At 43.2% G+C, this 120652-nt stretch overlaps 4 protein-coding genes and 1 long non-coding RNA gene across 23 annotated transcripts; 1 reads left to right on the plus strand and 4 right to left on the minus strand.

Annotated features, from left to right (window-relative positions):
- Nucleotides 1-7259: 7259 nt before the first annotated feature.
- On the plus strand, nt 7260-20144 carry CHRNA3 (cholinergic receptor nicotinic alpha 3 subunit). Its single transcript, XM_037910778.2, has 6 exons — nt 7260-7942; nt 9941-10080; nt 10173-10217; nt 14651-14760; nt 16131-17142; nt 18881-20144. Exons 1-6 carry the CDS (start codon nt 7864-7866, stop codon nt 19007-19009), a joined length of 1515 nt encoding a protein of 504 aa, XP_037766706.1. The 5' UTR covers nt 7260-7863; the 3' UTR covers nt 19010-20144.
- LOC122461920 lies at nt 14563-19041 on the minus strand. Its single transcript, XR_006284184.1, has 3 exons — nt 18383-19041; nt 17569-17614; nt 14563-15738 (listed from the first exon to the last, which is right to left on the minus strand). It is a non-coding gene; the product is annotated as an uncharacterized LOC122461920 (long non-coding RNA).
- A 1437-nt stretch (nt 20145-21581) lies between the features above and the next one.
- Nucleotides 21582-52625, minus strand: CHRNA5 (cholinergic receptor nicotinic alpha 5 subunit). Of its 3 annotated transcripts, XM_027830524.3 has the most exons (7): nt 52364-52488; nt 39089-39119; nt 37309-37460; nt 36215-36259; nt 35185-35294; nt 33286-34117; nt 26651-28187 (listed from the first exon to the last, which is right to left on the minus strand). In XM_027830524.3, the coding sequence occupies exons 2-7, from the start codon at nt 39117-39119 to the stop codon at nt 28026-28028; spliced, it is 1332 nt and encodes a 443-aa protein (XP_027686325.3). In that variant the 5' UTR covers nt 52364-52488; the 3' UTR covers nt 26651-28025. The 3 variants fall into 3 exon arrangements, with proteins under 3 accessions (XP_043379512.1, XP_027686325.3, XP_043379513.1); XM_043523577.1 differs by lacking the exon at nt 39089-39119 and having other exon boundaries at nt 21582-28187; nt 52364-52625; XM_043523578.1 differs by lacking the exons at nt 37309-37460; nt 39089-39119 and having other exon boundaries at nt 52364-52475.
- Nucleotides 52626-63995: 11370 nt separating this feature from the next.
- PSMA4 (proteasome 20S subunit alpha 4) lies at nt 63996-81547 on the minus strand. 6 transcript variants are annotated; one of them, XM_037910840.2, is made up of 9 exons: nt 74754-75210; nt 73959-73978; nt 73456-73498; nt 71000-71162; nt 68994-69071; nt 67015-67103; nt 65967-66097; nt 65596-65719; nt 63996-64408 (listed from the first exon to the last, which is right to left on the minus strand). In XM_037910840.2, exons 2-9 carry the CDS (start codon nt 73959-73961, stop codon nt 64254-64256), a joined length of 786 nt encoding a protein of 261 aa, XP_037766768.1. In that variant the 5' UTR covers nt 73962-73978; nt 74754-75210; the 3' UTR covers nt 63996-64253. The 6 variants fall into 6 exon arrangements, with proteins under 6 accessions (XP_037766768.1, XP_037766766.1, XP_043379522.1 ...); XM_037910838.2 differs by having other exon boundaries at nt 75066-75115; XM_043523587.1 differs by having other exon boundaries at nt 74690-74759.
- HYKK (hydroxylysine kinase) lies at nt 79090-103030 on the minus strand. Of its 12 annotated transcripts, XM_043523579.1 has the most exons (6): nt 95688-96248; nt 94351-94492; nt 93889-94241; nt 91303-91445; nt 83520-83703; nt 79096-80891 (listed from the first exon to the last, which is right to left on the minus strand). In XM_043523579.1, the coding sequence occupies exons 3-6, from the start codon at nt 94232-94234 to the stop codon at nt 80431-80433; spliced, it is 1134 nt and encodes a 377-aa protein (XP_043379514.1). In that variant the 5' UTR covers nt 94235-94241; nt 94351-94492; nt 95688-96248; the 3' UTR covers nt 79096-80430. The 12 variants fall into 12 exon arrangements, with proteins under 12 accessions (XP_037767406.1, XP_043379514.1, XP_043379517.1 ...); XM_037911478.2 differs by lacking the exon at nt 94351-94492 and having other exon boundaries at nt 79090-80891; nt 96094-96245; XM_043523582.1 differs by lacking the exons at nt 94351-94492; nt 95688-96248 and adding an exon at nt 102972-103030.
- Between the last annotated feature and the right edge of the window lie 17622 nt (nt 103031-120652).

Raw genomic sequence — 120652 nt, forward strand, 5'->3', positions numbered from 1 at the left:
GTTTTACCAGATATGATTTCTGTATCAAAAACCAATTACCCTACTTCATGCAACCTACTAAATAACGTACTTTCACAAAACCACTGTGAGTGGTGTACAGTAGTTGGGTGAAGGCAGCTATATTCAATATGAATTGCAATGTTCTCCTTTTTCTGAGTGTGGTAGTACCTCAGGTTTCCCAACAGGAGATGTTGTGGCCATGTCCTTGTGACAATTTGTGGACCGTGGGAATAGCTGAAAGGGTCAGGCCTGCTTACACCACCTGGAGAGAATGCATACGTACAGTAAGACAGGCAGGCCTCCTTGTACTCCAGGATTCTGCAGCTGCAGGGTTCACACAGAACTGTGCTCTACAATCCAAGGTTTCATATAAAAAATGTTATTCTAGCCCTTTTGGTTGTGAAAAAACCTTACAAGTGTAACCAGATGCCTGATGTTTGCCTAGCTCTGCTGACAACCCAAACCAAAAGCTGTGGCGTGTCAACAGCCCCCAATCATCTCAACAGGGGCTAATGCTGAAACCTAACAATGACAGTATAAATGTCAATATTAACTATCAAATTCTTTCAATCATTTTAGCAAAACCATTCAGTTTATCCCACAATCCCAAACATCTTTCCCTGCTTTTCGGGGTCCCAAAAACCCTAAATGTCCCCTGTCCATGAGCCAAAACCTTCAATTTCTCCCCTTACATTCTCTCTAATGCAGTGAATGGTGTCAGTAAAAATTCTGCAGTACAATGGAGATCCAGGGACAGACTCAGGGCTTAATTTGTTCCAGGGCTTGGCAGTTCATAGCCCCGGCACCTCTAGGCTTGCTACATCAGTTATGAATGTAAAAAAAATTGCTTGAGCCCTGGCACCTCTTTCATTACAAATTAAGTACTGGACAGACTCCATCTGTTTTGCACCACTCTGGCAGTGTAAAGGAGACAGAGAGCTATACCCTAATACGGCAGCAGAGAAGGAGAACCCCCAACAAAGCCTGACCAGACCCAGGGATCTGGCCTTGACAGCTTAAGAGCAGAATAAAATCAAATTAATTTAGTATAAAAAACAACACAAGCCGCCTCAGACTCTCCAGTCTGCCCCTCTAGAGCGGCACAGAAACTAGGGAGCCTTTCCTGCAGAATTCAGCTCCAGCCTCCCCCAGCATACACCGGTACACACAGCGTGAAACTTGAGAACAGCGATATAGCACCATAGCAAATATGTTCCCCATCTGATCCCATAGCCCCTGCACAGCCTGTCTATTCCACCGTCCTGCCCCTGCACTCTACAGCCAGTCTCTATAGAGTCTATGTGCTCTATCCCATTGGCCCTAAAGCCCGTGCCGGTGCTAGCCCACCAGGGTCCCTAAGTAGGAATATTTTTGCCTTCTCTCCCCTCCCCAACACATACTAATAATTAAGGGCAGGGGGAGGGGCCTTATGCTGCTCAGGGCCCTAAGCAATTGCTTAGTCTGTTTATGCCTAGCACCAGGTCTGCCTATGCCTGTCTCTGCTCACACACAAGACACCGCTCCTCACCTCTCTGCCTTCACATCAAACTGCTTCCTCCTTTCCCTCATGCTGCTGGGTGCCAACACAGGGGTGGGTCACTGAGAGCGCAGGAGAGTCTCTTTGCTCTCAGTTCTGGCACCTGGTGCCACCACAGCCCTCCCTCCCAGCTAGCAGTTGCAGGGAAAGGCCTGCTCAGTCCCCCTAAGGCAGGGGTGGCCAACCTGAGCCTGAGAAGGAGCCAGAATTTACCAATGTACATTGCCAAAGAGCCACAGTATTACGTCATCAGCCCCCCCATCAGCTCTCCACCCCTGCTCCCAGCCCCACTGATCAGTGCCTCCTCCTCCCTCCCCGCACCTCTGGATCAGCTGTTTTGTGGCGTGCAGGAGGCTCTGGGAGGGAGGGGGAAGGAGCAAGGGCATGGCAGGCTCAGGGAAAGGGGTGGAGTGGGGGCAGGGCCTGTGGCAGAGCTAGGGGTTAAGCAGTGAGCACCCCCCAGCACATTAGAAAGTTGGCGCCTGTAGCTCCAGCCCTGGAGTCGGTGCCTCCGACAAGGAGCCGCATATTAACTTCTGAAGAGACGCATGTTGCTCCGGAGCCACAGGTTGGCCACCCCTGCCCTAAGGTCTGAGCTGGAGCAAGCTCAGGGCAGATAAAATCTTCAGCAAACTTAAAAGCCAAACTAACAGTCACTACTGAGCATGTGCAAACTGCAGTTTCACAGAGGTTTATAATTTGGCCGGATTTTGGTGGATTTTCACAGGGATGGTACAAAGTATATCTCTGGCACCAGATGACTTCCCTGCTCCAAAAAATGAAGGCACTAGAGATTCTCGATTAAACAGCTGTAAGAATTTTTTTTTATCATGGATAAAATAATGTACTTTTCCCTAATCTTATTATCAGAAATGGCTGACTCATTTTTGCTGAAACTTTCACAAGTAATTCAGCTTGTGACAAAACCCAGCACAGAAAATTTCAGCCCAAACATTTAAAGTCTGGCAAAGTTTTAAACAGGGGTGCTATAAAAGAATGTTAGGCAATGCTCCTAGCTATTTCCATTAGAGCTGGTCAGAAAATATTTCCTTCCCCTCTCCCTCACTCTCCCATGGGAAGTGTCAATAAAAAATTTAATTTTAATTTATAATGGAAAATGTTGACATTTCATCAAAAAAATCAAAATATTTCCACTGACAATTGAAATAATCTGATTTAAACTGGCACTACAGTGCCTCATGCTCCCATTCTTCTCTATAGGTTGGGCTCGGTTTTTCTGGGGGTTGTTTTTTCAATGAAATACAGAAATTTTACACGGAAAGCAGACACCTCTCACAAAAATTTGTTTAGTCAAAAATTCTGTCAAAAAACAATTTCAATAGAAAATTTTCAGCCAGTCCGTGCTCCCATCCTAGTGGGAAAAGTCTCTGCCCAGGAGACTTGGAAAGTGTTCCCTTTTCTTTTCAGAGCTACTTCTGCCTGGATTGACCAGGGCTGGTCCAAGAGCCCCTATTAGGAAATCAAATGTAACATTTTTATGAGATGCTGCACACACATGACACAGCTCCTGATCAATCTGTTTGGGACTGTGGTGGCAAAAGGCAAACAAGCAAAATGAGCAAGAGCAGTGGACAACAGCTGAATGTTGGCTTGTTGCAAAGGTAGCACCAATATCATGGTGTGGGGCAGGAGAAGAATCCCGTTTCCCCTGACTCATAATCTGAGCTGGACAGGGCTTGGTTTCCAGAAGCATTTTTATAAAACATTTTGTTATGAAGAGTAAATGCCATGCAATTCTGTGTAACTGCAGGTTCTGTGTTACTGCAGATATTTGTGGTCGGATGAGCTTTTCCCCTGTCTGCCCAAGCCCTTCTTCTACATAGTCCTGCAGTTGTCATAATCACATTTTTATATCACATCACTATCTGTTACCATGAAAATAACCTTATTACTGATCTAGCTGATTTCATCATGAGCTCCAGCAGCTGGATCAGAAAGAAGATCTTGCTTTGGAATATAAATATCACTGGGCATTTGCAACAGCAACAAGCCAAATTAAGGGAAAACACCTGAAGTTTAGTATGGTTTGTAGTTGCTATTAGACAAACAGCCCTTGAGCTTTGGGGGAATCTGGATTCTGATCTGAGCTTTGAAGCTTTAGCTCATGTCTAGCTGCTATAATTTATTTGTTTGTAGTGCAAAAGCTGCTCGTTAATGAAAATGAAGAGAAAGGGGGGTGGGGAGAAAAGCCCAGTCAGAAAATCCTAGAAAGGCTGAGAAACAAACACATCCACAAAGAGTTAAGCTGCGGGACCAAAAAGGCTGAGATCCTACTGAAAAATCAAAGGGACATACAGCCCATTTCCTCCAGCCTAACAGAATTATACAAATTATCAGAAGAGCATGTGTCTGGGATGGATTGAATGTTGCTCCGAGACAGATAAGCAGAGTAAATAAACTCCATGCTGAGAGCATAGAAAAAGGATTCCTTGACATTTGGCAGCGAACCAGCAAGATGGCAACTTGGGTGTATGCCTACGCTGCAATAAAAGACCCACAGCACAGCTGAGGCTGGCCCGGTGAGCTGATTCGAGCTCACAAGGCTTGGACTGTAGGACTAAAAATGGCAGTGTAGATGTTTGGGCTTGGTCTGGACTCCAGAACCCTGTGACGGGGGGGAAGATCTCAGAGCCTGGGCCCAAGCATCTACACTGCTATTTTTAGCCCCGCAACTTAAGCCCCATGAGCCCAAGTCAACTGACCTGGGCTCTGAGACGTGGTGCTGTGGGCTTTTTATTGCAATATAGACACACACCCTCAAATAAAATCTTGGTGGTTTACATCAGCATACATCACCATTTCAGTTTTTTCAGTCCCCACTTCTTTAGGCAGCCTAATTGTCTTACAACATAAGGTGACTTGGCCAGAGTCATACAGGAAGTCAGTGGTACAGCAGGGAATTGAATCACAGTCTCCTGAGTCCCAGGCTAGGCCCTACCCACTGATCCATCTTGCCTCTACAAAGAGCCTTTTCTCAAATCCACATAGAAGGAAAAGCCAGTTGCAAGAATCCCTCAAAACACTTAACTCAGATATTTATGGGCATTTCTATTCCAAATTACTTGGCTGTAAATCAGTGTGGTACTTTGCAGGGCACTTAGGATTCTCAGTACCTTAAAAGTGATCTGGAAAGGGAGTTCTTAAATCGGCCATGTACCCTTTTTTTGTTTCATTATAACGTACGTAAGATGGCTTAGAAGGTTTTTTTTTTTTTCTCTGATTGGTTTTTACTTTAGGGACATATCAGGCATGTAAAGAGACCTTCCCTGTCTTTGTTGGAGAACCTTTGGGAGGTCTCAGAGATGTTTATTCGTAAACTTCATTGGTAGGAATTGAGATTCATTCCAGGGTGAATTGTCACAACCCACCAAAGAGAACATCACGGTGCTCCGGGGAGGTGTGGCATCTCTTTGAGAAGAGTCTTCACTGCCCCCACAAGTCTACAGTCCCTAACATGCCTTATGCACCTAAAGAAAAGCCTAAAACATCTCAGACACTGGCCTTATATTTCTGGGTTATTTTAAGAATTCCTTCTTCACAGCTTTATCTCCAATCAATTTTTCAATTTATCCTGGAAATATGATCTTACACAGGCCCATTCGGTCAAACACATGCCTGGAATAATTCTACTGGGCCAAATGCTGTTCTTAGATATGTGTGTAAATATGGAATAAAGCCACTGACTTCAATCAATTTATTTGAGCATAAGCTTTCATGAGCCACAGCTCACTTCATCGGATGCATCACGAAAGCTTATGCTCAAATAAATTGGTTAGTCTCTAAGGTGCCACAAGTACTCCTTTTCTTTTTGCGAATACAGACTAACACAGCTGTTACTCTGAAAACTGACTTCAATGTAATTGAGATCAGAATCTGGACTACTCAAAACTGCCACACTCAAGAGGAAAAAATCCTGAGTAGCTCACCACCCCCAAAAAATTCATGAGATTGGCCCCCAAAAATCATGTGTTTTGTTTTGTTTTTTTTAAGGATTATACTGTGTTTTTTGGTCAGTCTTGATTTTTGAACTCTCCCTTCCCATCCTCTGTATCTCTGAGTGACAGTTCATGCCCCCTATTCTACCATATGTATTGAGTAAGAAGATTTTGGCCCCTGCTACAGGAGCTCTCACTGCCACATCTCCTGTCCCCTACCCAGCAATTAATGCTGCCCCAAACTTCCAAATCAATACTGTGCAAAGCAACCCTGCATCAGTTCAGTGCCCACCAAGCCTCACCTCTGCTCCTCCTGGGGTTCTTCACCCCCACACCAAGTGTAAGGGGGCTGCAACAGGGCCCCATCTCTCACTTCCAGGCTAAGTGGGGCAGCTCCAGGGGCTCTTCATCACCACCCCTTTATCCATTCTGCCTCTTTCCAAGCCAGGTGTTGCTCAGCCAAATTTAAAGAACCAGCCTGAGAAAGTCATGCAGGGGGAAAAGCTATGGTAAGAGCCCCGTCCCGCACGGAGGCGAACTGACAGTGACGAGGAAGGCACTCCATTGGTATGCTCCCCTTAGGGTGACCAGACAGCAAATGTGAAAAATCAGGACAGGAGGTGGGGGGTAATAGGAGCCTATATAAGAAAAAGACCCCAAAATGGGGTCTGTCCCTATAAAATCGGGACATCTGGTCACCCTAGCTCCCCTCTCTGCCTGGAGAGAAAGTTCTTTGCTGGAGCAAGATCCTAGGCCTGAGAATTATTCCTGAAATTAAAAAGAAAAGCTCTCAACAAACAAGCCCTTAAACATCATCCGCCCCCAGCTGCTTTCCACCTCCCTATGACTGGAGGGGTGTTAATGGACCTCTTCACCTTGAATGGTCCCTTGACATATGGGGGAACTACTTACACCAAACAATCTGTTCCACCTTGTATTTAGTTGTCACGTTCTGAGTTAGTTTCCCAGTCCTGAAGAAGAGCTCTGAGTAAGCTTGAAAGCTTGTTTTTCTCATGAACAGAAGTTGGTCCAATAAAAGACATTACCTCACCCACCTTTTCTCTCTAATATCCTGGGACCAACACAGCTGCTACAACACTGCATACAAAGAAAAACCCTGGCAATTAAAAAAAAAAAATCAGTACATTTGATGCCTCATAGGAATTTGAAACAGTCTCCTGTTAAATTCCAAGGAGAGGCGCAAGTGAGCTTTTAAGCCACTATCCAGCCATTGCTAGAGATGGGCCTCAGCCAGAACGTCAAACCCAACCCCTCTCCCTCAATGTCGGGTTTCAGAGGAATCAGTCTGGAGTCGCTGCATGCTTCCCTTCCCTTTTGAATTTGGTACCAACATTTAATTTTCCTGACCCAAGATGGCAGGACTCTGGCAAGCACAGCTGTTCACAGAAGATTTCAGTGCTGTTGAACCCAAACTAATTTAACCTCAAACCTGAGCTCTTGGCCTAACTGTGGTCACTGTACCATATGTCAATCTCTGGGCCCCAATCCTGCAAACACTTATGCATGTGCTTAACTTTCCTACTGTGAGTAGTCCCATTGATTTCAAAGTAGGGGAGCAAGTCTACTACTGCCCTCACAGAGCACCCCCATCAGGAAGCTGAAAGTGAAGCTAAAGTAGATGAAATGCAACATCAGGATGAAGTAGTAAATACTTTCACACATGCCTGCAGGATTGGGGCTCTCCTCACTACAAAGCCTCAAACAGGTACACATTTTTATCTGTGTCAGTTAATTAACTGTGCACCTGAAGAAGAGCTCTGTGTAAGCTTGAAAGCTTGTCTCCCTCACCCACAGAAGTTGGTTCAATAAAAGATATTACTTCACCCACCTTCTGGCGGTTTTGGTCTCTTGGGCTCAGTTTACTGATAATTTGAGTGTCTCTAATGTCAATATCCATTTCAGCACAGTTCAGTTATAAGATTTTTATTAATTAAACCTGTTCTAATGGCTTGGCACAAAGTTCCTATAAAGATTCATATCCTGTAAAGGAGCTGATTGGAAAAACTCTTAGCATTATCCAATTACTGGGCTCATTTATGCATCCACTAATGGCCTCTTGCCTACCCTTGTTGCCCGATGAATCGATGATTGCTTCTTGCCTACAGTAACTACATCTATTTGGTCTACGATTTATTTTGTGTTTCCAGTGCTCTGTTTATGACAATATGAACAGCTGAAAAGGGGGGCAGCACATCGTTGCTAATGGGATCTCCATGGTGCAGAACTGTTCTCCAGGGTCCTGCAGTCTGCCTTATACAAGGATTTTATACATCGGAAGATTGGAGCTGTCTGTATTTCCCATGCCTGTGCAATCCTAGCAGCTGAGCTTGTCGCCAGCAGTCTCTGTTGATGACAGTAATTCACAACGCCATGGGGAGCACATTCGCTCTATTTCTAGCTGCTGCTGCTGTTTTCTTTTTCTTTAAAGGTGAGTGGTCCTTGACTTTTTTTTTTTTTTTTTTTTTTTTTATTAAAGGAGGGGGTAGAAAGAGGATGGGTTATGGCTTTGTACAATTGTTTTTAATTGGTCTGGACTTAGGTTCAGCACTAATAAGTGGCATGCTGCAGGATTCGTATGAATCCCAGCTTCTTTTGTTAAACAATTTTAAAATCTCGCCTTGTGAACTCGTAACAAATAGCAGCCCTGATCTGGCATGCCAAATGGGTCCCATGATCCCACAAAGCCATTTAAACTTTAATCAAAAACTTCAATGTGGTTTTAAGATTTAGCTCACTGTGGATATGTGCTCTAAAGTGCTGGGGCATCAGCAGACATAGGTGATGCCAAACAGCTGCTTGAGATAGCCTTAAAGGTGGCTCTGAACAGTGCACCTTATCTCTGCAGAACAAAGATCTCCTTCTTGCTATTACTGGTGCTCTGAGATGACAGCAACTTTAACCAGAATGTTGAAACACTGGTTTATATATACGTAGTTATTGTCTACAATGTGATGGATGCTGGATGTGGTGGAAACACAGAGATTTAATTCACATGTTATGGAAATGTAAATTGGTCAACAGCATTTGGGAAGGAGCTGGCAAAAGGCTGAATATGAATCTTAAAACCCACCTACATAAAGGACTCAGGCATATGTAATCCAGGGGACTCCTGACTTGCTAATAATTATAGGTGAGATATCACTAAATGATTAAAGCAAGTCTACTGGCTATAAAGTTAATTTTCCAGAAATAGGAAAGTATAAAGCTATCTATTTTAATCTGGTGTGTTGGTTTGAGTGACTTTACTAGCGACTTTGAAAAAAATAGCCTTCAAAATGAGTAGAGAGTGGGGATGTTTAACTGTATGTGGTCTGACATTGTGCCAGTCTCAGACTAGATGTCAGCAGAACTTCTAGAATAGGTCGGAAGGTAGATATTTTGTTTGTGAAACTTTATAGATCAGTTATTGTGCAGATGAGTACTTCTGCTGCCCTTCTGTTTGCTGGAAAATACTAACCTAGTATGACTGGGGAAAAAAACCTCGCAAACATATCCTAGCAACTGCATGTAGATCTATATGCCGTCATGCTGTCATATTTTAAAAGATCAACAGACTCTGTGTAGCTATTCCAGATTTACACAAGTGTTTCTGAAAGCAGAATTTAGCCCTAACTGTTAGTTTGTCTCACCAGCCATGCTGAAATATAAAATTATCCATAAATGGAGAACAGATCTAACTTTTTTTAATGAAAGGATTTGGGCATATCACATCCAAGTACCAGTAGAGAGTCTCTTTAGGACAAGGCCACTAAATTCCAGGCAGGGTCTGCCTCCCACAGTGTTTATCTGTTGCCTATGAGAATGGAAGCATAGTTTAGGGGACAGAAGATTCCCAGTTGTGCTTTGAGACCTTCAGTTTATAGCCATAAGGTACCACAGATAGCAAAACCAGCATCAGAAAGCGACAATTGCAAATAGAATGTACTACCTTTGAAATGGTGAATCAATTTTTAATCCTTGTTTCCTTATTTATAATGAGCAAGCTGTTAGTATCATTGCAACCATCCTATAATGAGCCTCAGTCTCCTGGGACAGTAAAATTTCCCAGGAGCTGGTCATATTAGAAAATGTAGTTTTAGCTTCTCATGGGCTTAAGTTTGTAAGAAACATTTTTTTCTCTGACCTTGCTCAACCCCAACTCCTTTTTGTAGTGTTGAGGGACAAGGTGAGCCAGGGAAAAGGGCTTTTTCAGCTCCAGTTTCTATAATTTTATTAAATTATCCTTTAAACTCCACTTGCAGAGACATATGAAAAATCTCCATCTACCATTACATTTTATTCTTCAATTTTCATCTTAAATGAATGCCAAATTAACATCATGCAGATTTAATGTCTGGTTATTTAATTTTCAAAGGAAATAGCATTTGGCCACAAGAAGCTTCGTGGGTTGTTTCAAAACCAGAAGCCAAACATAATCTCTTTTCAGGTTGCAGTTGTTCAGAAGCGGAGCACAGACTGTTTGCAGCCTTGTTTGCTAACTACAGTCAGTTTATCAGACCAGTGGAGAACGTGTCAGACCCTGCCATCATTCAGTTTGAGGTATCCATGTCACAGCTGGTGAAGGTGGTGAGTACAGGCTTCTTTCAGAACCTAGTAAGTATTACATTATTAGCCCAAAGACAGGCCCACTCCTTTTTCAACATGGCTGTGTTTTTCAGGATGAAGTGAACCAGATAATGGAGACCAAGTTGTGGCTGAAACATGTGAGTAAATATAATCCCAGCACTGATAATATCAGCTCAGTTAATTTTTCTTTTAATGTCAATATGTGAGGTTTCTTGCTGTGTCCTCCACCCGCAATTTGCGAAGCAAAATGTTATACTGACCATCCTTTGCGTAATGCTCATTAATATCAACATTTAGCTAACTACTATAAAAGTGACATTGCACGTTACATTTATATACTACTTTTCATCCAGACATTTCAAAGCACTGTAGATAGGTGGGAAAGCATTATTATTGCAATATTATAGTTGGGTGAACTGAACAAAAAGGTTAAATGATTTTGCCAAAAAACAGAATCCAGATCTGCTGACTCCATGCTGTCACCATTCAACTACACTGGGTTCTTCCCTGTAACCATTAGGTCCCATGCTAGAGTTCCAAGGTCTAACCATTAGGTCATCCTGAATCCCCATTTTTCCATTCAATCTCTTTAATGAAAAATGTAAACTGCTAACATTAAAGATTTGTAAATAGGAATATTTAGGTCAAGCAAGGAATACCAGCTAAATCTTATGCTCCAATACTTCTGTTGGACGATAAGGTGCCACAGGACTCTGCCGCTTTTACAGCTAGATAAACTGACCTAGGAATATTTTGGGAGGAACAGAGGAGGAAAATGGTAAACATTTTGCTAAATACAAACTGTTTCTACTATGTAAGTGTGACTATTATGTAAAGTAAATAAGACATCCTTTCAGTCATGAAAAGCAGCACAACAGAAAAATGCCTCAGCATAAGTATACAAAAACTTAAATAAGCCAATGCTCAAAGATTCTGGGACATTCTTCCTAGCCAGCATTTGTATAGATTTGACTTGCATTTAAGGAAAGGAAAGATCACAGCATCAGAGGTGCTGGCCTGGTAGGGTAATATGCTGCTTTGGTGCAGAGATTTGGGTTGGCCACACTTACCTTAATCCATTGCTGACACCTAGTGGCTGGCTATTTATTTGCATTGAATGATTATGCAGCCTCCTGTGATAAAACCCACTGGAGCAGCGCAGGAGGCCTAGGAAACTCCGTGAAGCTCATCTTGTGGAGAGTAATTACACCGGCTACAGCCAGTCACAGTGCAGAAACTGTGCAAGTTTCCCCCTGCATGTCTGCTAGTGCACTTTAGTTCTGTGAGGCCTCTGCAAGCCTAGCTTGGAATAGAGTCGGATTAATGCAGGGGCTTTAGGAGCTGCAGCCCAGGGCCTCGGGCTAATGGGGACCCCACAGGCCGGATGCAGCCCGCTGCTTCTTTTAATCTGGCCCGCAGCAAGTCTCTGAGCCACAGGCTGGACACTGGTCCCCAAGCCTTTGCACCCCCCCGCCCGGGGCTAGAGCCACGAGCGCTGGCTGGCCGATGTGCCCCTGTGGCCCCTAGGTGAGGGGAGTTCAGGGAACCTCTGCGCGCTGCCCCCACCCCCAGCGCCAGCTCCACAGCTCCCATTGGCCAGGTACTGCGGCCAATGGGAGCTGCGAGGGCAGTGCCTGCGGTGCCTGTTGGCACAGGCAGTGTGCACCGCACAGAGCGGCCTGGCTCCTCTGCCTTGGGTGTGGATGTGCCGGCCACCTCGGGGAGCAGAGCAGCGCGGAGCCAGGGCAGGCAGGGATCCTGCCTTAGCCCTGCTGCACCACCAACGAGGAGCCTGCATCCCCTCCTGCACCCCAACCCCCTACCCCAGCCTGGAGCCCCCTCCTGCACCCAAACTCCCTCCCAGACCCCGCACCTCCACCTGCACCCCAACCCCCTGTCCCAGCCCTGAGCCTCCTCCTGCACCCAAACTCCCACCTGGAGCCTATACCCCGAACCTCCTGCTGCACCCCAACCCCCTGTCCCATCCCTGGCCCCACCCCAGAGCCCACCCCCCAGCTGGAGCTGCATCCCCTCCTGTATCCCAATCCCCTGCCCCCACCCTGAGCCCACTTCCCCACTCCAAACCCCCAGGGGCCCAACAAAACCTAATAGCCCCTGGCCCACAGGAGAGTTAATCCGGCTCTGGTTATGGGCTGTGAACAAATGCCTGTTGGAGACCAATATGGAACCAAATCCAAGGCCAGGTTGTGCTTGGCCTTTGGACAGGGGCAGAGGGAAATGAGGAAAGAAAGGATCCTTCCCCACCCCCTTTCTTGTATCTCCCATGAGAGTCCAGGCACACTTACAGTTCCTGGGCTTTGAAGATATTTACTTCAATGGGAGTTAGAGTCAAATCCTGCCTGAGCACCTGCATGACCTGCACAAGGTCACACAGCAAGTCAGTGGCAGAATTAGGAATAGAATTCCCAGTACAATATTATTATGCAAGGTTAAAAGCACTACAACCACCTAATATAGGAGACTGCTAAGAATAATCTCTGCTAGTCCTAAAGGAATTTTAGTGCCCTGAATTGTAGAATACTGTACTGCTACTCCCTGAGAGACTGTAGAACATGTGCTGATTAAGGTGTTAACTACTGGTGGTCATACTGTTCAGAAATATGTCAGGCACACTTTGAATCAATTAAATCGGTCATTAACTACAGTATTAACCTTTCCAAACTGAAAACACAGACCCATTAACGATATCCTTTATCCAGAAGGATCCCAAACATACTAACTCTATAGACCTATCTATACCCAAGAATTACCTCACCCACAACTGAAATGCAGCCACCCCTGGAATGGCACATGGTAATAGCTTAACACCATACAGCAACACCACAGTACAGGACAAAGAACACAGAATATCTGACCTAGTTGGAACTACATGGAACTTTATGTAGAGACAATGTAAGTACCTATCCGGGGCCTTGTCCCAGACAACAGCATTAACACCCTGACTCTGAAAAAGAACCATGGCATTTTAATGACCAAATTGACCAAGATTTTAGTTTTTGAGTCTCACCAAAACAACGATATCTGCCACACTCCTTAAAATATGCTGGATTCTTTGTTCAATACCGACTTGTTTTGCAGCATGCATTGTTGCAGTAGCTGTGTTGCTCCTAGGATATTGGAGACACAAGGTAGGTGAGGTCATATCTTTTATTGGACCACTTCTGTTGGTGAGAGACAAGCTTTTGAACTTACACAGAGCTCTTCTTCAGCTCTGGGAAACTTACTCAGACTACATCTACAGTATCACTTTTGTTGGTAAAACTTATGTCACTCGGGTGTGAAAAAACACTCCCCTGACCGACATATGTTTCACCGACAGAAGCACAGGTGTGGACAGCGTTATGTCGGTGAGAGAGCATTCCCCACCCACATAGCTACTGCCGCTTTTTGGGGGTGATTTAATTATGCCAGCCAGAGAGCTCTCTCCTGCTGGCATAGAGCAGCTACACGGGAGACCTTATGGCGGCACACCACTCCAAGGTCTGTAACGTGGCTATGTCTACACTGCACACCTTACAGTGGCACAGCTGTGCTGCTGCAAGGTACACAGGGTGGCCACTCTTTGTCAGCAGGAGAGAACTCTCCTGCCAGCAAAATAAAGTTACCCCCAATGAGACGCTCTCCCACCGACAAAGCAGTGTCCACACCGGCGCTTTTGTCAGTTGGGGGGTGGGGGGAGGGAGTTTCACAGCCCTGATGACAAAAGTTTTACCAATGGAAGTGCAGTGTAGATATAGCCTTAGTTTCCCAGAGCTGAAGAAGAGCTCTGTGTAAATTTGAAAGCTTCTCTCTCCAAAACAGAAGTTGGTCCAATAAAAGATATTACTTCACCCACATTGTGACTCAGAGGGAACTGTGTCACCTATTGAATTATCATCACTGTTTCTGATAGTACTTTGGCATTCCTTTGCTATCTCCTATTCAAGCATTAACCAAGCCCTACCCTCCTGTGCTGCCTTAGCTGGAGGGATCTGGCGTGGAGCTAGTTTACAATCTCAGAAATCTCTCTGGTTGCTCTAGAGATATTGTAAGATTGCTTTACCTTATGAGTGGTGATCATAGCATGAAAATATCAGGAGCAATTACTTCCAATATAATTGGGGGCTGAGAGGAAGAGGAGGCAGCCTGGTCTAGTGTAAAGGGAACTGGGATTGGGCATTACGAGACCCGAGATGTATTCCTAGCTCTGCAACTGATCTGCTGTGTGACTTTGGTCAAATCACTTTACCTAATTGAGACCGTTTCCCATGTCACCCTTGGTCCATCTTGTCTATTTAAAATGTATGCTCTTTGGGGTAGGAGCTTTCTCTTGCATGTATACAGCACCTGGCACAATGGGTTCCCAATGTATGTGCTAATGAATACAAATAAATAACATGGTCTTAAAAAGGTGATACATCTAGTCATTAGAGATTCTGAAAAAACAAACACCAACTTTATAAAAGTAACATTACAGCACTTTGTTTTAATGGAAAGAATGGGCAGTAGTCCACAATTTGAGATGGGTCTTTTTGTAATTCTAATGAAGTTTGGTTTCTTCTGTGATTAGATCTGGAATGATTACAAACTTAAGTGGAATCCAGAGGAATATGGAGGTGTTGAGTTTATTCGAGTTCCAGCTGATAGGATCTGGAAGCCAGACATTGTCTTATATAACAAGTAAGACTATGCCATATCAAGTGCCTTTACTCTTAATTTGTTTTGGTTTTGTACCATGAATTTTTAAAAAAATTGAGCATTCCCATGACTATTACAAAAGACCTAAGATTCTGATCAAACCCGGGTAGCAATACACAGCGACTACGATATATATTGCAAACTGTTACTTCTCTAGTAGCAGAACTACCCCCCAATCACTGCTTCTGTTGAACATCAATACTTTTGGAGTCTGTTGAGCTAATAAGTATTAAAAATTGAAAACACACATTTTAATAAGAGAAACAGACAGGAAACTTTAGACTCTGCATCCCTGTGCTCCTTCTACTCCCCACTCTTTCTATAATTGTTTTTGGAACTATATGCAAGGCTGGCAGTAAGAAGGAGCAGATAGTTCTGCTACACAACTTTCCTCTCATTTACAGATGAGAAACTCTTCAGTAATTCAGACCTTTCATTGAAAGGGAGTATTAGATCCAGACATTTTTGCAGTTAAAATTGCTACCCATCTGACATCAACACAGCATTAAATATAACTATAGAAAAGCCCCAGGGCTGGTACACACTTAGGACTTTTGCTTCCAGCACGTCAGTAGGAGACCAAATGTGTTACTGAGATGATATGTTGGCTATACGCTATGTAGGGAAGCTGGCCTCAGTGAAACATGCTTGAAATACTCTCCAGTACAGGAGTTCCCACACTGTGGTCTGTACAGCACATGCTGGTAGGTCCATGAAGAGCTGGCTAGTCATGTGGTGCTGGCTTCTTCTCTTCTGCAGTTTTCTAATCACGTAAATAGCTGAAAATGCTTTCCCAGTCTTACTTTTCCATGTAAACAACAGCTGAAATTGCCACAGGGATGTTATGTGATTGTGAACAGGGTGGAGAGATGGCCCTGCTCTGATCCATGCATCCACAGTGACAAGCTGCGGCAGGAGCCCTGAATTCCTGCTTTCTTAGAGGAGTGATACTGCAAGGTACTGTGGGGATGGAGAGGAGAGAGAGAGAGAGAGAGAGAGAGAACCAAGCACAGTAAGGAAGATCAGCTTGTCCATCACTTTGTTCTGACACAAAAGAGCTCAAGTTTGCTGCCTTGGGTATGGATCACATTTAGCCAGGTTACAGGAGTAGAAAATACTACCATCTTGATCTTCAGCAGCTGTAAGTCCATGTAGCTCCACTGATGACAATGGAACTACGCTTATTTACATCAGCCGTGGATCTAGTTAACATTACTGCTGGAATGCTGAAGTGTGCATTTGCTCACTTACAGTGAATGAATCCAGAGTCACTGTATATACATAAACCTATGTTCTTAACCTTTTCTTATATGAGAGTGATCTTTTTTTTCCACCCTGGTTTATTTTTACAGTGCAGTTGGGGACTTCCAAGTTGATGACAAGACAAAGGCCTTTTTGAAATACACAGGAGAAGTGACCTGGATACCTCCAGCTATTTTTAAAAGTTCATGTAAAATAGATGTGACCTACTTTCCATTTGACTATCAAAACTGCACCATGAAGTTTGGTTCCTGGTCTTATGATAAAGTTAAAATTGACCTAGTTTTAATTGGCTCTACAATGAACCTCCAAGACTACTGGGAGAGTGGAGAATGGGTTATTATTAAAGCTCCTGGATATAAACATGACATTAAGTACAACTGTTGTGAAGAGGTATATCCAGATATCACCTATTCTCTTTATATTAGGCGCCTGCCTTTATTTTATACTATCAACATGATTATCCCATGTCTGTTGATTTCCTTCTTAACTGTTTTGGTGTTCTACTTGCCTTCAGACTGTGGTGAGAAGGTGACACTATGCATATCAGTCCTTTTATCCTTAACTGTATTTCTCCTAGTGATCACAGAGACCATCCCCTCTACCTCTTTGGTGATCCCACTTATTGGAGAATACCTCCTCTTCACCATGATATTTGTAACTCTTTCCATTGTCATTACTGTGTTTGTACTTAATGTGCATTATAGAACACCCAAGACACACACAATGCCTGAGTGGGTGAAGACCATTTTCTTGAACTTACTTCCCAAGATCATGTTTATGACCAGGCCTGCCAATGATAAAGAGAAGAATCAGAAGCCAAAGCCGCTTTACAGTGCTGAGCTCTCAGACTTAAATTGCTTCAGCAGCTCTGAAACCAAATGCTGCAAAGATGGCTTCATATGTCAAGATATAACATGCAGCTGTTGTTGGTGTCAACGAATAAAGTTTTCTGACTTCAGTGGCAATCTTACAAGGAGTACAAGCTATGAATCAGTAGATGCTCCGCTTTCGTTTTCAGTTTTGTCACCAGAAATGAGAGATGCAATTGAAAGTGTCAAATACATTGCAGAGAATATGAAAATGCAGAATGAAGCCAAAGAGGTAAGAACAACTTTCAGCATTAGTTACTGAGGTTACAGGCATTATTTACCATGAGTGTCGGAGTGTGTTGTTTTTTTTTTTGTAGGAGTAAACATCCCAGATGCCTTTCATAAAAACATTGCAGAACAATTCACAATTTCTTGATACAAATAACCCACATTGTTTACATTACAGGTGTATGGGGCCATGAATCAATCAGTGGATTGAAATTTCATATTGGGGAAACACAGTGTTGCACTGAACTCCTTTTACTGCCAATGCCAACCCATCTGCTAAAGTGGAATCTATTACATTAACTCTTTTGGAGCGAGTAACAAGCACAAGATTTGCAGTCAGAATGAGAGCTTGGGAAATCCTAGCACCGCAGTTAGCTCACTGTGTGCCCTTGGGCAAGTCACCACTGCTGTAAAATGAATATTTACTTACCTGTAGTGAGGCTTTCCCTGATAATAATTCTCATGCTGAACTCCTTCTGTGTATAAATACAGAACAGCGAAGTTCAGGGCTCTCAATTTGGCATTTTTCTTAAGTGCTAAATTCACACAATTTTTCTGTTTCAATAAGCCAGGAGAGCTTCTGATGGTTATCACTACTTCTCAGTGATACAGAGAGCAGATACAAGTAACTCATATGCAGCCACTCTATCATTATCTTTACCACCTGTAGGTCATGTTCAGCAAAGCACTCAAACACCTGCTTAGATTAAGTTTGGGCCTAAATATTTTGTTGAATCTGGGCCTTATTCAGGACTCGTGTGTTCTATATGCTCTTTTGATCTCCCTCAGCTTTAAGAATTATGGTTCTTTTCTAGAAAAATCTATTTTCTACATCAAAAGTAAAATGCACTGTTCTTATTTTTCATAATAGCATTCAAGAATGAAGTATGCACATATGCTGCCTTCATCTAGGAAAGTTGAAGTAAAGATTGAAATTTATTAAGCTTAGCTTTACTTAGGATACTTATTTAACATTTATTTCCAACATTAACTTAAGGTTATGCATTATTTCAAAGCCATTTATCATTTTATTTCTTGTTATCAACATAATCATTCAATGTAAAAACCACTCCTGCTGGAAAGCTTTTTTTCCAGTCTTGATACAGTATATGAAGGAGAAAAGTTTTTACATCATACATAAGCATCTTGCTTTCTAATACAGTATTAAAAACTGTAAGAAATGTCAAGAGAAGCTTTTAAAGTCATTGACAGATGAATTAAGTTGCATCCGCCCATGCACTTACCACTTCAACAGGAATGGTGCGTTTCAAGAGGACTTAGATGCGTAGGTGCCCAAGTCTCTTTCACCTTCAAATTTCTGTCCCCATGGAAGAGGGGCCATATGTCCCCTGTGTGTTTAATGAAAGGGACAGTTCTATTATCTTAAAATAGTGTTACAAAGTTGGAATTAATTTAGAAAGATAGCTTCTGCAACTCATGCAAAGCAAGTTTCAGCCATAATGAATCAAACCATTTGGGGGACGAAGTTAATTCTGCACTGTTTTTGGCCTGAATGTTTTTGGATGAATGATGGATGAATTTCTGCTGCCTCAAAAGCCAGGTTCGAAGTTGTGGTCATATGAAAGAGGAAACATTCTATATATGGAGGAGCTCCCATGTACATTTTTGCTGAACACAGAAAGGAGTTCTGATATTACCAAGCAATTTAATGATCAGTAAACTTTACCCTTATCAGAACATGCCTGCTTCCTGTCTTATTTGTCTGTGTTTATATTTTTCAGATTCAGGATGATTGGAAGTATGTTGCCATGGTAATTGATCGCATTTTTCTGTGGGTTTTTATTCTGGTATGTATTCTAGGAACAGCGGGATTGTTTTTACAACCATTGATGGCTGGAGATGAAATGTAGGAATTCAAAATACTCTGTTGTAAAAGAAATTTGTTTGCTGACCAAACATTTTATGCTCTTTTTTGTTACTTTAGCTGCTTCTGTATATACTGCTTTATTAGTAGAATAAAAGATGTCTGTAGACTCATTAAGCTTCACCCAGCAAAGCTTCATTATAAATGTGAAAAGCTTTAACTGATTTTAAAATGTAATGACAGCCAATCTGAAGGTAATATTCTCCAGACTATTGCCAGATATCCTTTACAAGAGCTGGGGAAAAGGAAGGTAGCGTATAAAAATTCACAGAAGTGTTTGTTAAAAAGCATTTATGATATAGACATGTCCAACAGAAATTGGAAATCACAGCATTTCCACAGGAATGTTTAGAGGACTGACAAAAGGCTGAAGAATTTAGGTTACCTGACCTACTTCCAACACTCATGTCCAGTGCTATATCCTCCAGGATGCGACATGCTTCAGTACAATTCTTCTGGGACCAAGATCACAACTAGTGCCATAAAGCCACTCCAGTATATAGCCATTTAGAAACTGTAGCTCTTGAATTGCTGTACTAATATGCAACTTGTTGGTAAATGATGTACCCATTATTATGCCAGGTGTTGAGGGGAACAAGTAGCGGGTAAGTTACTTTAGAACAAGGCCAACTCATTTATAGCTGGATATTATGTTAAGGTAGCAAAGTGGCCATTGCATGATTCTGCTCACCTCCCATTTTGGAAACGGAACAAAATTGCTAGCAAGATGTCAAGTTATTCAGATCTAATGATATCATTACACGCGCGTGCGCGCACACACACACACACACACACAGAGCTCACATGAAGGAATTAAGATATTACAGGATAGTTTTGTTTCACATGCTATAGACAAGTACTTAAATAAAAGGTAGGTAGATATAAAATTTTCCTGTAAAGTGTAGTAGAACTGCTTCTCATACATACATCCCATATGTTTTTACCAATAACTGTAGAGATACTTAAACAGGAGCATGAAGATAAATATAGTACACTAAAAGGGTCGGGGAAGGCGCTTGGTAAAAATGTGAATTGTTCTCTCTGTGCAAAATTGGAAATTTCATGGAAATGTGGAAGTAGTTATATAAAATTTTTGAAAAATAAACAGAATTATGTAGTTTCAAAACGTATTTGTTATTCTGGTTGCATGACACTCTGTGTAGAGTAACATTAGCTACTGTTTGGTGCACTCAGACCCCCAGTAATTCACAGAAGCACAGACCCAGGAGTAGGGGATCTATTAGAAATTATTTGGTTTTAAAACGCTTAGAGCAGCAATTTGAGGATGAACTGTAGAGCCCAATAATTGTGGTGTGAGCGATTTTGTCTTTATGTAATACATAAAAATTATGGAAGTGACTGAAAGCTTTTCTCCATTTTACAAAAAAAATGTTACTTAAATCAGGATTGGGGCCCTGTTGTATTAGAACCTGACAATCAGCTCAAATGTAAATACAGCATAATTTTCATTTTTGTATTGAAGCAAGAGGGGAAATAAACATTAGCAGCAAGGAGGTTAGAACCAGGTATCTAGTCCATACTGTTGCTCTCATTTTCATACAACATGACTACAGTAACTAAACAATGTGCGCACTGCAACTGTAAGCAGAAGCAATGAAGAAAATATGAATGTGAGAGGAGATCCAAAACAAGTTCTGTGTCACCACTCACAGGCAATGGACTAGGGTGCTGATGCACCTTAATACTAGGAAAGATAAAAGTTGAGTCATACCACAGGTCAAATCAGATACCTTATTAGACATCTACTTTTGAAATGAACTATAACAACAAAGAAAGACAAGTTAGTGTCTGATTACATGTAACTATATACACAAAGGAGATAAGTTAGAATCTTTTCAATCACATGTACCTGTAAATTGAAGGCCAGAAAATGGCAATGTGCATTTTTTCCTCCTGTTTGTGAGTGTAATTATATACTCTGTACAACCTAGAAAGTTACTCCACAGATGAAATGTGTTGTGAAGTAACAAGCAACTATATTGAAAATGTTCACAAAATAACTTTTATAAATACTAAATATGAAGTAATTCCAGCCAGTATGAAAGTCAGCATGACACCAGATCCAAATAGAAACAAAAAGAGAAATATCTAATTCCCCAACATTGCAGCCAGTACCATATACCATTAACATCAAAGGACAGAATGTTGTGATTTTCACAAAAGAAATACCTTATTAATACCTCTCTGCAATTTACATGAAACTCTTCACAGTAGCTGTCAAGGTTCCTTCCCCACTCTGAACTCTAGGGTACAGATGTGGGGACCTGCATTAAAACCCCCTAAGCTTAGGTTAAAACTTCCCCAAGGTACAAACTATTTTACCTTTTGCCCTTGGACTTTATTGCTGCCACCACCAAGCGTCTAACCAATATATAACAGGGAAAGAGCCCGCTTGGAAACGTCTTTCCCCCCAAAATCCTCCCCAAACCCTACACCCCCTTTCTCGGGAAGGCTTGATAAAAAGCCTCACCAATTTGCATAAGTGAACACAGACCCAAACCCTTGGATCTTAACAATGAAAAAGCAATCAGGTTCTTAAAATAAGAATTTTAATTGAAGAAAAAATAAAAGAATCACCTCTGTAAAATCAGGATGGTAAATACCTTACAGGGTAATCAGATTCAAAACATAGAGAATCCCTCTAGGCAAAACCTTAAGTTACAGAAAGACACAAAAACAGGAATCTACATTCCATTCAGCACAGCTTATTTTATCAGCCATTTAAACAAAACAGAATCTAATGCATATCTAGCTAGATTACTTACTAAGTTCTAAGACTCTATTCCTTTTCTGTTCCTGGCAAAACAACATACAGACAGAGCAAACCTTTGTTTCTCCCCCCTCCAGCTTTGAAAGTATCTTGTCTCCTCATTGGTCATTTTGGTCAGGTGCCAGCGAGGTTATCCTAGCTTCTTAACCCTTTACAGGTGAAAGGGTTTTTCCTCTGGCCAGGAGGGATTTTAAAGGTGTTTACCCTTCCCTTTATATTTATGGCAGTAGCTAAATAGCAAAATCAATATTTTTTCTAGCTTTTAAAACAAGTATTAAATAAAAATATTCTCTAAAATGTTCTTGTTTGGGTTACTGAATTAAACTTGATGTGGGGGTGCTGCTATAGTATGACATACTCATGTTAAAAACAGCAGCGTAGAATAGTCAGGGAGATCTTAGATTCCAGGGCACAATATGAGCATAAATTCAATCTAGCTGGTATTACTGAAACCTGATGGGAGGGTTGTAAGATTGGAATGTGACAATCAATGGTTATAACCTCTTAGAAAGAACTGAGTGAGCAAAAGAAGAAAGGTAGTGGCACTCTTTCTCAAAAGTGGCATTACTTTGTTTCCAAGTCATTGATAATTCAGAAGAAAAATGATTTTGAATGCTTAAGGATCAATGTCCTAAGAGATAAAGCACAAGATGGAGTATTAGTTGGTGTCTGCTACAGACCACCCAATCACATGAGGGAACAGGATTACCATCTCCTTTTGCACTATTTTTAATGTGCGAGAGGGAAAAGCTGCATGATCATGGTGGACTTCAGTTTGAGTGACAAATGCTGGAAGTCTCATGCTGCCGGTACTCAAACATCCTTGGGATTTCTAAATATTATAGCTAATAATTTCCTAACTCAAGAAGTGTTGCATCCACCACGGGGGAATTCTATATTAGACGGCATCTTGACTGATAAAGAGGAAGTGATCATAGAACGTGATCAAACTCATAATGTGCAAACACATTAAAGTCCAGACCAGTAATATTTATACTTGGTGCTTTAAAGGGGCAATTTCACAAAGCTGAAAACAAGTATGAGCCAAATCAGCTGGATGAATTTAATCAGAAAAACATGAATGATAATTGGGAATCATTTAAGGACACTTTACTAGATGCCCAAAAAGCCACAATTCCACAATCGAGGAAGAAGAACATACTGGCTAAAAACTGACTTGAGATTGAGAGGGGAAGTGAAGGGAGCTATACAAAAATAATAGATAACAAATGGAAGAAAGGGGAAGTTAACAGTAATGAATATAAATCAAAAGCTAGGAATTGCAGAAAGATTGATAAGGGAAGCAAAGGGACACAAGGAGCAATCCATGGACAGCGGAGTTAAGGACAACAGTTTTGTTTACAAAAAGAATCCTGACAATGATATTGGTCCATTACTAGATGGAAATGGTAGAATCATTATTAATAACGCAGAAAAGGCAGAAGAGTTCAATAAACATTTCTGTTTTATATTTGGGAAAAAAACAGATGATATAGTCATATCATATGAGAACACTCTTTCCATTCCACTAGTATTTCATGAGGATGTTAAACAGCAGCTAATAAAGTTAGACATTTTTAAATCAGCAGGTCTAGATAACTTGCATCTAAAAGTTTTTAAAGAACTAGATGGACCATTAATACTGATTTTTAATAAGTCTTGAAACTTCAGGAAAGCTCCAGAAGACTGGAAGAAAGCTAAAGTTGTGCCAGTATTTAAAAAGGGTAGACTGGATGACCCCAGTAATTATATACTTTTCAGTCTGAAAATGATCCCGCACAGAATAAGGGAGCAGCTGATTCAGGAGTCTATTAATATAGAATTAAAAGAGAATAATATAATTAATATCAACCATCCTGGGTTTATGGAAAATAGATCCTGTCAAACAACTTGATATTTTTTGGATGAAATTACAAGTTCAGTTGATAAAGGTAATAGTGTTGAAGTAATAGACTTAGACTTTTGTAAGATGTTTGTCTTGGAATCACACAACATTATGATTACAAAACTTGATCTATATAAAACTAACATGGCACACATTAAAAGGATTTAAAACTGGCTAACTAATAGGTCTCTAGATGTAGTTGTAAACAGGGAATCATTGAGAAGGTGTGTTTCTACTGGCGTCCTGCACAGATCTGTTCTTGTCCCAACGCTATTTAACATTTTTATCAATAACCTGGAATAAAACATAAAATCATCACTGAACGTTTGCAAAAGACAAAAATTGGAGGAGTGGTAAATAGTGTAAAGGACAAGTCATTGATGCAGAGTTATCTGGATCACTTGATAAAAGCTGGGTACGTGGGAACAATATACATTTTAATATGGCTCAATGTAAATGTATACATCTAGGAACAAAGAATGCAGGCCACACTTACATGATGGGGAACTCTATCCTGGGAAGCAGGATCTCTGAAGAAGATTTGGGAGATGGATAATCTGCTGAACATGAGCTCCCAGTGAGACACTGTGGCCAAAAAGGCTAATCTGATCAGTGGAGGCATAAACAGGGGAAGCTCAAGTAGATGACGGGTGCCCTCCATACTGGGGGGATACCAGCTAAAGGGGAGGACACATGACCTCCCCTCTCCTGGCTGTTCAGCTGCTCTCCTTGGCAGCCAGACACAGGCAGGGAGTGGGACCGAACCGCTCCTGGATGCTGCCCAGGGCAGCGCAGCAGCTGTCTGGGAGAGCACCTGGTGGCAGCGGTGGTGGGCTGCCCCCCGGGCTTGGCTTCTGGGACAGCGGCTGAGTGAGCTGGAGCGTCCCCCCTCCCGCCCCCCCTCCCCACCTTGGCATGTTCTGTGTCCAGCAGTGAGAGCCTGGCTGGGGAGGGATGGTGTCAATACCAAGAGACGGAAAATTGCTTTTGTAGTGAGCCAGCCACTCCCAGTCCCTATTCAAGCCCAAACTGATGGTGTTAAGTTTGCAAATGAATTGTAGCTCTGCAGTTTCTCTTTGAAGTCTGTATTGACACCTCCTCATCAATTATTGGGAGTGGACCACAGCCACCCTGACTGAATTGGCCTTCAGCATTGGTTCTCCACTTGTAAAGTAACTCTCTTCTCTTCATATGCCAATATATATTTATGCCTGTATCTGTAATTCTCACTCCATGCATCTGAGGAAGTGGGGTTTTTACCCATGAAAGCTTATGCCCAAATAAATCTGTTAGTCTTTAAGGTGCCACCAGACTCCTTGTTGTTTTTGTGGATACAGACTAACACGGCTACCTCTGATACTTGCGATGCACTAGGCAGTGGCCCAGGCAGCGTGGCAGGAAGAGGCTCTGGTCCCACCTCTTCTCTTCCGGCTGTGGCCCTGCCCCTTCCGCTCCCCCACTCATCCCCTACCCCCCCCCCCCATGAATCACCTGCAGTAGAGAGGTTATTTTACTGTGTTTTGTGTAGGCCTTGCTAGAGCCCTAGGCATAACTAACAGTGTGAACCAAAGGCTGTGAACCAGAGTAGGCCTGGCCTTGACAAAATAACAACACCCTACGTATTAGCTAACACCAAGTAACCACATTCCTGACCTGAGAGGATGGTGCAGGATGTCCAGAGTTCTCAAGTAACTACATAAACACATTCTTAAGAGGTGGCACAGGAACACACCAACCCCTCGTAAGATAAGGATTGGATGACAGGATAATGGAGTTTTGTTTGAACTAGCAGGTACAAGGTGTAGGGCTGGTAACTAACAACATATGGAGTGTAATACGTAACTTGTTTGTATCAGTGTATATAAGAAGTCATAGGAGAGGAATCTTTGACCAGCCTAGGGGGCAGTGTCCTGGTGTGCTGACTGAGCTGGTACCATTGTTGCAGGCATACATGTATTAGTGTACCTGTAGCTCCTATGGGACCCTAGTACCGTGCTTTGTCAGCCGAGTGCCTTCACCACTGAACCAAACCGGTGGTCGTTCTTATGAATAACATCGAGGTCTGCTGAAATTAACATGCTTCAGTGTCTGCTAATGCAGCTGACATCAGAGCTCCAAGACCAGTAACAACACTGTTGGAGCAGCAACATTTCTCAGCACTTAACATTTGGCACTGCTGTGACAGCTGTTGGAATACTGTGTCCAGTTCTAGCGTCCACAATTCAAGAAGCATGTTGAAAAATTGGAGCGTGTTCAGAAAAGAACCATGAGAACGACTGAAGTATTAGAAAGCATGCCTTACAGAGACAGACTCAAGGAGTTCAATCTACTTAGCTCAAAGAGAAGGTTAAGGGGTGACTTGATTACAGACTAGAAACACCTGCACAGGGAACAAATATCTGATAACAAGCTCTTCAATCTAGCAGAGAAGTGTAACACATCCAATGGCTGGAAGTTGAAGCTAGCCAAATTCAGATTGGAAATAAGGCATAAATTTGTAAACAGTGACGGTAATTAATCAGTGAAATAATTTACGAAGGATCATGGTAAATTTCCATCATTGGAAATTTTTAAATCAGTATCAGATGACTTCTTTCAAGATATGCTCTAGGTATCATTCTGGGGAAAATTATATGGCCAATGTAATACAGGAAGTCAAATTAGTCCAGTGGTGGGCAACCTGAGGCTTGTGGGCGCCCATCAGGGTAATCCACTGGTGGGCCGCGAGACATTTTACTGATGTTGACCATCCACACGCACGGAGGCCTGCAATTCCCAGTGACCACGGTTTGCCGTTCCTGGCCAATGTGAGCTGAGGGAAGCGACAGCCAGCATGTCCCTGTGGCCCGTGCCGCTTCCTGCAGCTCCCATTGGCCAGGAACGGTGAACCGCGGCCACTGGGAGCCGCGGGTGGCTGTGCCTGTGGACAGTCAATGTAAACAAACTGTCTTGCAGTCCGCCAGTGGATTACCCTGATGGGCTGCATGCAGCCTGCTGCCCACAGGTTGCCCACAACTGGATAACACTATCACAATGGCCCCTTCTGGCTTTGGAATCTAGGAATTACATTAAAAAAAAATTAAATCCAGAGACAGAACTTTGCTTCAGACCAGATGGCTGTACATTGAATAGATGTCCAATGAATAGAGTTTTATTTTAAAAAATTAAAAAACTAAAAAAGCTGTTTTATTATGCAAATATATTTAGTTGCCAATACCACTAAAAAAACCCCACAAAGTATGTGTTCCCAACTAAGCTTAATTCTTATAATTCAGATTTATGCGTGAGTCCAAAAGTGAGGAGAATCTAGGGAGACTATTTTATTAAGAATGTGGATATTAAATGTGTGAAATCTGAATTAACTGAATTTGGTTAAAAAGGCATACACAGCTTTCAGCAAGTTTTCTTTAGAAACCAGGACACAAATTCTTGTTTTGTATAAGTGCTTACAAACGTCATTTTGAAAAACAAAGGATGTTAGAGAGGAAGTATAGTCCTGTGGTTATAGCACAGGACTAGGAATCAGAATTATTTCAGAATTCATGTGCAACTTTGGACAAGTCATTTAATTCTTTGCCTCTTTTTCCCTATCTGAAACAATACTATATACCTGTTGCAAGGTTTATATTTGGTAAATTACAGAAGCGCAAAATAGTATTAATTCCAAACTTAAACTGATAATTGAGCTATGTCTTTAAAGTTAATAGTATTTTTCATTGAAAATGTATGAATAAAGACAAATATAGAACCATAGATTATTTTAATTTACATATTACACCAAGTGTATTAGAATAGATGGTTAATATTTGTAATTTACTCTAAAAACTCAAATTTTCAGAACACTCAAAAGAACTTAGCCTCTTAAAATCCTCTTCTGCTCATTATAGTAAGTTAAGTAACCAACCACAATGCTCTAATACATAAACATCTTCACACTTTTAACACTCAGTAGTACAGTGTATAGTTTATATAGTGTTTTGCCAATTCTAAAACAATTAGCATCTAAAAAGTTTTTTAAATCCCTCTAGTTCTCAGCAGTTATCTATGTACTGTATTTTGGGGGTGGGGGGGAATACAATACATGCAAGTGTTTGAAAAGGTGTGTTTGATTTTGTCCAGATTTAAAAATGAATTAGTAGGCTAACAGCTAAGCAGTAGGTATTGCACATGTCCTAAAATGCCATGCTTAAATATAGGCATGATTCCTTATACTTAAGTTTATAATTCTATTAAAAATGTGCCATACACACTATTTGCATGAACATAGAACTACCATGTATCTTTTAAGAATCATGTTCATAGCAGAAGTGGTACCCCACCAATATTTTATGTGTGTGTGTTTCCAATGTGGACTGGTACTATTATATTTGCCCATTTATAAATAACAGGAATAAACAACCCAAGTGATCCAATTATTGAAGCCAGAAGAAAAGTCCATAAAAACATTCGATCAAGCACCTGAGCTATAAATTTCCAGTCTTCAACAACCTAAAAAACAACAAAAAAAAAACAACAAGAATTACTCAATATTCTAGAACATTTACAAGTACAGGGCCAAATCCTACAGTCCTGATTCAGGCAGAAGTTCTATTGATATTGTGATGTCAATGGGATAAGGACTGAAGAAGCAAGCCCATAGTATAAATTTTTCTATTATGCCTGTTCCATAAACATTCAAGATCTTTCTATTGTTACACTTTGAGTTAGAGCAAGGGTGTCAAACTCATTTTGGGAAGAGGGCAGAATACTTTAGTTACAGCCAAAGAATCAGGGCCTGACCTTGCAAGGTGCTGAACACTTTCAACTTCCTGGGAGATTAAGGTATTCAACACCTCAGAGGACTGGACCCTTTGGGCAATATGCTAACTTCAATCTATAGCACAATTCCCAGAGATCAGTCAGAGGCTTGTACAAATATTCAGGGTAGAATATGGCTCTTCTGTAGTAGCTATACCTACATGTAAGTAAAGTTATTGTTGCATTGAGTATCACATCAGGGAAAAAATGTGCAAGGCATTTTCAGGACTACCATTTCTTTGCCATTTTTAATGAGATTATTTGTACATGCAATCGATCAATTTTGCACACACAAGTGCTGTAGTGGTACCCGCAAATTAAGCACACAACTAAACATTTTCAAGTGTGGTTATTAGATTTCAGAGTTGACATGTCATTAAAATTACCTGTGGCAGTAGGCCTACAGGTTTGGAAAAAGGCAATGTAACATAAGTTCCCATTAGGTAAGGTTTTCTTTGCAACCATAAGGGCCAAAAAAAAAAAAAAAAAAAAAATTAAATAAAAGCATTCTTCAGAAAAGAGCCAGATAACTACAACAGACAGGCTCAGAATTCGACACCCAGGGTTGGAAATTTTCAATATAAAAATGAGGACATTTTTTTTACCATGGTTAGTAATAGTGTCTTTTTCTGTGTTCCCCTGTAGTAAGATGTTATCCAAGCATGGAAACAAACTTAAGAATGCTATACTAATATTTGAATCATGGAAATAAGTTAGTTTGGTAAATTAAAGGCTATTCCTACGTAATTATGTGATAGTTATCAATGACCATTCAATAAAAGATGTCCTTTTTAAAACAACTTTAAGATCTGCTGACTACAGAGTCTTTTTGAAGTACCTTATTACTTTAAAAAGAACAGGAGTACTTGTGGCACCTTACAGACTAACAAATTTATTAGAGTTAGTCTCTAAGGTGCCACAAGTACTCCTGTTCTTTTTGCGGATACAGACTAACATGGCTGCTACTCTGAAACCTATTACTTTAGAGTGACTCAGCAACAACAGTGAACATTTTGATGAGTAATAGTATTTTTAATTGTTTTGATAGCATTTCATTTTAGAAAAATTAATACTATTTTCCCCAAAGTTCCATAAATGCATAATTTTGCCTTGATTTTGTACTCTTGTTAAACTAAATCAGCCAATTGTTTTTGCATTTAGTAGATAATGTTTTTTGGGGCTGAAAACAAAGAGTGAGAGAACTGTGTTTGATCAACTCTTCAATCATCTATCTAAACATAAGTCAGCAAATAAGACTTTCCATTTAGTATGTGATCTCCAGAAGAATACTCCACCCTTATATTTGAGTGGAAATCCATGGTCCAAGCAATTCCTACTGGGAGGAAGAAACAAAAACTAAGATCTAGAGGTGCAAAGGGGTAATGCATCTCTTGAGATCTAGGTTTGAGTTCCAGTTCAGGATACATGAGAAATGAGTTTGATGGTCTAATAGCAGAGGCCTTAAATCAGGGGTGAAAGTGAGCCGGTACTGGCCGGTACAGCATACTGGTAAGAAGCCGGTACCGGTCCGTATGCAGTCTACGTTAAAGTGCTGCTGCGGCAGCACTTTAACATCCCTGCCCCTTTTGCCTCCCCCATCGGCGGCCCTACCGGAAGGGTCCACACCGGCAGGACCGCCGACGGGGAAGGGGCAGCAACATTAAAGTGCTGCTGCGGCAGCACTTTAAGGAGGGTCCTTTACCGCGTCAGAGCTTTAAGGACCCTCAAAGTGCTGCTGGGGCAGCGCTGTAACGTTACTATCCCTCCCCCCTACCCCCGCATTGGCAGCCCTGCCGGTAGGGACCCTACCGGCAGGGCTGCCGACTGGGGAGGCAAAAGGGGCAACAATGCTTTAATGTCATTGCCCCTTTTGCCCCCCCAGCTGCCGACGGGGGCGGGGCAAATGGGCAGCTTCCCCAGGGTCGGTGATTTAAAAGGGCTTGGGGCTCCCGGCTGCTGCTGCCACTACCACAGCAGTGGATGGAGCCCCGGGCCCTTTTAAATCGCCGCCGGAGCCCAGGGTGGCAGAGGCCAGGCAGCGCAGATGTGCTGGCTGGGGGAGGCTGACCCTCCCAGCCCCGCCCCTTCTGCCTGAGGCCCCGCCCCTTCCAGGGGCTGGAGCCGCCTCCGTACCGTTAATAATTTATTACTACTTTCACCCCTGCCTTAAATGGACATTTGTCCATGTCACTAAACTACCACAGTAGCCCTTTCTCAAGAAGATTATAACTGGAATAGAATGGGTTTTGCAGTTTAGGAGAGAGGTACATTTGCAGAGTTGTGTGAACTTGTATACCTCAGGTTTTTTTGATGAGCACTAAATTAATCCGCATGATTTTTAAACAGCAGTTTTGCCAACAAGTAATGGAAATTATCTCCCAGAAGACATTGTCATTATTCTCTAGCTATATCAAAGAGAAAGAGAAAGTCCAATATGGTTAATCTGGAAGTTTTGGACAATTAGCCAATAGTTCAAGCTGAGAAATTATCAGAAATCTCTCAGTATGGGTGTTATACAGAAATTGGTTTCTTTCATATCTGATGTTTGTAATTTCTTTGTGCAAGTCATCTTCACCACACAACCCTAAACTGAACAAACTTTTGGCGCCTGGTCCAATTTCAAAGGCAAGACCAGAAATTTAAATTTATATTGCCTTATATTAAGGTAAATCAAAGAAGACAGATGTGAAATCTAATATTTCTATATTATTCCTATATTGTTATACTTTATTAAAATTAAACAATTATGTATATCTTTAAAATTGAAGAGGTATGATACTGTTGGGCACAGCGAAGACGTGTTTTCCTAAGGTAGTAACTGTTTTCAGGTTTGGGCCTTATTACTATTTATTATTTGTATGACCGTAGCACTTACTAGCATACTTCAATAGCAATATTCACAGTAGCAAAAATTCCACTTGTAGCAACTGTTAACAGGATTGGACCCACAATGAGAAATCAAATTAGTTCCGTTTTTTCTTCACTTATTGAAAGATAAGTAAAATATTTACAAGTGATCCAGCTACTAGACCAAGGCCCTGATCCTGCAGGTGCTGGGGCCTACCTAGGGGAAGCTCATTGTAGGATCAAGACCTTAGATTATGATTTTTCTCTCTTATTAGTATTTTCCCTCACAATATATAGACTGTATTTATAAATATATATTTAAAATCAAGATATTGCACAGTATGGCAAAGAATGCAGGTGATAAAAAGGAAATTGATCCAGAGCAACTGTTGTACCCCTAGCACACATTCAGGTATGCAGTTATTTGAATGTGTGGTTGCTGGATGCATAAATACACCTGCACATATTTTCCTTACAAATACCCCTTCACTTGTAGTTCAATGCAAAAAACATATGTTGGTGCAACATCACAGTTGAAAAATAATTCTCCATTCACTTATTCTAGTGTAAATCTAAATCAACAAATTTACACCAGTGAAAGTGAGAGAAGAATCAGACACATAAAATACAACATTATGGTTCTGACAGTAACCATATTGTAGCCAAAATACATATAGGAAATACTGTACATACAGATATACTATATATAAAATGCATGAAGATAAGATACCAGTACAGCGCCTAGCACAATGGGCCTCTGGTCTATGTCTACATCTCCTAGGCACTACAGTAACACAAATAATTAATAATAATGCATATGCACCAAGCTATTCACATAGCTCTCCCATGAGAGCAAATGTCTGGGGCAGAAGCAAATAAGCCAGCTTGTAACTAGGGCCAGACATGGGAGAGGAGGCAAGCAGGCCAGTTTTCCCAACAGGTCACCCCTGGATGGAGAAATGTTGGTAGACTCCCACACTGCCAGAAGACACTGCATGATTGTCCCATGTGGCCAGACAGCAAAGTGGATGCACTCACATTTCCAGACACGTCAATAGTGCCCTGAAAATGGTTCTTAGGTCATGGAAGAAAGAATAGTTTTTGGAAAAGGGGAAACTAAAACGGCACATTTAAGATTCATTCAACTGATGTCATTACTGTTATTACTGTCTATTAAGAAATGTATTTTTGGTGGATTAAACATATTGATTAAAATAAATCTTTTAAAATGCTCTGCCTTAGCATACTTTCATACAAAATACACATTGGTTACCACTTAAATTTAATCCTACTATAATTTATGGTAGTACTTAGAGAAGGACTACTATAGTTCATAACAAGAATTGTTCTGGTTTGGACTTAGGACTGCAAAATTAAGTTTAGTTCTATTTTTGCTGAACTGCACATAAGACAGCTTTAATGTGGTTTTCTTTTAAATTATAAAAATCAATTAAATTTAAAATGACAAAGATATCTTGTCATGTGTTAAAATTAAGAATACATACTCCCCAACAATAATGTGATAATGAAACAGTCCAGTAGCACTCTACAGGCAAATAAGATTTAGAATATTAATTCACTCTACAGTTGTAATTAACCAAACATCTCTAAGGGATTTATAATTATAAGAAAATATTTTGAGAAAGACCACAACAGGCTTAACTGTAAAAGGGAGTGAGACAGATTTTGATCACCATTGCAGAAAGTGTACACTACCCATATGGAGTCTATCCAAAAATGTACTTGTTTACTGGAAGGCCTTTTTATCGCTTCCCGGAAGCAGGACATCTTGAAACAAGGCTAGCATTTCTAGCTACTTCGGCAAATAATTGGTCATTGCTATAGTAGATAAGAACAGAGACGGGTACTCTAAGCCATTGTTTAGATTTCTATTCTAATTTCTAATCTGAAAAAATGAGTGCAACATCACCAATACACACACCTCGCGAACGTCATTCTCCTTCATGATATGTCTTGTAATGTATCGGATAGAATCTAGAGCTGCTTCCAAGGTGTTCCTCGATGATTCTGATCCACTGATATTGCTAGTTTCTTCTTTCTGAGGAAAGTATCTATCTACATGACTTCTCATGCAAAGTAGCTTTGGAAGTTTATGAAGAAATATCTTGCGGACCCAAGGTGCCATAGCATTGTGAGTAGAAGAGGAACGATGATGAATATTAATAGCAAAGACAGTTACCACAATGGACAATGTCACAAAAATCATAGTAAACACCAAGTACTCTCCAATAAGTGGTATAACTTTAGAAGATGATGGTATTATCTCTTCAATAACAAGAAGAAAGACAGTCAAAGACACCAGTACTGAAGTGCAGAGAGAAATTTTTTCACCTTCATTTGAAGGGAGATAAAAGACAAGGACAGTTAAAAATGAAAGTCCTATACAAGGAATAATGAGAAACAGTGTGTAAAAAAGAGGCAACCGTCTAATTACAAATGAATATGTAATAAATGGGTACCAGCAGCATCCATCAGTTCTCTTCCCTTTGCTCCCTGTTGCAGTTACTATTTCCCATTCTCCATTATCAAAGAAATCTCTCTTGTCAACATCATAATCTTCTAGAATAATATCAACCTGTGAGCCATCATAGGTCCAGGAACCAAATTTCATAGAGCAGTTCTGAAGGTCAAATGGAAAGAATGTAACATCTATGGTACAAGAACTTTTGTAGTTTGCTGGGGGAGTCCAAGCAACGGTCCCATCATATTTTACTACTGTTTTTGTAGATGTTCCTTCAAAGCGACCATCTGCACTGAAAGGAAAAAATATGCATATTTGGCTATGTTATTACACACATTACAACCAGATGCTTTTATTTATGGTTTCCTATTAAGTGTTACCATTCCAAAGTGTCATTCAGATGCTTATCACTCTCAGATTTTTACCTTTTGAGTGGAAATTTTGCACTTTGTCCTCAGATCAGGACTCTATTTTTTTTTTAATTTAAGCTGACTGAGGAAAAGCAAAGCGTGAAAAAACATTTTTCCCATTATAACAATATTTGTGCAACTTTTCTGAACAGGTCTAGTGCCTCAGGAGAGAGGGTCAAAACTTGACTTCTGATAGGAATCGTCCCTGCTTAACAGATGTGCATATTGGTGGGCTGGTGAAAATCAATTTTACTTTAACTTAATTATGCATGCAAAAAACAAACAATACACTTAGCACTTCCAAACTTTTTTGTTTTATAAATACAACAATAGGTGTTTTTACTAAACAATCCACCAGTGTTCTACAGGCACTGAGTATGCAAATATAAGTTGAGCAGAAACTTTCATTCAAAATTCAGTGTCTCCAAGTTCTATTACCTCTCTGCATAGATTTATAAGAAAGGTGAGTAAAATTTCATTTAACATCTTTGTATACTGAGTATTATATATATATGAGGATGTATATTGACAGCCTCAGCCTATTAGTTTGTATTCAGAACTGTGCACTCATTCAGGTAGGACTCTGCAGAGGCCCTAGCACAAAAGAATGCATGTTTGTGCAGGATAGTGTTCTTCTTCTGACTAGCAAATCACTTCATATGAAGGAATTAAACCATTTAAAAAAAAATCCTAGAAAATTCCATAGAAAAAGGCAATGTTAAAAAACATTAAAATTGTAAAGCAAAGTACTCAGAAGTCTGGAAATGCCAAAGGTAAGGCAGTCCATGCTTTTTTAATTCTGACACCTTATGCGCATGTATTATAATACAGTCTAATTATGTGATCACAGACTATTTATCTTCAGAACCCATGCCTCATTCTATGTGTAGAGTGGATGGTCAACGTGGCAGGGGTAGATTTATTTTCTAGAATAAGATTAAAATCTTACTTGTCATACAACACAATATCTGGAATCCAGATAGACTCTGATGGGACACGAATAGATGTTATTCCAGCATAGTCTTCAGGGTTCCACCTTAATTTTACATCTATCCATTCCTATAAACACATGATAAAAGATATTACCGCATCTACATTACCTCTCTCATACCCTGGGACACAACTGCAACAACACTGAAAACAACTGAATATACATGGCAGTTACTGTGGGAACGAGGAAAACTGAGAAAGTTCTACAAATATAATTTAGTAAACCGTGTGTTCACTGCAGGTAGGGCAGGGGCCCTAAACTTTTCTCAAAGTCAGTAAAGGTGCAGGGAAGAGTTAGAGGACTGAAGATGGTAAGTGGGATGAAAGGAGGAAACATTTTGTAACAATTTAAGGGTAACTCAGTGACAAATATGTCTAAAGATAATAACTGCATCAAAGTTTAGTTCTGGATTGTGATTATTATAACTTGAGGGCACTTCCTGCTTATAAACTAATACCTATGACGTAGGGCAGAATAAACCAGCTAGATGTTTATAGCAAGCCCCTCCTCGACCTCCAGATAGATTACTGGCCATGAAATTAAAAGTCCTGAGCTTTGTTAATCAAAATAGGATAAAAAATATCTTAACAGTGTAATTTTAAAATAACTTTTTAAAAGCAATTATACAAAGCTATACTATCTTGTGCTTGTGACAGTTTCTGACTAAAAACAGGATGCTTTGTTATAGGAATTTCAAAATATATGTCTGAATATATGTAGCTTCATTTAATAAATGTATCTAAAATGTGTCACTTTTATTAGAAATTTTGTTTTTTGAGAGAGCTTTTAGATTTATTTTTTAATTATTTAACTGAATTTTTAATTCTTTCAAGTATTATAATGTGCCTTTTGTATTAAACATGCTATATAAAATAAAGGTTAATATAGCTTTTAAATGAAGATCCTATATATATACAAACACCTAAAAAAATTGATAACTTTACATTTTAGTCACTCAGTGGACTCTTCAGTTGACATTTGCACATACCTGTTTCAGCCAAACATTTGTTTTCATCAACTGATTTTTCTCATCCTATAAAAAATTTAAACAGCATGTTTTTATGGGAACAATGATTTTACACTGCTTATTCACGGTAACCAACTGTGGTTTTGTTCAAAGGAGGCTCATAAGTTGCAATACAAATATATTAATTGAGAAGGACTCCATTTGAAAATCACGTTTGTCTATTTTTTCTAAGTACTATTATTACAACCACCAACTACGATTACAGTAACCAAAAGAAGTTAATGAAAAAGTGATTTCTCCTCCCCCTCACATCCAACATTGATTTACTTTGTATATTTTACAGCATTTCATGTATAGTACTACTGTTTCCCTGCAGAGTCATCAAGGAACAAAATGACTAATTGAAAATACTCTTTAAAACCATTAAGGGAGCAGAAAAAATCTTTACAGATTTTTTTTTGTTTAAATTCAGAATAAACTTTTCAAAAGGTGCTCAATTAGGAAACATTTTTTAAATTAGTAAATTTTAAAAAATCAAGTTGACATCTTTAATGTTCTAAGCTATGCCATGCCAGTAGATTATCTCCTCTTTTATGAAACTGACATTTTCAAGGACATTATCTTTATTTCTTCTTTTTTTGTGCAATAACTTTCCTGTATTTTATATTTATAGAACCAACAACAGAACAGATTGCTACAATTTGAAAACATATATTTTTGTATTTATTCATTGAAATGAATTTTAAACAATAGAAAACCCAATAACTCTACAAATACTAAAAGCTTTAGTTAACAAAGTTTACAGAAAACAAAAATATGTCCAAGGACCACTTATTTTCATCATTCTCTCTGTGGCCTCTGACAATTCTCTATTTTTCTTCCTTCATCTTCACTTCTCTGAGGCTCTCTCTTTCTGGGGCTTCCCTCCTCATTGCACCCTTACCTATATAAGCCTCTTTTTAAAATGTTCCATTTATTTTATATAAAGAAAAATATATATATATATGATATGCACAATTATTTAACAATAGAATATCAAGTTATTTTTCATAAGCACTTCCCTATTCTAAAAGCTTTGCTCAGTTTTTAGTTTTAAAATTATTTATCATACATACCACATCCACTAACTGAGAGATTGCAAGACCAAACTTTATTTTTATTGTGTCATTCAAGTGTTGGACTGGGCGAACCCATTTTTGATAGTCTTGAAATAAGTGTTTAAACAAACAATCTTCACTTTTAGCAATAAAAGAAGGTTCTGATACACCTACACAACAAAAGAAATATGTTTAATGTACACATATAGTGAAATACAATGTACTCATTTTCATTAAAATTGGAACAATTTGATATTTAATTATATAGATTCAGGTATGTACATATAGAAATTTATTTCTCATCTAATCCCCTTTTTGTCTGTGAGGGTTGTGGAGGTTAAGCCACCTAGGGTTAGCTTGATAAAATTCACTGATTTTATTATTCATTACTCTTGTTAGCACCATCATACTTTCCAAATCTGAAGCCCAAAAACAGTGGATCCTTATCTCAGCATCTATGAGTAACACTGGAAAAAGTGAGACATAACCAAAAAATTTTCTTGTGCCATTTTTACAAATCATCCAGGCACCAGGTAATTGTAAAAATCCTACAGAGAGTGTTTTTTAAACTAGATAATGCCACTAAACTAACTACAGCTGTTTATTCATAATAGTGTGGTTTCAAACACATTTTAACCATACTACAAAACCCTCCCCAAAATGGGCACCAGTCAATGTAAGTCTCATCCTCCCATGACGCAAACATAAAAACTGAGTCAGAAAGGAGTTGCAGCATCCTTTATAGGTGGGATGACTGACAGGTTTTTTTGCCTTCTTGCTTCGGTGGAGTAAGGTGGAAGGTATTCAGACAAAAGGAATACTTTCATCTCGTGGTTAGAACAGCATCATATAAAACATTCACTAATATGGTTGTATATGTCCTACTCTACTGAACCTTGGGTGTAATTGTTTCAAATCTGAGCAAAATGAAAGACTATTGTGTATTTTTCCTCTTAACACCAGGTAAGGTCAAGTTTTAAAACTGTTCCTGTATTTCTTGGTTATTTAAGAACTCATGTTTACTAGAGATGTAAATATTGTTTAAAAAGTTAACGGTTTAAACAATTAAAAATATTTTGTTTAAATGGTTAACTGATTAAAGGGAGAGGGGCTGGGACCGATCCGGCTGGCGCGGCTGGGGTTGGTGGGCCGGCCTGCCCGGGGATTAACGGTTAAGCTGGGTTAACCGGTAAGACTAATACTTACCGGTTAACTGGTTAACATTTTACATCCCTAATGTTTACTTAATTAACTCATTTGGAATGTAGGAGTTGCAGCTATTGTGGGGGGGCAGGGGGAAGGGAACTACTACTTGAAAAAAACCTAGCAATAACTTGGAAACACATCCAAACTCAAGGGAACTTGCAGCAGAAAGTAAATGCTGCCTGGCTCTGGCTCTTCCCCATCCCTCCCAACCACAAACCCCTATACCAGCATGGAAGGGCCAGGAAGAAAGTAGAGCAGCAATTCTTCCCTCTCACCCTCAACTCTGCTGGTTTGGTTTCTATTATGCCAGCCTCCGCATGGTGCAGGGGAGGGTAATGTGGTTTGCGGTTAAGGAACTGAACATATATAATGGAAGAAAATGTAAATGCTCATATACACCAATGGGGTTCTAGATTGACTGAAACCACTCAGGAAAAATAGCTAGGCATCACTGTGACCTGCTCAAGGTAAATGGAGTAAAAACAAACAATAAAAATACCCAAGTAAGATATCAGTATTATTCTCTATTCCTTTCCTAATATAGCCTAAAAATATTATAATGTCATTACATAAATTCATGGCTTGTCCTCACCTGAAATTCTGTGCTCCGTATTGGTACCCATCTAAAAAGGATATGCAGAAACAGAAAGGGTCCAAAGAAGGGCAACAAAAAGGATTAAAGACATGAAAAGATTTCCATATGAGGAGAGATTAAAAAGATTAAGACTATTTAGTTTAGAGAGGAGGTGAATCTATCCAACATACAGAAGTAAATAAAATAGTGAATGATACAGAGAAAGTCACTCCGGTACTCCTATATACCCCATCTCATAAAAGAAGCACAAGGGGACAATAAATGCAATTAAAGTAATACTTAAAACCAATTACAAATATTTTAATACAAAAATTAACACGCAACACTCATTGTGACAAACTATTAGTGAGGCAGAGATTAGTAGGATTTAAAAGATGATTAGATGTTCATATGAATATGCTGGCCTCAGTTACACTAACCGGGATGAAAAAATATACATGTTATCAACACTCATGCTTCAGGACCTAAGACTCACTAACTCCCTAGGATTAAGCCCATAATAGCGTTTTTTCATTTTCCTACTGTTCCAATTTTGGAAAAGAATCCATCTCCAAAGTGGCCAGACCTGAAGAGAGTAGCCAAACTGGATACAAGGGCTAAAAGAGCTTATGAACACTTTTACAACAGATGTCATTCAGAGAACTGCTGGGTCTAGAACCTGGTCACTGTGTTCGTGTTTAATTGGATGGACAACTCTAGCTGTCATAAAGAGAAATAATTCAGCATCCAGATCATATTTGATCAAGACCAACAGTAGAGAGTTCAACAAAAACAGCTGACATTGACAGTATGTGCCTCAAAGAGAACAATCAACAAAGCAAACTCTACAGATGGCAGATGCAGAACAAGACAATGATGATTCAAGGATTCTGGACCAACCACAGCCAGTTGTTGCAACTAATGGCTAGCCAGATGACAAGTTGTTACGCATGCAGGTCGTGTAATTAGAAAACCAGCATGATTCAGAGACACTTAGCAGACATACATACTTCAAAGACAGCATGATAGCATACACATTGTAAATGGCAGGAATGTAGAACATAAAAGGGGAGGTGTAATGGAATGCTAAACTGTATAATACTATTCAGCGACTAGGTGGTGTTATGAGTAAATACCTAACTTAAATGAACCTCAGCCATGTCTGGCAGAGCATTAAAGCATCTTATGATGAACACATGTGATGTGTATAAGCAAACTCTGTGATCAGTCCATATTAGGGTTGCCAACCCTCCCGGATTGTCCTGAAGTCTCCAGGAATTAAAGGTTAATCTTTAATTAAAGATTATGTCATGTGATGAAACCTCCAGGAATATGTCAAACCAAAACTGGCAACTCTAGTCCTTATCTAGTACATAAATATATGACAACTATTCTGTAGAAAGAAGCTGTCAGTGTCCACAGCTGTCAATCTCACACTGATTTTTTTTAAAGTTAGGATATGAGTGTGCTACTAATTAAGGCATAATATCTATAACTGGGATATTTCAATTCTCAGTGAAAAGATAATTTTCTTGCTTCTAGTTAAACTTGAAGCTATTTCTGAAGGATCTAATTGCTCAAGTGGCTAGCGATAAAGTTGTATCAATTGTTTATTATATCCAGTTTAATTCAAAGCTGATCAAGACATTATTTAAAATCTCACCTACTGTCAATAGCTCTGTACTAAGGAACTGAGAAGCAAGATTATTTTCATCAGCTTTCTATTGCCACCACTTCAAATATTTCCACACAAGAGTATGAATGAGCAAATTTTTCTGGTCACTGAGTAAAGTATGTGTTTGCCATTTCCTTTTTAACATTCATTTTCCCAATGCAATGGATGTTTGATGCTGTTCCACATTGTATAAATATACTTATAAAAGTACAAAACTATCAGGAAAAAGCCTTTGCTAAATTTGGAGCACGTATGGGCTGAGAACAGGGCAATTTTAAAAACAAGTCCATTGTACGTCACCTTTAAAATTGTTGCCTGGGATGACATATGCTCTACATTTTTAAATCTACCTATTTGGTTAATCCACTATGGACAGCAACAATGTAGTCAGTGTTGACAGAGGCCTGACATGGTTTTGTATTTGAAAACTATTCTGATTTTATTGAAATTGGCATATAAATAATCAAGAATGGTAAATTTTAAAAAAATGAGCCATGTTTACTTCTGCTCCATTACCAAGCAAGAGTCTTACTTTTAAAAGGGTGAAAAAGTTCTATAATCTAAAAGCTGTACTTTAAACAGTACAAAGTAAAAAAAATAAGCTTAGAGTAATTAACAGTAACACTTTATTAAAAATCTTATGATTAGGGATGGCTGTTTTGTACCAAACACTGAATAGTTTTTTAATGCCTAAGTGACTTAGGAGTTTAATTCCCATTTACTTACTTTGAGGCTTGAACCCCTAAGTACCTAAGTCACTACTGAAAATGAATTTAGGCATTTTTGGAAATTTTACCCTACACGTTTTTCTGACAGGTATTTATATTTTCAAGAAATACAATAAAAAAACTAAAATTAAACTTTCTAACCATATTAGAATATATTGAACATCTTATTTTCAGTATTTGGAAACATAAGTAACAACTCAAGAATAAGTGTACTTATGAAGTAGCTATAAACACATTTAAATATTACAAAGATTCATTTTTGTGCTTTAAGTGGGTAGATAACAGCAAGTCTGAAGAACAAACTTTTGACTAAAATGATTCTTTTCCTTGAGATTCAGAGATGTAGAGCACAATATTTTCAACAAAAAAGGGACAATGTATTGCCCACTCTAAGTACTCACAGGAGACACGAATAATGATACAATCAATTATAGCACAGCAAACTTTATATATATCTGTGATATCTTATTCATCACAAACTCACATCCTGAAATGTGTCAGAATGCAGTGATGGATTGTCAGTCCCAAAGAACAATGTCCCTCCTTTAGCCACAGAATAGAAATGACCCATGGTGAAGCAGCACAAGTTTCCCCACACTACTAGGACAATCTAGTTCTTCAGAAAAAGCCTGTAGTGGTGGGAAGAGTTTGCTCTGTACATTTATTTCAATCTCTGACTGCTCTACAAAATGCCAGAGGTGTAAAACACCATGTCATCCAGTCTTCCAATAACTAGTGCTAATACTAACTTAAAGAAACTAAAGTAAAAATGATTTTTAAAGAAAATTGCTACCAGTAATACCTTACTGCATATCAAAATTTGATAACATATAAAGGTTTGGTCATGAAACTTAATTAGAATAAAGCCTCTTTGCAAATTTTGTAAATCTTAATATTAACAAAATATACTGAAATTTGCATGCCCTTACCTCAATTGTTAAAATTAAATATTTAAGAAAGTGTTTCACCAGTGCCAATGAATGGGGAACTCAATTACACAATTTCTGTATTGCAACTCATGAAAAAGAATAAAAAGTTTTATAGTTGCCATCGATGCAAACAAGCAGAATATGTAGATTATAAATATTAAATCTATGGGCAAATTTGGTAGAGCAGCAGTGAAAGGGGAACAGAGGCCATATAACTGAAAGTATAATAGGTACACCTTCAGACAGATTTGATGATTTCCTGGTCACATAGATGCTGGAACTAGGGGTGCTGGGGTGTGGCACCACCCCCTGGCTTGAAGTGGTTTCCATCATATAACAGAGTTTACGGTTTGGTTCAATGGCTCTGAGCACTCCCACTATACAAATTGTTCCAGCACCCCTGCCTGGTCATGCAATGGAAAAAGTTACAGTAAATAATCATTACACCTCTTTCTAACTTCCTTCTACCACATCTGCCCTCATTTTAACATAGTAATTTAGTTACTTATTTAGAGATTCAGTCCAACTTGTATCCCCTTATTTCAGAAAAACTTCAACTGTTGATAGGAAAAGTATTTTTAGAGTTACACAAACACTTTCATTACAACCCCCAAAGGTAACTTTGGGTTAAACTGAATTTCCACCTTTATTTCTTGATGAGTTTTTCAAAAATGAAAAATGCTCAAATGCTTGGTAGAAGAGATGAAAGAATTTACATCTCAGTATTGGGTGCAATGCATGAAGCAGTTTACCATGCTTTGCCCAGAGAGAGACCTCTGTCGTTTTTTGCCTCTCCATTGAGCAATGGAATATTCATTCCACTGCATCAGATTCAAGCTCCTGAATAAAGGAGCATGACTGACAATGAATTTAATATTCAATTGACGCCTGTCAATTTGTTCTAATCACAAATGTAATCTGATTGCAAAAAATTGTTTTGTTCAAGGCCAGGAGCCCTAAACTACTTTAGACTACATCACCACATAAACAGAAATTCTAAACAAAACTCGTTGTCCCCACCTAATGAGGTCCTGGATGCTGAATTTCCCCCACATTCATGCCAAAATCAGAAGTATTTAATCAAAAACTGAAGGTAGATTGAAACTCAATCCTTCAATTGCTAAAAGAAAATTCTTTCCCAGTGAAAACTATAGAATTGTTTCAGACAATCCTTGCTGCCCATCTTTTTCTAAAGATATTTTTGCTTTTTTTTTTTTGGCAAGAAATCTTTGGCAATCCAGGTACCATTTAACAGTAGATCATTAGTTCCTTTTTCTGTAAAAGCAAAGTGACAAACTAGAAACAAAAAAACACAAACAAAAAATTCGAAGGTGCCACAAAGGCTCCTCGTTGTTTACACTAGGGAAAGCAGAAAAAGACTCAGAATGGTAATCTGTAATTTTTATATGTTTTAATAGAAATGAACAATGTTCAGTGTGTGTTCCTGGACTATTGATGCACTTGGAAGGCAGTGGAAAAATCCGGCTTTCATGCCATCCCCACAGTTACTTGGGCCTTACCTACACTAGAAAGGGTTTGCCAATCCTAGTGAAGACAGAGTTTATGAACTGTAAGGCTTATGTTGCCCTAACTCTGTAAGCCTCTACACTAAAATGTTGCTCCCAGCAATGTAATTCGCCCACTATGCCGACTTAATAATTACCTCTGCAAGAGACATAGCGCTTAGGTTGACGTAGTTAGATCAATTCAGTGTCAGTGTAAACACTGTGTTATTTATGTCAAACTTTATGTCCCACAGTGTAGAGACTGTGTTATGACCCACAGTGCCCCACCATGACTGCTCTGGTCACTGTTTTGAACTCCGCTGCCTGGTGGCCAGGCACCAGAGATGTAAATATTGTTTTAAAAAGTTAACCATTTCAACAATTAAAATTATATCGTTTAACCAGTTAACTGCTGGTTGCTCCTGTCGGCCAGCCGGCATGGCTGGGGCTGCTCACTAATGCTTACTGGTTAACTGGTTACTATTTTACATCCCTACCAGACACACAGGTATATGCGCCTGTCCTCTAAATCATTGTGAATTTTTAAAATTCCATTTCCTGCTTGCTTGGTGTGGAGAGCACACCTAGCAACTGCCCAACTGATTGTGCTGGCTACATGCTGCAGGCTGCTCTTGCCTGGTGTACACAGGAGGTGGTGGGTGTCCTGAGTCTGTGAGAAGAGGCTGTGCAGGCACAGCTCCAATCCAGCTACTGAAATGTCAATATCTATGAGCAAATCGCTTGGGGCATGGGGGAAAAGGGCTACAAGAGGGACCCGCAGGAATGCCACATGAAAGCCAAGGAGCTGCGGCAGGCGTAACAAAAGGCAATGGTGTCTGACAGTCACTCTGGTGCAGAGCCACAGATTTGCTGCTTTTACAAAGAGCTGCATGCCATACTCAGCGGAGACACCACCACCACCCCCAAGAGTCCTGTGGATACTTCAGAGGAGTCAGAGTCACAGACCCCAGAGTGAACAGCGAGGAGGAGTTGTTGGATGAGGAAGAGCAGGAGGAGGAGTATGGGGGAGAGGCGACCAGGGATTCAGTAGCACAGCAAGCCAGGACCTGTGTTTGACTCCAGAGCTGTTGAGCCAGTCCCTAGAGTCCAGCGCAGGTAGGTCTGATGCAGGGGAAAGAACCTCTGGTAAGTATGTCGTTTGCTTTGATATTGCAGGGACATATCTGTTCATTTACTCCTTTTTAATCATGCTAGAAGAGGTAGTGAAATAGCAATTCTATTAATTATCTGCTTCTCATTCCCCTGTAGAGTTAGGCAGAGAGGGCCCGGCAGAACAGAACAGGAAAAGGAGAGAGATGTGCAGCAGGAGATGCTAGCACTTCTCAAGCGTCAAACAGACATGCTGGAGACTTTTGTTGATCTTCAGGTTCAACAGACCTGTGCTCTCCTCCCTCTGCAGCCCATAGAGAACGGCATTCCAGGACCTCCTTACACCGCTCATTCCCACATGGTATCTGGGGCTGCTGCACTATCCCTACCACTCCACGCCGGTGAAGAGTACAGACAGTAATAGCTGCACATACACTGACCTATGAGAGACACAATTGGTATATGTGTTTGTGAAATGAAAATGACTGTTCTTTCCCCTTCAAATGTTCTTTTCTCTGTATTTATAAAGTTTCATTCAATTATAAATATGTCTATTAGCATGGGTTTGGAATAAAAGTCTATTTATGGACACTTAATCTTTATTAGTTCACAACATATGCTGGCTGGGGCTGACATCATTCACAGATAATAGCAATATGTGCATTCGCAATGTTATATTACTACACACACAGCATTCATTACAAGGTTCATACCAGGATGCAAAAAAAACAATGCCAGGCGCAACACACATTACTGTGGCTTACAATTAAAATGGTCTTTCAAAGCCTCCCTGAGCCCTATAGCTCCCCACTGAGGTCTTCTTATAGCCCTGGTATCTGGCTGCTCAAAGTCAGCAGACAGTCATTCCACCTCTACCCAGGCAAAAACTATTCCCCCTTTGCCTCACAGATATTATGAAGCACACAGCAGGCAGCTATAACCATTGGGCTATTTTTTTCACTGAGGGCTGATCTCCTGAGTAGACAGTGCCAATGTAATTCTGCTTCTGCTGAGCCTGTGGTTGAAGCACTCCTTGCTGCTGTCAAGGTGGCCAATGTATGGCTTCATGAGTCATGGCAGTAATGGATAGGCTGGGTCTCCCAGGATCACTGTTGACATTTCAACATCCCCAATGTTGAGAAGTCTGGTCTGGAAAGAAAGCCCCTTCTTGCAGCTTTCTGAACAGGCCTGCGTTCTTAAAGATGTGTGCGTCATGCACCTTCCCTGGCCATCCCATATTCATGTAGGTAAAACGTCCCCAGTGATCACCCAGCACTTGCAATACCATAGAAAAGTAGCCCTTTCTATTGATGTACTCTGTGGCACGGTGGTCTGATGCCACAATAGCGGTATGCATGCCATCTATCACCCCACTGCAGTCTGGGAACCCCATTGCAGCAAAACCATCCAGTATGTCCTGCACATTGCCCAGTCCTTCGTAGCAGGATTCCATTAATGGCCCTGCACACTTGCATCACAGCAACCCATACAGTGGTTTCCCAACTCCAAACTGATTCCCGACTGATTGATAGCAACCTGGCCTCGCAAGCTTCCACACAGCAATTGCCACTCACTTCTCCACTGTCAGTGCAGTTTCATTTTGGTGTTGCAGTGCTGGAGCAAGCTCCGCAAACAGTTCCAGGAATGTGGCCATGTGCATCTGAAAGAGCAGCAGCCACCGCTAGTCATCCCATACCTACATAATGATGCGATCCCACCAGTCAGTGCTTGTTTCTCGTCCCCAGAACCTGTGCTCTCCCATCTGCAGCTGCTCCGTGAATGCCAACAACAACTTTGAATTATTTCTTTCCATATCCCACAGCAAGCTGATCTCCAAAGAATTGTCAAGTTTCCCACGGCTCCTCTGCAGATACTGCAGGATCAGGTGCATTGTGCTTGCAACACTCATCAAAACAGTGCAGAACTGTGCATGCTTCTCAGAGAGATGGCGGATGCACAGGTTTGCACGGCTTTTGAAAAAATGCGTGAAACATTATGGGATGCAGATAAAATTCTGAGATGGAGAAAACTACATCATGGAACATTGAAACCATGTTCCCAATCACACCTGTATGGCTCGTTTGCCCCAATGAGGCATTGTAAACCCTTCCCAAAACACCCTGTGCTAGATGGTGGTGAGTTCCACAGTGGCATAGCTACCCAGGGTGCACTGCTGTCTGCATCAATGCAAGCATTGCCAGTGAGGATGTGCACTGATGACACAAGAAGCATCGTGCAGACATGCAAAAGAGATGTAATTACTGTAGCAGCTGTACGTTGACATAACTCAGGTCGACCTAATTTTGTAATGTAGACTTGCTCTGAACCAGTAAGAGTGTTTTTGCCACTATACCTAACAGTTCTTTGAATGAAATAAGCTATACCAGCAAAAGGACCTTTTTCTGAGTATAACTTTGTTTATACTGGGCTTTTGCTGGTATGGCTACGTTGGCTGGGGGAGTGATTTCCCTCCCTCATGCCTAACTGATATAAAAAGGAAACGGGTGGTAGTATTTCTATTTTCCTTTTTTTGGGATGGGATGCAGGGGGGAGGCTTTGTTTTTTGTATCAGCTCTGGCCAGTAAATATCTTATGAGTATGAAGCTTCACCCTCTCTAGCTTCTAGAAAGGAAGAGCCTTCTGTTTCTTCTCCCACCATCAGAGCCGTCTAGCTATTGCAGGGAGCAGAATTATTCTCTATCCTAGCAAATAACCCCAGAGCATACTTCTACTACTCCTTTTTCCCAGGCAGCAGCAGCAGAGTGAAATGGATGTACTTGACAGTTTCACACTGACAACTGCAAAAGTTTGAAAAGCGGCTGTGTGACTGACCAGATATTTTAAGTTTGTTTCATAGAATATCAGGGTTGGAAGGGACCTCAGCAGGTCATCTCGTCCAACCCCCTGCTCAAAGCAGAGCCAATCCCCAATTTTTGCCCCAGATCCCTAAATGGCCCCCTCAAGGATTGAACTCTCAACCCTGGGTTTAGCAGTCCAATGCTCAAACCACTGAGCTATCCCTCCCCCGTACTGGTACTGCTTGGCAACGTTATAAACATGAGCAGAGGAACAGAGCTGTGTTTGTGAAGTAAAGAAGGCAACACTGATTTTTTTTATGTTCACATTTAGAAGGTTATTATTGCAGTCAGAAAAGCAAGGAACGTTTAAATCAAAACTTCGGCAAAATATCTACTAATGGCTTGGCAGCAGGGAAAGCTTACTACTTACCACTGGTTAATGGATTTTGCAAGTCTTGCTGAAAACCAGCATCATCATAGTATATGGCCATGCTGCTTACAGAGAATCAAGTTGACATATATAGATTACCTATTTTTTCCCTTGCCCATGTCTGTCAGTCCTTAGATTAAGAGCTCCTCAGACCTTACACTGCCACCCTTCTTGAATGCCTGTACTGTGCTTAGCATATTGTGGGCACGACTGTAAATATTAACAGATAACAATGTCTCAACCTATGGCTTGCCAAGATGTTTATTGCTCCACCAGTCTCCAGGGTCATTGAAGACCAGCAGCACTGTTGTGCATATGATAAAATGCACTGCTTTGAAGAGCCCTAGCAATATTCTTTTTTGGTTTAGCATTAGCTTCTTCTGCTCAGTGATAAGTTCAGTGGGGAGCAGAAGTGATGTCTACTTCCTGCTGAACAGCTAAAGTAGATGAAGAAACCAAATGCCAGATGCTGGCTGGCAGCCTCGGAGTGGGAAGCAAAGCCACTGTGTGGCAATCCTGGCCTCATTGAAGTCAATGGAATAGGCCACTATCAGCCTAGGAACAGGATGGGGGAAAGGCATCATTCTTGCTGACCAGGGACCTGGCAGTGAGGACAGAAGAAGGGACATGCAGAATGTTGGGGAAGGCTGCAACTAAACAACTGATCGGGAAATCTGGAAGGAAAAAAGACATCTGAAAGGTTGAAGGAGAGAGGAAAAGTAGGAAAAGTGTACAAAGTAAAGTGGGAAGTGGAAAGAGGAAAAGGAAAAGACATAATGAAGGATTTTAAGGTTAGAAACATTTTATTCATACAAATTTAATTTATTCTGTACACATCATGGAATTAAATTGACAATTTTGTAAATACTTATACAAATAAGGTACAGCCCTCAGGCTCCTGGCAAGTTGCCAGTGCAGCCCTTGATGCTGCAGAGGTTGTGCACTGGTACATCATCTGTCCACAGCAGAATTCTGCTCATGCAACTAGACTCCAATCTCAGATACATAGGTATGTAATGTCCCCATGGCTTGTACAAATCAGATACTCTTCTTTAGTATGCAAGAACAGTAGTAGATTTCAGAAGATATGCCAGTATGTTTTCCATATGTATTTGCCAGAATATCAAAAATTAAGATTTTCATTTCTGGACAGAGTGGAACTATACAAGAGCTCCCTTCCCTAATTTCTCTACAATCTACTGGAAAATTCTATTTTTTTATATTCTCAAAAGAAAGCAAAATCATTTAAAGGAGAATCATGATATAAGTAAACTGATAAATATAGGAAACTTTGTCCTACAATTCTAACAGATGCAGCTTCTCTCAGAGTTCACTTCAGAAAACTAATTCTTATCCTTTAAGTTGAAATTCTTCTATATTACAAAACACGTCATTGATTTAAAGGCAATCATCTCATATTTTGTTTTGCAACAAACAACTACAGTTTGTAAAACTGGGATACTCCAGGAAGAAAGAAGAGGAGTACTTGTGGCACCTTAGAGACTAACCAATTTATTTGAGCATAAGCTTTCATGAGCTACAGCTCACTTCATCGGATGCTGTAGCTCACGAAAGCTTATGGCTCAAATAAATTGGTTAGTCTCTAAAGTGCCACAAGTACTCCTTTTCTTTTTGCGAATACAGACTAGCACGGCTGCTACTCTGAATCCAGGAAGAAAGTTACAACATGCACACTCACACATAGCCACATTGTAATGAATAGAAAACTGAAGTTTAATTTTCAAGGGTTTGGAAAGCATACATAATAACCAAGTGATATGGAATTTAGTACACCTACATCTGATAAATTGTTTACTAAATAACTTGTAAAGGATTTCCCCCACAATTTTAATATACTATTCTAAAGCAATACTATAATATACTTTACTGCCCCAATTCACCACAGTTTTCAAACAACTAGTTAAATATCTACCACCAATTTCTATTTTTTAGTAAATTACAATTTTATTTTAGTTAAAATGGCCAAGAGAGAAACAAATTCTCCCTTCAAGTACATACAGATAGTTCTCACTGAAGAAAAAGTTGCATGCTTGTACCCAAGGGCAAGATTTGGCTCCACAAAAGTACCTATGACCTTTTTTTAACAGCTCTATATAATTATTCTTTGTATTGTGAAGAGACTCATTTAGTGAAAACATAATTCTTCCAACTACTACAATTCACAGTAACTTTAAAAATCACTTTTAGCATGATAGTAACGTAGGTAAGGATTTGTTACATTTCAAACTAAAATTCACAGTTTTAATCCAGTTTAAATTTCAGGATTTGCACTGTTTATTTTTTGCATCCCAGTTTAGAAAATGAAAATCAATTAAGTCAATTTCACTTTTGCTTCAAGTGAGTTTAACTTTCAGGCTTTTAACACTGCCATGTTAGGACTTCAAACTGGGTGGAATATTTATCTAAAACCAACTCTCTGGAAGACTTATACATTTCACTGCTCTTAAATTCTGTAAAAGCAATATTTTACAACATCTGTATTTTGGGACAAGCTTGAGCTGACTACCCTTTTAAATTTGCACAGTTTTACCTATACAATTTTGTTTTGTGGAGTGTTTTATAATTTAAACTGTACAACTCAAATCCTTACTTTGAGATTAGCCCCTGGGACTTCAACAGGGTTAACTCAATAAATAAGTCAAGCAGAATTTTATCATAAATCCATAAGAATGGTATTTCAACAATAAGAAATATTTGTCATGTATCATAAGCATTCCTATGGTTTGCCTCTGGCATGTAGATAAACACACAAAGCAGATACATCACAAATCCATGACCACATCAGTTGTGAATAAATGCAATACACCTTACAGAGAACAAAACACAACAAAAAAAAAAACCACTAAGGTCTGATATTATAACAACAATAGCATTCTTCATTATTTGGAGTAGTTGTACAACCACCTAATGAGATGTTGTGATCAGTATTTGTAAATATGTATGTGTGCACCCAGAGAAATTTTGCTTGACAAGGGCAAAGAAAAATGACTCAACCTCTAAACAAGGTTGTTTGTGGGGTTTTTTCCCTATCTTCTGGTAAATAAAGCTGTGTCTGTTTAATCGTGGTCGCTCTAGATTACTTTAATTAAAAATCAAATAAAAAATTCTTCTGAGCTCTACTTCTGCACTGGCCCTAAGGATTGCAAAGCTAGTGCTCAAGCCTTGACTTGTTCTTCAAATCAGATTTAAAATGTTTGAGTCTGGTCTTTCAAAAAGTTGACATAGTATGCAAAACCCCTCACGAGCCCCTCTCCTACATCCCCCTTCCCCAAACCCCTCCACGACCCCCTCTCCTACATCCTCCTTCCCCAAACCCCTCCACAACCCCCTCTCCTACATCCTCCTTCCCCAAACCCCTCCACAACCCCCTCTCCTACATCCTCCTTCCCCAAACCCCTCCACAACCCCCTCTCCTACATCCTCCTTCCCCAAACCTCTCCACAACCCTCTCGCCTACATCCTCCTCCCCCAAATTCCACCAGGACCCCTCTCCTACATCCCCCTTCCCCCAAACCCCTCCACGACCCCCTCTCCTACATCCCCCTCCCCCAAACCCCTCCACAACCCCCTCTCCTACATCCTCCTTCCCCAAACCCCTTCACGACCCCCTCTCCTACATCCCGCTCCCCAAACCTCTCCACGACCCTCTCGCCTACATCCTCCTCCCCCAAATTCCACCAGGACCCCCTCTCCTACATCCTCCTTCCCCAAACCTCTCCCCGACCTCCTCTTCTACATCCCCCTCCCCAAACCTCTCCACGACCCTCTCGCCTACATCCTCCTCCCCCAAATTCCACCAGGACCCCCTCTCCTACATCCCCCTCCCCCAAACCCCACCACGACCCCCTCTCCTACATCCCCCTCCCCCAAACGCCTCCACAACCCCCTCTCCTACATCCTCCTTCCCCAAACCCCTCCACGACACCCCCCACATACCCCTTCTCCAAACCCCTCCACGATCTCCAACATACCAGCTATATCCCCCTCTCCTAACCCCTCTTCAGCCTTACTTCACCTTCCCTCCTAACATACACGCGGCTGCCTCCCCGACACCCCCAAAGCCCACACCGGGGAGCGTGCAGCCGTGGTCCCTTTACCCGTGTAGGGGGTGCGGGCGCTGCCCCTGGCGGCGGTGGCTCTGCCGGCCGGACCGGGCACCCCGAGCAGGGGCACGAAGAGGCAGGTGAGGAGGAACAGGAGGCGGCTGCCGGGGGAGAGGACGCGGCGCGCCTGGATTCCCCGTTCCGCCATCGCTCAGCACAGCGCGGCGCCGCCTGGCAGCCCAGAGAGCGCGCGGAGCCGCAGCCTCAGGCAGCGCCGCCTCACACTCGAGGAAGGAGCGTCTCCCCAGCGCGGCGAGGCTACCCAGCTCTGCCCCTCGCTGGGGGCGGGGGGGGAGAGGAGGAGTGGGCGGGGCACGGAGCGAGACACCCCCACTTCGGGGCGCTCTGGAAACCGTTAGGGACTCGTTGTGTCCCTCCCCGCGGGGCGCGTGCTCTCCTCCTCTGAAGGGGAGGGCGGGAAAGGAGCGGCCTGCTCTGTTGCCCTGAAGCGAGGGGGCGGGGGGGGGGGGTATCACAAAAGATACATGGGGGCGGTCTGAATAAAGTGGAGGGTCTGTCTTGAGCTGGAAGCTTTGTGCTTAATGTGAGCGACTCAGCTTGATTATACATATAGCCAGGGGTGCGAGCCCCCCTGCCACTCTAAGCCCTGCCTGGAGGGGTCCCGGAATGGCCTGGGCACAGCAGGGGCATCACACCTGCCGCAGCTGAGGTAATGAGGGGTTTGTTTCTCAGACCTCTCTTCCTTGCCCTGTGGCATGGGTGCAGCCCTGGCCCTCATGCAGCTTGAGAATGACCTGGCAGGCAGCTAACACTGGGCACAATGGGGTTGTCCGTGTTTGGACGCTGTGCTGCACATCTGTGGCCCGTGGTCAGATGCTGTACGCCATGTGTATGAGCTTATGGCAGGCATCACAGATGGCCTTATGTTTGGACATCATGCCAGACATGTACCATCCTGTTGCCCCCGGGCTTTGCTGCTCTGAGCAGCATGGTAAAGGCGGGGTTGGATAAGGGGTAAAGGGTCCTGGGGGACAGGGAGCAGGGGGCAGTTGGATGGGGCTGAGGTTTTGGGGGGGGCAGTCAGGGGACAGAGAACAAGGGGGTTTGGATAGGCATGGGAGTCCCGGGGGGGGCCTCTCTGGGGGCGGGGGTGTGAATAGGGGTCTGTGCAGTCAGGGGACGGAGCGGGGGGGTTAGATAGGGGGTGGGGTCCTGGGGGGCAGTTAGGGGCAGGGGTGTGAATAGGGGTCTGTGCAGTCAGGGGACAGAGCAGGGAGGGTTAGATAGGGGGTGGGGTCCTGGGGGGGCAGTTAGGGGCAGGGGTGTGAATAGGGGTCTGTGCAGTCAGGGGACAGGGAGAAGGGGGAGTTGGATAGGGGGTGGGGTCCTGGGGGGTGGTTAGGGGCCAGGGTCCCGGGAGGGGTTGGTCAGGGGACAAGGAGCATTGGATGAGTCTGGGGTTCTGAGGGGGGCGGGAAGTGGGAGGAGCAGATAGGGGGCAGGGGCCAGGCTCTTTGGGGAGGCACAGCCTTCCCTACCCGGCCCTCCATACAGTTTTGCAACACCAATGTGGCCCTTGGGCCAAAAAGTTTGCCCACCCTTGAGTTAGACCCTCCAAAACCATGAGTTCTTTAAAAACATACTACTATGAGTTTTGCTTTTTGGTCTGTCTTCTATTTTTTTAATTCCCCCGCTCCTCCAGTGTATGTGTGTGAGAATTAATGTGGCTGTCTCTCCCAGATGTATTGATTTTGGCCCCCACTGCAGCAGCTGTCACTCTCACATCTGTCCATCTGCCTGCCCAGCAATTAATTCTGCCCCCACTACCCAAGATCAATCCTGTCTCCCCAGCCCCCACATCAGTTCTGCTCCCTAAACAACCCACTAATTCCATCCACACATCTGATCCTCCTGCAACTCCAGTGGGCTTCACTCTCCTCCCAGCCCTGAGTGGGGGCTTAGCAGTAAAACTGATTTTTAAATGCTTTATTGATTTTTCCTTTATTAACATAATATATACTTTTAAAAAGGTACATAAGAAAACAGAAAATAGAAGTAACTGACATACTCAAACAATATATTTCTGATTTGAGGTATTACCTGATAATACTTTTCAGTTTGTAGAGAGAAGGAGAGAAAAAAATAGGTTAAATGACTTTAACACAATATTTATTAGCCACAATGTTTATTAACCTTATGTTAAAAGATGTTTTGGGTACTAGTGTGAGGTGTATCTACTGTGTGTATATGTGTCTCCAGAGACTCTATTCTCAGAAAATGAAGAACATTTTCAACTCATATCATTTTTAGCAATTCTTTATCTCCTTTTCAATATGGTTATTATATGTGTTTGGGATTTCATTGTTATACATATTGTCAGTGATCAAAACTATATTTTATATCAATTATTTGTTTTACAGAACAGATCAGTCTGCCTATTTGTATACATCATAACATGTTTGGTTTCAGAGTAGCAGCCGTGTTAGTCTGTATCTGCAAAAAGAACAGGAGTACTTGTGGCACCTTAGAGACTAACAAATTTATTAGAGCATAAGCTTTCGTGGGCTACAGCCCACTTCATCGGATGCAAAATATTAAACAGTACTTCATCATGTCAGAGCTTAATGAAAATTGTTTACCTTAATGAAAATCAATACTTTAACACTTTTATATTATTTTTTTTCCTGTATGCTCTTTGTTTTAATATGCTGAATGTCATATTGAGATTATTCATGTCTGCAGAAGGCATAATGCAGTCAGCATAAGCCATCCAAAGAGCGATTGCTTACATGGTAGTTTTTCCAGTGTAGTCGTCCAGTGGCCTGTTATATGGTTTAGAATGCTCTGCAGTAAAAAATGACATTTCATACATTGGGAACACATATCTTCTTGTTTAGTCTTGACAATTTCTTGCTTTACATACACTGAGTGATTGATTCTGCATTCATTGCACACCAGAACTCCCATTAATTTTAGGTGTTCAAGATGTAGGATTTAATCCTTAGTTTGCAATTTGTAGTTTACATGCAGGTTTCAGCATAAGATTATAAAATTAGCCATTTTGGCCTAATGTGTCATGAAAATATGTGCTGTTCTCATATTTAATATCATTAATATAAATTTGGAGCAAGCAATTTTCTGAGCACTCCAAAAATCAGTCAGCAACATTTCTATTGTTTATCACAAATTTAAGGTTCTGGCTTCGATTGATCTTTGACCACATTGCACTGTCTGTATTCCTAAATCAAATTTGCTTCTTAAGAGCTATATATATACTAACCTTATGTAGGAATTGCATGAAAGGTATTTTATTATGGTAGTTTCTGGTTAAAGGTATTGGATGTAGTTTATTGACTTTCCAGCACATAAAAGATAAATTATTTTTAATTCATACCCATGAATTTGCTTGCAAATGGGTGCCATTTGGGTAAAGTAGATGTTGCAAGATTGAAAAGGATTAAAGTCAAGGTACATGCCCATCATTATGCTAAATATATCGAGGGTCATCTGATCAGTGGCGGATTTAGAGTTAGTGGGGCCTTCTGTGCAGCTTCATTTTCGGGGGACCCCCCTCAGGACCAGCTAAGAAAAAGAACATTCTCTCTCATCTCCCCCATTTTTTATTCATCCTCCTCCTATAAGTAATGGGAAATAAATGAAAATAAAGTGAGGTACCTTGACTGGGACAGGGGGTTGGGGTGCAGGAGGGGGTGTGGAGGGGAGGCTCTGGGAGGAAGTTTGGGTGCTCGGTGCAGTCTCTGGGCTGGGGTGTGGGAGGAGGGGGAAGGGGTGTGGGGTCTGAGAGGAAGTTGGGGTGCAGGCTCTGGACTGGGACAGGGTGTTGGGGTGTGGGAAAGGGTAAGGTGTGCAGGCTCTGGGAGGAAGTTTGGGGGTGAGGTGCAGGCTCTGGGCTGGGGCAAGGGATTGGGGTGTGGGAAGGGGGCAGAGGGGTGGCGCTTAACTCGGGCAGCACGGCTCCCAAAGCAACCTGCATACACACCCCTCCAGCAGCGGCTCCTAGGCGGGCGGGGGGGGGCAGGGGGTCTCTGTGCACTGCTGCCTGCAGGCTCCGCCCCTGCAGCTCCCATTGGCCACAGTTCCTGGCCAATGGGAGTTGCGGAGTCAGCGCTTGGGGCAGGGGCAGCGCGCAGACACACACATACACCCAGGGACCACAGGGACATGCTGGCCGCTTCCAGGAGCGAAGTGGCGAGGAAGGAGGGAGGCAGAGCAGGCAGGGAGCTGCCTTAGCCCTGCTGCTGGTACATCTCTGCATGCCCCTTGTGGGGAGGTGGCAGCAGGTCTCCGTGAGCTGCCTGGGGCAGGAGCAGCATGTGGAGCCACCTCCCCCACCCGCCAGGGGCACGCAGACACATGCCAGCAGCTGGCCGCTGTGGGGCCACTGGCCACAGCATGCAGGCAGCCTGCCCTCCTGAGCCCTGCTGCACCACCAGCCGGGACTTGGGGGCAGGTTGTCAGATATTTGGCCTGCACTTTGGAGGCCCCCGTGTCGTTGGGGGCTCTGTGCCACCACATGGTTTGTTTCATGGTAAATCCACTCCTGGATCTGGTGAATGTGTAAATATTTTTATGGTAGTAAATAACATATATAAATAAAGAAACTAATTTTCCACTGGGTGTTTTGAACTTGAACAAAATGTTAATATTGCAATAGCTAGCATTAAGCATATAATTCTGTATATCAAAATAACTGCATAAATAATACTTTGATTTCTGGTATCTTTAATAGGGTCCACTTAACCAGAAGTGGAGATTCTAAAAGTCCCTACTAAACTGACTCCTATGAATCATCCATCAGAGCCAGTAATGCAAAAAGTAAATTGGAAGTTAATTACAGATAAAAATAGCAAACTGCTCAGTTCTATTAGTAAAATAAGATGTTTTTCACAAAATTCTGTGAAGTGCTTTTTTTTTTTCAGACTAAAGCAAAGTAGTAGGAAATTAGCAAATGGGATACTAAAATCAATCCTTTTAAAACGCTAATTTAAAAGCCCTGTCTGAAAAATCTGTTATAATAGAAGTGAATGAAGCAATTAAAACTTGAAAAGCAGAGGTCTTTAGAGTTCGAAAGTCCTGATGGAGAGTATTTTAAGTTTTTGAAAGAAATTGGGAAAATGTTTGGATGACATTTTTTAATTAGAAGTCTTGTCTGAGACTATAAGAAAGAGAGAATATTTGTACTACAATTATCTGGAAGCATAATCTCATTGCGCCAAGGTGATATATACTACTCACTTGTCAGTAGGTGTAAGGGAGTTTATCATCTCTATTTAGGTACTTGCATAGTCTCCATTACCATATTATCTGTGTGCCTCATGAGCTTTAATGTATTTGTCTTCATAGCACACCCTTGTGAGGCAACCAAGTATTATTATTCCCATTTTACAGATGGGGAAATGAGGTACCATCAGACTTAATCACTTACCCAAGATCATACAGGAAGTTTGTGGCAAAGCAGGAAATTCAACCTGGTGCTCCTGAGTCCCAGGCTAGTGCCATAACAACTGGACCATCATTCCTCTCCTTAGTCTGACACTAAAGCTCTAATTCTGCAAGATAATCAGTGCAGATGGTCCCTTGCATCTGTATAGAGAGCCAATGAGGTCAGTGGGGTGCTGTGCAGGTGGATCCCTGTACCCATGCAGAGCTCCATTATAATCAATGGGTCTCCATACAGGTAATAAAAGATCATCTGCACAGATCAGCCTGCAAGATCAGGGACTTAACTGGTGTAACTCATACATTAAGTGGCAAAAAGGGAGAAGTGCAGCAGTAAAGAAACTAAAACAGTAGGATACTTTCAAGTAGTTCTTCTCTTCCACTTAAATTTAACTTTCTGACATTTGTTCAGCATGTAAATTACACCAACGTAGATTGCTCTGCAGTCATTTAAACTCCTTACCCGCACTTACTTATGTGTAACTTATACCACCACATGATTTCTGTACTTTGCCTCTCTTCCTTAATGCAAATACCTATTGATTTTGAATAGTTTTGGCCTTGATAGGGGATATGTACTTCCCCAGTGTCAAAGGGTTCAAGCATGATTAATAAGAATAAGTCAAATAATGGACAATGTTATTTTCATTATTTATATAGCATTATGATATACATGACTCTACATATTTATATAAGTTGCTTGGGTGGCCTTCTTAATTTGTATGCTTTTATAATTAGATACCAAATAGATATTTGATTGGACCAAGAGAGTATATCTGAAAGAAGCTCTGGGTCATCTACCCAACATACATTGCTATACACAGGCAAAATACAGTAGGTCAGACAAGGAACGTCCATAAAAGTGAATAGAGCATAAAAAATAAAGAGAGCATAATAATCTGGAGAACAAGTTTACTGAGCCCTTGGCATTTTTGTAATTATTTTTTGTAATTATTATGGTACTGTTTCTGTAGAGGCCAAAGACAGTAGAGATATTTTAGGAATGATTACAAGGAAAATGGGAAAAGGTTGCATTTTATGCAGATAATATATTGATTATAGTTAGTCCTAATTTGCTACTAAAGAATTTAAATAACTTTTGTGATTACAAAAGGATCCCCAGATTTCTAACAATTCCTTAGTGAATACTGACTCTAACCAGTTCCAGCATCCACTGAAATGAGAACTGCGCTCCATTCTATTTTTATATATTATTGTTCAGTATCATCATCTAATACAAACATTTCTGGAGAGGGAATATGTTCATTTGAAACATGAACCTTAGCAGACAACACCACATGAACTTACATGTAGGAAAATAACACTAAATTTAGAGGGGCAGCTAAATAGAATACTTAGGTACTAGTATATTGTAAACAGTTCCTACTTTGTGCACTAAAAATAAATATGTAAATAGGTAGAAAGACAGTGTGGATTATTAAACCTGACATAAACATATTGTTAAAATCTGTTTTTGGTATTTATAACCTGTCAAGATTCCTTCCCCACTCTGAACTCTAGGGTACAGATGTGGGGACCTGCATGAAATACCCCCTAAGCTTATTCTTACCAGCTTAGGTTAAAAACTTCCTCAAGGTGAAAACTTTGCCTTGTCCTTGAACCATATGCTGCCACCAGCAAGCGTTTTAAACAAAGAACAGGGAAAGAGCCCACTTGGAGACGACTTCCCTCAAAATATCCCCCCAAGCCCTACACCCCTTTTCCTGGGGAAGGCTTGATAAGAATCCTCACCAATTTGTACAGGTGAAAACAGACCCAAACCCTTGGATCTTAAGAACAATGAAAAATCAATCAGGTTCTTGAAAGAAGAATTTTAATTAAAGGAAAGGTAAAAGAATCACCTCTGTAAAATCAGGATGGTAAATACCTTACAGGGTAATCAGATTCAAAACATAGAGCATCCCTCTAGGCAAAACCTTAAGTTACAAAAAGACACAAAAACAGGAATATAGATTCCATCCAGCACAGCTTATTTTACCAGCCATTAAACAAAAGGAAATCTAACACATTTCTAGCTAGATTACTTACTAACTTTACAGGAGTTGTAATCCTGATCTGTTCCTGGCAAAAGCATCACACAGACAGACCAACACTTTGTTCCCCCCTCCAGATTTGAAAGTATCTTGTCCTCTCATTGGTCATTTTGGGTCAGGTGCCAGCTAGGTTACATTAGCTTCTTAACCCTTTACAGGTGAAAGGGTTTTGCCTCTGGCCAGGAGGGATTTTATAGCACTGTATACAGAAAGGTAGTTACCCTTCCCTTTATATTTATGACATAACCCATTCCTAATTTAGCTCTGAAAGAGGCACAGATACCGTGGTGGGCACAAGAAATACATTCTTGCAAGGCTAAGGAATGTAGAGGGTAGGTTTAGCATGGTCAAATATTAGATATACTTCTGGGAAAAGCAGATAAGAGTCTGGGCATAGGGTTAATATACCTTTACAAGGTTCTCTAGCATACAATTAGTGTTGAATATACCTTTCTACTTCTGATCAAAATACAGCCAGAAATTGGGAGGAAATTGACTCAAGCGAACTATAACTTTTCTGACAGGTTTCAGAGTAGCAGCCGTGTTAGTCTGTATCCGCAAAAAGAAAAGGAGTACTTGGGGCACCTTAGAGACTAACCAATTTATTTGAGCATAAGCTTTCGTGAGCTACAGCTCACTTCATCGGATGCATCAAATAAATTGGTTAGTCTCTAAGGTGCCCCAAGTACTCGTTTTCTTATAACTTTTCTGTATATTTCAGATGTTAGAGGAGTACTGGTTATTGAACATCATTTTGGTAATGCTGCAGGCCTGCATCCATTTCAAAGTTTTAAGGGACATTAATGGAATATTGGCCTTCTCTGTTACTATAACAGTTTAAATTAAAAAAACAGAACTTTTAAAAATGTAGTATTACTCATCATTTTATTCTAATTATTTGCATTACTATAGTGCGTAGGAGCCCCAGTCATGAACCAGGACCTCGTTCTGCTAAGGTGCTGCACAAACACAGAACAAAAAGATAGTCCAAATGCCAAAGATCTTACAATCTAGTTATAAGACATGAGACAATATATGAATACTAACAGATGAGAGTGCAAGGGAAAAAAGTAGACATTTGGTCAATGGGATTTAGGCTACTAAGTGCCTAAACCTCTTTTGGAATGAGATTTAGGCTCTTAAATCAGCTAGGCATTGCAATGCTGAGAGCAGTAATGCCCAAATACTTTTAAAAATCTGGGCCAAAGACTTATCAACCTTATAAAATGTTATAGGCATATTTATGGGCTTGTTAGTGATTGTATTCCTGGATCAGTGGATGAGCTAATGGACCTAAAGACACTTGGGGGTAAATAATGCAAATTCCCAATACTGAAACAACACAGATTAAGTCTTTTGAAGCTACACTCCCTGAAGCATATCTTGTGGGTGTGGGGCCTGCCCGGGTTTGGGACATGTTTGCCTTGGCCCGCAAACATGCCCCCTGCATCCTGTTCATCGATGAGATCGACGCCGTCGGCTGGAAGAGGGGCCGGGGGAACTTCGGGGGGCAGAGCAAGCAGGAAAACACCCTGAACCAGCTGCTGGTCGAAATGGATGGGTTCTACTCCCACACCAACGTGGTGGTGCTTGCAGGAACAAATTGCCCCGACATTCTGGACCCTGTGGTGATGAGACTGGTTTGACCTGGTTTAAGATGACTAAGACAACAAAGGACTTGAAACTGTATAAAATATCAGCCCTGACCTTAGTATATGGTCCTTAACACTAGCTGGTAAGCCAGGCATGCAGAACAGCTGTTTATTGTTTGTAAGATGTTTTCTCTTAAATGCTTTGGTTCTAAATAAATAGTACTTTTCTTCATGAACCTAGTCTGGTCACTGAATAACCCTGTTATTGCCTGGAGAGACAAGAATTGCAGCTGCTGAAGTCACACCTGCTGAGGTGGTCACAATGAACTGCAGGAGTCTGGAGCCTAAAACCCTTGGATGGAGACAGACATTTTGTGGGATCCCATCCTGAGAAAGGTGTGAGCTAGACTTGACACCTGAAACTTAAGTGGGGCGCCCTTAACTTCAACTGTGACAGCCCCTCCACAGACTACTATATGTATGCTTAGGCGATAGTTGTGTATACATCATTTATAGAGCACGCACACAAGCCAACTGCTGCATAAGATTCCCAGAAGCCAGAGAGAACACTTACTGTACATACCCAATCTTTTTCAGATGGTGTTAACATCTTCAAAAATAGTCCATTACTTTTGGAACGATCACTATTGGGAAACTAGGTACTTATATGGGCCCCATTACTGTAATATGTGTGCTTCTGTGAACTTAAAAAGTGAAAAGGCTCAAAACTTCTGAAATTTCTACATTAGTCTAGATTAATGCACCAGGAGCAACTCCATTATGTACAAGAGTTTAAGCTTCATTTTTATGATGCCCATATATAATGAAGGGAATTTAATTCTTTGCATTAGTCTTCATATAATGAACAGTTTTAGTCAGGGTTTCATTTTTTCAGCAAACTTGTTCTTATGGTTAAAGCTGAAACGGAATGTCAAAAATTCTTCCTACTCTAACTACACTTATAGTTGTAGTAAATCAGTACATAAATCCAATTAATGTAAAACCTTGGGATTAAAATATTTTTAAGTCCACTTTGATATATAATGTGCTACTAAAAGTTGAAAGAATTCAGTATAATGTGCAGGTATCAACTAGATAAGTCTTAAAAAACAAACAAGAAGAATGCTATCTATTAGATGGACACAAATGCCTCATCTTAAAATAAATTATAGTTATGATCCCCAAATCATTTAAACTTTTAATGCAGGATGTTTGGAAACAATCTGACAGAATTCTAATGTTTCTTTGAGGCAACGGGCTATATAAATTTACTTTTGTTCAGACTGCAGGTTGTTTCTGGCCACATTTGGAGGAGGTACTTAACCAGTCAAAACTATCTGGGATAGATTATACAAAATAAAATGACACATGAAACTGAACTTAACTTTTTTCAGATCAAATTCAATCCTGTGAACCTGGTTTCCTTTAGGGGAACAATAAGAGATACTGAATATTAAACTAAAGGCCCAACGACCAATATTACAGCTTGAAATGCATCAGTTAAAGCCCCACAGTTAAGGAACAGTTAGTCCTATTTTTTAAAATTACCGGTGATATTCTGGGATGTGTCAGAATTGAGACTATTGAATAGAAAGGACAGTAAAAAGGCACATCACCACCTAAACAATACCTATTTGGCTGTTTACCCTAGATGAAATCCCTTTAGCACTGCAGGAAAAGTTAGTTGTTCTAAGTCGTAGGACTTCATTGTATAATATTTGTTCCATATGGATTTTTATTTCATACTTAGTGTGTAGAACTTTAAGTTTGGGCTAGTTTTTTTGATTTTGGTTTTCTACCTCTCCCAATAATTTGTCTGGTTTGTCAGTACTTAGTGAGGAGTATTAAAGAGGGGCACTGCACATTGATTTAAGCTTATTCAGATTTTTTAAAAGTATTTTCATAACATTTTAAAGCAAATGGACACAGCTGTTGGGAGCGGTTTAATACTTCACTGCAATGTCAGAAAATCCAATAGCATCATGCTAGGGCACGAAAACAAGACAGAAGTGTTTAATGCCCTTGGAATACAAAATACAGTCAAACAGCCTAAGTTCTGTGGAAGTGGCTGATTTAAAGATAGTTTACTTTTTCTTACAAATACCTTCCTTAGGGAGGGCCATGTTCCTTTCTTGTAAGAAAATAGCTTATTTTGATATCTTAGTCATTTAAACTTGGGCAATTAGTTTATTTGAAAGTGTATACTTTTCTGGAAGATTATGTTAAACTAACAGTATTTACTACTGATTAGAAGTACTCTTGCTGCTTACAGGAATATTAGTGGAGCAGCCTTAATCAATATTACAGAATTTAATATGCCAAAAAATTATAGATAATCTTGTGTGACAAGTATACTTTATTCAGTATTAGAATTTTAAATAGGAAATGTTCTATAAACGAGTTCTAAATTTCTGAAAGGCTTTATTTTTCATAGTAGTGTCATAACTCTGTTATTTATCAAGTATCCACATCTAGGCTCTACACTGGTTTAAAATATTTAACTTCCCTCAAGAATCAGTGTATTTAGATGTTACTGATGAAATAAAATACCCATTATCATTCTTTTTACATTTTATTCTTTAATACAAAACAAAAAGATGTAAGAAATAAATGAATTCCAGAATTAAAGTAATAGTAATTCTATGCAAGAAGTGGTAAATCAAGTATTAAATTTTATAATGACTGAGGGGCCTGGCTCAATAAATAGTATTTCTGGCTTTTCCACTGTATCAGATTTGCAGGCTTTCATGAAGTGGAAATCCAAATCTTTCATTGAAGCAGGTCCTATATAATCTATAAAATGCCTGATTTCAAGTTCTATTTATCTTTTTCTTTTTGTTCTTTTTCTTTCTTTTCACGCTCAGATTTTGCTTCTTCCTCCTCATGTTTTTTTATCAACTGTTCCACCTCTTTCTGCTTTAGTACTCTAATTGTTGTCTTTCCATTCTCTCTTGTCAATGTTGCAATTTCAACTGAAACAGACAGAAAATATTTGCATTGTCACTTTTACCTAAAATCGGTAATATTTAATAGCCAAGGTTCTTTATGGTTATGATTGTCAAAGGAGCCCGAGGGAGTTAGGCACCAAACTCAAAATAGTCTCCTTTGAAAATCTCGGCCTAAGGCCTTGATTCTGTCAACACTTTTGTACATGTGTTACTTACTCATGTGAGTAGTAAAAAAATAAATGGACTACCCCCATATACAGGGCTGTCCCTAGGGGCGTGCAGGTCCTGGGACACAGGCACAAAGTTTCTATCTGCTGGGGGGTGCTCCCCCTGCCCCTTCCCCAAGACCCCACCCCCACCCCACCTCCTCCCCCCCGCCCCTTCCCCAAGGCCCCACCCCCACCCCACCTCCTCCCCCCCGCCCCTTCCCACCCAGTTCTGCCCCCTTCCCCGAGCTCACTGTGCCCTCGCTCCTCTCCCCTTCCCCCCAGCACCTCCAGACACTGGGAAACAGCTGATCAACTGCGTTGGGAGGGAGTAGGAAGCACTGATCGGCAGGGCCCGCTGGCAGGCCAGAGGCACTGGGAGGAGGAGAAGGTTGATAGCAGGGCTCCTCCTTGCCCCCCTGCCATGAAGCAAAGGGCCCCCCAAAGCACGGGGCCTGCAGCGGTCACCCCGATTCACTGTACCCTAGGGATGGCTCTGCTCATATAAACAAAGTTAAGCACGTGCTTGATCACAGGCTCAAGGTTGAGAGTAAGTAATTCCTGCATCTGCAAAACTGGCCATTGTCCACCGTCTCTATTATATTGTCGAAACTGAGTGGCAATATAATAGAGAGAGAATGTGGGAGAGGTAATATCTTTTATTGGACCAATTTCTGTTGGTGAGAGAGGCAAGAGAGAGCTCTGTGTGGCTCAAAAGCATGTCTCTCTCACCTAAAGAATTTGGTCCAATAAAAGATATTACCTCTCCCACCTTGTCTCTCTAATATCCTGGGATTGACACAGCTACAACTACCCTGTGTGGCAATATAATACACTAGTTTGTTCTCTAAAACTCCATTATCACAGACTTATTTTTGACTAAAAAGCAATTGTTTGAAAAACATCCAGTTTATTGTAATCTTTTTACAGCAAATATTTGGGTTTTTCAGCAGCAAGGAGTTAAAAGAAGTTCACCTTTAAATATGGGAGAGCAATATTGCTTACCTTTCTCTGCAGAAAGTTTGCTAACATCCATGGTTTTGTTTAGCACTTTAATAGCTAAAGCAAGTGCAGATTTCAAGGTCATTGCTCCTTCTTTATAGTCTTGTTTTAACATTGACACAGCTGCCTGTAAGACAAAGAATGGAGATTTATTTAATGCAAAGCAATGCATACAGGCAATTTAAAGTTCTGTTGTGTCAGATGTCAGAGATCATTAATACTGCTGGCATTAACATTACTGTAGGAAATGTTTTACAACTATTTCTGCTTGTAGTAGTAATGAATATGGAATTGTGGTTAGTACAGTCCAACTGTAAACTATTTATCCATGGACAAGTTCATTTATTTTGTTTTATTAAGAAAAAATATCTTACAGCACTATTATTCCCAATGCATGTAGCTTTCCATCCTCCATAGTTTCCACTAGGATCACTCTGATACAGCTGAAATCCATAATGCTTATCCCAGCCAATGTACAGCAATGAAACACCAAAAGGACGTTTTCCTGTTAAAATACAAGGGTATTAGTCATCTAAATTTAGTAACAAGATTGGTCCTGAATGCTGCTTTAAAAAAAGAGTCAAGGAAAATGTTAAATCCTTTCCTCGGAGCTAGGATTTAATAGACTGCTCTGTACTTCTGGTATTTTAGATAAGCTCTACTATAAATCCTTTTATTGTTTCCTTCTAAGATGTGACTAAGAAAAGAATACTGCTAGTGTCTTATTTCAATCTCTTACCCTACCACCAATTTATTTCCATGTAAACAAACTGGAATTTATCACCTTAGTATCTTAAAACAAATCTTCAATGACCATCCTTAAATTTATAGCATAAGAGCTCCAGAAACCAAAAGTACATTAATGGTCAAGTCACACTACAAATATAATGGAGGTTATCAGTCAGCTAGGGTCTTCTGTGTTTTAACACTGTTATTGCTTGTGTTTGTGGAAACATCACCATTCTGTGTATTTGGAAACACTCCCTAGGCCATAACATTGTTGTCTAACAGTCACAGAACCATGTTGTCTCATCTACGCTAATAATTAAAAAAAAGTGTTGGAAGACTGACGCCCCTAGCCACAGCTGCTGGTCCATAGTTACACTGGTACAATAAATAAAATACACAAAACTAATTTCCTCCTGTTGGGATTCAGAGCGTTCCTGTGCTCAAAAAGCCCTACATCTCAGCCACCAACTTTTCAACAGTGATTAATGGCTGTGTCTATATCAGCAAATTTAGTATCTATAAATTTATCATCATTGCAGTGTCATCATTTGGAAACAAAAGTTAATTCCCTCGGCAATTTTTCAGGGGTCATTTGCACTTAGCAATTTTACAGGTCAGTAACCAAGTATTGTAAATAACTTCATAAAATCATTCTTTAGAAATTTAAGAGTTCAAATATGTTTCATTTATTACCTCCAAACTGTGTATAAGCTTGCTTGATATCACACAGTGCTGTTACCAACTGCTCACAAGGAATTGGTTCTTGATACTGCAATAGATACCTAATATTCAAAAGAAATATCAAAAATAATATTTTTTTCAAAATACTCCTTTTGTTTGTCAGCTCCATGATTCAGGTACAGAGCTCAGCACAGCAATGCTTAAGATATTATTTTGATTCACAGTTTTATCAGAATGAGAATGGAAATCCCAAAACACACACAGTTGGTACCACAGCATAAAGTACTACGCCTCCCTATTATTTAGTAATTCTTATCAGCCAATTTGCAATGTGGCTGTGATAGCAACACCTCCATGGAAACTACTTTTTTGCAAGAGGGGAATGAAAAGTAAAATTAGCTAATGGAAGGATTAGAATGAGCAGAAGGTAATACAAAACAAGTCATTGAACAAAATCCCTGGCACTGGTGTCTTTATTACCAAACTTTATGAACGGAAAATGTTTGTCAAAGTTGTTTCACAAGACTTAATAAAAAACAAATCACTTTGAATTTGTCCACAAGGATTAGGTTGTACAATTGCCACAAGAGTGAGTGGACTCAGTATAATACCTGATGATGGCCCGTGAGCACAGACCAATGAATCTGGAACAATCTTTTTGGAGCAGGATAAATTAGGAGAGAAAACACGTTGGCAAGATAGGTGTATTGTAAAAATTAAAGAATAAATGCAGCATGAATCTTACAAAGAATGGAATAACAAGTAATCAGTTATCCAAAAAGGATTGAGGTTAGCAATTTAGTAAAGAGTACACATGCCTGTAACTTTAATTTTCAACAAAAAAATTTATTACTTGTGACATTACCATCACAATGTCTGTAAATTTACTATAAGACTACAGATATAATAATAATAAATTAAGAAAAAAGTATTAAAGAAATGGACCAGATCCCTGGGTATAATGAAAGTGTACCCTTTCACAGTTCTGGGTGATAGTATGCAAACGTAGTTTAAAATGTATGAATGGCTTTGTACTCCATGAGGTGATATGGCAAATAAAATTTATATTTGAGAACACTTTCTGTGATTACATATTATTTCCTTATTTAAAGAATCAGACAACCTTGAAGCTGCACACGTTTATTAGGTCTTTACCTAGCTTTCCAGTAGTTAAAGGTGTTTCATTTTTTAAAAGGACATTTCTGAAGCAAAGTACACAAACTACCTCTAACACATTAGCAATAAATTGATTAGCATTTCACTGGAACAGGCTAAATCCTTAGTGGATGTAATCCAAGCATTTTGGTTATCTATTTTATCCAATGTAAACAAACAGGGGAAATGATACTATTTCCTTTATTGCTCTAAATGACTAGAGATTCAGCTATAAACTGGAGCTGTCTGGAATACATAACAAGATAATGTAAAATGCAGTTTGACAGATTGTTATTTTCCATTTTCTTGGCCTGGTTTGTCAAATCATCTAAAACTGAACAAATTTATCTTCTGCTAGTATATTTAATTATCTGAATAGTGTTAAAGTTGGGTATACGCTCCATATATATAGGCCACAAAAAGGAGGCTCACATGCAAGGCATTACATTTTATAACATTTATACAATTGGACCAGAATAGTAAACAAGAATTATAAAATAAGCAGATCCAGAGTTCAATTTGTTAACTGGTATCAAGTATTCATTAAACCATTGGTAAGGTTCTGGTAAATGTTAAAGCTCTTTAGAGCTAGTCCTTTTAGTTCACATAAGCAAAACCATACATGAAAGTAAAAGCAAAACTTAATATGGGCAGGGGCTAAAATGTAGAACATTTATTCCTTTTGTTTGATTAAACTTTAATACATATACAGAGAACAAAAAAGAGAAGCACTTTCCTTGTTAGAGGATTGAATTTGAAGTCAGGGTTAGTCTTAAATCCTTATTGTCACACGTTACAGCTCTTAAGTAAAGCTACAAGAATATCTGTAACCATACCTTTGTGCAATAAGTCTCAGTTCATTTGTTAGAACATTAGCATCTGAAGTTATCCCTGCAACACTGCAAGCCATATCCCTGAAATACAAATACACAAGTTCATTGGGTTGTTATTCATTCCCGAGCAATAGTTGTATCATTATGCAACATTTCAGAGGAAGAACAGTTTCATATCTACGATCAAACCCACACACTGTAAAACAAAAAAGGCCATAAGCTCTTGCCACTGCATTATGTCAGATACATGTTGTAACCACTCCCATAACAGTACAACAAAACAGCAATCTTGAAATGGTTCATTAAGTTATACATTTACATATGATTCTACAAACATGAGGATTAGTCCACGGATTATTAAATTCCAGATACTGACAATACACTCTGGACGTGACTAGAGGAAACATATATACATTACCATTTTGCAGGCCACCTTTAACATTCTGACATAACCTTTTATTCGGGTCAAACATACTGTGCAATGACCAACTAAAACAAAACTTTAAATTCTTATTAATGGAGATTCTACAGCAGCGGTGTCCAATAGAAATTCGATGCTAGCCACACTTGTGGTTTTGAATTTTTCTTATTAGCCACATTATAAAAAAGCCACATGCGTTAGCCACAATTCAGTAGCCTATTAGCCACATGTGGCTAGTGGCGAACATATTGGACACCGCTGTTCTAGAGGATATTCAGTGTGTGCACAACTGACAATCTGGTTAATTGTTACTGGAAAAACAATTTGAGAGAAACAGCTGATTCAGATGAGAACAGATGAGAATTTTCTTAGCTTTATTTATTTTTAACAAAAAATATTGCATATCCTTAACTGTGCCAAGTAGCTTAAATTTAGTGTTTCTCCTGCTGAATTTGAGATGGCTATAAAATATCCACTGCTCAAGCAGACAGGATCAAATACAAAAGTAGAAAAATAATCCAGGTAGTGGATTTAGAGAAAAAAAGTAGGAGCAGACACAAGTAATCACTCCTTTGATTGTAGGTAATAGGATTCCTGAATAACCCAGTTCTTTCCCCCTGCTAAATAAGCCCCTGGCTGCCCCCGGGGTTGGGAAAGAAAGGGAGGGAGAAAGAGGACAAAGTCACTTATGCCTCACATGCACCAAGCAAAACTCCAGTGAACATGAGTATCCAGACCTTTATTGGGCAGAGTGGAAAACAATCCACAGTATGATTCTGGTTGATAACACTGGTAAAAAAAATCTGAATAATTAGAAAACAAGAGATTGAGAAATGGAGATATGGATCATCTCTATTAGAGTTATGTCATAGAATATTAATGCATGCTTTACTCATATTCACAGAAAATACAAAAGATAGAACAAATGCACGATTTGAAATGTGACTTACAGCCTATACAAATTAAAGATTACATTTGAACGAGACAGGGACCAATGCTATTGCAGAAATAATGCGCAGAATTGTTCAGTTTTAAAATAGAACAGAGAGCAAACGAAGAAAAACAATGGAAGTGGAAGGTAATGTATGTAACAGAGTGCACATCACTGAAATATGAAAACCTATCAGCAACAGAAGCAACGGATAAATTTGTTCAAGAGCGAATCTGAAAATTAGGAGAAATGAGGGAATCAGAGAGCACTGCTCTTGATTAAAAGATTAGGGGATTTTTCTGCAAGACTTTTTGCTTTTTCATAGTACTTGGTAAGCCTGGGCATTATCACATAAATGCTAATGCAGTGATAGCACCTTGTATTGGGAAATACGAGCTCCCATTACGAAAAACATTCCCATATTAGCTTTAACATATGGGTTACTCTGTCTAAAAAAGAAAAAGGTTTTGCTTTAACCATAATTTTTGAAAGCTATTAAAGTTAACACTGATAAAATAATTTCACTCAAGAACTCAAAACTCCTCAAGTAACAAAGAAAATCAGTTTCAATTATGTTGTTTGAATGACAGAGGTAATTAAATACCCTATTAGCAATTATAACAGCAGTAAACATCTTTCACCAACATCTCAACTTACTCATTAAGCTTGTATATTTTCTCTGAAAAAAAGACTTCATCAAGAAGCTTGTGGATGTTGCGCCGTTCTGCTGCTAACAATACACCATCATTTGCTAAAATTCCCAGGCAAGTGCCTGCATGTCCAATTGCTTCCATAGCATATTCAACTTGATACAAACGACCTAGGAAAAGAGGTTTCAATTGGTAAATTCAACCATTTAACTCTGAAGAGGGGCAATCCTACAAGGTGTTGAGCACCTCATACAACATACTAAGAAAGCATAACTCAACCAACTCTCACTGTAATCACATCATCACAGGATCAGGTTCTAGGTCTGTCACTGATGGCAAGTTAATTGGTCAGAATCAAGTAGGAAATCCAATGAACACACACAGTGGCAGGTTCAGATAGAAACAAGCATTGCCCTTACAGAGAATTTTAAATGCAAGTTATCTACAACAGCGGTTCTCAAATTGGGGTCCACAAACACTTTCAGGGGTCTGCAGGGCCCCATGGATAAAATCCAGAGCCCGAGCCCCAGCACCTCCTGCAGGGCTGAAGCCAGGAGCTGCTGGGTTGAAGTCCCGATCCTCAGCACCCCCCACAGGGCTGAAGCCTGGAGCAGCAGGGCTGCATTCCAGAGGGGCAGAAGCCCTGAGCCCATGGGCAGAGTTGGAGGGACACAGGGGTGTTGCCCCCCATAAACTACAGTGCAAGAGCAGGGCACTCCTGGGGCAGCTACACCCCTCTCCTGCTGCCCCCTGGCCAGGTAGGAGATGGGAAGCCAGAGCCAGGCAATGCAGAACAGCTGCTGCTCTGGCTGGTGCCATGGAGCAGGCAGCTGCAGTGCTCCCTCATTTCCTGCTGCTACTGGTGCAGGGGGTTGAAGCTGCTTCTCAGCTCCCAGCCCCTTTGCTCACACAGCCGGTCAGAGCTGCTTGGGCTGGGGCACCTGGCTCCATGGCCGGCAGAGGCCTCGGGGAACAGAGACCGCAAGAAAGGCCTCCTGGCACACAGCCCCTAGCTACCCCCCTCCCTGCACCCTGAGCTACTCCTCTGCCCGCACACAGCCCCTATCTACTACCTCCCTGCACCATGAGTGGTTTTCAAACGTTTGGAGCTGAGCCCTCACCATTGAGTTATAATTTTTGGTTGCGCCTCCCTCCCCACAATCCACACAGGCAGGTGGGTGGCCTGCTGACCTGAGTCAGAGCGTGGAGGTGGTGCTCCCTCTCCAGACCCTACTGTGCGGAGCTGGCTTGAGCCCCCCTGCCCAGAGCCCCCTCCTCTCCGCACTGGGCCCTGGAGTTTTTATAGTATGTTGTGGTGGGCCTCAGAAAAAAAAAGGGTTGAGAAACCCTGATCTACAAAACTAACTGAAGCAGAAACGGAGACAAAAAACATGGATTCTTCAAGATTCAAAAAGGAGTTTTAGACACGTCCATGAATAAGTAGCATCAAATGTTACACTAAGTAGGATACTATTGTATGGGCTATTAATACTCATGTGTCAGGGCTTAGCCAATAGCCAAGAGATGTTTTCCTTGTATTATTCCATTGCCTAGGATGTACAATCTTTTTTTAAACACAAATTTTCCAGTTTAAATAAAGCATTTTGTTAAATGTCTGTGCAGCGTTGTTCAGAGTATTTCAGGCTGGATTCTTGAACAGGTAATTTTTTGGGGGGGGGGGGGGGGGCTGCAGGTCAGTGTACTTTGAGTATTGAATAAAAGGTAACCAAATATATATATATAAAAAATAGTACTGAACAACGGTTTGAATTTTGGAAGGTTAACACCTTCCTCTGATGCATTCAGCATTAAACACTGTTGACAAAAGGAAACAGTATACTGAGTAGATAAACCTTTGGGTCTGTTTCTACATGAAAATTCTTATGGATTTGCAATTCATACTTTTGTGCATTGTTTCCGTAGCTATAAGGATGAATGCAGTTGTCTTTCTGGAAACTGGGGATGTATCCAGGCTTGCACAAGCAACTCTCCGGCTGACAAAGTTTACTGCAAAATCTCACTGAATTTTTCCCAAGGCTGGACTGAAAAAACGTACTCAAACTTACTACCAAAAGGGTGGTGGCAGTCAGCCCCTCTGGGCACAAACATGTAATTCACTGCCAATGGAATAGGCAAGAACCATATATAAATTAAGCTGGAGAGCCTTCAAAAAGAAATGTAAAGAAGCAGATCTCAATTAGATAGAGGAACTTTTATACTTTATTCTTAAAATTATCTCAATTTGCATTAAAATTAAAAGCATATCTCCACTATGGTCATGAAATCCCTTATAGTTTTGGATGTTCCTCTTAATGTGAAGATCTGATTTCTGTGTCACAGATGAACTCAGGCAAATTGTCAACACTCAAGACTTCTACATATTTCAGTTGCTATTTAAAATTCTTGGGGAGGCATAAGGAGAGAAGCTGATTGGACATGTGGTTCCCATTTACAGAACAATACCTTCTGGAGAAAATATAGTAGTTCTGGAATCATATCTTCGAGACTGTAACAAAAACATAACAGAACTCATTTTTTTTTTCTCTTTAAACAGAACAAACTTTATTCAGTAATATTGGCAATCATGTTCAGCAGTAACATAGTGATTTCAGTTTAGTATCTGTGAGACGTATAGCATTACTGGTAGTTTTGTTACCATTATTGTATTAGTTACCTTTTGTTACTAGTCAAGGGATGAGTGCTCAATTTACTTCAACGCTTTTTCCTCTTATCCCTATCCCAATCATTGTATTCCTCACAAAGCTTTACAACTAATGCTGTAAACACTTCTGCACATGCTTAATTTACGTAAAAAATTCCAATTTAAGGTGGGTAAAGTTAAACACGTGTATAAGTATTTTCAAGACTGGGGCCTCTGTTATTTAAAGTCATTTAGCTGCAGAGAGCTTAATGATACTGCTGAACTCAGGCACCAAAAGGGATATATTTCATGCATAGTAACTCACCATCTTGCTTGTATGTTACACTGTAAAAACAAAACAAACAAAAAAACCCCAATCAATACAAATAATAGGTTCATAGAACATAACTACACATATCACTTAGACATTGAAAAATGATGTACAAAAGTACTAATTACAGTAATTAGCCCTCAATAATAGAAGGGTTTTTTTTAAATGTTGTAATTAAGTTTTTAATATACATGAATCTCACTGATGAGATCATTAAAAGGGGGTCGTGGGAATCACCTTGACAGGTGGTAAGTAAACCCGATTAAAAAGGTCCCTTTTAATGAATTATATCAAAGCAGAAGTCGTTGTAATGGAGCAGATCAGTGCCTCTACCTATTGGGCAAGTGTTGAGGCTGGGACAGGTTTCTCCCCCTCATTCTCCTTGCAAAGTCCCTATTCCCAGAGAGAGAAATCTTGGGACAGAGAAGACCTCATCCCCCACACGAGAGGAACTTGGGAGCTAAGTCCCCAACACCCCCCAACCCCCTCCCCCTTACACCCCGGCCCACTGAGAGGGCGGGGGGAAGAGAAGCAGGCCCTGCCCAGCCCCCTTACGCCCCAACCTATCGAGACGGGCTGGGGACAGCCAGAATCCCGTGAGAGAGGCTATGGGGTTCCCCCAGCCCAGGGAGGCCGGCTGGAGCCCAGATCGCAGGCGGCTGCACTGCAGAGTCATCCCCCTCCCCCCGCAGCACGGGAAGGCCTCACCGCCGCCCACTTCACACCGGGGGCTGCTACTCTCCGCGGGCCGGGCCGGGCTTGCCCCTCAGGCGGCCGCCCCGCACTCACCGCCGCACTACGGGGTCTCGTCCGCCGAGAAGAGACTGTCCTGCCACCGGCCACTGACTCAACGCCGCACCGCTCGCCAAAATGGCCGCCGCGCACGCGCGCTAGCATGGCCTGGCCCGCTGGCTGGGGCACTCCTGAATCCCGGCTCAGCGAGGCGCTGCCGGGGTCGAGGAGAGGCGGAGCGGGCGGCTCGCTGCCTAGGGAGGCAGGGCCCGGTGGGGACCGCTCCGCTCCCAGCCCAGGCCTCTCGCTCTACTCGCAGCTCCCTGGGCCAGGCGCCACCGAGCTGGAGCAGGGAGCGCGCTGTCTCACCGGCAACGGCTGGGCTCCAGCCTCTTCAATGTGTCCCTCATTTCAGCAGCTCCGGAACTGCCTCGCTAAACCGACTTGTCCCTGACAACGCGCCAGCCCTGGGGAGGCCTTGAATCTGCTCGGCCACCTCGGCCTGGCGCCATGGCGCTGCAGGCTCCTCAGCTCTTCTTCAGTAACCAGATTGGAGAGAGAGAGAAATAGTGGTGTCCCCCGGGGCCTGACCTGGGCGCAGTCCTGTTCAGTATATTCATCAGTGATCTGGAAAAAGGGGTAAACAGTGCGGTGGCAAAGTTTGCAGATAATACAAAGCTACTCAAGATAGTTAAATCCCAGGCAGAGAGCGAAGAGCTACAACAGCATCTCTCAAAACTGGGTGACTTGGCAACAAAATGGCAGATGAAATTCCATGTTGATAAATGCACAGTCATGCACATTGGAAAACATAATCCCAACTATACATATAAAAAGGTGGAGTCTAAATTATCTGTTACCACTCAAGAAAGATCCTGGAGTCATGGTGGATAGTTCTCTGAAAACATCTGCTCACTGTGCAGTGTCAGTCAAAAAAGCGAACAGAGTGTTGAGAATCATTAAGAAAGGGTAAGCTAAAAGGACAGAAAATATCCTATTGCCTCTATATAAATCCCTGGTACGCCCACATCTTGAATACTGCATGCAGATGCGATCGTCCCATCTCAAGATATATTGGAATTGGAAAAGGTTCAGAAAATGATTAGGGATATGGAAAGGCTGCCATATGAGGAGAGATTAATAAGACTGGGACTTTTCAGCTTGGAAAAGCGATGACTAAGGGGGGGGGACATGATAGAGGTCTATAAAATCATGGTGTTGAGGGCAAGGGGTTGGGGCTGAGGAGGGGTGTGGAGTATACAAGGGGGCTCAGGGCAGGGGGTTGGGGTGCGGAGTGCAGGAGGGGTTTGGGGTGTGGGCTTCCGCCTGGCACCACTTACCTTGAGCAGCTCTGGGGTGGCAGCGGCACACAGCGGGGCTAAGACAGGTTCCCTGTCTGCCCTGGACCCACGCTACTCCCGGAAGTGGCTGGCACCACATCCCTGGGGTAGGGCGTGGGGGCAGAGGGCTCCATGCGCTGCCCTCACCTGCGGGTACCTCCCCCAAAGCTCCCATTAGCCGCGGTTCCCTGTTTCTGGCCAATGGGAGCTGCGGGGGGCGGTGCTGGCAGCTGAGGGCAGCGTGAGGAGCCCTCTGCCCCACCCACTCCCACAGGAACCTCAGGGACGTGGTGCTGGCCGCTTCCGGGAGCGGTGCGGGGCCCACAGCGCCACAGGAGTGGCAATCCCGCGGGCTGGATCCAAAGCCCTGAGGGGCCAGATCCGGCCCACGGGCCATAGTTTGTCCACCCCTGCCCTAGCCTCTGTTGCAAAAAGCTGGGAATGGGTGACGGGATGGATCACTTGATGATTACCTATTCTGTTCATTCCCTCTGAGGCACCTGGTATTGGCCACTGTCGGAAGACAGGATGCTGGGCTAGATGGACCTTTTGTCTGACCCAGTGTGGCTGTTATGTCCAGCAAGGTTATGCCAGCAACCACGGTATTAGTGTGAAGGACTGGCACCTTGATACCACTTAATTTTGGGTGTATCCAGGTGGAATTACTGCTGTGTCCTTGCACTACATTTGAATTCTTCAACAGACATTGTAAAAAAGTCCATATGAAATAAAATCTCAACTGGCAAAGATTAAAAGGATAAAATAAAGTTTGTGTATTATGCCAAAATTAAACATGGGGAATTCATCTGAAAATACACTTTATGTGATCAGGCAAAGATGGACAAGTAGGATTAAGAACTAGATCCAAAGTTCACTGAAATTTAGGAGAATATTTCAATTGATTTCAATGGCCTTTGGCTAGACTTAGAGAGTATCATAGAATCATAGAAGATTAGGGTTGGAAGAGACCTCAGGAGGTCATCTAAACCAACCCCCTGCTCAAAGCAGGACCAACACCAACTAAATCATCCCAGCAAGGGCTTTGTCAAGCTGGGCCTTAAAAACCTCTAAGGATGGAGATTCCACCACCTCCCTAGATAACCCATTCCAGTGCTTCACCACCCTCCAAGTGAAATAGTGTTTCCTAATATCCAACCTTGACGTCCCCCACTGCAACTTGAGATCATTGCTCCTTGTTCTGTCATCTGCCATCACTGAGAACAGCCGAGCTCCATCCTCTTTGGAACCCCTGTGATACATAAAGTGGGGGGAGGGAGTAGCTCCCTTCGATGGACACCCAGCCAGCCAGTTGGCTGTAAAATCCCTCTTGGTCTGTTCTCTGTTTGCTTTACCTGTAAAGGGTTAACAAGCCCACAGGTAAAAGTAAAAGAGTGGGCACCTGACCAAAAGAGCCAATGGGAAGGTAGAACTTTTAAAAATTGGGAAAAAGAAACTTTCTCTTTGTTTGTTGTTCTCTGGGCTGCAAGGACGGAGCAGCAATGCTGTGTAAGGCTTGAACCAGGTATGAAAATTCATCTTCTATACATAGAAGAAATTATTTGGATAGGGAATGTTTAGTTCGACACAATCAGGTTTATTTTTTATTTTGGTTTGTGGATCTCCTCTATGCTAACCCCAGATGCTTTTGTTTGCTTGTAACCTTTAAGCTGAACCCCCAAGAAAGCTATTTTGGATGTTTGATTTTTGGAATTGGTCTTTTAAACTCTAGCAAAAGCCTAAATTCCAGATGTAACTTTAAATAAAATTTACCTTTTTTAAGAACAGGGATGGATTTTTGGTGTTCGAAGAGGTTTGTGCATGTTGTTTGATTAGCTGGTAGCCACAGCTAATTTCCTTTGTTTTCTTTTTCAGCTCTTTCCCGGAGGGAGGGTGAAAGGGCTTGAGGGTACCCCACAGGGAGGAATTCCCAAGTGCTGCTTCCTGGGTTCAAAGGGTTGGGGTTTTTTTGCATTTGGGTGGTGGCAGCATTTACCAAGCCAAGGTTAGAGAAAAGCTGTAACCTTGGAGTGGCAAGTATTAATTTTTAAAATCCTTGCAGGCCCCCACTTTCTGCACTCGGAGTGGCAGAGTGGGGATTCAGCCTTGACACTCCTGTTCAGGTAGTTGAAGGCTGCTATCAAATCCACCCTTACTCTTCTGCAGACTAAACAAGCCCAGTTCCCTCAGCCTCTCCTTGTAAGTCGTGTGCCCCAGCCCCTTGATCATTTTCATTGTCCTCCGCTGGACTCTCTCTAATTTGTCCACGTCCTTTCTGTAGTGGGGGGCCAAAACTGGAGTAGAGACATGTTGTTACCAGCTTTGTCCGTTACTTTGGGGTATGCTCATTTATTAGGATTACTCTTCTGGGGCAAGGGGGGTGTCAGTGTATCATCATCATCAGTGTATCTATCAGTGTATTGCTTGTGTCACTTGTGTTCTCATATAGAGCTCTACTTCTCCCTGCTGCAAGTTCCCTCCCAATGGACCTATCCTGCAGGACCTAGGTTCCCCAGTGCTGGGTTCTTCCAGCCCCAGAATCAGACGAACACACACACATTAACAGAGCACATCCAAGAGGACCGGGTTACCTCCCAAGCTGACCCCTTATATGTCCCTGGACTCAGTAGGCTGGGTCGAGCAGCATTTTCAAGCTGTCACCCTCATAGGCCCTTGGATTCAGTCGGCTGGATCGAACAGCACCTCCAAGCTGTCACCCTCCTATGCCATGGGCACCGCACTGGAATAGAGCACGTGTGAGCAGGCTGGGTCGAGCAGCACTTTCTATCTGCCACCCTCAACTGCCCCTGGATTCAGCAGACTGGATCAAGCAGCACTTCCAAGCTGCCACCCTCATATGTCCCAGGTTCAGCACATCCCTAGCCCCACTTTCACGTTACACTTGTTCTGGTAGTAACCCATTTGATGAGCAAACCCCACAGGATTTTTGGGCACTGCCATGATCTTTTAGCTTAGGTACGAGGGGTGTTGCTGCAGAATGAATGAGGAAACCAAAAAACACCCAATAGGGGGAGAGAGAGAGAAGCAACCAGCTTAATCATGAAAGTTATTTATTGCCAGGTAATAACCATAGGGGAGCCAAACAAACAAAAGAGTTATAATATTAAATCTAACTTAAATTTGATTATAAAAGTCAGGTTTAGCAAATGATAACTAATCACACAAGTCAGGGTCAGAAGGCTATACCTAGACTGAGAGAGAGAGAGAGGTGGGTTCTCAGCACTCCGTGAAGCTTGAATCGATCAGGGGTCCCAGAAGGTGGTGGTAGTTGAGGGTCTGGAGTACTGGAGATAGGCAGAGGCCCCAGCACGATCAGTCAGGAGAAGATGAAGTCCCAACAGAACTGATTCAGATTTTGGATCCAGACATCAGAACGTTTACTTGGGCATGGGTGGGTTTTTGTAGAGAAACAACAATGGTTCAAGGGAGAACTCTAGATTTATGTGTAAACTGATGTCTCAAGGGAGTATACCAAAGTTGTTTTGTTAAGGCTATACAACGGGAGCTGATCATTCCTGGCTATGGGTAATGGTCCTTGGAGGGAGCTCACAATGCAATTAGGGAGCTTCACTATTTTGGATACCAATAAAGGATTTATTACTAGAATTAGTCTGATAACTACTGAGCCGAGTGTGTGCAGGCGTGGGTTCATTAACATCTGGAGCAGAGATCCCCTGTCATGCAGTGTTTCTCTGCTTTTCTGGTCCCAGAGTTCCCTGTGGTTCTTGCCTTGGAATCTCTGTTCTCCATTCTGTATGCTAATGGAGATGCCTCCTTGTCCTATCTTCAATGTAAATGAGGTGAGGGGAGTTTCCTTAATCCTGTCACCCTTATCCCAGGGGCTTAGGTGTGTCCCCCACTGCTTTTTCATTGCTTTTTGTAAGTCTTTCTTCTGATTGGTTTTGGTTCAAGCAGATAGGGGGCAACGGAAGAAAGGTCTTTCGTGAGTCAGACAGGCTGGGTACTGCGCCCTGGTTCCCCAAGAACACAGAACTGCCAGGTAACAATGTTGAGCCCAATTTTCTAAACAGTACATGGACAATTACCTGTGAAAAAATGTACAATTTCAATGCACATTTAGCAAACCAAGTGACTGTCTTTAGGCATATACATGACTGGCTGTTCGGGTGTGTAAGTATTCAGTGTGCATCCACCACCCTGGTAACTGAACATGAGCAGACAACTTGTAGTTTTTTTAAAAATCATTGTCTTAAGAGCCATTGATGCATCTATGAAAACATTCTCAATGCATTATTTTATATTAAAATTACTTTAAAAAAATGTAGTGAATAAAAATTGTACAATTACATAAATTGTTAGGTGCATCTTTACTTGTAAGTATATGAACATTTGTGTCTGTAATAAAGGTATGAAAGCTACATGGGTTCATTGTTCATATATGCTTTTGCAGTCTCAAACCAAATCTTCTCTACAGCTTCTTGGCCCATGTCAAACATTCTTAATAAGTGCTTCCATCCAGTTTTTGCTGTGATCATTAGGTATTCTTTGTTCTCAGGATACAAGAGGGAAGTGTATGAGGCTATTACAAGTGACTGAGAAAATCTACCACTCACCAAGAGAAACAGGGCGTCTCTCTCCTCTGTTGTCAATGGTACAATGCTTTCAAACCCTGCAAGAATATGCCCTCCCACACTGAGAGGATCCTTGCTCTCAATCATCATGTACATGATAGTTATTGCTAATTCAAATACATAGTAACCATAGCTCATGTCACTAAAGTCCAAAATACCGGACACTCTATATTGTGGATTCTCTGGTGAAGCAGTGTTGGAATCTAATAAGATATTATGATCATTAAGGTCCCCATGATTGATACCTAAATGCAGAAAAAATGGAAACAGTATTATGAATAAATAATAAACAGAAGAAACTTTCCTCTGGCTTTTTTCATTCTCTTCAGAAAACCACACTGAAAATATGCACTTGATTTCCTCATCATATGTGAATACTCAGAGTGTAAACGGACACATACACTGATCTATCTCAGAACTAAGGCATGATAATATTCCTATAAGCCATCATGCCTTGCCAGGTCTCACTGCTTCCTCATAAGAACCTTAGCTTCATGAATCCTATATAATAGCTGACTAGATGGCAACTGGCAATGGGATTGGGATTATTTATTTATTTATTTATATTTATTTTATTTAATTTATTATTATTTATTTATTATTTAGCTTGTTGTAATACACAATATGCTAAGTGCATTCCAAGTGCAAGGGATTGCACAGAGAGCTTCAAAGACATTGCTATCTGATAGCTGTCTGGTGGCCTATATTAAACGAGTTAGTATTCTCTTCCTTATTTCTACCATTTGGTGTCTACATAATGAAAACCTACACCGTAGGTGGCAGTCTCAGCAGAGTGAGGGCTCGTCTGCACTGGCAATGTTAAAGCACTGCCATTTTTGGTCTTTAACACTGGCAATGTTAAAGAAGTGGTTTGGGACTATTTAGAAAAGCTGAACGAGCACAAGTCCATGGGGCTGGATGCGCTGCATCCAAGAGTGCTAAAGAAATTGGTGGATGTGATTGCAGAGCCATTGGCCATTATCTTTGAAAACTCATGGTGATCAGGGGAGGTCCCGGACGACTGGAAAAAGGCTAACATAGTGCCCATCTTTAAAAAAGGGAAGAAGGAGGATCTGGGGAACTACAGGCCAGTCAGCCTCACCTCAGTCCCTGGAAAAATCATGGAGGAGGTCCTCAAGGAATCAATTCTGAAGTACTTGAAGGAGAGGAAAGTGATCAGGAACAGTTAGCATGGATTCACCAAGGGCAAGTCATGCCTGACTAATCTAATTGCCTTCTATGATGAGATAACTGGCTCTGTGGATGAGGGGAAAGCAGTGGATGTGTTATTCCTTGACTTTAGCAAAGCTTTTGATACGGTCTCCCATAGTATTCTTGCCAGCAAGTTGAAGAAGTATGGGCTGGATGAATGGACTATAAGGTGGATAGAAAGCTGGCTAGATCATCCGGCTCAACAGGTAGTGATCAATGGCTCCATGTCTAGTTGACAGCCGGTATCAAGCGGAGTGCCCCAAGGGTCGGCCCTGGGGCCGGTTTTGTTCAATATCTTCATTAATGATCTGGAGGATGGCGTGGATTGCGCCCTCAGCAAGTTTGCAGCTGACACTAAACTGGGAGGAGAGGTAAATATGCTGGAGGGTAGGGATGGAATACAGAGGGCCCTAGACAAATTAGAGGATTGGGCCAAAAGAAATCTGATGAGGTTCAACAAGGACAAGTGCAGAGTCCTGCACTTAGGACAGAAGAATCCCATGCACTGCTACAGACTAGGGACCGAATGGCTAGGCAGCAGTTCTGCAGAAAAGGACCTAAGGGTTACAGTGGACGAGAAGCTGGATATGAGTCAACAGTGTGCCCTTGTTGCCAAAAAGGCTAACGGCATTTTGGGCTGTATATTTAGGGGCATTGTCAGCAGATCGAGGGACATGATCGTTCCCCTCTACTGGATACTGGTGAGGCCTCATCTGGAGTACTGTGTTCAGTTTTGGGCCCCACACTACAAGAAGGATGTGAATAAAATTGGAAAGCGTCCAGCGGAGGGCAACAAAAATTATTAGGGGACTGGAACACATGACTTATGAGGAGAGGCTGAGGGAACTGTGATTGTTTAGTCTGCGGAAGAGAAGAATATGGGGGGATTTGATAGCTGCTTTCAACTACCTGAAAGGGGGTTCCAAAGAGGATGGATCTAGACTGTTCTCTGTGGTAGCAGATGACAGAACAAGAAGTAATGGTCTCCAGTTGCATTGGGGGAGGTTTAGGTTGGATATTAGGAAAAACTTTTTCACTAGGAGGGTGGTGAAGCACTGGAATGTGTTACCTAGGGAGATGGTGGAATCACTTTCCTTTGAGATTTTTAAGGTCAGGCTTGACAAAGCCCTGGCTGGGATGATTTAGTTGGGGATTGGTCCTGCTTTGAGCAGGGGATTGGACTAGATGACTTCCTGAGGTCCCTTCCAACCCTGATATTCTATGATTTAACGTGGCTTGTGTAGTCATGGCACAGCACTGGAAGAGAGCTCTCCCAGTGCTCTTAAAAAAAAAAAAAATTACCTCCACGAAGGGTGTAGCTACCAGCGTTGTCTAAACTGGCACGTTATAGTGCTGCAACTTGCAGTGCTCAGGGTTTTTTTTTTCACACCCCTAAGTGAGAAAGTTGTAGCACTGTAAAGTACCAGTGTAGACAAGCCCTGAGACTGAACTCCCCTTTCATTCTTTGAGATGATTCCCTCCCAGTCCTGTTTCTGAGGCATGCTCATGGTGCATTTGGGGAAATTTGTACATGTCCTGTGGCTAAAGTAAATAATTTCTGCCTACAGTGCCTTGAATTTGCCACCTCTTACAAACACTCACATTCCCTTTTAAAAATTTATTAGATCACATTACAGTATAATTGTATTAAAAATACTCACAGGCTCGAAAATTCCTTAGCTTGGGTACTATTTTATCTTTGAACTGCTGAATAAGTTGCTCCACAACTTCACGATAACTGTTCTGGCCCAAGGCATGAATATACTGCTCTAGAAGAGGAACATTTGCCAAGTTCCAAATGAACTTCCCTCGATGCAGACTTTTTATTGATGGATGATGGAATTTCTTAAGAAAAACACAAGAAAGAAAAAAAAGACTGTATACAACAGCTCTGCTACAATGAAGAAGTGGCCTGATCCAATGCTCAATGAAGTCAGTTGGAATGCATTGACTTTAATGGGCTTTGGATCAAGTCCATGGAAAGGGGGCTTTGCTTTGACAGTCATTTCATACCATGTGAAACCTTGTGATTGTCTGAAATTAAAACCTCATTCAAGCTGATGTGTGAAAATCCTTCCCTTAAGACAGTTGTAAGAAACACTTAAGGGCCACACCTAAAAACAAGGCCTAATATAATCTCTCCAGAAACTAGCACTATGTAGGTGAGAGGTTCCGCACCCATTGTGACTCTGTGTGTGTGTGTGTGCACGTGCGCACGCATTAGAGAGAGAAGCAGAGAACACAGAAACTGAGGACAGACAAGAACAGAGAGAGGGACAGAGGCAAAAAGCAAAAAAGCCGAGCAGTAGCATCTGAGCACAGTGTCAAAAAAAAAAAAAAAAAATCTAGAGAGAAGGCTTTTGGCTAAAGAGGCTTGGGCAGTAAGCTAAGAAACTGCTCCTTTTGCTTTTGGTTCCTCCTGCATTTGGAGAAGCAGGACTTGGTACATTCCTTGTAAATATACAAGATTGCATCAAAGAAAATACCAGACTCCATCAATTTCTACTTTCACCAGGAACATCCCCAGCACCCCAAAATTTGACTAGCAGCTCAGGGAAACAATACCAACGGTGTCCTGGAAGATGGTTGGTTTCAGTACATTGATATCCACCCACATCTTTTAGTAAGAAAGATTAATTTAAGCAATTCATCATTCTTTAAAATATTATAGAAGTGCTGGTGATGATAATATCTTCCATACATGTAGAAACTTTAATCCGTAAGAATTCCACAGTGCCTCTCAAATTGCATACATCCAATAACACTTCTTGGGCACAACAAGCTATACATACAACTGCTGCCAAAGTGTAAAAGAGACAGAACCTGAAGGTACTTGCCAAAAGTGGATACAATCTGACCATTTAAATGCAGCCACTTCTGGGATAGAGACTGCCAACCAGCTGGCTCTCAGCATACTGCACAACAGTGCAGAAATAGGAAGTTTTGGCCAATAATAACGGAGCAAAGCTCTAGCCTTATAAAAAGTGTCATGGGACTTTTAATGTCCATTCAACACAGGCAGACACTCACCCCTAAGGTCTGCATGCAGTAAACTAACTGCATCTCATTTATTTACTTGGAAAAAATGAACAACCAAGTCAACGGTACTCTGATTTGACCCTCTGTATCCAGGGAATCTAGGTATTGTCAAACTTAATCTTTAGGTCATGAAGCCATTCTCTCTCTTGCACATGTGCAGGGAATTTCTGAAAGCAGTATAGAGGAGGAGTGGCATACCAGTGTGTAGCGGGGTTGTCACCCCGCTCCGGCCCTGAAGGGGCTGCAGCTGGGGAAAAAGAGTTAAAACAGCCAAGCTAGGCTGATTGGAGTAGCAGCCACAGCTGTGGCCAGCTTAATCAGGGCCCAGCATGCCCTTATAAGAGGGCTGTGGGCCAGAAGCTGGAGAAGTCTCACTCTAGCCCTGGAGTGGGAAGGGCTAGCTGCCTGAGAGTGAGGTACCTTGAGCAGAGCAGAGCAAAGGCAAAGGGAGCTGGGGAGCTCCAGCCTGGTAAACCCCCAGGCTGCAGGCCTTGGTAAAGGCCCAGAAAGGTACTGGGGTTGCAGAGGGGCAGCCTGGGAATAGGCAAAGGCAGCAGGTCCTACCCCCTTGCCAATGATGAGTGGCCATTACACTGTAGTCTGCCCCAGTGAGTGGGGGCTAGATGATGACTGGCAGTAGCCACTGAGGCAAGGTGGGTTTAGAGGGTTGGGGGTTCCCCTGGGAGGGGAGACCCAGAGTGTGGGGGGTACTGCTGGGGCAGAACCCTGAGGTAAAGGGGCACTGGGGTCCAGGAGGGATATGGGGGCCAGCAGCAGGTGAGACATGGGCCTGCAGAGTGTGCTCTGGGCTGGAAAGAGCTAATTTCCAAGATGACCAGCAGGAGGCACCAAATTGGTGAAGCGTCACCTCGCTACAAACTGCCTTTCTTAATTTTTGCCACTCTCTTATATTGGCACAATCTTTGTGGGGTGGCTTGGCTAAACTGGCTTTAGGGGCAGATTCTGCTAGTGGTGCAGTGCAAAAGCATGCTGCAGTGGCAAATCTAGCCCCAGGTTGGTTTGGTATAGTTGATTTGGTTTGGGACAGCTGAAAACAGAAGTATGGATGAAAATTGGATATGATAATGAACAGGATATTGCCTCAACTAAATCTTGATTACATACTACTATAGTACATACATACTACTCTGCAGTAAGATGCACTGGACTAGTAAGAACAATGCCACTTGGTGATCAAACATTGCAATTTTAACCTTCTATAACGGGCAATGTCCTCTGCTCTGGAGAGAGGGACACCATCAATGTGAAACCTAATCAGTTTTAAAATACAAGTTACACGTTACTCAGGTTCCTATACCTTCCTATGAGTATCACCTGCTAATGTTTATGGTTTTACAATAACATGTTGCTATTTTAAATATTTTTCTCTCCCCTGTGGCTCTGTAAGAGCCACACAGGCAAACAGAATCTAATGGGGAAACAGTGAAACTTACTATACACAAAGGGCTGTCAAATGTACAAGGAAACTAACTGGGGGAAAAAAGGGAATATTTTTCTCTATCATCTGTCAGCTAAAGTAATCTTAGATTTTGTGAGTCTCTTGAGTGACAAGAAGAAAGTTATACATGTTTAATTTATTTAAAAGGAATAACTGAAGTTATATGGGACATATGGATTTTTCCCCATTCTCCATTAAAATTAATCCTCTACTTCTCTCTCTCTTCAGATAATGTAACATTCATATTCTGAGATGTCTCATTGTCTATTTAAATTGTTTCAACCATATTGCATTTTAACACCATGGACTCTGGTAACACTAAATTATCTTTCCCCCATTGATAAATGCTCTTAACATTTAAAAACATGGGCAGTAACACTAGCACAATTGAGAGGAGTACAATTATCTGAAGTCTGTAGCACAGAAAATGAGAAACAGAGGTTAATAAAAGAACTTTGCACTGTGTAGTACTTTTCATGTAACAAACTCAATTACTAGCTCATTTATTGGACTTTGTTACTTTGTCTAATCAAAGATGAAAGGCAGACCTTACTTTGCATTCCATGCTGTTTAAAATGTATTTAACTGGAAGCAGCACATTGAGGGAATTGTCATAAATGTCTCCATATTAAGCACCACTGTTCTGTTACAAGTATACCAATCTGTACCAGTGTTAACTGGTCATGGTTCAAATGGTTACTATAAAAAGAGTCAGGTCAAAATGAATTTTCAAAAAAATTTAGCCAGCTGAGCCTCTGGGATGTCTACTTCCCATAATAAATAAATAATAGTAATACTACCTTGCCCTTCTTTAGCACCTTCCCTGTGAGGATCTCAAAGCACAGTACAAATATTAATGAAATCAGCCTCACAACACCCATTAGTAGGCAATAGTATCTCCATTTTGCAGATGAGCCACACAGAAGTTAAGGTCAAGCAGCAATTCTATTATGGAGGACAGTCTATTAATAGAAGAAGCTCTTCCTACAGGAAGGGTTATGCTAATTATGGGCATGGCTAAAGACCCCATAGCTGGACTCTGAAGACAATCAGTGGGAGGTTAACACTAATAGAGGAAGGAGCTGCAGACAGACACAGTAGGTTGATACTGTCCAGTTTTCCTTGGGGGGGGTGGGGGTGTGTGTGTGTGTGTGTGTGTGTGTGTCTCTCTCTCTCTCTATATATAACGCATCTAAATCTACCTCTCTTAGGTACTTTTATGGCTCCTGTTATGAGTATCTGAGAACCTCACCATCTTTAATATATTTAATCCTTACAAAACCTTTGTAAGGTAAGGAAGTACTATTATCCTCATCTTACGGATGGGGAACAGAGGCAGAGAGAGAATAAAAGTGGCTTGCTCAAAGTCACACAGGAAGTCTGTGCCAGAGCGAGGAACTGAAGTCGGGTCTCCTGGTGTCCTATTCACTGCTCCATCCTTCCTCTCTAACAATATTGTCCTGTTTGTTAGCTTTATTTACTCACAGAAACAACATGCCTCTGTTCCGATGTCTTCAGAAACCATCTCTCAAATCATCTCTCATGCACTGGGCAGCTCCTGATATAGTTGTAATAATAAGTGAAAGTAATTTTCAGGCTGCAAGTGTACATAGTCCCAGCCACTAGCTGCTAAAATCCCTAAGGATGGCTGGCTCATGAGCTGCAAAGTTTGGATTCAGATCCAAACTCTCACAAAGTCCAGAGGCATTTATATCAGAGTTTTTATCTGCCCCATCTGAAAAAGGCCCAGGACAACCGGGGGGCACACTGGGTCTGAAAGCTTTTTGGCCTCCAAAGCTGCAAGGAACTCCATAGAACAGTGCACTAATCATCAGCGGACACACTCAATTTAAAAGGCATTTTAAAGAATAGGGGGGATTCTCTTTTGTTCTTATTGCCAGCTGTAGTTATGGTTAATGATTCTTTGGTGTAGTTAAGGGGAATTGGACAAAGTCATAAGTAGGAAGGTGTGTTGCTGAAGAAATGTATAGACTCCATCATGCTGGCATGTGGCCAGTTAGGGTACATCTATGTCACAATCGGGAGGTCTGACTGCAGTTCATGTAGACATACCTAAGCTAGCAGAGCCGGCGCTAGGCATAAGCAGACTAAGCAATTGCTTAGAGCCCCGAGCAGCTCAAGGAGGGCCCCCTATTTGCTTTTTATTATCTGTTATCTGTGGGGGTCCCCCAAAATATTCCTGCTTAGGGACCCCAATGGGGCAGCACTGCCTCTGCAAGCTAGCTTTGATTCACCTAGCTTGCTAAAAAAGGCAGTGAAATCGCAGGGTGGAGACACACTTGGGTCTCCCTACATGTGCAGCTATCACACCTCCTGATTGCAGTGCAGACACACCTTCACATTCACACTCATAATCTGACCCACCAGTCTGGGCTCACTGCCAGGGGGAATCATTTAACAATAATGGTCATATTTGAGAATTCCCATAGGTATTTTTCAGCTGAAAGCCAAATTAAATTGACGAACAGGAACAAAGTAAGGATGTTCTCATTAGCTGGCCATAAGTGATTTTGCCTGAACATCTCGCCACTGGGAGGAAAGAAGAGAAGGAACAATTTTTAGTTTAAGTGAAGGAGAGGAGGTTAAGGGGGTGGAGAAGGAAAGGGAAGTTTATTTGGAGGTGAAGTGAATTTTTCATGCGGTGTCGCAAAATAACTGCTCCCTGAGCTGCTGTGTCACACATTAGACATAAATTACTCCTACCTAATCCCCTCTCCACTGCTAATTCAGGATATATCAAAATTGAAAATAGCTGAGCTGCTGGAATCATATTAAAGAGCAGACACCATCACTTTTGTTCTGTTCAGCACTTTGAAAATTCAAAGAGAAAAATACTCCTCACTCTGAATACACAGTGAAATGTGCTTCCACAGTATGCATCCGATGAAGTGAGCTGTAGCTCACGAAAGCTTATGCTCAAATAAATTGGTTAGTCTCTAAGGTGCCACAAGTACTCCTTTTCTTTTTGCGAATACAGACTAACACGGCTTTTACTCTGAAACCTTCAAAATACAGTGACTCCCTGTCATAAAAGTACATCTAAAACCAGGAATGCACACATTTCCTTTAAACCGTCAACAAAGTTACAGAACATAGCCAGAGGGAGAAAGCAAATAACTATAAGTAAGAAAGTGTAGTTGCAGCCGTGTCAGTCCTAGGATATTAGCGAGTCAAAGTGGGTGAGGTAATGGCTTTTATTGGACCAACTTCTGTGAATAGGGCTAAGAAGAGCTCTGTGTGGCTCAAAAGCTAGTCTCTCTCACTAACAGAAGCTGGTCCAATAAACAATATTACCTCACCCATCTTGTGTCTGTATAAGTAAGAAAGACACATAGGACAAGATTCTGAGGCACAGCCTAAAATGTGCAGCCCATGCAGTAGGGGTCTATGGTAGGATTGCCCCAGGAGTTGTAGAGGCCCTGGAATAAGGCAGACAGCCGTTCCCTGTAGGATGCAGCATTGCCCAGAGTCTCCACACTACTGCATTCTGAAGCACCCCCCCTCTCCCACCATACTACATGCCAGGGCTTGCAAGGGGGTCTCACAAGCAGCCTTAGCACTGCCTGCAGCAGTGATTCTGCCAGGGGAATCATCTCCTAGCCAGAATTCAGGCTTTTAGGACCCATTAATGGTGCTCTGGCCCTTTAACTGTATGTAAAGGGGCCAGAATGGAGGGGAGAATCTCACTTGTATTGTTTGTGTGCATCGTTATGAAGTCTTCTGCATTTCTATATTGCCTTCCATTCAAGGATCTCAAAGAACTTTACACACATTTATATATTCAGCTTCAGAGGTCTTGTGTGCAACAGGTAAGAAAGAAGCATTCTCTACATTTTACTGAGAGGGACAGGGAAGTGAAGTAACTTGACCAAGATCACAGTAAGTCTGTGGCAGAGCTGGGAATAGAACCCCAATCTTTACACTCCCAGTTGTGTGCTTTAACCACAAGAGCATCGCACCTCCCCTAATGTATACGGTAAAATAATGGGCAGACATGCTCTTAAACAGTAAAGCCACCGGTGGGCTTGGGGACCTTGTCTAACATCATCCACTATTATGTTCACTGAGGAACATGACTGAAGGCCAAGGACATTCAATCTTGCATTTGAGATCCATTCAACACAGGACTGGGGGAAGCTAGATACAACTCCCCTGTTCTCTGGGCTGGTCTGCACTGCGTCAGTTCTGGCATAAAACAGAGCAGCCATAGGAACCACAAGCTATTTGAGAAAAAAGAAAAGGAGTACTTGTGGCACCTTAGAGACTAACCAATTTATTTGAGCATAAGCTTTCGTGAGCTACAGCTCACTTCATCGGATGCATACTGTGGAAAATACAGAAGATGTTTGTTTTTATACACACAAATCATGAAAAAATGGGTGTTTATCACTACAAAAGATTTTCTCTCCCCCCACCCCACTCTCCTGCTGGTAACAGCTTTTGTAAAGTGATCACTCTCCTTACAATGTGTATGATAATCAAGGTGGGCCATTTCCAGCACAAATCCAGCAGCTGGCAGAGGAGACAGTTCAGTCCGAGCAGGAAGGATCCACGTTCTAACCCTGGCTCACTGAGGCATTCCAGTTGGTCACGATATGCAACATAGTGACAAACGTGGAGTCCTAAGTGACCACAGATTTGTAGTACTTAAAGTGGTTGTGTTCTCCTTTCAAACCTCGAAAGAATAAGGGAAGCCATGGCTAGGGCATAGGTACGTACTACAGAGCCACACACAAGAGCACTGTCGTGTGTTGAGCACTCTATGTCTACAGTGTTCAGGCTTTGTTTGCAGGTAGCTCTGAAACTGCAGGAGTTATGTGAATGTCTCTGATGTTACTGTGAGATGCCACTAGTTATACGTGTTATGAAATGCATAAAATACTACGAATCACTCCCACTTGCATGCTGAGAACAAAAAGTCCTACCTCTGTGAGAGTTTTATCCAATCTGGCAGCTAGTTTCCCAATCTCGTATAAAATGTGAGGATTTGTAGAGATTGTTGCCACGGTCATGCCTGGGAGGTAGGTCAGCAGTCTCACCATGTACTTTTTTGTCACAGAGCCAGTACCTAATAGACAAAGAGATATACTATGAATCATTTCAATACACTCCATTAAAGGTCATTGTTTTTAAGGATAAGGAGGTTTCTCCCATCATAAAAGAAATCAAACTCAGATCATAAAAGAGACAATTCAAAGAACAGATTTACTAGATGACATTAGGAAAGGCCAACGCTCAGCACATGTGGAGTGTAAGTGCAACTCCTTGCCTTTACGTAGGAGAGTGACACACCTTGGGAAGGTTCCCCTTTCATGTGCACAAAGGGCCTGATCCAACACCAATGGCAGTCTTTGCATTGATTGCAGTGGGCCTAAAGAGAATGTAAAATAATAGGTTTCTTTATCAGAGTGATGAGTCTCAATGGCCCTGGTTACCCTATTGAAATTACAGTGTTGAGGAAACCAGGTTCAACACAGTATTCTCCCACCATACATGTTCTTGCATTTTAGATGGGTCTGAACTGCGTTTGAAACTACATCCCCAAACCATGGAGCTGGGGAAATAATTTGTAATAAGATTTATTTAATGAAGTTTGCCTTTTTTTGTTTGTGATCTGCCTGCAAGCAGATCAGCATTTTCTCACATCTATTAATTTGAACGTATTTTCTGAATAATTTTTATGGCTAAGTCTTTTTCTGTTCTGTTTCTATTTGTGAGCAGTTTGATGCATTCACTATTTGAAGTTCAAGCTATTTTGACTGACCACATAGTTCACATGGCATGTTTCTGTTCCCTTAATGGACGAGTAAGTTTGTGGCAAAGCTGGGAATAGAACCCCAGTCTTTATAATCCTAGTTGTGTGCTTTAACCACAAGAGCATCACACCTCCCCTAATGTATAAGGTAAAATAATGGGCAGACATGCTCTTAAACAGTAAAGCCATGGGTGGGCTTGGGGGCCCATAGGCTTAATTTTCTGGTATGAATACTCATGATTCTGAATTCCAAATTCCTTGTTGGTGATTCCCTCACTGCAGTTATTTGCTAAAATTTGCTGTTTCTACAAACAGTCCTGCCAGAAACACATTAGAACATTTGCAGAAAGCAAATACAAAAATGGCCATGACATGGTCAAAACAAGTTAACTGAAAAATTAGAATAAATATGTGCAGAAAGTCCTTTGGAGAATTCACAGTTCTCTGATGAATGATGCCATGATCCTGTGTGACAAGGCATCATTCCACTCCTGTCTTTTTTCTAGACATAAACTGCTCAGAGACAGTGATGCTGGAACAATTTTTATTGTGGGGGTGCTGAAGATGAAAAGCACGTATTTGGGTTGTTATTACTACTTTAAGCCAGGGGGTGCAGCAGCATTCCCTGAACCCCTAGTTCCAGCACCTATGCTCAGAGACCTTCTTCTGGTCAAATACCTTGTGCCATCTATTTACTGCATTCTCCCCACCATCTTTACAAACTCATGCAACTCTGTATTTACAAGCATACAATCCTTAGCTCACTCAGCCAAGTGACAGAAGATATCTTTCCCCTGAGAGATCTCTCCTGGCTCTGGCTCTTTCAAGCCTGCCAGTCTGTCTCTTCCCCCTGGCCTGGGCACTTCATTCCCATGCCTTTTTTCTTTCTGGGCTAATGGGCTAATGTCTTCTGGGCTTTCCTCAGCCCAACCCAAACTATCAATTACACACAGCTTTGTCCCTCAAGTTTACTCCAGGGCAATTTAACTGGTGATTCAGAGATTAGAGGGCTGGTACAACTGCTGTTGTCCAGCACCTTGTCGCACCCTGCTAGAGCTACCAAAGAGAATTTTAGCCTAATTACCTGAACGTCTCTTTTAATACACTTCACATGCCTACACACAAAAGTGCTTGTAGTGGTACACAAGCATTTTATCAGTGCTTTTACAATTGCACTTATTCTGAGCAAGACTCACCTAAGTTGCCTCCTGCCCTGCGACTCCCTGCACCATGGTAGTGCCAGTGTAGGACAGAAAGCACTGGCATTTCACTTGCATAGGTGCAATTGGTCTTCCTAGCACAGTTCTACAGTGCACCTGATATGCTGGCAGTGAGCTTTCTGGTCAAGGTTCTCCTCTCCAGAGCAGAGGTGATATTTCACCTACAAAGTTTAAGTGCTTATATTTTAGAAATAGAAAATTAAATGGGGCAGTGGATTGGAAGCAGTGTCTGGACCTGTAGGACAGGTACTTACACTACACTACTACTGCAACAGTTCAGAGAATGCTGTATGTGCAAGCTGAGCACCTGAAGTAGGGCAACTGTTGCAGATATTCTGCACTGTTGCAACTGCTCTAGGTCACTCATGCTGGTGTGGAGTTCAGTGGCATTACTCCAGATTTATACAAGTGTAACAGAGCAGAATGTGGCCCAATTGCAATCACTGGGACAAATTGGGATACTCAGTGGTAGCATGTTTTGACACGAGAATGACAAAACAGAGAGTAATTTTTTGAAGGATTTTGTAATCTCTCACCTAATGATTCTAGAGACATTATGTTACCGTCTTTAGTAAGATGGGGCGTAGCTGAAGGAAACCCTTCAACATTCAAAAATATCATGATCTGGGTCTGCACTTCAATGAGTTCAGGATTCTGGCTGTCTTCACAGTTGGTGATTTTGAGAACATACTTGTCAGCACAGTCTGCTGTTCCCTCACTTCTTGAAACGTGCACATGAAAATTCTGATCAGTATAGCTGGGGAGTGATCTGATCACAGATACTTTTAATCCAAATACCCTTTCAACTAATTCAGTGGCTTCTTTTTCACTGAATGCTGGTTTAATTAATGTCTGGGATCCATGGATGTTTCCAGAAGACATTGTGTATCTAGGAGAAAACAGAGATGAGAAGATTTCAATTGAGAGAATTAAATTTCAATTTAATATGGGCATAAGTTAGTGTAACAAAACAGACTCTTGGGTAGAAGGCTTCATACATTTATTAGCAAGGGGGAAAAAAGCTTCCCTGTTTAATGAAAATTTAACTATTCAGGATTCTCCATGTGCATTCTCTCTTTCTTCACCAGCTTCTTGTTTGTAAACCCACTTCATCCTTTGCTGCAGTTTCCAGTATAAGGCCTAATTTAAATATATACACACACATACACAATTTTAGTTGAGAAATAAAACATAAAAATGAACAATTTAGTGGATGCTAGCTAACAAAATTCATAAGCACGAAATATAAAATATCACCAGTCAATGTTAAGGTCACCAGTCACATTGCTAATATACCAAGAATTTTCTAAGAAAGAAAGGGATCAAAATGCTATCCATGGCTCTTAAAGTCAGATCCAGGATCAGATAACCCTTTCAACCAATGTTAACTTGTAAAAAGTAAGTGTAATCCTTCTGCCAGATGCTATCATTCAAAATTCAACTAAATATCAAGAAATATTCAGTGCCAATAAATCAACAATACATTCAAAACAGCAGGACCATTAAAAAAAAATCTAATCCATTCCCAAAAGCAGGGGCGGGCAAACTTTTTGGCCCAAGGGCCACATCGGGGTTGCTAAACGGTACGGAGGGCCAGGTAGGGAAGGATGTGCCCCCTTAAACAGCCTGGCCCCCGCCCCCTATCTGCCCCTCCCACTTCCCACCCCCTAACCACGCCTCTGGGACTCCACCCCGTATCCAACCCCCCCCCCCGCCCCCCCAGCCTCCTGACCGCCCCCGAACCTCCGCCCCATCCAACCGCCCCTTGTCCCCTGACTGCCCCCCGGCCCTCCTGCCCCCCCGGCCCCCCCACCATGCCGCTCAGAGCGGCAGGACTGGCTTATTGGAAAGCCCAGGGAAGGCGGGACAGCGGGGGATGGGCCGGGAATGTAGGGGCTGGGCAGGATGGTCCCACGCCCCGTAGTTTGCCCACCTCTGCCCAAAAGGTTCCTTTCCGTTTTTCCCTGATGCCAGGTGTCAGTTTTTCTGTTGAAAGTGCTAAACCCACAGTTCTCCTCACAACCTCAGCAGAGCCTTGCCGCAACCTTGGACTCTGTTGAGGCCAGCAGCCCCATCTGGGGTGGGATGGGGCAGCTCCGCCCCACCTGGGTACAGGGGAGGGACAGGGGACTGAGGGCGTCTCAAGGGCCCAGCCACAGCAACCGGACTATGCTCCCCATGTACAATCTTATTGGTGGCCCAATCCTGGGGTAAACCTGTTTGGTCTCGTGTAATAGACAGAACCAAACGCCGTTTTAGCTCCATTCCTGACCTGCGCCGCAGCCCTGGCCTGTCTCCTATAACCTACACGGGCTCGAGACCCCCTTGTTCTTACTCCGGCTAACGCCCAGGCTTCTGCTTGCTCCGCCTTGCAAACTGGTTCTTTCACCGCACTGGCCTGGGGGGCATGCAGCTTTCACAGCAGCTAGGCAGTCCCAGCTCAGAGCACAGCCTCCGGCAGCAGAGTGCCCCACACTTCCCAAACGCGTCGTCAGAGATATTAGACAACCCAACGGCGAACAAGAACCAGCCGAGGTTGCAGCAGGGTCCCAACCTCCTAGCAGCAAACTGCGTGGGAGCAGATCCGAAAGAATCAGACACGCTGGCCAGGACGTGGCGTCTCTTCTCACCCTGGTCCATTACGCGCGCAAAGCGTCCCGTGTCCTCTCACAGCGCATCCACCCCGCACCGCCGCCGCAAAGCGGACTGGCTCCGATTTCCCCGGGGGAACGGTTCCATACCGCACACAGCGCTCGGCCCCGCTGGGCACCTCGGAAGCTTGGAGCCGGACAAGTTCCTCCTCCCAGACCAGAAGCGGTCAGCTCCCGGGCTCGTCGCCGCTGGCGGAGTGTGAGGAAATGTCTGATTGGCTGCTGGGTGCGTTAGGTATCGTGTATCCAACTGCTCCGCGTAGGGCTGTGCTAGGGGTAGCGGTTACTGACACGTCCTACGTGGCAAGTTTCTTGCACTGTTGTATACGTGAAATTGCGACACGTAGAAATGTGCTGTCTGTAGCAGTTATTTATACGCATTGATTGTAAGAAACAGCTTTTGTAAAAAGATGCTACCTCCCTCATAGGTCATGTTTTCTAGACCTTACATTTCTTTTCTCTTCTCTGGACTCTCTCCCGTTTGTCCACATCTTTCCTGAAATGTGGCGCCCATAACTGGACACAATACTCCAGCTGAGGCCTAATCCGCGCAGAGTAGAGCGGACATCCCAGAGTGATGTTCTGGTTTTCTCCGGCAGCGTTACACTGTTCGCTCATATTCAGCTTGTGGTCCACTAGGACTCCTAGATCCCTTTCCACAGTACTGGTATTCAGCTTGTGGTCCACTGTGACCCCCAGATCCCTTTCCTCAGTACTCCTTCCTAGGAAGTCATTTTCCATTTTGTATGCGTGCAGCTTGTTATCATTCACAAACTTTATAATTGTACTCTCTACGCCATTATCTCAATCATTGACTTAAGATTTTGAATAGAAACTTATCCAGAACTGATCCCTGGAGAACCCCACTCGTTATGCCCTTCCAGCCTGACTCAGCCCTTTCAGTCTGTGATCACTGATAACTGCTGTCGGAACTGTTTTCCAACTAGTTTTGCACTCATCTTATTTTAGCTCCATCTAGGTTGCATTTCCATAGTTTGTTTATGAGACGGTCATGGGAGACAGTATCAAAAGTCTTACTGAAGGCAAGGTAGACCATGTCAGCCACTCCCCCCAACCACAAGGCTTGTTACACTGTTAAAGAAAGCTATCAGTTTGGTTATACATGTGAGACTGCTTGAATTAGCTACATCAGGTGGCCTTTTTTAGCAAAGTAGGACCTGTCACTGCTGCAGGTAGCCCAGTCCTACAGACAGCATTTTCACACACACTCATGTGTAAGAAACTGCAATCTGTAGGGATGTGCTGCCTGTAACACTGCAATCTGATGAAACTAATACCTACAGATAGCAGTTTCTCACACCGTGGGTACGTGAGACTGCTATCTGTAGCAATGAGCTACATCAGATGGCCTTTTTTTAGCAAAGTAGGACCTGTCACTGCTGCATATGTTTCTGGATGGTACAAGGCCCTGGAATCTAATAATAGAATCATAGAATATCAGGGTTGGAAGGGACCTCAGGAGGTCATCTAGTCCAATCCCCTGCTCAAAGCAGGACCAATCCCCAACTAAATCATCCCAGCCAGGGCTTTGTCAAGCCTGACCTTAAAAATCTCAAAGGAAGGAGATTCCACCACCTCCCTAAGTAACACATTCCAGTGCTTCACCACCCTCCTAGTGAAAGTTTTTCCTAATATCCAACCTAAACCTCCCCCACTGCAACTTGAGACCATTACTCCTTGTTCTGTCATCTGCTACCACAGAGAACAGTCTAGATTCATCCTCTTTGGAACCCCCTTTCAGGTAGTTGAATGCAGCTCTCAAATCCCCTCTCATTCTTCTCTTCTGCAGACTAATCAATCCCAGTTCCCTCAGCCTCTCAAGTCATGTGCTCCAGCCCCCTAATAATTTTTGTTGCCCTCCGCTAGACTCTTTCCAATTTTTCCACATCCTCTTGTAGTGTGGGGCCCCAGACTGGACACAGTCTGGGGCCCCACAATCCAGATGAGGCCACACCACAATCCACAATCCAGATGAGGCCACACCAATGTCGAATAGAGGGGAACGATCAAGTCCCTCAATCTGCTGCCAATGGCCCTACTTATACAGCCCAAAATGCCATTGGCCTTCTTGGCAACAAAGGCACACTGTTGACTCATATCCAGCTTCTCATCCACTGTAACCCCTACATCCTTTTCTGCAGAACTGCTGCCTCGCTATTCGGTCCCTAGTCTGTAGCAGTGCATGGGATTCTTCACTTGTCCTTGTTGAACCTCATCAGATTTCTTTTGGCCCAATCCTCTAATTTGTCTAGGGCCCTCTGTATTCCATCCCTACCCTCCAGCATATTTACCTCTCCTCCCAGTTTAGTGTCAGCTGCAAACTTGCTGAGGGCGCAATCCACGCCATCCTCCAGATCATTAATGAAGATATTGAACAAAACCGGCCCCAGGACCGACCCTTGGGGCACTCCACTTGATACCGGCTGCCAACTAGACATGGAGCCATGGATCACTACCCGTTGAGCTGGACGATCTAGCCAGCTTTCTATCCACCTTATTGTCCATTCATCCAGTCCATACTTCTTCAACTTGCTGGCAAGAATACTGTGGGAGACAGTATCAAAAGCTTTGCTAAAGTCAAGGAATAACACATCTGCTGCTTTCCTCTCATGCACAGAGCCAGTTATCTCATCATAGAAGGCAATTAGTTTCGTCAGGCATGACTTGCCCTTGGTGAATCCATGCTGACTGTTCCTGATCACTTTCTTCTCCTCTAATTGCTTCAGAATTGATTCCTTGAGGATCCGCTCCATGATTTTTCCAGGGACTGAGGTGAGGCTGACTGGCCTCTAGTTCCCTGGATCCTCCTCCTTCCCTTTTTTAAAGATGGGCACTACATTAGCCTTTTTCCAGTCATCCGGGACCTCCCCCAATCGCCATGAGTTTTCAAAGATAATGGCCAATGGCTCTGCAATCACATCCACCAACTCCTTTAGCACCCTCGGATGCAGTGCATCCAGCCCCATGGACTTGTTCTCTTCCAGCTTTTATAAATAGTCCTGAAACCACTTCTTTCTCCACAGAGGGCTGGTAACCTCCTCCCCATGCTGTGCTGCCCAGTGCAGTAGTCTGGGAGCTGGCCTTGTTCATGAAGACAGAGACAAAAAAAGCATTGAGTACATTAGCTTTTTTCACATCTTCTGTCACTAGGTTGCCTCCCTCATTCATTAAGGGGCCCACACTTTCCTTGACTTTCTTCTTGTTGCTAACATACCTAATGTATACACATTAACTCTCACGGGGCACATCACTATACAAAAAAAGTTTTGTCTGTGCCTTTAGTGGGGCAGCTTCCCCACTCTGATAAGCAGGGGATTAAAAGCAGCCAAGGTAGGCTAATTGAGGGAAGCAGCCACAGCTGTGGCCAGCTCAGTTAGGGCCCAGCTGGCCCTGATAAAAGGGCTGTGGGCCAGAAGCTAGAGAAGTCTCACTCTAGCCCTGGAGTGGGAGGGGGAAGCAAGGTACCTGAAGTGGAGCAGTGCTGGGGAAGGGCAAGGGGAACTGGGGAGCTCCAGCATGGTAAACCCCCCCAGGCTGCATGCCTTGATGAAGGCTTATGAAAAGGTACTGGGGCTGCAGAGGGGCAGCCTGGGAATAGGCAAAGCCAGCAGGTCCTAACCCCTTGCCAATGATGAGTGGCCATGACAGACTGCAGTCTGCCCCAGTGAGCCGGGGCTAAATGATGACTGGCAGTAGCCACTGAGGCAAGGTGGGTTTAGAGGGTTGGGGGGTAGACATGTGCCAGCAATGCCCCTCTGCCATGTACATTGGTCAAACTGGACAGTCTCTACGTAAAAGAATAAATGGACACAAATCAGATGTCAAGAATTATAACATTCATAAACCAGTCGGAGAACACTTCATTCTCTCTGGTCACGTGATTACAGACATGAAAGTTGCTATATTACAACAAAAAAACTTCAAATCCAGACTCCAGCGAGAAACTGTTGAATTGGAATTCATTTGCAAATTGGATACAATTAACTTAGGCTTGAATAGAGACTGGGAGTGGCTAAGTCATTATGCAAGGTAACCTATTTCCCCTTGTTTTTTTCCTAACCCCCCCACCCCCCCCGACGTTCTTGTTAAACCCTGGATTTGTGCTGGAAATGGCCCACCTTGATTACCATACACATTGTAAGGAGAGTGGTCACTTTAGATAAGCTATTACCAGCAGGAGAGTGGGGTGGGAGGAGGTATTTTTTCGTGCTTTGTGTATATATAAAAAGATCTTCTACACTTTCCACAGTATGCATCCGATGAAGTGAGCTGTAGCTCACGAAAGCTTATGCTCAAATAAATTGGTTAGTCTCTAAGGTGCCACAAGTACTCCTTTTCTTTTTGGGGTAGACATAGTAACCGTAGTGACTTTATGCTGACATAACTTGAGTTAACACACACTTAAAGTGTAGATATGGCCTTAGGTTTATTAAATGTTTGGGAGAGGTAACAGGAACAATATGAGGGTAGACTAAGATTCATTCAGGTGTTTAAGCTCAAGGCATTGGAACTAGCCTTACTGCACCCTACAGGCTCAGGAACAAAGAAGCACATAAAAAATTATTTATTAAAATTTCTTGACTTGAGGGTGTATAACTCATGATTTTAGAATCCTTGTGGTTGTAAAGGTATCTTGGGGTTATAGATATGTGTTCATTATATTTTGAAAGGCTAAATTATGAATGAATTGAACAAAATTAGATCAGGCCCTCAGGATAAGTACATTGTCTATTAGCCAAGATAATCAGGGATGCAGGCCCATGCTCTGCATGTCCCTAAACTGACCTTTGACTGCCAGATGCTGGAAGTGGACAATGGGATGGTTCACTGAGTCATTGCCTGGTCTGATCATGCCCTTAGAAGCACCTGGCATTGACCACTATCACAAGACAGGATACTAGATTAGGCAGACTATTGGTCTGACCCACGATGGCAGTTCTAATTTTCTGCAAAAATTACAATAGATTTTTTCCAGGGAGACAGATGTTATGGGAGATAGTATACTGCCTTTATTGAATATTTGAGAATCAAGTTGTATGCAATGGCATGCGGAAAAACACTAAGGGCTAGACTGAGAGGCAAAATAACAGTTGTAAAAATGCAATCCCCACTGGTGGATTGACTCAAAACTAAGTTTTGACACTAGGCCAGAAATTCAGTCAGCTCTAAAATGAGAAGAAAAAAAATTAAATTTAAAAATTCAGGGAATCCCAGCAGCAGATAAGACAACTTGGGAAACTGCTAGGAGACTCTATGCAATCAGATACAGTGATAAGGGATTCTTTGTTTCTGAGGGGGTAGATGTAAAATGTTTCACTGAATTAAGTCTCAGGGATTATTTATAGCGGCAAATTAAAGCGCTTTAACTTGCTGGCTCAGGGGTGTGAAAAATCCCCCCCCCCCCCGAATGCAACAAGTTTGAGTGCTTTGCTAGTGTGGACTGGCTCGGCTCCCAGTGCTCAGAGCTAATCCCCTCGTCGAGGTGGATTACCAGGAGCACTGGCATCCACAGCAGCACTTTGAACTTTGTAGTCCAAACATAGCCTCAGTCGGTTAGATAAGACAAAGAGCAGCTGCATTGACGAGGCATTGAGATGCCTGTGACTTTAAGAACCCAGCCCTGGGAAGCCGATGCTGAGAGGTGCTCTTTGTGAGAGGGAAAATAAAAAAATAAATAAAATAAAAATAAAAAATAAAATAAATAAAATTAAAAAAGCTCCTTTGCCCCCCACCTTTTTGGCAAACACTGGTGTCTCGGTCCCACTGAGGGTACCTGTTACCCCCTGTGCCCCTGCCTGTGCCAGGTTTTGCATTCTGTCAGCACCTCGCACCGAGCTTAACTCCTGCTCCTCCCCCACAGCGCTGATTTTGCCCTTTAGCCCCTCTCCTTATCCTGCCTCCAGCTGCTTGACCCCCCTGACCAGTCAATTTCCGCCCCCTGCTCAGACCCTGGCCCCCCCCGATCCGATTCGCCCCCTTTGTCCCCTTTTAACCCCTGTAAATAGCAGTCAGCAGAATTTTACGGCTAATAAGGGCAGGGTGAAGGGCAGTGGGTTCAGCAGATGTTACTGAGCATGCTCAGTTCGTGTGACCATACAAAAAAGACCCTTTGCTCAAATAAAAAAAGCCTCCCCCCCCCCCCCCACAAACTATTTTGCAAAGCACTGGTGTCTCAGTCCCACTGGGGTAACTGCTACTCCCTGTGCCCCTGTCTGTGCTGGGTTTTGCCCTCTGACACCGTCTGCCAGCGCCCCACTCTTGGGCTTAACTCTACCTCATTCCTGATTTTGCCCTTTAGCCCCTATCCTAATGCTGCCTCCAGCTGCTTGATGCCCCCAACTAGTAAATTTCCACCCCCTGCTCAGATTCACCCCCCTGTCAAGGTTCCTTCCCCACTCTGAATTCTAGGGTACAGATGTGGGGACCTGCATGAAAACCTCCTAAGCTTACTTTTACCAGCTTAGGTTAAAACTTCCCCAAGGTACAAACTATTTTACCTTTTGCCCTTGGACTTTATCGCTGCCACCACCATACGTCTAACAGGTATATAATTGGGAAAGAGCCCGTTTGGAAACATCTTTCCCCCCCCCAAAATCCTCCCAACCCTTACACCCCCTTTCCTGGGGAAGGCTTGATAAAAATCCTCACCAATTTGCATAGGTGAACACAGACCCAAACCCTTGGATCTTAAGAACAATGAAAAAGCAATCAGATTCTTAGAAGAAGAATTTTAATAGAAGAAAAAGTAAAAAGAATCACCTCTGTAAAATCAGGATGGTAAATACCTTACAGGGTAATTAGATTCAAAACATAGAGAATCCCTTTAGGCAAAACCTTAAGTTACAGAAAGACACAAAAATAGGAATCTACATTCCATTCAGCACAGCTTATTTTCTCAGGCATTTAAAGGAATCAGAATCTAACGCATCTCTAGCTAGATTACTTACTAAGTTCTAAGACTCCATTCCTGTTCTGTCCCCGGCAAAAGCATCACACAGACAGAGAGAGGGGCTTTGTTTCTCCCTCCCCCCAGCTTTTGAAAGTATCTTATCTCCTCATTGGTCATTGTGGGCAGGTGCCAGTGAGGTTATCCTAGCTTCTTAACCCTTTACAGGTGAAAGGGTTTTTCCTCTGGCCAGGAGGGATTTTAAAGGTGTTTACCCTTCCCTTTATATTTATGACACCCCCTTTGCCACGTTTTAACCTTTGTCAAAAGCCGTCCGCAGAATCTGAGGGATAATAAGGGCACGGTGAAGGGCAGTGCCTTCAGCAGATGTAAGTAGCACATTTCTATGGAGAACAGTTTACTACGCTACACCGGCAGCCACGTGGAGCGAGCAGGCAGCAAGCGGCTCAGCTCCGCTGCGCTGTGGGTGGGGCCCCCGGGGCCGTTTTAAATCACCCCGGGGACACGCTGGGGGGAGCGCCTGGGGGCGGAAGGCAGGGCGGAGGGAGAGACCAGGCACCACGGGCCCATGGAGCTGGTTGGTTGTAAAGGTGCGGGTGCAAGGCTTTAGAAGTATTGCTATTATTGCTGGTGCTGTCGGCGGGGGACAGCTGCCTGTGCTATTGCAATGCCCTGTAACAAACATTCCCAAGACAGTTTGTGGCCACAGGGAAGCAGTCGTCTTGAAAGTAGTGGAGGTGGATAGTACTGGTTCCTGTTCAAATGCTAAGCCAGCCTTGAACTGAGCTCCCAAGTAGAGGCAGGATGATCTTATGGTTAAGGCAGTGGAGTGGGACTCAGGAGATCTAGCTTCAGTTCCTGGCTCTCCTGCTGATTTTCTGTTTGATTGGGGGCAGGTAACAATCAGGCTGTGGCTCAGTTTCCACCTATAAAATGGAGATAATAATCCTTTCTTGTGCATTGTCTAGGTGGATTTTGAGTTCTTTGGAGAGGGACTCACACTTACCTGTTTTTACAGCTCCTAGCACAATGTAGCTGAAGCCTCTCTAGGTACTTTTGCAATACAAATCAGTCAAGGAAGATCTAGGTTGTCCTGGCCCATGTGTCAGTAGTTCTCTAACACACACAGTCAGTGAGTGTCTTTTCTACTCAGTGACATTGTGATGCATGGCTAGAAAGGGTTAAACATCCTGCAAAATAAATAACCCCCAAAAGACATGTGGGGAGATAATGTTTGTGGTTTTGTGTATTTACATATATATGAGTAGGGTCCACAATGTAATCAACAGTCCCTGTCTATGCTGTATTCTGATAATTCAGAAGTCAAAAGAACATCCAATCATTTAAATGAATTGAAACATGGGATATCTCAGAGACTAACAAATTTATGTGAGCATAAGCTTTCGTGAGCTACAGCTCACTTCATCCGATGAAGTGAGCTGTAGCTCACGAAAGCTTATGCTCAAATTTGTTAGTCTCTAAGGTGCCACAAGTACTCCTGTTCTTTTTGCGGATACAGACTAACACGGCTGCTACTCTGAAACATGGGATATCTCAGTATTCATCTCTCTTTGAAATGTGCAGTGAACGGTGAAGGAACAAGCAAATGGCTTTATGTTAATTCTAGGGCTGTCAAGCGATTAAAATAATCGTGATTAATCGCACTGTTAAAAAATAGAATATCATTTATTTTAAGTATTTTTGGATGTTTACTACATTTTCAAATATATTAATTTCAGGTACAACACAGAATACAAAGTGTACAATGCTCACTTTATATTTATTTTTGATTACAAATATTTGCACTGTAAAAAACAAAAAAAATTGTATTTTTCAATTCACTTCATACAAGTACTGTAGTGCAATCTCTCTACCATGAAAGTTGAACTTACAAGTGTAGAATTATGTAAAAAAAACCCAAATAACCTGCATTCAAAAATAAAACAATGTAAAACTTTAGAGCCTACAAGTCCATTCAGTGCTGCTACTTGGTCAGCCAATCACTCAAACAAGGTTGGTTACAATTTGCAGGACATAATGCTGCCTGCTTCTTGTTTACAATAGGAGTACTTGTGGCACCTTAGAGACTAACCAGTTTATTTGAGCATGAGCTTTCGTGAGCTACAGCTCACTTCATCGGATGCATAGCATATCGTGGAAACTGCAGAAGACATTATATACACACAGACCATGAAACAAAACTTCCTCCCACCCCACTCTCCTGTTGGTAACAGCTTATCTAAAGTGATCATCAAGTAGAGCCATTTCCAGCACAAATCCAGGTTTTCTCACCCTTCCCCCCCCCCCCAACACACACACATACAAACTCACTCTCCTGCTGGTAATAGCCCATCCCTCTTTGAAACCTCTCTTTATAATGCGCATGATAATCAAGGTGGGTCATTTCCAGCACTAATCCAGGTTTTCTCACCCCCCCCCCCCACACACACACCCGCCTCCAAAAACCACACACACAAACTCACTCTCCTGCTGGCAATAGCTCATCTTACAATGTGCACAGCAATAATCCAAGTTTAACCAGAACGTCTTGGGGGGGGTTTGTAGGAAAAAAACAAGGGGAGATAGGCTACCTTGCATAATGACTTAGCCACTCCCAGTCTCTATTCAAGCCCAAATTAATAGTATCCAATTTGCAAATGAATTCCAATTCAGCAGTTTCTCGCTGGAGTCTGGATTTGAAGTTTTTTTGCTTTAAGATAGCGACCCTCATGTCTGTGATTGCGTGACCAGAGAGATTGAAGTGTTCTCCGACTGGTTTATGAATGTTATAATTCTTGACATCTGATTTGTGTCCATTTATTCTTTTACGTAGAGACTGTCCAGTTTGACCAATGTACATGGCAGAGGGGCATTGCTGGCACATGATGGCATATATCACATTGGTGGATGTGCAGGTGAACGAGCCTCTGATAGTGTGGCTGATGTTGTTAGGCCCTGTGATGGTGTCCCCTGAATAGATATGTGGGCACAGTTGGCAACGGGCTTTGTTGCAAGGATAGGTTCCTGGGTTAGTGGTTCTGTTGTGTGGTATGTGGTTGTTGGTGAGTATTCGCTTCAGGTTGGGGGCTGTCTGTAGGCAAGGACTGGCCTTTCTCCCAAGATTTGTGAGAGTGTTGGGTCATCCTTCAGGATAGGTTGTAGATCCTTAATAATGCGTTGGAGGGGTTTTAGTTGGGGGCTGAAGGTGACGGCTAGTGGCGTTCTGTTATTTTCTTTGTTAGGCCTGTCCTGTAGTAGGTGACTTCTGGGAATTCTTCTGGCTCTATCAATCTGTTTCTTCACTTCCGCAGGTGGGTATTGTAGTTGTAAGAATGCTTGATAGAGATCTTGTAGGTGTTTGTCTCTGTCTGAGGGGTTGGAGCAAATGCGGTTGTATCGCAGAGCTTGGCTGTAGACGATGGATCGTGTGGTGTGGTCAGGGTGAAAGCTGGAGGCATGTAGGTAGGAATAGCGGTCAGTAGGTTTCCGGTATAGGGTGGTGTTGATGTGACCATCGTTTATTAGCACTGTAGTGTCCAGGAAGTGGATCTCTTGTGTGGACTGGACCAGGCTGAGGTTGATGGTGGGATGGAAATTGTTGAAATCATGGTGGAATTCCTCAAGGGCTTCTTTTCCATGGGTCCAGATGATGAAGATGTCATCAATATAGCGCAAGTAAAGTAGGGGCGTTAGGGGACGAGAGCTGAGGAAGCGTTGTTCTAAATCAGCCATAAAAATGTTGGCATACTGTGGGGCCATGCGGGTACCCATAGCAGTGCCGCTGATCTGAAGGTATACATTGTCCCCAAATGTAAAATAGTTATGGGTAAGGACAAAGTCACAAAGTTCAGCCACCAGGTTAGCCGTGACATTATCGGGGATAGTGTTCTTGATGGCTTGTAGTCCATCTTTGTGTGGAATGTTGGTGTAGAGGGCTTCTACATCCATAGTGGCCAGGATGGTGTTATCAGGAAGATCACCAATGGATTGTAGTTTCCTCAGGAAGTCAGTGGTGTCTCGAAGGTAGCTGGGAGTGCTGGTAGCGTAGGGCCTGAGGAGTGAGTCTACATAGCCGGACAATCCTGCTGTCAGGGTGCCAATGCCTGAGATGATGGGGCGCCCAGGATTTCCAGGTTTATGGATCTTGGGTAGTAGATAGAATATCCCAGGTCGGGGTTCCAGGGGTGTGTCTGTGCGGATTTGATCTTGTGCTTTTTCAGGGAGTTTCTTGAGCAAATGCTGTAGATGCTTTTGGTAACTCTCAGTGGGGTCAGAGGGTAATGGCTTGTAGAAAGTGGTGTTGGAGAGCTGCCGAGCCGCCTCTTGTTCATATTCCGACCTATTCATGATGACAACAGCACCTCCTTTGTCAGCCTTTTTGATTATGATGTCAGAGTTGTTTCTGAGGCTGTGGATGGCATTGTGTTCTGCACGGCTGAGGTTATGGGGCAAGTGATGCTGCTTTTCCACAATTTCAGCCCGTGCACGTCGGCGGAAGCACTCTATGTAGAAGTCCAGTCTGCTGTTTCGACCTTCAGGAGGAGTCCACCTAGAATCCTTCTTTTTGTAATGTTGGTAGGCAGGCCTCTGTGGATCATTATGTTGTTCAGAGGTATTTTGGAAATATTCCTTGAGTCGGAGACGTCCTTCTGCCCCTCCACCCCCTCGAACATGATACAGTTCTGTGGTGACCTAGAATCCTATTTTCGACGTCTCCGACGTGGGGGGGGGGGGTGAGAAAACCTGGATTAGTGCTGGAAATGACCCACCTTGATTATCATGCGCATTATAAAGAGAGGTTTCAAAGAGGGATGGGCTATTACCAGCAGGAGAGTGAGTTTGTATGTGTGTGTGTTGGGGGGGGGGGGGAAGGGTGAGAAAACCTGGATTTGTGCTGGAAATGGCTCTACTTGATGATCACTTTAGATAAGCTGTTACCAACAGGAGAGTGGGGTGGGAGGAAGTTTTGTTTCATGGTCTGTGTGTATATAATGTCTTCTGCAGTTTCCACGATATGCTGTGCATCCGATGAAGTGAGCTGTAGCTCACGAAAGCTCATGCTCAAATAAACTGGTTAGTCTCTAAGGTGCCACAAGTACTCCTTTTCTTTTTACGAATACAGACTAACACGGCTGTTACTCTGAAACTTGTTTACAATGTCACCTGAAAACAGGCATTTGCATGGCACTGTTGTAGCTGGCGTTGCAAGATATTTACGTGCCAGATGCACTAAAGATTCATATGTTCCTTCATGCTTCAACCACCATTCCAGAGAACATATGTCCGTGCTGATGACGGGTTCTTTTCAATAACAATCCAAAACAGTGCGGACCAACGCATGTTCATTTTCATTATCTGAGTCAGATGCCACCAGCAGAAGATTGATCTTTTTTGTTAGTTTGGGTTCTGTAGTTTCTGCATCAGAGTGTTGCTCTTTTAAGACTTCTAAAAGCATGCTCCACACCTCGTCCCTCTCAGATTTTGGACGGCACTTCAGATTATTAAACTTTGGGTTGAGTGCTGTAGCTATTTTTAGAAGTTGTACCTGCTTTGCATTTTGTCAAATCTGCTGTGAAAGCGTTCTTAAAACAAACATGTGCTGGGTCATCATCTGAGACTGCTATAACATGAAATATATGCAGAATGCAGGTAAAACAGAGCAGAAGACATACAATTCTCCCCCCAAGGAGTACAGTCAGAAATTTAATAGTCACATTATTTTTTTTAATGAGCATTATCAGCATGGAAGTATGTTCTCTGTAATGGTGGCCGAAGCATGAAGGGGCATATGAATGTTTAGCATACCTGGCATGTAAATACCTTGCAAAGCCGGTTACAAAAGTGCCTTACGAACGCCTGTTCTCACTTTCCGGTGACATTGTAAATAAGAAGCAGGCAGCAGTATGTTCTGTCAATGTAAACAAACTTGTTTGGCTTAGCTACTGGCAGAATAAGAAGCAGGACTGCGTGGATTTGTAGGCTCTAAAGTTTTACACTGTTTTGTTTTTGAGTACAGTTATGTAACAAAAAAAAATCTGCATTTGTAAGTTACACTTTCACGATCAAGAGATTGCACTTCAGTATTTGTATGAGGTGAATTGAAAAATACTATTTCTTTTATCATTTTTACAGTGCATATATTTGTAATAAAAATATTATAAAGTGAGCACTGTGAATTTTGTATTCTGTGTTGTAATTGAAATCAATATTGAAAATGTAGAAAAACATCCAAAAATATTTAATATATTTCAATTGGTATTCTATTAAGTGCGATTAATCATGATTAATTTTTTAAATTGTGATTAATTTTTTTTAGTTAATCGTGTGAGTTAACTGCGATTAATTGACAGCCTAGTTAATTCATATAGCTAAGTACCTCCTTCAGAGTCATCCTAATTACCTTTTGTTCCCTGAGGAACTCCAACTTGTCAAAAGACATGAAACTGTATAAAAGATCCTTGGGTTCTGATTCTGTCATCTCAGATCTGCTTAGGCTTCATTAGGGGAAGTCTGAGTCACAAAACTGAGGTCCCAGTTATGCTGGTACGCCCTGAATATATTTGGACATTGGACTATAACCTATGAACTATTTCTGAAAGAACTCTTTGCAACTACAAAGCTCGCCATCTCTGCTATGAACCTGCACCTACATGAATTGTACTCATGTCTATATGTATTATGATACAGTATGGCCAGAGGGCAGCAGGAGAGTGGTTTTTTTTTGTTTTTTGTTTGTTTTTTTTAAGCAGAAAAGAATTTTATTTGTGTAACACTTACAAGGAATCACCAAAAAGGATAAAGCAAAACTATGCAACAAAACAAAGGCAAACACAAGGTATAACACAGCAGCCTTCAGGAGGGAGAAGTGTTCAGGCTAGCCTGGGCCTAGACCGGGGGGGCTTCCTCGACACTCGTGGTCTTCCACTGTCCTGAGTTACCTGGTGGCCTAGAGCGGGGGGGGCTTCCTCGACACTCATGGTCTTCCACCCCCTCGAGTTACCTAGTGCCACGCCCAGTGTCACCGATTATTCCTCTCCTGAGAGTGCCCGACAAGATGGGCATGGCTGCGGGGTGGGTGGTTTGGGGGTGGGGGGGACGTACACCACGTGTGATAGGACCCCTCCTAGGTGACAGTGATGATGGTATCCACAGCGGCAACGGCTGGGGCTGGGGTCTCTCGTTCTTCCCCTCAATCAAAGGGTCAGACGGAGGGAACCAGATGGGGTCACCGAGCAGAGAACCTCGGACAGCGCCCACCGCTCCTCGAAGGCGTCAAGGGAGTCGGTGGACGCCGCCCAGAGGAACTCCGCCCAGATACATGAATGTACTGAGGATCGGAAAACGGCCCTACAATCGCAGGACGCTTCATTAGCCAACCTCCCCTCTCTGGTTTTATAAATGGCTGTTTTAGCTAGGGCTGGGAGGAGGTTAACCAAGAGATCTCGCGATTTTGTGGGGCCACGGATGGGGAGTGTGTAGATAAAAAGGTGAGGGGAAAAGTGTAACCAAAAGCGTAATAAAATATTCATGAGGAGCCGAAAAAGGGGCTGCAGCCTGGCACACTCTAAATATACGTGCGCCAGGGTTTCCCTCACATTGCAAAAAGGGCAAGTATCCGGGATGGGGGTGAACCGTGTCAAAAACACGCCCGTGCTCACAGCTCCGTGAAGGAGCAGCCAACTAATGTCCCCGACGGGCCTCGGGACCAAAGTGGAATACAGGCTGGCTCACTGGGGTTGCTCACCCTCCAAAGGTGGCAGGAGGTCCCGCCACTTTGTATCGGGGTGGGACACCAGGGTGTGGGCGTGAAGGGTGTGAAGCGTGAGTGTGTATAGATATTTCTGTGGTGCAATTTGGAAGCTGACCGGCTGCAGTTCATGCAGCCGGCTCGCAGTGAAAGGGTGAGGGGTTTGTTGGGATCTACGGGGTAGGGGCCCAATTGAAAGGTCCGGCGGGCCTGGGGTAGAGGGTGGGCGGGGTGCGCCCTCGCGCAGGGCTCGGTTGAGATAAGCCCAAGCAGTGGGCGTCAAGGCGGCCTTCACCTCCTGAAGTACGTGCCAGGGGGTACGAGGTCTGGAGAGCCCCATGCGCCGAGCGAGCGTCACGGGATCCAGCCAGTCTCCCCGGTTGTAGTCCAGGAGGTCTCCGACTCTCGTGACTTCCGCCAGGACCAAACTCTAGCGCACCGAGCAAGACTCCGTTGCCTGCACACGGAGCTGGGGGTTGTGTATCAGGGGCTCCGCGAGGAGATCTGCTCCCACGGTGGCCGCCATGGACCTGGCCATTGAAAACAGTTTCCAGGTCCGGAGGAGGTCCTGGTAGAAGACCGGCAGCCCGGAGAGGTCTCGCGGAAAACCTCTCGGACAAAGATAAAAAAGCTGCCCGTCGTATCGGAGCCCTTGGAAGCGGCGCAGGAAGGCGTGCGCCAATATGCTCCACGTCGAACTACCTGCACTATAAAGGAGCCTCTGCAGGGCCTGGAGGCGGAAGACATGGACCTGAGTGTGCAGACACTTCAGGCCCTGCCCTCCTTCCTTCAGGGGTAGATGAAGAACCCCAACCCCAGTGCATTCCTGACCAAAAGAACTCTAGAATCGATGTCCGGAGGTCGGTCAGGAAACCTGGGGCCGGGACCAGGGTGTTGAGCCGATACCAGAGCGTGGACAGGACTAGTTGGTTAAGCACCAGTGCTCTCCCTCGGAGGGAGAGACATCGGAGTAGCCTCGTCCATTTCCGGAGCCGCTCTATCACCCCGCCTTCTAAATTTTGCCAGTTCTCCGGCGGAGAAGGGTGCATGGCAGAAAGGTAAACGCCTAGGTAGAGCAGTGGGCCCGCGCTCCACCGGATGGTCTGAAGCGCGGATGGGAGGGAGCTCACCTGCCGCCAGTCCCCCACCGCCAAGCCAGAGCTCTTGACCCAGTTGACTCGGGTGGAGGAGGCTGCCGAATAGATGGCCTGGCAAGCCTCCACCCGCGCCAAGTCCCCCGGGTCCTAGACCACGAGGAGCACGTCATCGGCGTACGCCGACAGGATCAGCCGCAGATCCGACTCCCGCAGCACCAACCCCGTCAACCTCCTGCGGAGGAGACAGAGGAAGGGCTCGATCGCCAGAGCGTACAGCTGGCCCGAGAGGGGGCACCCCTGCCGTACTCCTCGCCTGAAGCTGACCGGTTTGGTCAGGGTCCAGTTGAGCCTAACCAGATACTCCGTGGAAGCGTACAGCACCTGGAGAAAACTCTCAAACTGAGGTCCGAATCCAAACGCGTGCAGAGTGCCCAGGAGGTACCCATGGTCCACTCTATCGAACGCCTTCTCCTGATCAAGAGACAGGAGGGCGAACAACAAACCGTCTCTATGCCCGAGTTCCAAAAGATCTCGGACTAGAAATAGGTTGTCAAAAATGCTGCGACCCGGGACAGTATAGGTCTGGTCTCGGTGGATCACATCCGCCATCACGGACCCTAGCCGCAGCGAGATTGCTTTCGCTACGATTTTGTAATCCGTGCTAAGGAGTGAGACGGGACGCCAATTTCGTAAATCGCGGAGGTCCCCCTTCTTCGGCACAAGGCGAGCACCGCTCGCCTGCACGAAAGAGGGAGGACCCCGCCCTGCAAAGACTCAGCCCAGACAGTGGCTAGGTCTGGGTCAATAATGTCCCAGAACGCACGGTAGAGCTCCACGGTCAGCCCATCCATGCCCGGAGATTTATTGGTGGGCATGCGACGGAGGGCTTCCGAGAACTCGGCCAGGGTGAGAGGCAGCTCTAGTCGGTCTCGGTCGCCCACGCTGACCGTGGGGAGTTCTTCCCAGAGCACCCTGCAAGCGCCAGGATTGGTCAGATCCAGGGAGAAAAGGCTTGTGTAGAAGTCACGGGCCCTCCCACACATCTCCACCGGATCCGTGAGGGGGGCGCCGTCTTCTGCTAGAAGGCAGGTGACGTGTTTCTTGGCCCCCCTCGTTTTCTCCAGGGTGTAGAAGAAACAGGAGCCGTGATCCACCTCCCGAAGGAGGTGGATGCGGGATCGAACAAAGGCACCTCGGGCCCAATGGTCCTTGAGGGCCCGGAGCTCCTCCCGCTTCTCCCAGCATGCTCCGCAGAGGAACGGGTCCTCGGGGCTGGCGGCCAGAGGCCTCTCCATCTCTAAGACCTCCCGTTCCAACTGCTCTATCGCTGCATTTCTCCGTCGGCTGGTGCCCCGGGTGTAGTCACGGCAGAAGAGCTTGGCACGCACCTTCCCTAGATCCCACCATCACCGCGCCGAGGGAAAGGCACGCCGCTGCTCTCGCCAGGCCAGCCAAAACTCCCGGAAGGACGTCACGAAGCCCTCATCCTCCAACAGGCTGTTATTAAAGTGCCAATAGGCCGGCCCTGGCCTCTCTGCACGGAGGGAGGCCGTTATGGTGGCTAGATGATGGTCGGAAAATGGGGCCGGCCGAATGTTGGAGGAGTGGGCCTCTGAAAGATGGAAACGGGATAAATAAATACGGTCCAACCGAGAGTGGTGTGACCGATGGGCCTCCACCCGGACAAAGGTGAACGTGGAAGTGTCATCTGGGTGGTGGTCACGCCAGACGTCTACTAGGGAGTGATGTTCAACTATTTCTCGGAGAATGTTCGCAGCGGCCGGGCTCAGCTCGGCCCCTGAGCGGTCCTGTTCCTCGAGGGTGGTGTTAAAGTCCCCTCCCAGGACTAAGCACTCATGAGAATCTAGGGTGCTGAGGAAGTCGGACACCCGCTGATAGAATTGCGGCCGCTTTGGGCTCATTGTCGGGGCATAGATGTTAACGAGATTGACCACAAGCCCCTCCATACGGACTCGGAGATGCAGCAGGTGGCCCGGCACAGCCTCAGTGACCCCTAGCACCTCGGGCCGTAGGTTGGGGGAGAACAGGGTCGCGCTCCAGCTTGTCGGATTGTGAAGTGGCTGAAGTAGACCCCGTCCCCCCACTCCAGCCGCCAGCTGTCCTTGGCGGTTGGATCCGTATGGGTCTCCTGCAGGAAAACCACAGAGTACCCCCCTTCCTGAAGGTAAGAGAGCACCTGGGACCTGCGGAGAGCCATCCTACAGCCCCTGGTGTTCAAAGTTGCAATAATGAGGGGCGTCATGCGGAGGGCTGGGGGGGTGGGGGTTCCTTGTTGGCGGGGGTGTTCGCAGCCCCCAGCGGGTCGCGCAACAATCCGTGACCCATCCCATAAGTGAGTAAATCATCACGGAAGCTGCGGGCCCGCCCATAGGCTGCGGCACCGTGCCTTCTTTTCCCTTTACCCTCCTTTATAAGGGCCCTTGTGGCCTGGAGGATTTGATCAAAGTCCCCCCATAGCTGGAGAGCTAGCTGTACCCTGTTGCGGGAGCTTCGGATGTCTTCTAAAAACTGTTGCAACACTTTTCGCAGCTCATGGGGGGGTGGGGTTGCGATTTCCGGGTTATTCCCTGGTGGGGCTCTTGGTGCAGCCTCGTGGTCCGCTGAGGCAGGCAGGCAGGGTGCAGACCACCGACGGGGCGTCTGACAGGCTAAAGTTATTAGGTCCGTCTCAAGCCTTGGGGTAGAAGAGGATGGCGGAGGGAAAATTGCAGCTCCTAATGGGTCGCGGCAGGAAAATGCAAAGGCTGCTCCCTGGGGGGGATCCGCAAAAAATGGGAAAGAAACAACCCCAGGGGCGGCAATAGCATTGCAGGAGGAGGTGGATTGGGCAGGGACAGGGGTGGGGGCGGGGGCAGGGGCAGAGGCGAGGCTCTGGGCTTCGGGAGGCAAGCAGCTGAGAGGTGGTGCCTCCTGAACAGATTCGAGGGTTAAGGGGGTGGGGAGGGGGCTCCCAGTGATGCTAGGCGCAGTCTCTGTGGTGGATTTGGCAGCCATGGCCTCAGGTGGTGGACCACTTTCTGCAGGGTGCTTGCCCGGGAAGACGGTTAGGGGGAGGGAGCATGGGGAAAGGGGGACTGGGGTAAGGTTGCTCAGATCGAGGCCAGCTGGCAGTAGGTCATTCTCTCCCTGGGTGACCGGGGTCAAATCTAGGGCCTCGATCTCCTCATACATGGAGGAGAGGTCGTCTTCTGCCACCCCGGGGGGTCTCCCCTCTGGCGCCCGCTACGATGGTCGCTTCAGGGTTCGTGGAGGGTTCGGGTGATATACGGGCAGAAGGGGTTTCCTCAGGGGTCTCAGAGGGGAGAGTCTACCTTCCAGTGCTATTTTGTCCTCCCCTCCCAACACCGGCGGATGGATATCACTTGTGGGCATAGCGGAAGGCTCAGTGTCAGTGCCTCCCTTCCTGGTCTTCCAGGGGGTCTCTGCATCGGATGGGTGCAGCGGAGCTCGAGCCTTCCGCTTGCCTCGCTTTCCCTGGACTAGGGTCCAGCCCTCCATAGCATCGTCTGGGGGCTGGTTAGCAGGGGTCGTGTCGGAGGGCAGAGGCGATGGTTCAGGGGCTCGGGGGGGTAACGGTGAGGCAGCATGGGGGGGGGTGTTCTCCTTGGGGCGGGCCCTCTCCTATGCCCGGTAATATCTTTGCTGCACCCTCCTCCATAGGCTCTGCTGGATTGTTAACAGCAAGGGCGGGGCTCCCTCGCTCATCTGGGCGTTGTAGGGGAGGTGTCTCTTGGGCCTGGGCAGGAGCACCGGTGGATCGAGCAGGAGGAGAGGTGGTTTCAGATGTCGGGCGGCCAGGGGCGTCGGCAACGACGGAGCCGATGTCCTGCCGGGTCTCGGGGGTCTCGGGTGCCCCTCCCCACCGGGCCAAGGGGCAGTCTCTTCGGACATGCCCCGCTGATCGGCAGAGGTAGCACTGGGCCTCTCCTGTGGAATAGTAGACCCGATAGCGGGCTCCTTGGTAGGGGACTAGGAAGGATCCCTCGAGTGCCTCTCCGTCACGTGCCGCCGGCGGCGGTAAAAGCTGCACTTGCCGGCGGAACGAAAGGACGTGACGGAGGGTGGGGTCCTTGCAGCCCAACGGGAGAGGGCTGATGACAGAAACGGGTTTCCCCAGGGTGAAGAGAGCGGGTAACAGGGCGGCATTGGGTAGAAAAGGAGGGACAGAGGTGAGGACTAGGCGGACGCCCAGGTCTTCTAGCGGCTCCAGGGGGACAAACACCCCCCCCCACCGCCAGGCCCTTCTCCACTGCTTCCTGGGCGGCAGCCTCCGATGCTAAGAAAAAGACTACCTTCCCGTACATTTTGGAGGCCGCCACAATAGCCGTGGGTCCTATCACCCTCGCCAACGCCTGCACGTATGTCTCCACGTGGGGCGAGGAGGGCACCAGGAGGCAATGGACGCCATGCTTCCTGGTTATGGTGGGAAAGCGGCCCCGGCCGCTATTGATGGTAGCGGAGGCAGTGGGTGGGCAAGATGACCAGGTGGGGGGGGGGCTGCCACCGCCCGGGCATACGCCCTGGGGGCCAGGGGAGGGACGCTCGCAGAGCTGGTGGAGGGAACAGGGGGGAGGGACGCCATGGTCGATGACGAGGCGACAGCGGTGGGGGCAGCCTCTGTCATGGAGGGCTTGGTGGTTGTGGTGGGGCCCTTCCCCTTCTTCGCACGCTGGCCTTTCTGGCTAACCGGGGAGGCTTTCCTAGAATCTGGGGGGTGGTGGGGGCAGCGGCAATAGTCACCCCAGTGCCTCCGGCTGTCGATGCCCCAGTGGGGGCGGTGGCAGGTGTTTTGGCAGCAGTGGGGGGGGGGGGCGAGGCTTGGGGGTTGAGCAGGGGGGTGGGTGTGGGAGGGGCAACTGAGATTGTTAGAGGGGCCTCACCCCTCTCATTCCCCACCATTGTGAGCAGGGAGAGACGGGGAGACACCAGAGGGGGGAGGGGGAAACAGATTAACCACTTCTCCCTGTTGAGCTGCAGGCAGGGAGGGGGGCCAAATGGGTCGGACTGGACAGGGGAAGGAAACAGGAGTTGGGGTCAGGTAGTGGGGCAGACTGTGGGGTGGGCAGTCCGGGGGTGGGGAACGCGGACCCACGCGCGTTTATCCAAAGAGTCTCGTTTGGTCAGCTGTTGTGTCTGGTCCGGATGATGGAATTCAAAGCAAGCAGTTGAGGCTAGAGGCAGATGGCAGGTTGCCAGCAGGGACGGACGGCAGGGGGGCCGTGCCGATTGTAGTAGTGTTGGGGGGGGGCACCGATGGATCGGGGGCAGCTCCATGCCACACACCCTGTGCCCCTACAAATGCAGTTAAGACACAGTCAAACTCCCCCCACACGAGAGTACAGTTCAAAAGTTACTCAGTCTTACGGCCCCCTCCACAATGATTTGTAGCTTCCCCAGGCGATGTCTCTGTCAGCTGTCTTCTCTCCCGGTCTTTGTGGAGCATTCCAAAAATGCCAAGCAAAGATAAGAAGACGATTAATTACGGATCCACAAACGAACAGCAAAACGGTTGGGTCTGGAGGTGTCCACTCCCCTCCTCCAGGGAGCGGGTCGGTAGTCCTCCCCCCCTTCTCCGGGGGTTGCAGCTGAAGCAATAGTAGCGTCCGAGGGCAGGTGTGGGGGGGCTGGCAGGCAAGATGGCAGCCGACCAGCACTCGAACGGCAGCAAAAAAAAACAAACAGCAAAAAAAAAAAAAAAAAACGAAGAAAAAGCGTCTGGCCCGGTTGCGGGGAGGGGGGGAACTAAAGCAGGGGCAAAAAGCAAGGAAAGCCCAGGTCAGAGGGCAGCAGGAGAGTGTAAGAAGGGAGTCTTATTCCCTGTAGAGGGAAGAAAGTTTGCTATAGATTAATTAAAGCACCTGAAGCCCGTCACCCGGTAAAAACCCCCTGCTTCAATCAGACAGGAGGAGGAGTTGAAGCAGAGTGGATTGGTGTTGGAGCAAAGAGCAATTTGGAGGAGTTGAAACAGAGTGGATTGGTGTTGGAGCAGAGAGCAGTTTGGAGGGAAGCAGAGGAGAGTTTGGAGAAGTGCTGCAGTGGGCTAAGAAGACCAAGACCCTAGGTAAAGGGACACCTGGTTTGTGCAGAGGGAGGGGCAGGAAGCCCCACAAGCTGAAGGGCAGGAGAGGGAAGTAGCCCAGGGGAAGGAACCGCTAGTTCAATGCTGGGACCCGGAGTAGAGGGCGGGCCCGGGTCCCTCCCTCTCCACTCCCCTCCTCTAGGACACTAGTGGGGCAGTTAATACCCCAGTTCAGGTGCAAGAAACGGTGCCCTGACCCCCCCTGCACAAGAGGAGAAAGCGCAAGACCCATCATAGTAGTGCCGGCAATTTGCTACAGTATATTGATCTTTTAACCATACTCTTGTTTTTTAATTAATTTTAGCTTAGTTAATAAGAACTGCCTGTAGTGTGTATTTGGTTAAGATCTGAAATATTTAATAACCTGGGAGGTAATGTGTCCGATCCTTTGGGATTGGTAGAATCTTTTATTTTATATGATGAAATAAGATTTACAGAAATTGTCGTCATACTTGATGTGGGTACCTGGATGGAGGCCTGAGGCTGGATCACTTTAAGGGAACTTCTGAATAACCAGTAAAATAATAAAGAAGCTGTTTTATGCTGGCTTGGTAAATCTAAGTATTGGAATATCCACCAGCTTTAAGGGGATTGTCTGCCCCATTCTTTGCAGTTCACCCTATTGAGTGACCAGAGCTAGCTCCCCACTGAGACCCCGCTCACAGACATCATACATGAGTAGTTCATCATGGGTATGTAGTTTCCTAATTTTGTCAGTTATCAAATTCCTGAAAGGCTCTGAGTTCGTTTCCTGGATGTTAACATGCAGGCAGGAAGTATGGGTTTATGGAGATCAAATACCCTGTGTTGAATCCAGGGGATTTGGGAAATAGGGTTTCATAAGCCCCTACAGACTACTTGTAATAGAACCTCGGGCAAGCTACTTAAGTCTCTCTCTGCCTGTTTCTGTTCTGTACAATGGGGATAACAGCACTTTCCTACCACCCAGGGGCATTAGGAGGACAACTACATTAAAGATCATGATACTACAGTAATGGGGGCTACATACCTAACAGCCAGACTGAGGCACTTACAGGTTCATCCCCTTTTCTAAACTGACTGAAGACTCTGGGGACTCAAACGTCTGTTTCCTTAATAATCTTTCACCAGCCAATTGGGGGCACAGATCAGCATTCACATCGCACTCCCTGTCAGTACCCAGCTCAGGCCGAGGAAGCTAATGATCCAACCAGCGGACCAAATTCAGTGATGAGTCCTGGTCATGTGCGACCTGAGGCATGTTGTGTGTATGCTAAAACCAGCCAGTTGTGATGTTGACAGCATAGAATATGGACTTAAGTGATTAATAATACAGTACTTGCCAGTAATCTTGAGCCTACTTGAGGCCCAAGTTTCTAAAAATGTTAGGCAGAATACAGAGCATTTTGCTGAGTAACCCGAACAAGCCAGAAGCTAATTAAGAGGGTAGGCAGATAAACCAGCCCCACTACTATGAGGTGATAAGCAAGCACTATGGCTAACTTTTTTTTTTTTTCTTATCACGTGCTCAGTAATTGAGGTCTATGTAACAAGCAGATTGTTATATTTGATACATCATTACCATTTGTATTAGCAGGTAAAAAGAGAGAATAAATATGATCCAGCTAGTAAGTGACCTACAATTGTGTCTTTTCACATTTGAAGAAGTTTAATTGCCAAAGCAACCTTAAATTACCATGTGTTACAAGTTGCTTGGACAATACCATTTTCAGTAGGAATGTGATCAAGGTCATATACTCAATTTTTAATTAAAAGGTATTAAAATATATTTGTTTTATAGTTTTGTTACACTTTGCACATTAATACCCTGAGTTTAATGATGCTTATAACGTTTAAAAAATGAATTTATCATCTTTATTTTGCTTTCTGTTATTTCTTTTATTCTCAAATCTACTGTGGCTAATAAAACCTATACATATATAAATTTCACCAGTCCGAATTTTAGACTGAACTTGAAGGTAACTGGTTAATTAAAATTACGTAATCAACAAATCTCACACAATGTTGTTTGCAGGAATACACACATAGTCTCTCTCTCCCCCTCCCAGGGGGATGAAAAAAGGGTAAAAAATGTAGTCGGGATTTTAAAGAGTGCTCAACAAATCCCGCTGACTACAGTGGAAACAGTAATGCCAACACTGCATGCTTGAAAATCATACCCTTTATGAACGAGGTTAACACAAGTCCCAAAGACAATTCTGTGAATTGGAATATGGTGTCCCTATAACAAATCTGAGGCATCTCGTATGGGATGTCCTTTAGAGTGCCTAAGTGTTCCAATTCAGAGTACACATCTACTCTAGTTCACGTGACTGGTCATATTTGACCCCACTTATAGGTTTTATGAAAACAAGCTTTAACAATATTTTAAAATTTTACTCACATACCAGACTCTCTCCCTGAAGATGGGTATGTTTTTGCTTTTGAAATCTCAAAGAAATCTTAAATAAAATAAATATTCCCTGCAATGTGTACAACCTCAATGTTGCAGCATTGAGATTGTGAGAAGAAAGTGAAGTTGATTAGAAACAAAAGTGAAAAGGACTCATAAGGAGAAATGCAACCCCCCTGTCCGCCCCACCCCAAAATTAAGAGCATGAATTTTCTAAAGTAAACCAGATTTTAATAATTCTTTCTTTAGGTACTCTGAGGTGTTATTTCTAATGTTAAGGGCATTTATTTTAAAATGTAGTTTTTAATCTGAGTTCCCTCCCTTTAATTTAGGAGAAGGAAAGATGAATCTCAGAGGCATTTGCCATAAGAGAGGGAGGGAAGCA

The sequence above is a fragment of the Chelonia mydas genome, chromosome 10, assembly GCF_015237465.2.
Source record: "Chelonia mydas isolate rCheMyd1 chromosome 10, rCheMyd1.pri.v2, whole genome shotgun sequence".
Lineage (NCBI taxonomy): Eukaryota > Metazoa > Chordata > Testudines > Cheloniidae > Chelonia > Chelonia mydas.

Coding starts and splice junctions, on each gene's coding strand:
- CHRNA3 (XM_037910778.2), top strand. CDS start 7,864: ATGACAGTAATTCACAACGCCATGGGGAGCACATTCGCTCTATTTCTA. Junction 7,943..9,940: donor TGTTTTCTTTTTCTTTAAAG/GTGAGTGGTCCT, acceptor ATCTCTTTTCAG/GTTGCAGTTGTTCAGAAGCG. Junction 14,761..16,130: donor GACATTGTCTTATATAACAA/GTAAGACTATGC, acceptor TTATTTTTACAG/TGCAGTTGGGGACTTCCAAG.
- CHRNA5 (XM_043523577.1), bottom strand. CDS start 52,517: ATGGCGGAACGGGGAATCCAGGCGCGCCGCGTCCTCTCCCCCGGCAGC. Junction 37,461..52,363: donor CGCCCGCACCCCCTACACGG/GTAAAGGGACCA, acceptor TTTGTTGTGTAG/GTGTATCAGAACCTTCTTTT. Junction 34,118..35,184: donor GATATTGTGTTGTATGACAA/GTAAGATTTTAA, acceptor TTTTCCTTTCAG/TGCAGATGGTCGCTTTGAAG.
- PSMA4 (XM_043523585.1), bottom strand. CDS start 73,513: ATGTTTTTGTTACAGTCTCGAAGATATGATTCCAGAACTACTATATTT. Junction 71,163..73,455: donor TACTATATTTTCTCCAGAAG/GTATTGTTCTGT, acceptor CTCTTTTCCTAG/GTCGTTTGTATCAAGTTGAA. Junction 64,409..65,595: donor CAAACTTTCTGCAGAGAAAG/GTAAGCAATATT, acceptor TGTCTGTTTCAG/TTGAAATTGCAACATTGACA.
- HYKK (XM_027830511.3), bottom strand. CDS start 95,992: ATGGACCAGGGTGAGAAGAGACGCCACGTCCTGGCCAGCGTGTCTGAT. Junction 94,242..95,906: donor ACGCAGTTTGCTGCTAGGAG/GTTGGGACCCTG, acceptor GTTTTCTCCTAG/ATACACAATGTCTTCTGGAA. Junction 91,446..93,888: donor AATGTCTCTAGAATCATTAG/GTGAGAGATTAC, acceptor TTTGTCTATTAG/GTACTGGCTCTGTGACAAAA.